General features: G+C 47.4%; 1 protein-coding gene, 1 long non-coding RNA gene and 3 other non-coding genes across 9 annotated transcripts; 3 read left to right on the plus strand and 2 right to left on the minus strand.

Annotated features, from left to right (window-relative positions):
* The first annotated feature begins 13,352 nt into the window (after nt 1-13,352).
* On the plus strand, nt 13,353-13,424 carry trnae-cuc (transfer RNA glutamic acid (anticodon CUC)). Its single transcript has one exon. It is a non-coding gene; the product is annotated as a tRNA-Glu (tRNA).
* Nucleotides 13,425-19,814: 6,390 nt separating this feature from the next.
* trnaw-cca (transfer RNA tryptophan (anticodon CCA)) lies at nt 19,815-19,886 on the minus strand. The gene has a single exon. It is a non-coding gene; the product is annotated as a tRNA-Trp (tRNA).
* A 4,007-nt stretch (nt 19,887-23,893) lies between these two features.
* LOC140460575 (uncharacterized) lies at nt 23,894-101,711 on the plus strand. 5 transcript variants are annotated; one of them, XM_072555183.1, is made up of 3 exons: nt 23,909-24,158; nt 46,143-47,656; nt 100,556-101,711. In XM_072555183.1, the coding sequence occupies exons 2-3, from the start codon at nt 46,526-46,528 to the stop codon at nt 101,240-101,242; spliced, it is 1,818 nt and encodes a 605-aa protein (XP_072411284.1). In that variant the 5' UTR covers nt 23,909-24,158; nt 46,143-46,525; the 3' UTR covers nt 101,243-101,711. The 5 variants fall into 5 exon arrangements, with proteins under 5 accessions (XP_072411281.1, XP_072411284.1, XP_072411279.1 ...); XM_072555180.1 differs by lacking the exon at nt 100,556-101,711 and having other exon boundaries at nt 23,894-24,005; nt 46,143-47,990; XM_072555178.1 differs by lacking the exon at nt 100,556-101,711 and having other exon boundaries at nt 23,909-24,135; nt 46,143-47,990.
* A 904-nt stretch (nt 101,712-102,615) lies between these two features.
* On the minus strand, nt 102,616-116,064 carry LOC140460579 (uncharacterized). Its single transcript, XR_011954202.1, has 3 exons — nt 115,772-116,064; nt 108,657-108,761; nt 102,616-103,190 (listed from the first exon to the last, which is right to left on the minus strand). It is a non-coding gene; the product is annotated as an uncharacterized lncRNA (long non-coding RNA).
* A 3,753-nt stretch (nt 116,065-119,817) lies between these two features.
* On the plus strand, nt 119,818-119,889 carry trnaw-cca (transfer RNA tryptophan (anticodon CCA)). The gene has a single exon. It is a non-coding gene; the product is annotated as a tRNA-Trp (tRNA).
* The last annotated feature ends 24,290 nt before the right edge of the window (nt 119,890-144,179 follow it).

Consider the following 144,179-nt stretch of genomic DNA (forward strand, 5'->3'; position numbering starts at 1 on the left):
TTTGCCTGTGAAAGATACTGCTTCACAAAGTTGGGCCTGTGGAAGGGAATCAGTGACGGTGATTATCTTTGGTTGTTCACCTTGTGAATGAACCCATTGCTGCGCATGTCCGTGTTAACGTCAGAGCATGGTGGCGTAAGGTCCTCTCAGGACCATGGGGGCAATGGATGACGTATCTGACTCCACCTACTTGTTTCAAATGCAGTTCACAGCTTCTTCACACATCCCAATTAATCTTTCTCATTGTCATGAAACCGGCGTATGGGTACAATTCCTAATCTGCAGGAATGAGAATCTTTTCACTGTCTCGTGTCAGTAAATGTCCCTGAGAACATCAGAGTCAAGTCACAGCGCTGTCGGAGGAGGGGAAGCTGAAAGGCCCCACACACTGCTCACGGGCACATTTCACTTTCCCAACTCACCGCCTCAACCGTTGCGGCTCTTGGGAGTGGAAAGGGAACAAACACCAAAACCCAGTCTCAGCTTTGTAAATCTTCAGGAAATAAGAAAACTGTCCATCCCTTCGGATCTTCCATCCTGGGCTGACAGCGTTGATTTTAAATGGCTGTCCAGTCAGTGTCGATTCGTTTTGGCTGAAAAAAATTTCCTTATCTCATACCAGCATTTCTTGCCACAGAGACCTGTGTGGCAGAGTTCATGTATATATTTCCTTGTATGGTATTTTGGAAATAACAAACTTTTCCGGTTGTTTGTATACGGTATTTCAGGTTCATTAGCCGCTGTTTAAGTGTGTTGGTAAATTTGTGGGCTACCATGATGCTGAGAGAGTTTAGTTGTGTGGACATCATTTCCCAGATGTCTTTAATGTAAAGTAATGTAGCTAGGGTTTCTGCAGACGTTGTGTCTGCTTGTGTCAGTTTGTTGATGTGAAATCGGCACACTGGGTTTACTGGGTAGGTAAAAGTGAGGACTGCAGATGCTGGAAACCAGAGTTTAGATCAGAGTGGTGAGGGAAATGCACAGCAGGTCAGACAACTTCCGAGGAGCAGGAAAATCGACGTTTCGGGCAAAAGCCCTTCATCAGGTATAGAGGCAGGACCCCTCCAGGGTGGAGCGATAAATTGGGGGTGGGGTGTGCTGGGCCGAAGGTAGCAAAATGTACAATAGGTGAATGGGGGTGGGGATGGAGGTGACATATCAGAGAGGAGGGTGGAGCGGATAGGTGGGGAGGGAGATTGGCAGGTAGGCGAGGTCATGAGGACAGCGCTGAGCTGGAAGGTTGGAATTGAGGTCAGGTGGGGGGAGGGGAAATGAGGAAACTGATGAAGTCCACATTGATGGCCTGGGGTTGAATTTACCCCAAGCGGGAGATGAGACGTTCATCCTCCAGGCATCGAGTGGGGAGGGAGCGGCGATGGAGGAGGCCCAGGAACGGCATGTCCTCGGCAGAGTGGGAGGGGGTGTTGAAATGTTGGGCCATAGGGTGATGGGGTTGATTGGTGCGGGTGTCCTGGAGATGTTCCCTAAAGCGCTGTTACTTGACTCTGCGAGGAGTCTCCAGTCTCCCCAATGTAGAGGAGACCGCATCGGGATCAATGGATACAAGAAATGACATTCTTGGATACACAGGTGAAAGCCTTCGACCAACCACGGCCGGGTTCGATTTCGGGGCAGGGAAGAAATTTTCAGTAGAGCTATCAGGCTGTCTCTGCATCTCCCTGGTGGTCGTGTGGTTAGGATTCGGCGCTCTCACCACCGAGGCCCGGGTTCGATTCCCGGGCTGGGGAACCGTTTTCAGGGGGTTTATAGGCTACCCGTTCTTCTTAAATGCTCTATACAGGTATTTATTGATCTTCGTAGTTCCTGGGTACTGCAGTGTGTCGTGGCTCGTTGAAATAGTGTCGTGATGCAGGTTTGTTTGTATGTGTAGGGATTATTGCTTCTGCAGTTAAGTTCTTGGTTCGCGTGCGTTGTTTTCCTGTAGACGCTGTTTTGAATTTACCATTGACTGTTCGCTCGACTGTGACATCGAAAAATGGCACTTTGTTGTTGTTCTCCTCTTTTGTGAATTTTATGCCAGTAAGGAGATTGTTGATGGTGTTGTAGGTTTCCTTTAATTCGTTTCATTTTTTGATGACAAAAGTGTCATCGCTGTACCGGACTCAAAGTTTGGGTTGGATCGTCGAAAGGGCTGTTTGTTCGAGTCTCTGCATTATTGCTTCTGCTAGGAATCCTGATGCTGCTGGTGGTATCATCGGTATTTCGTTGATTTGTTTGTCGGGCTTGTTATTGAATATGAAGTGGATGGTAAGGCACAGTTCCACGAGCTTGACAGTGTTATCTTTGCTGATGAAGTTGGTGCTGTGTTTGTGTCTTTGGTTCTTCGAGTAGTGTCTTCAGTTTTCTTTGGCCACGTTGATGTTAATGGATGTGAACAGGGCTGTTCTGTCAAAGGACAACATTATTCCATCCTCTTCTATCTCAGTGTCTTTGGTGTTCAGGAATTCTTGGACTGAGTAAATGGAGTGAAGTGAATCTTCGACTTGGTGTTTTAGTTCTCAGTGGAGGCCTTTGACGAGTCTGTATATTGGTGTTCCAAGTGGTGAGACTATGGTAGAAGTGGGGGCTCCTTTTTTGAAGGGGAGGAGAACAACAACAAAGTGCCATTCCTAGATGTCACAGTAGAGAGAACAGTCAATGGGGAACTTCTAACTGGAATCTACAGAAAAACAACAGACCCAAACCAAGTATTAACCACAGAAGCAATCATCCCAACACCCACAAACGAAGCTTCATCAGGACATTATTTCAACCAGCCACTACACACTGCAGCACAGAGAAACTACGAAGAGCACAAGAGGAATACGTATATAGTGTATTTAAGGAGAACGGCTACCCAATAAACGCAGTCCGCTGGTTTCTCATTGATGCTTTCAAGCTGACTCACAAAAATTCGGTTTATCCCTCCATTCTTTCCTGTTTGTTTTGTGTGGGTTTTGAAAGCTTGCCCAATCCTCTGACTGAGTATTGGAGCTGGGAGATTATATTGTGGCTGTACAGGACATTGGTTAGATCACTTTTGGAATATTGTGTACAATTCTGGTCTCCCTCCTATCAGAAGGATATTGTGAAATTTGAGAGGGTTCTGAAGCACCAATGGGTCCACAGAGATGAAGACGCCCTTCTGCTGCCCTGAGTGTGGGAAGGCCTTCATGATTACTCTGTCCTGCTGACGCACCAGTTGGTCCACACCGGGGAAGGCTGTTCTCCGGCCCCAAGTGCGAGATGGCCTTCAGCAGTTCTTCCCACCTGCTGAGACACGAGTGGGTCCATATTGAGGAGAAGCCGTTCTTCTGCCCCGATTGCAGGAAGGGCTTTGCTCTTTCTTCCGACCTGCTGGCCCATTGGTGGGTCCACATGGGGGAGAGGTCGTTCAGTTGCCTAAGTGAAGGAAAGCCTTCAGCAATTCCTCAGCCCTGCTGATGCACCAGAGCGTCGACACCGGGGAGAAGCAGTTCTCCTGCCCGAGTGTGGAAAGGGCTTTACCTGCTCCTCCACACTGCTGAAGCACCAGCTGGTCCACATGGGGGGATGGAAGGGGCGGAGGGGGGAGGCCTTTCGGCTGCCCTGAATGCTGGAAGTCCTTCAGCAATTCCTCCTCGCTGCTGAAGCCCCAGTGTGTCCACACCGGGGAGAGACCCTTCAGCTGGCCCGAGTGTGGGAAGAGGTTCATGTTTTCCTGCAACTTGCGGAAGCACCAGCGGGGGCACCAGCGCTCCCAGCAATCAGATCCCACCGGTGACGCTGTCTTTAGTCACCCCCCAGGACTGAACCTCCTGACAGTTCTGACAATGGGTGCAGTGTGAGAGTAGGTGGGTTGTTTTTGTTTTCTGCTGGACTGCAATTGCCTCCCCCACCCCCCACAACCACAACCTCATGGTGGCTCAGGGTTAGCACTGCTGACTCATGGCACCAGGAACCCAGGGGGTCTGTGTGCAATTTATGGAGGGTAGGAAAATGGATCTGAGTGGGTTACTCTTCGGAGAATCTGTGCAGATGTGTTGGGCTGAAGGACCTGTTTCCACTCTGGAGGAGTTCAACCATCATATGAGCTTTGTTTTCATTGGAAGCTGCTGCTCATTGAGCCAGGGACTGCACATTGCCAAATGAAATCATCCAGAGAAACCTAAGACCGCAAGACCATCTGAGCAGAAGTTAGTCCATTCGGCCCGTCGAGTCGACTCTGCCATTCGTTAGTGACAAAAGTAGTGCAGATGAGATTAGCTACAGTGTAGAAACAGGTCATTTGTCCCAACAAGTCCACACCGACCCTCCAAAGAATAACCCATCCAGACCCATTTCCCTCTGACTAATGTACCTAACTCTCTGGGCAATTAAGCATGACCAATCCACATGACCTGAACATCTTTGGACTATGGAAGAAAACAGGATCACCCAGTGAAAACTCACGCAGACATTGGGAAAATGTGCAAACTCCTCACAGACAGCCACCCAAGTCTGGAATCAAACCTGGGTCCCCGGCACTGTGAGGCTGTAGTGGTAAACACTGAGCCACGACATATTGCAACCCGAAGGAGGCAAGCAGGAGGTTGGGAGAATACAGCAAGCCAGGCAGCACCAGGATGTGGAGTAGTCAGCGTTTTGGGTATTAACCCTTCTTCAGGACTGAAATGTTGACTTCTCCATGAGAAACGATTTACGGGAATGTTGCTGGGGGTTGGAGGGTTTGAGCTACAGGGAGAGGCTGAATAGGCTGGGACTATTTTCACTGGACCATCAGAGGCAGAGGAGTGACCTAATAGAGGTTACAAAATCATGAGGGGTATGGACAGCGTAATGGACAAGGTCTTTTCCCTGGGATGGGGGAGTCCAGAACTAGACGGCATAGGTTTAGGGTGAGAGGCGAAATATATTAAAGGGACAACTTCTTCATGCAGAGGGTCGTACTTATATGAAATGAGCTGCCACAGGATTTCGGTCAGGTGTTGTCAAATGGGACGAGTTTAGTTTAGGATATCAGGTCAGCATGGACAAGTTGGACCAAAGGGTCAGTTTCCATGCTGTATGTGTCTCTGACTACTAATCCTGATGCAAGTTTTAAATCGAGTCCAAGTAACTTTGAATAGTTCAATCTTGTTGAGCTCACCTCCTGAAAAGTTTCAGATGAATCCCTCTGAGAGATACTGTTTAAACATGCTGAGTTGGGCAAAGTATCCCATCAAGTTCAACACAAACCCAGAGTTCAAGAAGTCAGAAGTCAGATCACCAAGGGGACCAAAACTGATCACAATATTCCAGGTGCAGCCTCATCAACGTCCTGTAGAACTACAACATAACTTGCCAACATCTATACTCAATTCCCGAACTGATGAAGGCCAGTGTGCTGAAACCTTTCTTCACTACCTTGTGTACCGATGTAATCAGAGATATAGGACCAACTTTAAACTGATCCACGATCCAGCTGCTGGGAGCAGAGTGACTAATAGGGAAGGCAAAAGGGAGATTGGCCTTTAAATGGAGCATAAAAGTAGGGAGGTTATAGTGGAGGTTTTGATTGAAAGTGCAGTGAAGATTCAACCAGCTGACAGTGGATCGGAATCACATGTAGATCAGACCAGGTTCGGACAGCAGGAAACCAGATAAGTTTTTACAACAAACCACAACGATTTCATCATGAGACTCTTAATTCCAGATTTATATTGAATTCAGATTCCACCATCAGCCGTGGCAGGTTTTGAACCCAGGTCCCCAGACCATTACCTGGGTGAATAGTCTGGTGACAATAAAGTCGGTCATCGCCTCCCCTGAACACATTGGCTTATTGTGTTTCGAGGTCACTAAGGAGCAAGAGGTTACAGCAGCTGCTAAGTTGTTGATATTACACGAGGGAACAACAGCACTGGCAGTAAAGGCACACACTGAAGTCAGTGTCCTGTATTAGAGTTCAGGGCTCGGGAACGATACGAAATAGGAACACGAATATGCCTTTCAGCCCCTTGAGCCTGCTTCTCCATTCAGTAGGATTCTGGGTGATCTGGCATTCCCCACATTCACTTTCCTGCCCTTTTCCTGCAACTGTTCATCCCCCGACTCTTCACGAATCTTTCGATCCGAGTTTTAAACTGACATGAAGGCTCTCAACAGAGTTACTGGGGTTGGGGGGGGGGGGGGGGGGGGTGGGTTGTTGGGGGGGGGGGAACGGTGGCTCAGGTAGAACTTGGGGACTAAAACAATGGCTTCACACTTCACAATATTTAACTAAGGGAATGTTTATGGTTATCCAATGCTGGAAATTGGGCAGGCATTCAGATGAAATTATTGGTAAATTATGAATGATAGAGGAGTCGGGAGAGAAGTGGTGTTCAGGCACAGTTGGATATCATCAGTATAGATGCCAACACCAGCAGCTACGGTGAAGCAAATCAGAACAGAAGACGCTAAAAGCAGACACTCCCAGAGGGTAGAGTGATGCTGGAGAGGGTCAGTACTGTCATTAACTCTGATCAAGGCTGTCCGCAGGTCGACGAGGGAATGTTTAGCCCTGTCACCGTTACAAAGGATGTCAAATATGACCTTGATAAGAACTGTTTCAGGGGTAGAAACCAGACTCGAGGGCTTTAAACACAGAATTCTGGAAAAGGTGGGAATGGCTAATTCAACAATGATACATCCAAACCAACACTTTTATTGGTGCGATAATAATATAAGTGTTTTGGTTTTTAGTTCGAAGATTCTCAGCAACAAAATTAACACAAGAAATACTGCAATTGCTACAATGTGCCTGCTCCCAATAGGGGGCCATCTGGTGTTCAGTTAACTGTCTACAAGAGGCAATATTGGAAATGAATTACCCAGTTCACAACGATAAGAGGGGAGACACAGACTGCTTGATACAAACATATAATGGGTGGGAGTAGGTCACTCGGCACTTCGAGCCTGCTGCAACATTCAATAAGATCATGGCTGATCTGAATTCAACATCAACTCTACATTCCAACACATCCCCGAAAAGCTTTCATCCACTTGGTTATCAAGAACCTATCTACCTCTGCTTTATAGATTTTGAATCCACTGTCTTTTGAAGAAGACACACAACCCTCAGAAAGAAAAGAAATCATCCTCATTTTTGTCTTCTACATTTAAAATATGACCCTGTACTTTCAGAGGATAGACAGTTTAGGGTTTAGGCGGAGAGGGAAAAGGGTTAAAAGGGACCGAACGGGGTAACTTTTTCACACAGAGCGTGGCATGTGTTTGGAATGAGCTGCCAGAAGCAGTGGTCGAGGCTGGTAGAATTACAACATTTAAAAGGCATCTGGATGGAGGTATGAATAGGAAGGGTTGAGAGAGATATAGGCCAAATGCTGGCAAATGGATCACTAGGTTAACTTAGGAAATGTTGTCGGCGTGGACCGAAAGGTTTGTTTCTGTTCTCTGCAACTCTATGACTGTATTTCTACATATTCTGAAATGATTTCACAAGACTAGGAATCGGCCATTCCAAGTTTACCGGCTGTCCTCAATTGTGGCCTAACTGTGCAAGTTTCAGAAAGATGTCTGCAGCTTCTTTTAAACAATTGAATGTGCTTTCAGACAGTACTGATGTTTCTGAATACATCATTTTAGCTATTCTCAATGTTAAAGGTCAGCCATTTCTCACGCTTCCCATCCCCACCCACACCCCAGGTCGCCATCACCATCCATTCTCTCTCTATCATTAGAAGGGGTTGATACAGCGATCAAAGAGGGCTCGAGGCACGAGAAAGGACGGGGGGAGGGTACTCAGAGTGAGATTAGACGGTGGGGCGCAGAGACTGGGGGAAGAGAAAGAGAGAAAATGGGTAGGAGAGCAGAGCATCGGGGGTAGAGAATGCATGGGGGTACACAGGGTGGGAGCAGACAGAGAGAATGTGGTGAAGAGGATTGGGGAGGAGAGAGAGAATGCGGAGTTGCAAAGTGCGAAGTGAAAGAAATTGGTTGCAGAGTGTGGGGAGAGAGAATGGACGGGGCAGTGGGTGGGGAGAGAATGGACTGGGGCAATGGGTGGGGAGAGAATGGACGGGGGCAGTGGGTGGGGAGAGAATGGACGGGGAGCAGTGGATCAGGACAGAATGGACACGGGGCAGTGGGTGGGGAGAGAATGGACAGGGGTCAATGGGTGGGGAGATAATGGACGGGGATAGTGGATGGGGAGAGAATGGACGGGGCAGTGGGTGGGGAGAGAATGGACGGGGATAGTGGGTGGGGAGAGAATGGACGGGGCAGTGGGTGGGGAGAGAATGGATGGGGCACTGGGTGGGGACAGAATGGACGGGGCAAATGTTGAGGTGAGAATGGACAGGGTAGAGGGTGGAGAAAGAGAGCAACAATGAATGGCAGGAGAAGGTGGGGGAGAGAAGGAATGGATGGGGGCAGCGTGTGGGAGGTGAGAGAAAATGAGTGTAAGGGAAGGGACTGGATTGGGGAAGGCAGAGGGTGGAGCGATAAAGGGAATGGATGGGGACAGAGGGTGGATGAGGGACTGGACAGAGGGCAGAGGGTGCAGAGATAGAATGGACGGGGTGGCGAGAGTGGCATGTGTGGGAGAGAGTGGGAAGGGACTGGTAGGTTAGGGAAGAGAGAGAGAATAGACAGGGGATGCTATGGGTGGCGGTGAGGGAATGGACATGGTTTGCTATGGGGATGATTGGATGGGGAGGTGAGAATGCATCCCACCCACTCCCAGCATCCCCCTCTCTGCACATGTGCAGTGCAGACTTTTCTGAATGACACGAGAGACGAGTCTGGAACACTGTGTGAGTGCAGTCACCCTCAAATCCTGGCATCAGCAAACCACTGCCTTTCTGTTTTAAAAACTAAATAAAGATGTGGGCTATATACTAAGGATGGCGAGATGTGGCTGAGAAACTGAACAGAGGGTCAGGACGTTCAGGAGAGGGGAGCTGGGCAAAGGCAGGAGGATGGAAGGATCAATTTGGGTTGGAATACATTGAAAGGTTTAGGAATTGAGAGACAGAGATTTCGGGTAGAAGAAAGAGAAGGCTGTTCTGTGCAAACCAAAATTCTCTCATCCTATTTTCTGCCCTGCACTGACAGCAGTGATCTGTTTTCTCAAGATATTAGCAGAGGAGGATTTGCTTTTCGGGCATGGACAAGAAATTTAGTCAGGGCCTGAATATCAGCAGTGTTTGAATCCAGGAGGGGAAATGTTTGTCTGCAGGAAATGATTTCAAATATCAACATGCATTGAGAATCCCCGTGAATACACGCAGCCTGCGTGGGAGTACTCAAGGGTTCAAATTGCGGAGAGAACTTTAATTTTTCAGCGAAATGTGGACTAGTGTTCTCGCTATAGACGAGCCCTTCATTGGATCGTTGAATCTGCCGAGTAACAACGACCTCTGCCCCGTGGAAACTCCATGGAAGCAAATTGAATTCCTCAAACTGATTGGAGTGTCACCAGGATTGGGGAGAAGCCAATCGATTGCCGAGAGCTGGAGAGGGGATTCCTCGCAGCGCCAGGGACCTGGGTTCAATCCCACCATCACAGTGACTGTGTGGATTTTGCACTTTCCTATCCCTCCCCCACCCCCTGTCCGCGTCGCTTTCCTCTGGGTGCTCGGGTTTTCTCACATGTTCCAAAGATGTGCAGGCTAGAGTGGATTGGGCGTTCTAAATTCAGGGATTCGCTGTGGGGTTATTGGGTGGGTCGGGGGGTGGGGGTATGTTCTTCGGAGGGTCAGTGTGGACTTGGTGGGCCAAACGGCCTGTTTCCACAGTGAATCCCCCAACGTGTCTGCAGCCTGGCTTCCAGCTCCATCTCTCTGTGTCCTCCAGTATGTGTATTCCTTCGTTTCCAGCAATCAGAACGTCCCACCTTCTGCAAATCGAGATAAGTCCCACCCTTCCCTCTCCAATGTGTGTTGTGTAACTGCTTAATCACTTTTAGAGGCCCAGCACAGGCTAATAGCCATGTTCGGAAACGAGGAGGATGGCCTCAACCGCGACCTTGGGTTCATCTCCCATGACAGGTAACCCCACTTCACGGTTACGCTCTCTCTCTCTCACTCTCTCACTCTCACACACACTCTTACACACTCACACGCTCGTGCAGAGCCTTTCCGATAGACATGCTCTCTCTCAGACACACACTAATGCGCCCCCTTCCACTCACATGCACGCATACATCTTCGCACATGATTATACTCCATCACACACACACTTTACCCAGCCTGCACACGCACATACACACACTCTCTCTCATGCATGCACTCACACATTTGGGGGGAATTTGCATTTGCAGAATTATATATTTGGAAATAGAACCAGTCTGACTCAAGATTGGGATACAGACAGACTCTCACCTCACAGCTTCCATGCATTGTTTGATATGAGGTGTTACCTCCTTTTATAAAACATTAAGTTTCCTGGAGAACGTGACTTAAAAGAAGTTCTGGAATGTACATATTAATGAACCGAAATCTGCAGCCCATTTTAAAAGATGAAAGATTTAACAGCAATCTTGGTTTCTTCAATACGTCACTTACGTTGTATTACACTATAATGTTTTTGCGATATAATCTGCGTCTTGTGATCTTATTCCACAGCTACCTGAAGAAGGAGCAGCACTTCGAAACCTAGTGCTTCCAAATAAACCTGTTAGAATATACCCTGGTGTTTGTGAGATTTTAAAACTTTGTTTCCAGTGAATACAGCCCACACCTCCCACTGTTGCCAGTAAACTTTGCAATTCCAATGAAACAATGAACCTGAAGTCCTGAAAAAATATACAATTTGTAACAATATTAGCTACTCATTCACTGGTCCTTCTGAGACATGACATTAGTGCTGGAGGCTGAAAGAAATGAGCAGCTTTAAAACAAAAACCTGTTGGACCTCACAGAGTCTAAGCCGGGCGGTAAGTTCAGGTAACCTTTACTACGACCCTATTTTGTGACAGCTTCAGATTTCCCAGGAAAAAGACATACAAAAAATAGTTTTTAAAGAAAACACCTCCAGCTCAAAATGCACCCACTCTCCCCACCCCACTTTCTTTGTTGGTCAGCTGAGTTGTCCGTTTGTAACTGGATCCCTGGTACAGCCGGGTAAAACATGCAGCTGGGATGACTGAGTGAACCCTTTCCCGCAACGGCAGTTTCCTTCACTAAAAAGGACATGAGTGAATCAGATGGTTTTTTCCCCCCTAAAAGTGGTTTCATCCTTAGATTACAAAGTCCAGATTCTGCAATCGACCACCGTGGGATTCGAACCTGGGACGCCCCAGTATTGGGTTGATCGGAGTACTGGGCCATCGCTCCTTCAATCCCCTTGCGCTAACACGTGAACTCGATGGTGCCTCCTCAGGTGGGAACTTAGAGCAGGTGAATGGCCTCTCTCCAGTGTGGACCCACTGGTGGGTCAGCAGTGCAGCTGACTGAGTGAACTCTCCCCTGCACATGGGGCACGTGAATGGCTTCCCTCTGACTGAACCCCTTCCTGCACACTGAGCAGGTGAACGGCCTCACCCCGCTGTGAATGCGTCTGTGGGTTTCCAGCACTGAAGGGGAAGGGAATCCTTTCCCACACGCCCCACATTTCCACGGTTTCCCCATTGGGTGGAGCTTTCCTTGTGTTGCTCTGGGTTTGAAATTACAAACAGAGCGGGGACATCGTCTTTCCCACCGCGAGGGGTGTGATTTTAATTCCCCAATCTGAGGAAATGGTTTGAAGCACTTTTCACAGTCAGCGCACTGAATCTCCCTCACTCGGTATCCCAGTATTCTCCCTGCCACGCCAGTGTCCAAAGTCCCTCAAGCAGACAAAAGCAAACATTTCTTCAGGACCATGGGGGCAATGGATGACGCATCTGACTCCACCTACTTGTTTTAACTGCAGCTCACAGCTTATTCACACATCCCAATTAATCTTTCTCATTGTCATGAAACTGGCGTATGGGTACAATTCCTCATCTGCAGGAATGAGAATCTTTTCACTGTCTCGCGTCAGTAAATGTCCCTGAGAACATCAGAATTAAGTCACAGCGCTGTCAGAGGAGGGGAAGCTGAAATAGCCCCACACGCTGCTCACAGGCACATTTCACTTTTCCCAACACACCGCACCAACCACTGCGGCTCTTGGGAGTGGAAAGGGAACAAACACCAAAACCCAGTCTCAGCTTTGTAAATCTTCAGGAAATAAGAAAACTGTCCATCCCTTCGGATCTTCCATCCTGGACTGACAGCGTTGATGTTAAATGGCTGTCCAGTCAGTGTCGATTCGTTTTGGCTGAAAAAATCTTCCTTATCTCATCCCAGCATTTCTTGCCACAGAGAACTGTGCGGCAGAGTTCATGTATATATTTCTTTGTATGGTATTTTGTTAATAACATTCGTTTTCTGGTTGTTTGTATCGGGTATTTCAGGTTCATTAGCCGCTGTTTAAGTGTGTTGGTAGGTTTGTGGGCTACCATGATGCTGAGGGGTTTGAGTTGTCTGGACATCATTTCCCAGATGTCTTTAATGTAAAGTAATGTGGCTAGGGTTTCTGCAGACGTTGTGTCTGCTTGTGTCAGTTTGTTGATGTGAAATTGGCACACTGGGTTTATTGGGTCGGCAAAAGTGAGGACTGCAGATGCTGGAAACCAGAGTTTAGATCAGAATGGTTCTGGAAAAGCACAGCAGGTCAGACAGCTTCCGAGGAGCAGGAAAATCGACGTTTCGGGCAAAAGCCCTTCATCAGGAATAGAGGCAGGATCCCACCAGGGTGGAGAGATAAATTGGGGGGTGGGTTGTGCTGGGCCGAAGGTAGCAAAAAGTACAATAGGTGAATGGGGGTGGGGATGAAGGTGACAGATCAGAGAGGAGGGTGTAGCGGATAGGTGGGGAGGGAGATTGGCAGGTAGGACAGGTCATGAGGACAGCGCTGAGCTGGCAGGTTGGAATTGAGGTCAGGTGGGGGAGGGGAAATGAGGAATCTGATGAAGTCCACATTGATGGCCTGGGGTTGAATTTACCCCAAGCGGGAGATTAGACGTTCATCCTCCAGGCATCGAGTGGGGAGGGAGCGGCGATGGAGGAGGCCCAGGAACGGCATGTCCTCGGCAGAGTGGGAGGGGGTGTTGAAATGTTGGGCTATAGGGCGATGGGGTTGATTGGTGCGGGTGTCCTGGAGATGTTCCCTCAAGCGCTGTGACTTGACTCTGCGAGGAGTCTCCAGTCTCCCCAATGTAGATGAGACCGCATCAGGAGCAATGGATACAAGAAATGACATTGTTGGATACACAGGTGAAAGCCTTCGACCAACCACAGCCCGGATTCGGTTTCCGGGCAGGGAAGAAATTTTCAGTAGAGCTATCAGATTGCTGTTGTGTCTCCCTGGTGGTCTAGTGGTTAGGATTCGGCGCTCTCACCGCCGCGGCCCGGGTTCGATTCCCGGTCAGGGAAACCGTTTTCAGGGGGTTTATCGGCTGCCCGTTCTTCTTAAGTTCTCTTTACAGTTATTTATTGATCTTCGTCGTTCCTGGGTGCTGCAGTGTGTCGTGGCTCGTTGAAATAGTGTCCTGATTCAGATTTGTTTGTATGTGTAGTGGCGATTGCTTCTGTAGTTAAGTTCTTGGTTCGCGTGCATTGTTTTCCGGTAGACGCTGTTTTGAATTTACCATTGACTGTTCACTCTACTGTGACATCGAGAAATGGCACTTTGTTGTTGTTCTCCTCTTTTGTGAATTTTATGCCAGGAAGAATATTGTTGATGGTGTTGTAGGTTTCCTCTAATTTGTTTCATTTTTGATGACAAAAGTGTCATCGCTGTAGCGGACTCTAAGTTTGGGTTGGATCGTCGAAAGGGCTGTTTGTTCGAGTCTCTGCATTATTGCTTCTGCTCGGAATCCTGATACTGGTGGTTTCATGCGTATTTCGTTGATTTGTTTGTAGGGCTTGTTATTGAATATGAAGTGGATGGTAAGGCACAGTTCCACGAGCTTGACAGTGCTATCTTTGCTGATGAAGTTGATGCTGTGTTTGTGTCTTTGGTTCTTCGAGTAGTGTCTTCAGTTTTCTTTGGCCACGTTGATGTTAATGGATGTGAACAGGGCTGTTATGTCAAAGGACAACATTAATCCATCCTCTTCTATCTCAGTGTCTTTGGTGTTCAGGAATTCAAAGTTTGGGAGAAGTTTTGTAGCTCGGGTGCTCGTTGTTGTGGTTCTGTCCGCCGAGCTGGGAATTTGTGTTGCAAACGTTTCGTCCCCTGTCTAGGTGACATCCTCAGTGCTTGGGAGCCTCCTGTGAAGCGCTTCTGTGATGTTTCTTCCGGCATTTATAGTGGCCTGTCTCTGCCGCTTCCGGTTGTCAGTTCGAGCTGCCCGCTGTAGTGGCCGGTATTTTGGGTCCAGGTGGATACGTTTGTTGATAGAGTCTGTGGATGAATGGCACTCAATGGCAGAGGAAACATCACAGAAGCGCTTCACAGGAGACTCCCAAGCACTGAGGATGTCACCTAGACAGGGGACGAAACGTTTGCAAGACAAATTCCCGGCTCGGCGAACAGAACCACAACAGTGTTCAGGAATTCTTGGATGGAGTAAATGGAGTGGAGTGAATCTTCGACTAGGTGTTTTCGCCTTCAGTGGAGGCCTTTGACGAGTCTGTATATTGGCGTTCCAAGTCGTGAGACTATGGTCTAAGGGGGGCTCCTGGTTTGACGGGGAGGAGAACAACAACAAAGTGCCATTTCTTGATGTCACAGTAGAACGAACAGTCAATGGGGAACTTCAAACTAGCATCTACAGAAAAACAACAGACCCAAAACAAGTACTTAACTGCAGAAGCAATCATCCCAACACCCACAAACGAAGCTGCATCAGGAGATTATTTCAACGAGCCACTACACACTGCAGCACAGAGAAACTACGAAGAGCACAAGAGAAATTCGTATATAGTGTATTTAAGGAGAACGGCTACCCAATAAACGTCAGTCCGCCGATTTCTCAGTGATGCTTCCAAGGTGATAATCAAAAATTCGGTTTGACCCTCCATTCTTTCCTGTTTGTTTTGTGTGGGTTTTCAAAGCTTGCCCAATCCTCTGACTGAGTATTGGAGTTGGGAAGTTATGTTGTGGTTGTACACAACATTTTTTAGACCACTTTTGGAATATTGTGTACAATTCTGGTCTCCCTCCTATCAGAAGGATATTGTGAAATTTGAAAGGGTTCTGAAGCACCAATGGGTCCACAGAGGGGAAGAGGCCCTTCTGCTGCCCTGAGTGTGGTAAGACCTTCAGTGATTCCTCTGCCCTGCTGATGCACCAGTTGGTCCACACCGGGGAAGGCTGTTCTCCAGCCCCAAGTGCGAGATGGCCTTCAGCAGTTCTTCCCACCTGCTGAGACACCAGTGGATCCATATTGAGGAGAACCTGTTCTTCTGCCCCGATTGCAGGAAGGGCTTTGCTCTTTCTTCCGACCTGCTGGCCCATTGGTGGGTCCACATGGGGGAGAGGTCGTTCAGTTGCCTAAGTGCAGGAAGGCCTTCATCAATTCCTCAGCTCTGCTGATGCACCAGTCCGTCCACACCGGGGAGAAGCCGTTCTCCTGCCCGAGTGTGGGAAGGGCTTTACCCGCTCCTCCACACTGCTGAAGCACGAGCTGGTCCACACGGGGGGAAGGGGGGTGGAGAGGGGAGGCCATTCTGCTGCCCTGAATGCGGGAAGTCCTTCAGCAATTCCTCCACCCTGCTGAAGCACCAGTGTGTCCACACCGGGGAGAGGCCCTTCAGCTGGCCCGAGTGTGGGAAGAGGTTCGTGTTTTCCTGCAACTTGCGGAAGAACCAGCGGGGGCACCAGCGCTCCCAGCAATCGGATCCCACCAGTGACGCTGCCTTTAGTCACCCCCCAGGACTGAACCTCCTGCCAGTTCTGACAGTGTGTGCAGTGGGAGAGTAGGTGGGCTGTTTCTGTTTTCTGCTGGACTGCAATTGCCTCCCCCACCCCCCACCCCCCCCCCCCCCCCCCCACAACCAAAACCTCATGGTGGCTCACGGTTAGCACTGCTGCCTCATGGCACCAGGAACCCAGGAATACTTCCACCCTTGGGGGTTTGTGTGCAATTTATGGAGGGTAGGAAAATGGATCTGAGTAGGTTACCCTTCGGAGAATCTGTGCAGATGTGTTGGGCTGAAGGACCTGTTTCCACACTGTAGGGGTTCAACCATCATATGAGCTTTGCTTTCACTGGAAGCTACTGCTCATTGAGCCAGGGACTGCACATTGCCAAATGAAATGATCCAGAGAAAAGTAAGACCGCAAAACCATCTGAGCAGAAGTTAGGCCATTCGGCCCATCGGGTTTACTCAGCCATTCGTTAGTGACAAAAGTAGTGTAAATGAGATTAGCTACAGTGTGGAAACAGGCCATTTGCCCCAACAAGTCCACATCGACCCTCCGAAGAGTAACCCATCCAGACCCATTTCTCTCTGACTAATGTACCTAACTCTATGGGTAATTAAGCGTGACCAATCGACATGACCTGAACATCTTTGGACTATGGAAGAAAACAGGACCACCCAGAGAAAACCCATGCAGACACTGGGAGAATATGAAAACTCCTCACAGACAGCCACCCAAGGCGTGAATCAAACCTGGGTCCCCGGCACGGTGAGGCTGCAGTGGTAAACACTGAGCAACGACATATTGCAACCCGAAGTTGGCAAGTAGGAGGTTGGGAGAATACAGCAAGCCAGGCAGCACCAGGATGTGGAGTAGTCAGCGTTTTGGGTATTAACCCTTCTTCATGACTGAAACGTTGACTTCTCCGTGAGAAACGATTTACAGGAATGTTGCTGGGGCTTGGAGGGTTTGAGCTACAGGGAGAGGCTGAATAGCGTGGGGCTGTTTTCACTGGATCATCGGAGGCAGAGAAGTGACCTAATAGCGGTTATAAAATCATGAGGGGCATGGACAGTGTAATAGACAAAGTCCTTTCCTTGGGGTGGGGGAGTCCAGAACTAGAGGGCATAAGTTTAGGGTAAGAGGCGAAATATATTAAAGGGACAACTTCTTCATTCAGAGGGTGGTCCATATATGAAATGAGCTGCCAGAGTATATGGGTCAGGTGCTGTCAAATGGGACAAGATTAATATAGGATATCAGGTCAGCATGGACAAGTTGGACCGAAGAGTCTGTTTCCATGCTGTACGTGTCTCTGACTACTGGTCCCTATGTAAGTTTAAAATAGAGTCCAAGTAACTTTGAATACTTCAATCTTGTTGAGCTCACCTCCTGAAAAGTTTCACATGAATCCCTCTGAGAGATATTGTTGAACATACTGAGTTGGACAAAGTATCCCATCAAGTTCAACACAAACCCAGAGTTGAAGAAGTCAGAAGTCAGAACACCATGGGGACCAAAACTGATCACAATATTCCAGGTGCAGCTTCATGAACGTCCTGTATAACTACAACATAACTTGCCAACATCTATACTGAATTCCCGAACTGATGAAGGCCAGTGTGCCTGTACCTTTCTTCACTGCCTTGTGTACCAATGTAATCAGAGATATAGGACCTACTTTAAACTGATCCACGATCCAGCTGCTGGGAGCACAGAAGTAGAGTAGTGCTGCATGAGTGTGCTGGGTAGATAACCCAGAGGTCGATGGGTACATACCATGTCATGCTATTGCTCAATGTCTCTGTAAGCTGCTTTCATATACAAAGGTTCTCTGTTCTGCATCTTGCCTTTGCATCTGCTTCCCAAAGCTTCTTCAGTGGAGGCGTGGCCGCTGGAGCCCAGGAGTTCAACAACCCCCCGGAGCTGGAGGAAGGTCCAAGCTCCAATAAGCGGGTGGATAAGGCTGAAAGCTGGATTTGCTCAAGGCTTGTATTTTTAACTCATTTAAATGGTACCTACTGTATGGGGCTATGGTTTACATTAAAACCGGAGGATCATATCGGAGTGTTTATATTTAGCAGTGATGTTTGGTAAAATGCACTATCTGGAGGAGCACTTTCTATGATGCTGCATTTCTTGCCCTTTGCCCTTCCCCCATTTCTTATCTCCCATCTTGATTTTATATTTTTTGGTCAAATTTAATTTCATATTAATAAGACTTGGTATTTATTCACTGTGTGCTATTAATTTGTTTGTTCGAATATTGTAAGTCAAAATTAATGCTGTAATTTAATTTCTGATATCAGAGTTTGACATTGAATGTGCAGGTGTGAATACCAGGAAGTTGTGAAAATAAATCAAGAACTTGTGGTTTTTAACAAAAAGAGCAGTTCACTGATATTCATGGCATCGTCTCATTTGGGTGTGATGATTCAAATCTGACCAACAAACCGTTTCATGCAGTCATCCAATTGAACAAAAAAATTCTTTAATTTAATTAAAGAAAATAACTCTGGCAGGCTAAGATTTATTCAATCTATTTATAAGATTGTATCCATTGCTCGCAATATGGTCTCATCCACATTGGGGAAACTGGACGCCAACTTGCGGAACATTTCAGGGAACAACTCTGGGACTCTAAATCTAAACGACACACCGCCCTGTGGCGGAACACTTTAACTCCCCTCCCATTCCACCAAGGACATGCAAGTCCTGGGCCTCCTCCACTGCCAAATTCTTGCTACCCGACACTTGGAAGAAAACACCTCAACTTCTGCTTTAGGACCCTCCAACCACATGGTATCAATGCAGATTTCATCAGTTTCCTTATTTCCTCTCCCCCACCTTGTCCCAGATCCAACCTGCCAATTCGACACCAACCTCTTGACCTGTCATACCTGTCCACCTTGCTTCTCGCTATTTACTTCACCCTCATCTCTGACCTATCACCATCAATCCCTACCTCCATCTACCTATTGCACTCCCATCTACCTTCACTCCAGCCCCACTTCCTTCCCATTTATCTCTCAGCCCCCTTGGGCCACCCTTTATTCCTGATGAAGAGATTATGCTCTAAACCAAGACTGTGATGAAGCAACATCCTCAACAAATAGGAAATAGCTCCCAAGTCAGATTTCATTCCCTCTTCTGTTTCTCAGTTCTTTCAGAAATAAGGAATGTCTTTTTCTTCCACTCGAAAGTGGTCTTCCCCTTTGCGCTGTCTGAAGTGTTATCCCTCACCACTCCTTCAGACACCTTTTAAGAATCCTTTCAACCTGTTTTTCTAACAATTGTGGAGGTGACCAAAAGCAAACATTTCACTTCTCCTCAATGTCCCATTTCTCCTCCTATGAGCCATTTTGTCATGTTGTCTATGTTACAAGCAGCCGAGTGCACTTGGTTTCTGAATTGAAATTTGGCCATTGAAGTGAACAGGATTAATATTTATCGATGGCTAGCTGTGTTTGCACGAACTGTAATTTTCCATCAATATGATGTCTTTTGTTCCACCAAAACTGGAAACAATGATCTGTGTTTATATTGCAGTCGGATGTAGAAAATCATCCCAGCGATCTTCACGTTATTATAGTTTACTGAGGCCATAACATCATTACGTGGCAGTTTGATTTGACTAAAACCTGGATGGAAATCTCTAGATTATGTTGTAAAAAAATCGGTATAATGTTATTCACACCCCGCGGTCACCAACTGAACGAAGCGACTGTGCGTTTAAATCCCGTGATGAACAGTTTGTGTTCGACTTCGCACATTGCGGGGAGCTTCCTACTTCGCACATTGGGCACACCACCTCACCTCCCCGACACAGTGTTCACAAATCAAACTGACAGCAAAGATTCACATGTGATCGAAAGTTTCCGCAAAGAACTTTTGATACAACTGATATACGACGTATTCCTTTCTTCATTTGAAATGTTAGACGCTGATTGCAGTGAGCCTGACGTGATTTGAACACGCAACCTTCTGATCTGGAGTCAGACGCGCTACCGTTGCGCCACAAGCTCACGGATGGCCCATGCGCTCTATTCATGCTTAAGGGAAGTGATCGCACTACAATGATTTTACGTTCATGTCTGTTCTGTTTCTCCCCCTTCTCCTTCTGTCTCTCGAAACAATTTCCAACTCTCTCTCAATAAAAATCTGAAAGAACTGCGGATGCTGTATATCAGAAACAAAAAACAGGAGTTGCCGGTGACCCTTCCACAGAACTGATGGTGATTGGGAACATGTCGTTTATATGCAGGAGATATTGTGGGAGGAAAGCGGAGATCAGGACAGAGCCCAAAGAGAAGGAAGAACTGTTGGACAGAAAAAGGAGTTGATAACGATCTGCGTGGAGTGGGGTGGCGGGGGGGGAAATAACTGTTAATGGACACTGTTCGTGTTTGAGGAGTGTGGAATGACAGACTATGTGATAACAAGGCTTGGCGTGTGCGGCAGGGACGAGGATACCATGGAGTTCAGGCCCTAGAATTATTGAATTCGATATTGGGACCGGAGGGATGCAATGTCCCCAAGTGTAATATTCGGTGCTCTTCGTTCTGCTGGTGCTGAGCTTCGCTGGAACACAACAGCAAACCTAAGACAGAGATGTTGGCCAGGGAACAGGGTGGGGTGTGGAATTGGCAGGCAACTGGAAGCTCAGGGTCTTTTTTGCGGGCAGAACGTAGATGTTCTGTGCAGCAGTCACCCAGTTTACGGTTCGTTTTCCCCAATGTAGATGAGCCCATATTGTGAGCAGCAAATGCAGTAGACTGGATTGTGGGTAGTGCAGGTAAAGTGCTGCTTCACCTGGAAGGTAAGTTTGGCCCCTTGGATAGCGAGGAGGGAGCAGGTAAATGGGCTGGCGTCACACATTCGGCACTTGCAGGGGAAAGTGCAATTCAACCTGCAAGTTTACTTTGAGAAAATCCTGGACTTGAACTCCCAAGTCTCTTTGCATTTCGGATTTCTGCATTTTCTCCCCATAATCTTCTGTTCCAACAATGACTATCTATGTCAGGGCAGCACCAGTGATTTCCTGACATATGGATTGTATTTGGGGATATCAAGGAACGTCAGGAACTGTGAGTATCTCAGGAGCAATCGTTATTCCTGGGGGAGGCAGAGAGGAATGTGGTGTGATCCTGTAAACTCCAGAACTTTGATAACTTCATGAGTCTGCAATAACTCTTTCTGGACCAAGAAACGAAAGGGCCAATGAGAAACTGCTACAAGGGAGTTAACAAATAACATACATTAACTATCGCTGGGCAGGAGGAGGCAAAACAATGAGCTGTTCCTTTGGACAGATGAGATAATGGTGTTTAATAACTGTGTGACAGAAGGACAATTAATTCTGCCTGTAGAAGGAAAGCCTTGGCGTAAAGGGGTTAATTGCAGGACAGGCTGTTTCAAACAGGTGGAAAACCCTCAAGGATAAGAAGGCAAGCTACAGACCTGAGGTCTCCAGAAGTGTGGGGAGGTGGTGTCAAAATCTAAAGCCTAGCACACTCACGCAGCACTACTCTGCTTCTGGGCTCTCAGCAGCTGGATTGTGTATCAGTTTAATGTAGGTCCTATATCTCTGACAACATCGGTACACAAGGCAGTGAAGAGAGGTTTCAGCACACTGACCTTCATTGGTTAGGGAATTGAGTACAGATGTTGGCAAGTTATGTTGTAGTTATACAGGACGTTGATGAGGCCGTACCTGGAATATTGTGATCAGTTTTGGTCCCCTTGGTGTTCTGACTTCTGACTTCTTCAACTCTGGGTTTGTGTTGAACTTGATGGGATACTTTGTCCAACTCAGCATCTGAAACTTTTGAGGAGGTGAGCTCAACAAGATTGAACTATTCAAAGTTACTTGGACTCTATTTTAAACTTACATCAGGACTAGTAGTCAGAGACACGTACAGCATGGAAACAGACCCTTTGGTCCAACTTGTCCATGCTGACCTGATATCCTAAATTAATCTAGTCCCATTTGACAACACCTGACCCATATCCTGTGGCAGCTCATTTCATATAAGTACCACCCTCTGCATGAAGAAGTTGTCCCTTTTTATACATTTCGCCTTTTACCCTAAACCTATGCCCTCGAGTTCTGGACTCCCCCAGCCCAGGGAAAAGACCTTGTCTATTACCCTGTACATGCCCCTCATGATTTTGTAACCTCAATTAGATCACTCTGCTGCCTCCGATGCTCCAGTGAAAACAGCCCCAGCCTATTCAGCCTCTCCCTGTAGCTCAAATCCTCCAACCCCCAACAACATTTCCGTAAATCGTTTCTCACAGAGAAGTCAATGTTTCAGTCCTGAAGAAGGGTTAAGACCCAAAACGCTGACTACTCCACATCCTGGTGCTGCCTGGCTTGCTGTGTTCTCCCAACCTCCTGCTTACCAACTTCGGGTTGCAACATGTAGTGGCTCAGCCTCACAGAGCCAGGGACCCAGGTTTGATTCCAGCCTTGGGTGGCTGTCTGTGAGGAGTTTGCACATTCTCCCAGTGTCTGCGTGGGTTTTCTCTGGATGATCCTGTTTTCTTCCATAAACCAAAGATGTGCAGGTCATGTGGATGGGCCATGCTTAATTGCCCATAGAGTTAGGTACATTAGTCAGAGGGAAATGGGTCTGGATGGGTTACTCTTCGGAGGGTTCGATGTGGACTTGTTGGGATGAATGGCCTGTTTCCACACTGTAGCTAATCCCATCTGCACTACTTTTGTCTCTAATTAATGGCAGAGTAGACTCGTCCGGCTCATTGGTCTAACATCTGCTCTGATGTTCTTGCGGTCTTAGGTTTCTCTAGATCATTTCATTGGCAATGTGCAGTCCCTGGCTCAATGAGCAGCAGTGTCCCCTGAAAGCAAAGCTCATAGGATCGTAGAACTCCTACAATGTGGAAAAACAGGTCCTTCAGCCGAACACATCTGCACTGATCTTCCGAAGACTAACCAACTCAGATCCATTTTCCTACCCTTCATAAATTGCACACAGACCCCCAAGGGTGGAATTATTCCTGAGTTCCTGGTGCCATGAGGCAGCAGTGCTAACCCTGAGCAACCATGGGGTTGGTTTTGTGGGGTGTAGGGGGGGCAATTGCATTCCAGCAGAAAACAATAACAGCCCAACTACTCTCCCACTGCACCCACTGTCAGAACTGGCAGTGGATTCAGTCCTGGGCAGTGACCGAAGGCAGCGTCACTGGTGGGATCTGATTGCTGGGAGCGATGGTGCCCCCGCTGGTGGTTCCGCAAGTTGCAGGAAAACATGAACCTCTTCCCACACTCGGGCCAGCTGAAGGGTCTCTCCCCAGTGTGGACACACTGGTGTTTCAGCAGGGTGGAGGAATTGCTGAAGGCCTTCCCGCACTCAGGGCAGCAGAATGACCACCCCCTCCCCCACCCGTGTGGACCAGCTGCTGCTTCAGCAGTGTGGAGGAGCGGGTAAAGCACTTCCCACACTCGGGCAGGAGAACGTCTTCTCCCCGGTGTGAACGGACTGGTACCTCAGCATGGCTGAGGAATTGCTGAAGGCCTTCCAGCACTTCGGGCAACTGAACGATATCTCCCCCATGTGGACCCACCAATGGTAGATTCACTTAGATATAACTGCGTCACTTTACATATTAAGATATCCCTTTGAATGTGCCCACATCCCTTTGAAATGTAATCTCGTCCATTTAAACCTCTTTATTTGCAGAAATACCCATTAAAATGTCCACGTCCGTTTAAAATGCAGATTGCCCCCTTTAGATATGACGCCGTTCCGTTATATGTCGGGATATCTGTTTAAATTGAGCCGTGAGCTTTCCCAATGTAGACAGGGCTCCTCGAAACGTGGCAGTGTCCCCCCTGCAGCTGCAGAGCGAGACAGGAGAGTTTGTTTTTGTGAATGAGCAGTTGTAGCGCGAGGTGGCTGTTACTTGGTGACGGTGAGGCTCCCCGGCCCCGCCCATCCCCCCTGAGCTGACGTCACACGGGGGTGAAGGCGGTTGGGAGGAGAAGTCGCTCGAGCGGGGAAGGGGCGGCCGTTAGGAAAATGGCGCCGCGCGGCCCGGGGCAGACACCCGTCACTGGGCACCGCCGCCTTCCTGGCGCAGCTGCTGTGTCACGGCCACACCGCCCGGCTGTACAGCAGGTAGGAGCCGGTGACCATTCTGGAGGCGGATGGGGTTAAGGGCCTGTTTGGGAACCCGTCGGCCGCCTGGGTGGTGGAGTTCTACTGGTCGTGGGGCGGCCCCTGTGTCAACTCTGGGGCCACCTGGAAGGTACTGGGCCCGGGAGGTGAAAGGTGAGGCAGGTTGGGGGGGGGACGGAGGGGAAGGAATGTGGGGCCTGTCCTGTCATAGTGACATTTTACACTCACTTTACATCTGCTTTTACTGGCGCTTGTGCTGTTTACCCCTCACTGTTTGTTTAATCCTTGTGCTGTTTACCCCTCACTGTTTGTTTAATCCTTGTGCTGTTTACTCTTTGCTGTTACTTGTGCAATTCCCTAGGGGAGTGTGTAAATACTAGTGAAGGAGATTATGCCCCAGCATGTCTATGTTCCTCAGTCATTGAAGGGGCAGGACCTGTTGAGAATGCTTAGTAAAGTATGTGGTGCACTAAACCTTGTTAACATGGATATAGTTTGTTTTTTGTCAAAATATACTTTTTATTATTTAGAGTCATAGAGATGTACAGCATGGAAACAGACCCATTCGGTCCAACCTGTCCACGCCAACCAGATACCCTGCATTAATCTAGTCCCATTTGCCAGCACTTTGCTCATATCCCACTAATCCCTTCCTATTCATCTATCCATTCAGATGTGTTTTAAATGCTGTAATTATACTGACCTCCACTACTTCCTCTGGCAGTTCATTCCATACATGCACCACCCTCTACATGGAAAAGATGCCCCTTAGGTACCTTTAATATCTTTCTGCTCTCACCCTAAACCTATGCCCTCTTGTTGTGAACCTCACCCCGACACTGAGGAAAGGACATTAAAAAAGTTGAGCAGCCAGACAAAATGCAAAAGCTATAAAATGTTGAGCCACATGGGGAAAAAGAACTGTGGCACTACCCTTTATTTTTCCTATTGGCATTTAAACACTTAAAATCTGTCAATAACACCAGCATCACGACATAATGTCTGTTCCATGGTGTGAACAACAGCACGCCTGCTCGCTGGTGTCACCAACACATGGTCCATGCTCCTCGCTGTCGGCAGAAAAGGCAACGTCGCTTATCTCTGTTCCTAAAGGTCTTCCCTTTATTCTTAAAGTTGTGCCCTCTGGTCCTAGTCTCTCCTACCAATGGAAACATCTTCTCAATGTCATTGCACTGTGGGGATGAAGCCCTACCCTATCTGGTCATTTCTGCTGCTGGGTGAGACTAGGCCTCAAGGTTAGAGGGAGTAGCTTTCAGACAGAGATGAGGAGGAACTGCTTTTCCAAGAGGGTCATGAATCTATGGAATAGTCTAGATTAGAGTGGTTCTGGAAAAGCACAGCAAGTCAGGCAGCATCCGAGGAGCAGGAAAATCGGCGTTTCAGGGAAAAGCCCTTCATCAGGAAAGTGTGTGTGTGTGCATGTGAGTTTGTGTATAAGACTACGCGTTGGTGAGTGTATTTGCATGTGTGCATGCTTGATAAATTGTGATTGTGATGGAGTATGAGCCTGTGAGAGGGTGAGTGTGTTGAGGGCGTGGTGTATGTGTATGTCTGAGAGACCACATGTATGACAGAGGTATGGATAGAAGTGAGGGGTTACATTTTGCTAAAATAAAGACGGGCAAGACTTGAACAGGTAATGGTAGGACCCTGGGTCGTGTTGTAGAACAGAGACCCGGAGGTGTTCAGGTTCATTGATCTTGAAAGTTACATCACTGGTAGACAGGGGTGAAGAAGGTGTTTCGCACACTTGCCTTCATTGTTCACATGCTGAGTACAGGAGTTGGGACATCATGTTGGAGATGCACACAGAAAGTACTTTACTCAGACGGTGATAGATATCTGGAATGCATTGTCAGGAAAAGTAGAGGCAGGGATGTTAGATTCATTTAAAGTGCATCTGGGCGGGGGAGATGGTGGCGACCCAGCAAGTCTGAGTCTGTAGTGCTCTGTCCAAGACTCAGGCAAAGTGGGCTGCCTGCCTCCACCACACCTGCCAAATCATTTAAAATAGCTTTTATTTAAATACACTAGTTATTTTGCACCAAACTTGAGCAGTTTAGTGCCCTGTTAAAATGACTAAAGGAAAGAATGCCCGCAGCTCGCACCACATAGGAACCCTTCCCCAGCTGCAGCAGAGGCGTCTGCAGCTGCCCCAGGGGCCTTAACTATGGTGGCGAGCCTTGTTGCAGTGATTTCTTAGCTTGAAGAGAAGATCGACACCTTCATAGCGTCCAGGAGCAGGTGGGAGTCACCCTCGGTCGCGCTGCAGAAGCACGACCAAGATATTGAAAGAATCGAACATCAAGTCGGAGGGGCGGAGCTAAAGGCTGCGACCTCCCAGGCTGCTGCAGAATCAGCCGTGGGTCGGGTCTGGACTCTCGAACAGTGAGTCCGGGCCTTGGAAGATCACATCAAATACCTCGAAAATCGAGGTGGTCGAGAAAATATTCGTTTGCTGGGCCTTCCCAAATGGGAAGAGGAAGGCCCGCTAACAACGTTTCTGGAGCAGTGGCTTCCGCAGTTATTGAATCTGGAGGGTGGATCAGGCCAGGTCAGGGTAGAATGGGCCCACCGGCTTGGACCAGCGCCCCCACCCGGTCCTGTTCCGGCTGCAGTGCTTTTAGGAGAAGCAGATGCTCCTGGAAGCTTCCAGAAATCTTGGGAAAGATCCCCAAGCCATGATTTACATAGGATCCAAGATTATGCTGTTTCAAGACTTTTCCCTGGCTCTGGTCCAAAAGAGGAGGGCGTTTAAGGGATTTAAACATTCAGTACTCCCTGTGCTACCCAGCGACGCTTCGTTTTAGCCATGAAGGGTCCATGTATAACTTCGGATCGCCGGAGAAGGCCAAAGAATTTTTGGAGTCTCTTAGATAAATTGTAAGATTTAACTCGTGTGGTGAATGATGTTGTTCTGCCCTCCCCCTTCTCTGGTTCTCCCTTTTTTTTCTCTTTTATTACTTTATTGCTTAATATTATCTCCGGGAAGTAGGGAGGGGGTGCTTATTTGTTCTCCACTCTGCGATTTTCTCCTTTTTTTGTAAATATATATAGGCCGGGTGGTCTAGTAGATTTAGGTGAGGAGGGGTCTCTGTTTTGTCTTATTTTTTCTCTTAAAACGGGGTTATTTCCCCTGTTATTTTGTATTACCATAATTAATTATTATCTGCTGAGACTGTAATTTTATAGTTTTATATGTTTATATGTGGTATTAACATCACCAAATATATCTAGGTGTTGATGTGTGGGTGGGGAGGGGGAGGAGGGGAGGGTACTCATTGCTAACTTTAGCTTGGTCGTACACTTGAATTTTCTTCACTTTATTATGGGGTGCCTTGGTCGAGGGTGGGGCACTGGTCGGGAGAGGATATGATTGGTTTTCGGAAAGGAAGTGATTCCCCCGGAAACGGGAAAAATCTCCATTTAAATATGTTATATTGTTTTATTTAGAAATAGTTTTTTTTTTATTGGTGTGAGTGTAATAAAGAATCTCAATTTTTGTGAATTTTCTATGGTATAATCTTTTAGATTAGATTACATTACAGTGTGGAAACAGGCCCTTCGGCCCAACAAGTCCATACCGACCCACCAAAGTGCAACCCACCCATACCCCTACATTTACCCCTTGCCTAACACGGGCAATTTAGCATGGCCAATTCACCTGACTTGCACATCTTTGGACTGTGGGAGGAAACCGGAGCACCCGCAGGAAATCCACGCAGACATGGAGAACGTGCAAACTCCACACAGTCAGTCGCCTGTGGCGGGAATTGACCTGGGTCTCTAGCGCTGTGAGGCAACAGTGCTAACCACTGTGCCACCGTACTGCCCAGGTGCGTTTTGGATGGTGTTTCTCCTCCCAGGGGGTCTTGGACTTGCCTGGATGATTATGGTGAGTCATTCGCTTAAATAATGCACCTGGAATGCCAAGGGGAGTAATTCTCCAATCAAAAGGAAGAAAATATTATCAAACCTCAAAAAAGAAAGGGTTCATATAGCTCTTCTACAGGAGACCCATTTATTGGATAAAGGAGATTTAAAATTACAACAGGGTGGATTTGATCAGGCCTTCTTTTCTTCCTTCAGCTCAAAATGTAGGGGAGTAGTCATTCTTATTTGGAAGAATCTCCCTTTCAAAATCCTAAGTCAGATAAAAGATGAATCTGGATGATATATACTAATTAAAGCCCTTATAAATGGAGAGGAATATGGGATTTTAAACCAGTATTGTCCCCCGGCGCATCCTTTCAAATTTATAACGGAAGCCTTCTCCAAACTGATGGCTCTCTGTGCTCATCATACAATTATAGGGGGAGACTTTAATTGCATTATGGAGCTGGAAATAGACAGGATACCCAAGAATACTGCAGGTGTATCCCCCAGATTTAGACAATTGGCGAATTTGAATCAAGAATTAGAATTAATAGATGTGTGGAGGTTCCTCCACCCGCAAGGCAGAGATTTCTCTTTTTACTCTAATCCACATAAATGTCACACGAGAATTGACATGTTTTTTATCCCCTCGACTTTTTAAAATTCCATATCGTCCTGTAAAATAGGTGATATGATCATTTCTGATCACGCTGCTGTGTGCATGGAAATCAAGGCTAGGAACAATGAGGCATCTTCCTGACATTGGCGTATGGATTCCTTCTTCATGAAGGATAGTAAATTTGCAAAATATTTTTCTCAAGAATTAAAGCTTTCTTGGAAATTAATTCAGGTACAGCTAGTAACCCATCAATGATGTGGGAGACTATTGAAGCTTATGCGAGAGTTGTGATCATTTCATACTCGGTGACCCGGAAAAAATTAAAGGGAAAACAACAGCGTCTACTTGAGGCTCGCTTAAAAGCAGCTGAAACAGCATACGCTGACAGACCTTCTATTGCCAAATTACAAAGTATTATGACCCTTAGGACAGCTCTGAATACCGCCTTCACTCAAACGGCAAAGAGGGAAATGTTATTTGCAAAACAAAGATTATATGAATTTAGTGATAAACCTGGTAGATACTTAGCATTTCTTGCAAGGAAAACAAAAGGGCCCCTCAAACTATCACAGCTATCAGGGAAAGTGCTGGTACTCTGATTCACATCATAAAGGGATCAACACAATCTTCAGAAAGTTTTATTCTGATCACAGGATTGTAAAGATAGAGCCAGGAGGATGCAGTCCTTTTTTAAAAGCCTGGCCTTTCCGGACTTAATCCCGGAATAGGTATCGGTCCTGAATGCTCCCCTAACAACCCAGGAAATACTTGGTGCAATCAGGTAACTTCAGAGCGGTAAGGCACCTGGCCCAGAGGGCTTTCAGGTTGAATTTTACAAAGAGTTCACAGGAGTATTAGCTGGCCCACTTATGGACATATATAACTACACAAATAGTCAGGGCTGCCTCCTGCCTTTACTGAAAGAGGTGAATATCTCCCTTATTCTCAAAAAAGGAAAGGATCCAGAAGATTGTGCACGATACAGACCAATATCCTTGCTAACTGTAGATTTTTAAATTCTCTCTAAAACATTAGCATTGAGGCTGGAGAGGGTACTGCCATATATCATAAGAGGACCAGACTGGATGTATTAAGGGCCGTGGATCATCTAAAAATATTAGAAGGGTCTTGAATGTGAATAAAGTCTGTCATCAGGAAAGAATACCGGGAATAGTAGTCTCATTGGACGCAGAGAAGGCATTCGACAGGGTTGAATGGTCATACCTGTTCTATACATTGGAAAGGTTTAGGGTTGGAAACGTATTTGCCAAATGTCTCTCAACACTGTATAATGATCCCAAAGCAGTTGTGATCACCAATGGATTAGGTTTGGATAGCTTCAGTGTGGATAGGGGCTGCCGTCAGGGATGTCCTCTCTCACCATTGCTATTCACGCTAATAATTGAGCCACTGGCGGGAAGCGATATGGGCTTACTCTAATATAACAAGGGGGCATAGCTAATATTTCAGCTATTACAAGGGGGCATAGCTTTAAATTAAGGGGGGGTAGATATAGGACTGATGTTAGGGGTAAGTTCTTCACTCAGCGAGTCGTAATTTCATGGAATGCCCTGCCAGTAGCAGTGGTGGACTCTCCCTCTTTATGGGTATTTAAGCGGGCATTGGATAGGTATATGGAGGATAATGGGTTAGTGTAGGTTAGGTGGGCTTTGATCGGCGCAACATCGAGGGCCGAAGGGCCTGTACTGCGCTGTATTCTTCTATGTTCTATGTTCTATAACGGCCCCGAGGGTTGGTGCAGGTAAACATAAAATTACCCTATACGCAGATTATGATCTCCTTTTTCTTAATAATCCTCTGATGTCCATGCCTCTCTTCATCCAAGTTATTAATACATTTAGTTCATTTTCAGGCTACAAAATTAAGTTTTCAAAATCGGAGGCCATGCCGATGGGTGGCTTCACTAATATGTCCCACTTATTGGACGGATCCCACTTCCCCTTTCGGTGGTCTCTGGGGGGTTTCTTACACTTAGGCATTTTTATCACCCCAGTGTTTGGCCAACTGTATAAAGCCAATTTGTGCGTCTATTGGAAAGGGTAAGGCAGGACCTTCAACGCTGGGGAGGCCTTCCAATTTCCTGGCTAGGTAGAATAGCCCTAATTAAAATGAATGTCTTGCTCCCTCTTATACCCTATGAGAATGCTTCCGGTGATGCTGATGAGTATGGCACTGCGTAAACTGTATCATTGGCTGGGTTTTTTCATCTGGAATCCTAGACGGCCTCTCATTAAGTTAAGGAAGCTACAGCTTCCACAGGCAAGGGGAGAGGGCTGGATTTTCCAGACTTTAGGAAGTCTCAATTAAGTTCCTTGTTCAGCTACATAGCCAATTGGGTCTCGTCTGATCTGCAATCAATCTAGATGGACGTCGAGGCTTCTCAAGTACAGTGCCCTCTTATTAACCTCTTATTTTTAGATAAAATGTAAATCATCACGAACCACTGTAGAAACCCTACAGTACGAAACACAATTAAAGCTTGGAATATAATGTGGCAAAACGAGGGTAATTCACATAAAACATCCCCCTATACTCCGATAGTGGGGGCATGGGGTTTTCAACTGGAGCTTACAGATGCCATATTCAAATCCTGGAGATCCAGGGGTATCTCCTGTTTAGGGGATCTGTTTGAGGAGGGGTCCTGATGTCTTTTGAATAGCTGCATCAGAAATTTGGATTACCTAATGGAGACCTCTTTCGATACTTCCAAATTCGAGACGTCATACAGAAGAAGGCTATGCTATTAGATAGTCTCTATAAATCAGATAGAGAACGTAGAGTGTTGTGGCCAATGGGTGTACCCTCGGTCAGCACTGTTTATCATTTATTACGTGATGAAATGTCGGAAGATATGGACCGTCTGCTTAGAACATGGGATCAGAATTTGGGGCTGGAAATTTCTACAGAACAGTGGAATGACATCTGGGAAAATGCCAAAAACAATCTCCATTTGTAACAGAACCCAGGCCATTCAGGTAAAGAAATTTCATAGGGCCCATATGGTACCAGAACGATTGGCAAACTTTAGGGCAGGAGAATCTGCAATGTGTCCCAAATGTAAAACAGAGGTGGGCATTCTTACACACCGCTTGTGGACATGCCATAAGATCCTCAAATACTGGACCAAAGTAGTAAACGCCCTGACAGACATCTTGGCAACGTAAATTACAGTAGATCCAGTATCTCTTCTTCTGGGCTTCTCGAGCTTACCTTCTTTGGATGTGCACGGGAGCAAATTATTTTCCATTTTCTCCTTCTGTGCAAGGAAAAATATCTTAATAAACTGGGTGGCTGAGGGCCTTCCAGGACTTCCAAATTGGCATAGATTAATCATGGAATATATTCCCCTTGACTTCCTTACAAATATGGTGCAACAAAAAACTGAATTATTCTATAACATATAGCAGCCCTTTTTGAATTTCATAGATACAGATATTTTGGCCATTCTATCAAGGACTTTCATCTAGTTGAGGTAACGGTTCTGGCTGGTCTGGGGCCCCTTGGGAGAGGAATCCCGCATGAATACGGGTTTTATTATGACTTGATGTTCACTCATTCCAAGCATGTACTTCACGACTTAATTACTATATTATCCTTGTTTTCTCTTGAATAATGTAATTTATTTGATCATACACTCTGGTTAGTTATGGGTTAGATTAGTAGTTAGTTGAGTTTTGTCTTTTTCTTTTTCTTTGTCAGGTTTTGGCTATTATTTAAGATTTAATTGTATATTAATGTTTGTACTTGTGTTTTTTTTATTTGTAAACTTGTAAAAATGTTAAATTTTCAATAAAAATATCTTTTTTTTAAAAAAGTGCATCTGGACAGATGCATGAGTAGGTGGAGAGCAGAGGGATATAGATTCAGGAATTGCACGATAGGTTTAGACAGGGGATTTGGATCGGCTTAGGCTTGAAGGGCTGAAGGGCCTGTTCCTGGGTTGTAAATTTTCTTTGTTCTATGTTGAGGCTGTACAGGATGTTGGTGAATCTATTTTTTTTGGAGTACTGGGTACAGTTCTGGTCGCCCTGTCATAGGAGGAATACTATTAGAGATGGTTCGGTAATGATTTACTTGGACATTGCCAGGACTGGAGGGTTTGAGTTATAGGGAGTGGCTGGGACTTTATCACTGGAGTGGAGGAGGTTGAGGGATGACCTTATTGAGATTTGAAAAATCATGAGAGGTGAGGGTAAGGAGAATAGCGAGGAGCATGTGCGGTTATGTAGAGTCGGGGTGGGGAGGTGAAACAAAATTGTGGCTCTACCTTTTTTTCCTCGTATTGGCATTTGGCCAGTTGAATCTGTCAGTTACACCAGCATATCTACAAAGTCTACTGCACGTGCCCCTTGGTGTCAGCAAGCGCTGCGCATGTTCGCCGGTGTCTGCAAATAAAAACTGCGCATGCTTCTATCTGTCTGTAAAAATGGTGCATGAATTTAATTTGCCAGCCCAATGAGGAGCACTGGAACACCGGAAGGAGGAGCCTGGTCCTCCTACCATTCAGAACAGCCCTATTGTCTGAATCTGAGACGTCGATTTTCCTGCTCCTTGGATGCTGCCTGACCTGCTGTGCTTTTCTAATCTTGACCCATGAACCTATGAAGCTGCTGCTGCTCCTCTTTCTCTGAATGAAGACTGAGATTCATCCAAGACTGTAATTTCCTTCCTCTGTCCAACAGCACACTCTTCTCTCACTCCCTTTTCTATTTCTTTTATTTTCATGCTGGGATCCAATTGTTGACTTGCAGCAACTGAAAAAGGGAGTGAATCCAGAAAGAGGACAGACTCTGGAAAAGCTGGTCCCGGTCTGTGCCTCAAACATATGGCAAATGCAGTACCACAGGGTGAAGTTATAGTCTTTACTGTGGGGGAAAAATAAGCAGAAATGAGGTGTATTTTTTAAATGGTGGTATATTGGGAGGTGAAGAAAGTGAGGACTGCAAATGCTGGAGATCAGAGTTGCAATGTGTGGCACCAAAAAACTCAGCAGGTCAGGCAGCAGCCAAGCAGCAGGTCAGTTGACGTTTTGAGCACGAGCCCTTCATTAGGAATGATGTGTGGACGTACAAAGGGGCCTCAGCGTCCTCCTATGCCAGTCAGACAGGTGCAGCAAGTAATCAGCAAGGCAAGTGTTATATTAGCAAGAGGAATTGAGTTTAGAAGTGGGGATGTCTCCCTGCAGTTAGGGGGGATCATTGAATATATTCAAGGCTGAGTTCACATGATTTATGAACAACAAAGAAGTGGATGGTTATTGGGGAAGGCAAGAAAATAGTTTTAAGTACAGAGCAGTAACAGCTGTACAACATAGAAACACACCCTTCAGTCCAACTAGTCCATGCTGACTGACTAAACTCATCCCACCTGCCTGTGTTTGGCCCATTTCCCTCTGAACCATTCTTATTCACGTACTTATCAAAATGTATTTTAAACATTGTAACTGTATCTGCATCCACCACTTCCTCTAGACATTCATTCCACACACAAACCACTCTCTTTTTATTTTAAGAAAAAAAGTGCTCCTCATGTCTTTAGAATCGTTCTACTCTCACTTTAAAAGTTTGCGCCCTCATCTTGAAATGACACCTGCCGTTCACCTCACCTATATTCCTCATGATTCTTTAAACCTCTCGAAGGACACCTCTCAACCTCCAATGCTCCAGTGAAAAAAGTCCCAGCCTCTGCACCTAGATGTAGGGAGATCCGTATCCATTTGTGATCTGTTCAATGCTGGTGCAGGCTTGAAAGACCAAATGGCCGACTCCTGCTCCCAATTCTCATGCTTTGTCCTGGACAGCAAGAGACCACAGACATAAGAGCAGAAAGTGGGCTATTCAGCCCATCGGGTCTGCTCTTACCATTCAATCGTAGTTGATCAATTTCTGAGTACCATTCTGCTGCTTTCTCCCTGTCCCCCTCGATACTCAAGAACCTAGCTATCTCAGTCTAAATATCCTCAGTGACCTGGCCTCTGCAGTCTTCTGTGCCAATGAATTCCATGGATTCGCCACTCTGACTGAAGAAGTTTCTCCTTATCTCCATTCTAAAAAGTCTTCCCTTTACTCTAAAAGTGTGCCCTCGGGTCTTAGTTTCTCATACTAATGGAAACATCTACCCAACATCCACTCTGTCCAGGCTGTTCAGTCTTCTGTATGTTTCAGTTAGATCTCCCCTGCGTATGGCCCTGTTAATCAGCATGAACCAGACCCTTCAGGATGAGGTACAGCAGGGATTAGGTTCAGCAAATTGAAAATGGAGGGAGAGTGTGTGCGATGGAGATCTTCAGCCTCTAAGGCATAAGAGAGGAAAGAAAGTTCACTATAACTTAGAATTGATTGGATGGGCTGATGGGCCGAGGAGGGGCAGAGAGAGTTGAACTTGGACAAATGTGATGTGTTGCATTTTGGTCAAGCAATGCAGGCAGGACTTACACAGGGGAGGTGTTGCAGAAGAAATAGACCTTGGAGTGCAGGTTCATAGTTCCTTGTAAGTGGAGTTGCAGGCAGACAGGATCGTGAAGATGATGTTTGGTATGCTTTTCTCTATTGGTCAGAGCATTGAGTGAAGGAGTTGGGAGGTCATATTGTGGCTGCACAGGACATTGGTTAGGCCACTTTTGGAATATTGTGTGTAATTCTGGTCTCCATCCTATGGAAGGATGTTGTGAAACTTGAAAGGATTTGGAAAAGGTTTATAAGGCTGGTGTCAGAGTTGGAGGGTTTGAGCGAGAGGGAGAGGTTGAATAAGTTGGGGCTGTTTTCCCTGTAGTGTCAGAGGCTGAGGGGTGACATTATAGAAGTTTATAAGGGGCATGGATAGGTTGAATAGCCAAGGTCTTTTCCTCCGGGTAGAGGAGTCCAAAACTAGAAGGCAGAGGTTTGAGCTGAGAGGGCAAAGATTTAAAAGGGACCTGAGGGGCCACTTTTTCTCTCAGGGTTTTTCATGTATGGAACGAGCTGACAGGAAGTGGTGGAGGCTGGTATAATTACAACATTTAAGAGGCATCTGGATGGGTACATGAATAGGAAGGGTGTTGAGGAATATGGGCCACATGCTGGCAAATTGATTTTGGATATATGGTTGGCATCGACGAGGTGGGTGGAAGGATCTGTTTGTGTGGTGTATGACTCTTACTGTATTCGGTGAATGCAGAAGTGTGGTTGTGAAGACAGGGCTTTCAGAGCAGCTTTCAAAGATGTTTTGCCCTTACTGGGACCGGAAGAAGTTACAATGAAATCTTTTATTTGTGAGACAGCAAGCAACTAAGTGAGTACATCTGGGATTTTGGGGGCAAGTGGGAATTCATTGCACTTCAAGGATGAAGCCCTACCTTATCCAGTCATTTCTGCTGGTGGCTGAGACTAGGCCTTGAGCTTTGGGGGAGTAGGTTTAGGACAGAGATGAGGAGGAGGAAGTGAGGGCTGCTGCTTTTCCCAGAGAGTAGTTTATCTGCGGAATTCTCTGCCCAAGGAAGCAGGCTCCAAAATGCCCTGGTCCTAAGTCTTCGACTTGACATACCCATGACAGTAAACTTTGAAGTGCTTTGGTTAACTGATGCAAATATTTCCCACTTGTCCAACATACAGTGTCAGCTGTTTCATCATTGGGATGGTTTTGATTCATCTACTCTTATTAGACAATATCCATGACAATGTACACGAGGTAATTCTATATAAGCAAGTTGTAGACAATTTAAAAAGGCCGACCAGGCAAGGAGGTGGTTAACAAACCCAGGGCATCCCTCTTAGAGTATGCATCTTGTTTGTTTACAAATTAAACACGCTTCAGATCTTTTCCTAGCTGCTTTCCAAAAATCTGGGTGCCACCAGGTTTGTGAGTGTTAACAATAATGTACACAATCAACTGAAATAGGCAGCAGCAGAGAATGAACACAAACCAGTCCAGCAGTGATCACCCACATTTTGGTTTGAGTATTGAGGCCTTTTTGAGGCCCCTGTGATATCAGTCCCATACCCAGGCTAATGTGCATTGAAATCAGATTATGAAGTGTTAACTTTTCTGCAAACTTCTACCTGTGTGTGTGTCTCTCTGTAACATTTTCCAACTTGCTTCATATCTGTTTTTCACTTTTGTTTATTCCTTCCTTCCTTCCAAGGCTAGCAAAGCACACACTTTCCAGAACAGTCCAAATTAGGGAGTTGAGCCTCACAAATCCTGGCTATGACACACCGCTGCTTAACCAACGGTGCAAACTCTCAATATCTGTCAGCCGTTCCATTTGCAAATCGAACACTGTTTACAAAGCAAGTTGTTTGTGTCTCTGCATGAGTCCACAACCCAGGGGAAATCCAACAGAGTCTTTAATAGTTGCCCAATGTGACTTGTTTGCTAAATTAATTCAAGTCTGGATGTCCTGAAGCGAGCAATTATACTTATTGCAGATTTCTACTACCCAATTAAAACTAACGTCGGGCACTCGAATGGATTGGGGGCATTTTATATAATTATTCCAAGCAGTGTGGGAACGGGCCCTTCAGCCCAAAAAGTCCACACCAACGCTCCGAAGAGCAACCCACCCAGACCCATTCCCCTACATTCACCCCTGACTAATGCACTTACTACGGGGCAATTTAGCATGGCCAATTCACCTAACCTGCACATCTTTGAATTGTGGGAGGAAACCGGAACACCCGGTGGAAACCCGTTCAGACGCGGGGAGAATGTGCAAACACCACACAGACAATTGCTCGAAGCGGGAATTGAACGCAAATCATTCAAAGTTACATTTTCCAAAGAAGCCTGTTGTTCTCCAGCCTGGAGTTGTGTGATTTTAAACTTTGTCCAGGTTAAAGTGGATTGGCTATGCTAAATTACCCATAGTGCCCAGGGATGTGCAGGTTAGGGTGGATTGGTCATGCTAAATTCGGCATCAGGTATATTACTCTGGGTTAAATGTATAGCAATGGGTGTGGGTGGGTGACCCGTGAGAGGGTCGGTGAGTCCGAGTGGCCTGCTTCCACACTGGAGAGAGGGGGCTTTGGAAAGTGTGTTCTCCGCCACTCCAGCCGCAGCGCGGGGGCCCGCCGTCGGTCTTGCCCTGCCCCCTTTGCCGTCACTTTTCCTCGCCCCCCCCCCCCCCGGTTCCTTTATGACGTCACAACGCGGAAGTCGACCTGTCAAAGTGAATCTCCCTCCCTCTGGACAACTCTTCATCCTGGGAGGGAGACAGAGATGGAAGGAGGCGAAATTGTTCACTTGTAGCAACTGGAGTGAATCCAGGGAGGGAGTAGACTCCGCAAACTCCGGTATGTGTCTTAATTATCCGGGTGAGGAGGAACTGAAGAATCGATGTTGGGAAGGCGGAGGGGTAGATAGTTTTCTGTTTTGATCTTTAAAATGAACCCGATTCCCACCACTAACTGCAACAGGTGTAAGTACAGCACATGCAATTTTCCTCATTGCAGCTTCAAGCCGGTTTTGCATGCTCTGTTCTTCCTACGCCTTGGCTCCAGCACATTCAGCTTCCTTCCCTCATTCCCATCCCCCCGCCCTGATGTTCCAAGCTGACCCTCAAAAGATCTATTTGTCTCTCCATTCTTTTTTGTGGGTTTTGAAAACTTTCGCAATCCTCTAATTATAAGAGTTGGGAAGTTATGTTGTAGCTGCACCAGACATTGGTTAGGCCACTTTTGGAATGTTGTGTGCAGTTCTGGTCTCTCTGCTAGAGGAAGGATGTTGTGAAACTTGAAAGGGTTAGGAAAAGATTGACAAGGATGTTGTCAGGGTTTGAGCTGAAGAGGCTAGGGCTATTTTCTCTCGAGCGCCAGAGGCTGAGGGGTGACCCTACAAACTTTTATAAAATCAGGAGGGGCATGATAGGGTAAATAGACAAGGTCTTTTCCCTGGATGGGTCATAGTTTTAGGGTGAGGGTGCGTGCAAAGAATGAGCTGCCAGAGGAAGTGGTGATGGCTGGTACAATTACAACATTTAAAAGGCTTACATTGACTGCATTGGCGCCACCTCGTGCTCCCGCGAGGAAGTTGAGCAATTCATCAACTTCACGAACACATTCCACCCTGACCTTAAATTTACCTGGATCATCTCTGACACCTTCCTCCCCTTCCTGGACCTCTCCATCTCCATTAATGACGACTGACTTGACACCGACATTTTTTCAAACCCACCGACTCCCACAGCTACCTGGATTACACCTCTTCCCACTCTACCTCCTGCAAAAATGCCATCCCGTATTCCCAATTCCTCTGCCGTATCTGCTCCCAGAAGGACTATTTCCACCACAGAACACACCAGATGGCCTCGTTCTTGGAAACCACAATTTCCCTTCCCACATGGTTAAAGATGCCCTCCAATGCATCTCGTCCACATCCCGCACCTCTGCCCTCAGACCCTACACCTCTAACCGTAACAAGGACAGAACGCCCCTGGTGCTCACCTTCCACCCTACCAACCTTCGCATAAACCAAATCATCTGCTGACTTTTCCGCCACCTCCAAAAAGATCCCATCACCAGGGATATATTTTCCTCCCCACCCCTTTCCACCTTCCGCAAAGACCGTTCCCTCCGTGACTACCTGGTCAGGTCCACGCCCCCCTACAACCCACCCTCCCATCCTGGCACCTTCCCCTGCCACTGCAGGAATTGAAAAACCTGCACCCTCACCTTCATCCAAGGCCCTTAAGGAGCCTTCCACATCCATCAAAGTTTTACCTGCATATCCACCAATATCATTTATTGTATCCGTTGCTCCCGATGCAGTCTCCTCTACATTGGGGAGACTGGATGCCTCCTAGCAGAGTGCTTTTGGGGACATCTCTGGGACACCTGCACCCATCAACTGCACCGCCCTGTGGCCCAACATTTCAACTCCCCTCTCCCACCCCCGACACCTCCCACCCCCGGACGCTTGGAGGAAAAACGGCTCATCTTCCGCCTCAGAACACTTCAACCCCAGGGCATCAATGTGGACTTCAACAGTCTCCTCATTTCCCTTTCCTCCACCTCACCCCAGTTCCAAACACTCTACCGCCATTTTCACTATTTTCACTTTGCTGTACCTCATCCTGAATGGTCTGGTTCATGCTGATTAACAGGCTCACACTCAAGTGACATCCAATTGGATACAGTGGACATTGGAAAGATGTTTCCATTGGTAGGAGGGAATAGGACCTGAGGACACAGCCTAAGGGTAAAGGGAAAGCCTTTTAGAACAGAGATAAGGAGAAAGTACTTCAGCCAGAGAGCGGTGAATCTATGGAATTTAATGCCGCAGAAGGCTGCAGAGGCCAGGTCACTGAGGATATTTAAGACTGAGACAGATAGGTCCTTGAGTATCAAGGGGATCGAGGGCTACGGGAAGAGAGTGGGAGAATGGGGTTGAGAAACTTATCAGACACGATTGAATGGTATGAACAGACCTGATGGGCTGAATGGCATAATTCCTGCTCCTCTGTCTTCAGTCGCTTGCTGTCCTGGACACAGAGTGAGAAAAATGGGAGCGGGGTAGGCTATTTGGTCTTTTGAGCCTGCACCAGTATTGAACACATCATAACAGGATATGAATCTGCCTACATCTAGGTGGAGAGACTGGGACTTTTTCACTTGACTATGGGAGGTTGAGAGGGTGACCTTATTAAGGTTGATAAAATCATGAAGGATATGGATGACGTTAATGGTGGGTGTCATTTCCCTCGGTGGCGGTTTCAAGATTAGGGTGAGAGGAGAAAGATTCCAACGAGACATGAGGGACTCTATTTTTCTTTTTACACAGAGTGGTTTGTGTGTGGAATGAATGTCTAGAGGAAGTGGTAGATGCAGGTACAGTTACAATGTTTAAAAGACATTTGGATAAGTACGTGACTAGGAAAGGTTTGGAGGGATATGGGCCAAACACTGGCAGATGGAGCTAGTTTAGTTTGAGAACATAGTCAGCATGGGCTAGTTGGACTGAAGGGTCTGTTCCTGTGCTGAATGACTCTTCCCCCCAACCCTCTGCTCCCTCCCCCATTCTCTGTATTCTCCCCTGTATTCCCTGCCCTCACCCTCTGCCACCCTTTCCATTGTCTCTCACACTTCTCACTGCCAAAGCCTCCATCCTTTCTTGTGCCTCAAGCCCTCTTTGCTCACTGTTTCAAGCCCTTTTGAAGATGAGGGAGATGGATGGTGCTAACTCTACGTGGGAGACTGGTGGGGGGATGGAGGAGGTTGCAGTGTGGGGGGAAGGGGAGAGAAATCGCTGATCTTTTAAGAATAGCAAAAATGATATATTCACAAACATTGTTAAAGTCTGAAAGCATGTTCAATTTTTTAAAAGAGCTGATGGAATCTTTCTGAAACTTGCACTGAAATATGTATAGTTAGGCCACAGCTCAGAACAGGCTATAAGGGGTGAATAGATTATTTCGGGTGTTGTGAAATTGATTCCGACTACGTAGTAATAGAGTCACGGAGTTGCAGAGCACAGAACCAAACCCTTCAGTCCAGGCTGTTCAGATATCCGAACTTAATCTAATGACCCATTCGCCAGTATTTGATCCACATCCTTCAAAATCCTCCTTAATCATGTCCCCATCCAGATGCCTTTTAAATGTTGTAATTGTACCAGCCTCCACCACTTCCTCCAGCTGCCCATTCCATATACACACCACCCTCTGTGTCAATGGGTTGTCTCTTCAGTCTGAAATATATCTTTTCCCTATCACCCAAAACCGATGCCCTCTAGGTTGGACCTAGAAGTCGGTAGATTCATATCCAGTTATGATTCGTTGAATGCTGGTGCAGGCTTGAACAAACAGATGGCCTATTCCTGCTTCCAATTCTCGCCCCCTCTGTGCAGGACGGCAGGAGAACATAAGACATCGGAGCAGAAATTGGCCATTCAAGGTCAGCTCTGCTATTCGATCGTGACTGATAGGTTTCTCAACCACATTGTCCCACTTTGTCTCCATAACCCTCCATCATCTTGATGCTCAAGAACGTCTTCATCTCAGTCTTAAATATCCTCAGTGACCTGGCCTCCACCACAGCCTTCTGTGGCAGTGAATTCCATAGATTCACCGCTTTCTGGCTGAAGAAGTTTCTCCTTACCTCAATTCTAAAAGGTCTTCCCTTTACTCTGAGGCTGTGCCCACTAGTCCTAGTCTCTCCAGTCAATGGAGACACCTTCCCAACTTCCACTCTTTCCAGGCCATTCAGTATTCATTACGTTTCAGTTAGGACACCCCTGCTTGTGGGCCTATTAACCAGCGTCAACTGCATCCTTCAGGATGAGTTACAGCAGGGATTAGGTTCAGCAAACTGAGAATGGAGGGAGAGTGTGTGGGATAGAGATTTTCAACTTCTAAGGAATAAGCAAGGAAAGAGAGTTCACTATAAATTAGAACTGATCAGGTGGGCTGATTGTCCAAAGTGTGGTAGATGGAGTTTAAATCCGAGAAGTGTGTGGTTTGCATTTTGGTTAAGCAATCCAGGCAGGACTGACACGGTAAAGGGGGATATTGCAGAACAAAGAGACCTTAGAGTGCAGGTTCATAGTTCCTTGAAAGCGGAGTCACCGGTAGACAGGATAGTGAAGAAGGCATTTGGTATGCTTTCCTTTATTGGTCAGTGCATTGAATATAGGCGTTGGGAGGTCATGTTGTGGCTGTGTAGGACATTGGTTAGTCCATGTTTGGAAGACTGTGTATTCATTTCTGGTCTCCCTTTTTATAGGAAAGACATTGTGAAACTTTGAAAGGGGTCGGAAAAGATTTACAAGTCTGCTGTTTGAGTGACAGGGAAAGGCTCAAATGGCTGGGGATATTTTCCCGAGAGCATTGGAGGCTGAGGGGTGACCTTATAGACGTTCATAAGGGGCATGGATAGGGTGAATATCCAAGGTCTTTTCCCCAATGTAGGAGAGTCCAAAACTAGAAGGCGTACGTTTGAGATTAGTCGGAATTTTTAAAGGCATCTGAATGGGTACATGAATAGGAAGGGTTTAGAGAGATGTGGGCCACATGCAGGCAAATTGGACTAGATTAATTTAGGATATCTGTTTGGCCAGACGAGTTGGACCAAAGGGTCTGTTTCCGTGCTGTATGACTCTAATCTCCTTCGGTGAAAGCAGAAGTGTGATTATGGAGGCTGGAGTTTCAGAGCAGCTTTCAAAGATGTTTTGCCCTTAATGGGAGCAGAAGAAGTAACAATGAAATCCTGCATTTGTGAGACAGCAATTGAGTGAGTGAGTACATCTGGGATTTTGGTGGAAAGTGGGAATTCATTGCACTGTGGGGATGAAGCTCTACCTATTGAGTCATTTCTGTTGGTGAATGAAACCAGGCCTCAAGATTAGGAGGAGTAGATTCAGGACAGAGATGAAGAAGAACTGTTTTTCCTGGAGAATAGTGAATCTGTGGAGTTCTCTGCCCAAGGAATCAGTAGAGGCAGCTTCATTAAGTATATTCAAGACACAGTTGGAAGTGGTTTTTGCATGGTAGGGGAATTAAGGGTAGTTGGGACAATGCAGGGAGGAGGAGCTGAGACAATAGATAGATCAGCCATGATCTTAATGAATGGTGCAGCAGGCTAGATGGGCCAAATGGCCTACTCCTGTTTGTATTACTATGAAACTACAAACCTGCATCTCCCATGGCTAACCCACCTAACCTCGACATTCTGGGCAATTTAGCATGAACAATCCAAACCAAGGCCAGTGAGCAATGTAGTGATGTGGGAAATGAACTTCAGAGAATGAGAGAAAGGGACAAGGAGAGTAAATATGCCAGCAATCAAAATTGGATTCTAAAGATCACAAAAATTGAAACCAGAAATGGTATCTGAATGTGTGCTGCATTGTGACAAAAGTAAATGAGTTGACTGCACACATTGAAGAGAATAATTATGATCTGAGACTCCTTACAGAGACATGGCTTCAGGATGACAAGGATTGGATCCTAAATATCGAGGGTTTGGTCATATGGGAAGCGAGGTAAAGGTATAAGGTTGGTGCTGCTAATCAAAGCACTGATCACAGGGTAGTCTGGTGTCAGCTCTGATTTCAGGTCCTGATTTCTCTGTCCTCTGTTGATCTCCCTGTTCCTACAGAGTAAGATGTCGGTCTGTTGTCAGCTCTGCTGGATTTCTGCTGAAGCTTTGCCCCCCCCACTTTTTTTTGTCACATTCCGGAACAATAAAGCATTCAGCCAATCAAGCCCCAACCCACATCTCCCAGCCTGTCAACCATCCAGACACACAGTGTAATCATAGCAGGGAATCACACAAGAAAAATGAATCCAAATTTGAAACAAATAGGTGCTCGTGTTTAATGTTTGTTCATTCGGAAGTAAACCAGAAATGGGGGTCTCCTACGATTCTGAGACTGTCATACTTGAGGAATTCTCTCTCTCTTACATCTATCTATGAGAACCCAGCTATGATTTACAACAATATTTACACCAACCGAAATAGACAAAGATGTACAGGATGGAAATAGACATTTTCTCTCTCATGCGCACACACACACAAGTCCACGGGAGTGAATGTATATTTGCAGAGCTGAGCTGAAATGTCACTTTTTGTTATCAAAATTTAAGTTATATGGAGAAGGTGCCTTCCAGGGATTTCTGGGATTTGCATATTAATGAAACCTGCAACCCATTTGTAAAGATGAACGGCTTAACAATCCAGGTTTGTTCAATGTATCATTTCAGTGTCAGGACACTGTCATCGTTTTCTATAAATTCTATGTGTTATGATCTTATTCTCCACAATCACCTGATGAAGGAACAGCGCTCCAAAAGCTAGTGCTTCTAAATAAACCTATTATCCATAGTGCCCAGGGGTTAGATTACTTAGTGTGGAAACAGGCCCTTCGGCCCAACAAGTCCACACCGCCCCGCCAAAGCGTAACCCACCCATACCCCTACATCTATATCTACCCCTTACCTAACACTACGGGCAATTTAGCATGGCCAATTCACCTGACCTGCACATCTTTGGACTGTGGGAGGAAACCGGAGCATCCGGAGGAAACCCACGCAGACACGGGGAGAACGTGCAAACTCCACACATTCAGTCGCCTGAGGCGGGATATGAACCCGGGTCTCCGGCGCTATGAGGCAGCAGTGCTAACCACTTTGCCACCGTGCCGCCCACATGTGCAGGTTAGGTGTGATAGTCAGTGAGTAGAGCAAGAGGTGTAGGGGAATGGGTGTGAGTGGGTTACCCTTCGAGGGTTGGTTTGGACTCGTTGGGCTGAGTGGCCTGCTTCCACGCTGTGGGGATTCTGTGAAGGAAAGGGATTCCTGCAACTGTGCACCTCACCTCGCCCCGCCCCTTTTGTTTCGCCCCTTCACCCTCCCCCCTCCCCCACCCTCGACCCATTGATGGCGTCACAACGCGGAAGTGGTCCTGTCAGTTTGAGTGAAACTCCCTCTCTTTGGGCAACTCTTTGTCCTGGGAGGGGAGGGGGGAAATCTATTCACTTGTGGCAGTTGGAGTGAATCCAGGGAGGGAGCAGGCTTGCAACCTCAGGTATATGTCTTAATTACCCGGGTGAGGAGGGACGGAAGGATAGCGTGGGGCTGTTTTCCCCATCACACCAGAGCCTGAGAGGTGACATTATAGACTTTTATAAAATCATGAGGAGCATGGATAGGGTAAATAGACAAGATCTTTCCCTTGGGATGGGGGAGTCCCGAACTGGAAGGTCATAGGTTCAGGGTGACGGCAGTGGGGAGATGTAAAAGAGACCTCAGGGGCAACTTTTTCATGAAGAGGGTGATGCGTATGTGGAATGAGCTGCCAGAGGAAGTGGTGGGGGCTGGTACAATTCCTACAGTTAAAAGGCATCTGGATGGGCGGATGAATACAAAGGGTTCAGATGGAGAGGGGCCAAGTGGTGGCAAATCATAGAGATGTACAGCACGGAAACAGACCCTTCGATCTAACTCGTCCTTGCCGACCAGATAGCCAACACAATTTAGTCCCAGCACCCAGCCCATATAGGGGCTAAGTGATAACAAATGTGACTAGATTAATTTAGGAAATCTGGTCAGCTCGGACAGGTTGGGCCCAAGGGTCTGTGTCTGTGCTGTGTGACTCTAATAGTCTTCAGTGAAAGCAGAAGTGTGGCTGTGATAACTGGACTTTCAGAGGATGTTTTGCCCTGACTGGAAGCAGAAGAGTTTGACTGAAGTGTATCGGTATTAATGCCTTGACGTCTCATTTTGCTCCCACCTTCCTCGGGTCGTTAACCATTTTGTGTCTGGTTCTTCCTCAAGAAGCTGCATTGCAGGTTCACCCTAAATTGACACTTTTTTTTGCTTCCCAAAAGCAGACCTGCTCACTCTTAGCAATATCCCAGTGTTGTGAAAGATATTAGGTTTCAGGTGGAATTATCCAAAATTCAGAGAGATGTCAGTCTTGATGTTTTTTGCTCATCTGCCCCTGTAAGATCCTGAATCAGCACCTTCAGGAGAATTAGTTAGATTGGAGTGAGAACAGATGGGGAGAGAGAGTGGGATGGTGCTTTCAATTTTGTGGAGAAACAAGAATATTCCACAGAAGGTAGAATTGCTTGTTCTGAATTCTACCCTGCACTGACAGTGATGACTTTTGCAATCTCTTTTTAAACAGTGTATTTGAAGATTTGAAGATAGAAGTTTCAAAATCAACGCATGAAGTTCTTATGCCCGAAACGTTGACTCTCCTGCTATTCGGATGCTGCCTGACCTGTTGGCCATTTCCAGGACCACACATTTCAACACTGATCCTCCAGCGTCTGCAGTCCTCACATTGATGACAATGACTCAATCCATCGGGACCGGAAAGAATTTTCAACTATGAGTCTGTGAGAAGGAGCAAAGCGTTTTGGTTCCTGTTTGAGTACGTTTTCAGCATCAGTGGGACTGGATGAGAGACCCTACCATTTTAGCGCATTGAGTGTGGGGCATGTAGCAGCAGAAATTGACAGCAGGGAGGGGCTGGAAACGTATTTGTGTGCAGCTGAAGCTTCGGCCATGGAGAAACCCGAGGAATCCCGCCCCGTGGAGAAACGGTGCAAGTGCAGTGATGGCGGGAATAGCTTCCATTTCCCGTCTGCCCTGCAGATTCATCAGCACATCCACACAGGGGACAGGCCATTCTCCTGCCCTGAGTGCGGGAAGGGCTTTGCCCAGACCTCCGCCCTGCTGAGGCACCAGCGGACCCACACCGGGGAGAGGCCATTCCCCTGCCCAGAGTGCGGGAAGGCCTTCAGTAATTGTTCCGACCTGTTGAGGCACCAGCGGTCCCACTCGGGGGAAAGGCCCTTCAGCTGCCCCAACTGCGGAAAGAGATTTACCCAGGCCTCCCACCTGCTGAGGCACCTGCGGGCCCACGCAGGGGAGAGGCCGTTCTCCTGCCCTGAGTGTGGGAAGAGATTTACCCAGGCCTCCAACCTGCTGACCCACCGGCGGTCCCACACAGGGGAGAGGCCCTTCAGCTGCCCCGAGTGTGGGAAGGCCTTCAGCAATTCCCCCAACCTGCTGAGGCACCAGCAGGTCCACACGGGGGAGAGGCCCTTCAGCTGCCCCGAGTGTGGGAAGGCCTTCAGTAATTCCCCCAACCTGCTGAGGCACCAGCAGGTCCACACGGGGGAGAGGCCCTTCAGCTGCCCAGATTGTGGGAAGGCTTTCAGCGATTCCTCTTCCCTACTGACCCACCAGCGGACCCACAGTGGGGAGAGGCCCTTCAGCTGCCCCGAGTGCGGGAAGGCCTTCAACAATTCCTCTTCTCTGCTGACCCACCAGCGGATCCACACTGGGGAGAGGCCCTTCAGCTGCCCCGAATGTGGGAAGGCCTTTAGCAATTCCCCCAACCTGCTGAGGCACCGGCGGGTCCACACGGGGGAGAGGCCTTTCAGCTGTCCCGAGTGCAGGAAGGCCTTCAGCAATTCCTCAAACCTACTGAAGCACCAGCGGATTCACACGGGGGAGAGGCCCTTCAGCTGCCCCGAGTGCAGGAAGGCCTTCAGCAATTCCTCCGCCCTGCTGACCCACTGGCGGGTCCACACGGGGGAGAGGCTGTTCAGCTGTCCCGAATGCGGGAAGGACTTCACCCGCTCCTCCCACCTCCAGAGGCACCAGCGCATTCACCTACCATCGCAGGGTGTTTGAAGGAGCAATGGCTGAGTGCCATTATTGACTGGACTATCGACCCTGTTCTTGGTGCTCCCGGGTTTGAATCCCACTGCAGCAGATGGCGCTATACAGGGTACAGGTTGAAATTGCCGAGTGAGGCAACACTTCCTCCGGGTTAAGGCTGTACCAAGGACCCAATTAGAAAGGGACATCTCAGTGCTGATCAATAGTAAAGAAAGTGGTGGGGCGAAATGTGTGCGCTTTGATTTTGAGCTGTTCAACAAGCAACTTTATCTCTGCCTTTTTGCTGAGGAGATCTGAAGTTGTAACAAAGTTGGGTCACAATAAAGGTTACCTGAACTTACTGCCGGGCTCAGACTCTCATTGAAAGCTTTGAGCGCCAAGGGGTTTTTGTTTTAAAGCTGCTCATTTCTTTCCGCCTCCTGCACTAAGCTTCCAATGTTGCGTATCAGATGGAGTCGTGAATGAGCAGCCAGTATCGTGAGAAACTGTCAATTTTTCAGGAGTGCAGAGAGTGTCATTTCATCGGCATTGTAAGATTTCTTGGCAGCATCAGGAGGTGTGGGCTGTGTTCGCAAGAAATTATGTGGAGGAGCCAATGTTGGACTGGGCTGGATAAAGTTAAAAATCACACAACACCAGTTTATAGTCCAACAGGTTTATTTGGAAAGCACTAGCTTTCGGAGCACTGCTCCTTCAGCAGGTAACTGTGGAGCAGAATCATAAGACACAGATTTTATCGCAAAAGATCACAGTGTCATGCAACTGATAGGATATATTGAACAAACCAAGATTGCTGTTAAGTCTTTCACCTTTTAGACTGAGTTGCAGGTTTCAGTTCATTAATCTGTAAATCCCAGAACTACTATTAATTCACGTTCTCGAGATGACTTAAGGTTTTTTATTTTAAAAAGTGACATCTCAGCCCAGACAATGCAATAAAGTGTGAGGTTCAAGTCTGACAGTATCCCAATCTTGAATCAGACTGGTTCTAGTTCCAAAGTAGGAATTTATAAAATATTACATGGATTGACTGCCTGCAGTTTGTGCACTTTTTGAGCAAAGTCGAATGTATCTGCAAACATAATTCTGCCAATATAAGTTTGCCCAAAAAGTGATGTGTGAATGCATGTATGTAAGTGTGTGTGTGCATGCTTGGTAAAGTGAGAGTGTGATGGAGTATAAGCCTGTGAGAGTGTTGGGGATGTGTATATGTGGGTGTCTGAGAGAAAGCGTGTGTATGAGTGAGCTATTAAAAGTGAGGGCTTGCATTTTGCTAAAACAAGGAAGGGCAGGACGTGTACGGTTAATGGTAGGGCCCTGTGTCGTGCTGTAAAAGAGAGACATGATGGGGTTCAGGTACATAGTTCTTTGAAAGTTGCATCGCTGCTAGACAGGGTGGTCAAGAAGGCATTTAGCATACTTGTCTTCATTGTTCACACCATTGAGTAGAGGGATTGGGACATCCGGCGAGTCGGTGTGGACTTGTTGGGCCGAAGGGCCTGTTTCCACACTGGAAGTAATCTAATATAATCTAATCATGTTGAGGTTGTACAGGATGTTGGTGAAGCCACTTGTAGAGTACCGAGTATGGTTCTGGTGATCCTGTAAGAGGAAGAATTCTATTAGAGAGGGTCTGGTAAAGATTTACCAGGATGTTGCCAGGACTGGAGGGTTTGAGTTATAAGAAGAGGTTGGGACTTCATTCACTGGAGCACAGGAGGTTGAGGGGTGACATTATTGAGATTGATAAAATCATGAGGCGTGGAGGTAAGGTGAACACCAAAGCGCTCTTCCTTAGCGTAGGGGAGCTCAAGACTAGGGGGCATATTTCTTTAAAGTGAGAGGAGAGAGATTTAAAAGGAACCTGAGGGGCAACTTTTTGACAGAGGGTGGTTTGCATGTGGAGTTTGGATGAGTACATGCATAGAAAAGTTTAGAGGGATATGGGCCAAACACAGGCAAGTGGGACTAGTTTAGTTTGGGAATCCTGATCGGCATGGATGAATTGGACCGAAGGGTCTGTTTCTGTGCTGTATACCTCTCTGAACCAGAAGTGATCTCATTGAAACCAGTAGAATTCTGAAAGGGGCTTGACAGGATACATGCAGATAAAATGCTCCTTTGTCGGGGGGAGTCATAGGATCCCAATAACATGGAAGCAGGCCATTCAGCCCATCTATTTTACTCTGGCCCTCCGAAGAGTATCTCATCCATATCCATCCCCTTTCTCCGTATTTCCCATGGACAATCTATTCTAAGTTGCACATCCCTGGTCGCTATGGGTAATTCAGCACAGCCAATCCACCCTAACCTCTACACCCTAATCTGTAAATTACTTCCTCAAAAATGAAGTTTAAATGCAAAATTTTTCTCTAAGTAAAATGTCAGTCTGCCTCAACATTCGGACGCAGACAGGATTCACACCTATTGTTAGAAAAGCTCTGCATTTGAATGATATTCGTGAGAAGGTAATTAAAATCAAATTCTAGGATTAACATACCTTTCGAAACCCATTCAAAAGGTGAAAGATTTAATCTAAAATTGTTTGATGTATCACATCTCCATACCACTGGACTCCATTGGCTATAAACTCCGTGATCGTGATCTCATTCTCCACAACCACCAGATGAAGGAGCGGCGCTTCGAAAGCTAGTGCTTCCAAATAAGCCTGTTGGATTATAACCTGGTGTTGTGTGAATTTTAACTTTCTCCATGGTTACTGGTTCCATCACCCTTCAAGACCATTCCAAATCGTAATAACTTGCTTATTTTCTTAAAAATTAAACCATCTCACGGCCACTACAACCCCCTTTTTAAAAATGGCTACACTATTTCCAATACGGTCATGCTTCCTTAATGTTACCATGTACTTCTACTTATGAACAAGTCTCTTCAGATTTCAATGTATCTTTTTAAATATAAAAATGCCCCTTTACATGTAACTCACCCTTTAAATGTGTTATGTTCTTCTCAGCGCAATCTCACTCCTCGATAATGTATATTTACCCCTTTAGATATCGTATGTCTCTTAAAGGGGTACTTCTGCTTAAAAATAGGGCAACGTTTCTTCACTTAGATATAACTGCGTCACTTTACATATTAAGATATCCCTTTGAATGTGCCCACATCCCTTTTGAAATATAATTTTGTCCATTTAAATCTGTTTATTTGCAAAAATAGGCCGTTAAAATGTCCACGTCACTTTAAAATGCAGATTGCCCCCCCCCTTTTAGATATGATGCTGTTCCGTTAGATGTCAGTGGCAGTGGCAGTGTACCCCCCTCCCCCACCTCCCTCCCGGCCCCGCCCATCCCCCCTGAGCTGACGTCACGCGGGGGTGAAGGCGGTTGGGAGGAGAAGTCGCTCGAGCGGGGAAGGGGCGGCCGTTAGGAAAATGGCGCCGTGCGGCCCGGGGCAGACACCCGTCACTGGGCACCGCCGCTTTCCTGGTGCAGCTGCTGTGTCACGGCCACACCGCCCGGCTGTACAGCAGGCAGGAGCCGGTGACCATTCTGGAGGCGGATGGGGTTAAGGGCCTGTTAGGGAACCCGTCGGCCGCCTGGGTGGTGGAGTTCTACTGGTCGTGGGGCGGCCCCTGTGTCAACTCTGGGGCCACCTGGAAGGTACTGGGCCCGGGAGGTGAAAGGTGAGGCAGGTTGGGGGGGGACGGAGGGGAAGGAATGTGGGGCCTGTCCTGTCATAGTGACATTTTACACTCACTTTACATCTGCTTTTACTGGGGCTTGTGCTGTTTACCCCCTCACTGTTTGTTTAATCCTTGTGATGTTTACCCCCTCACTGTTTGTTTAATCCTTGTGCTGTTTACCCCCTCACTGTTTGTTTAATCCTTGTGCTGTTTACTTTTTGCTGTTACTTGTGCAATTGCTGAGGGTAGTGTGTAAATACTAGTGAAGGAGATTATGCCCCAGCATGTATATGTTCCTCAGTCATTGAAGGGGCAGGACCTGTTGAGAATGGTTAATAAAGTATGTGGTGCACTAAGCCTTGTTAACATGGATATAGTTTGTTATTTGGAAAAGTAGACTTTTTATTATTTAGAGTCATAAAGATGTACAGCACGGAAACAGACCCATTCGGTCCAACCTGTCCAGGTCTACCATATATCCTAAATTAATCTAGTGCCCTTTGCCAGCACTTGGCTCATATCCCTTTAAACCCTTCCTATTCATATACCCAGCCAGATACCTTTTAAATACCAGCTTCCAATACTTCCTCTGGCAGCTCATTCCATACACGCACCACCCTCCTTATGGAAACATTGCCCCTCAGATATCTTTGTGGTCTCACCCTAAACCTATGCCTTCTAGTTGTGAATCTCACCCCAACACTGAGGAAAAGACTTAAACATTGAGCAGCCACACAAATGCAAAAGCAATCAAATATCGAGCCACATGGAGGAGAAAAAAATTATGTTTGTACCCTTTTTGTTAGCCGATAGGCATTTGGAAACTTAAAATCTGTCAATAACACCAGCATTGCTACAGAGCATATTGAGGAAAAGACATAAAAACATTGAGCAGCCAGACAAATGTAAAAGCAATCAAATATTGAGCCACATGGAAAAATAATATGGCTCTACCCTTTTTGTTCTCCCATAGGAATTTGGACACTTAAAATCTGTCAATAACACCAGCATTGCTACAGTGCATATTGTGTACACTCCTCAGTGTCAACAAGCAGCACATGTTTGCCGGTGTCACCAAAACATTGGGCGTGTTCCTCACTGTCGACATAAAAGGGGCGAGACCTACGTTTGCTGGACAAATAAGGAGCACTGGAGGACCGGAGGGAGAATTGTCCTCCTGCCATTCGGACCTCCCCTATTGGTGAATGTGGAAGATGGACCATGAGGTTCTGAAGCTCCTGCTCTTCCTCTCTCTGAATGAAGATTGAGCTTCACCTCAGACTGCAACTTCTTTCCTCTGTCCAACATCTGAGAGTACAGCACTCTCTTTTCTCACCCCCATTTCCATTTACACTTCATTCTGAGGTTCAGTTGTTGACTTGGAGCAATTGAAAGGAATGGGAGTGAATCCAGCGAGGGGACAGACTCTGGAAAAGTTAGTCCAGGCCTTTGTTTTCAATTGGCAAAATAGACAGGCAGGAGACTGAAAGAATGCAGCAAGCCAGGCAGTATTAGGAGGTGGAGAAGTCGATGTATCTGGTGTAACTCTTGTTCAGGACTGTGGGTGGGTATAGGGAGAGCTGTGGAACAAGGGTGTGGTGGGGGCAGGGTATTGAAGTGGGGATAGGTGGAGACAGGTAGAGGGTACAATAGACAATAGGTGCAGGAGTAGGCTATTCTGCCCTTCGAGCCAGCACCACCATTCATTGTGATAATGGCTGATCATCCTCAATCAGTATCGTGTTCCTGCCTTATCCCCATAACCTGGTACGACCTGGTTGGTGAATGGGAGGAAGGAATCTAGTTGGCAGGGAAGAGTGAAGGGGCTGGGAAGTGAGTTGGGAGATTATTTGAAATTGGAGAACTCAGTGTTGAGTCCTCCGGGCTGTTGACTGCTCAGACAGAAGATGAGGTTTTGTTCCTCCAATTTGTGGTTTGGTTTGTTGTGGTAATGGAGGAAGCCAAAGATAGTCATGTCAGAAGGGGAGTGGGAAGGGGCATTAAAATGGGTGGAGACTGGGATGTCCGCTCAGCCTCTGTGGATCCGGCTGTGATGCTCAGCAAACCGTTCCCCGAGTTTACACTCGGTTTCCCCGATGTAGAGAAGACCACAATTGGCAAAGCACAGCAGGTCAAGTAGTATCCGAGCAGTTGGACAGTCGAAGTTTTGGGCATGAGCCCTTCATCAGGAATGATGCGTGGATGTTCAGAGGGGCATCAGTGTCCTTCTGTGCCAGTTGTCAGACAGGTGCAGCAGGCAATGAGCAAGGCAAGTGGTGTATTAGCAAGAGGAATTAAGTTCAGAAGTGGGGATGTCTTCCTGCAGTTAGGGGGTCATTGAATATATTCAAGGCTGAGTTCATCTGATTTTTATGTGAATGTTTATGGGGAAGGCAAGAAAATGGTTTTAAGACTACTATAGAACCGAGTTACAGAGCCATACAGCACAGAAACAGACCCTTAAGTCCAACTAGTCCATGCTGACTATGTTCTCAAACTAAACCAGTCCCACCTGCCAGTATTTTGGCCCATATCCCTCCAAACCTTTCCTATTCATGAACTTATCCAAATATCTTTTAAATGTTGTTACTGTACCTGCATCCACCATTTCCTCTAGACATTTAGTCTGCATGTGAACCACTCTGTATAAAAAAAATTTGTGGCCTTCAAGTCTTTTTAAAATCTCTTTCTCCTGTCACCATCAAAATTTACTCCCTAATCTTGAAACCCCAACCCAAGGGGAAGGACACCCGTCATTCACCTCATCTCTCCCCTCATGATTTTGTAAACCTTGATAACGTCACCTCTCCACCTCCTATGCGCCAGTGAAAAAGTCTCAGCCCATCCACCTAGATGCAGGTAGATCCATATCCAGTCATGATCGGTTCAATGCTGGTCCCAATTCTCTCTCTCGGTGTCCATGACAGCAAGAGACCACAAGACATAGGAGCAGAAATTAGGCCACCAGGTCTGCTCATTCCATTCAATCATGGCTGATAAGTTTCTCAGTTACATTCTTCCGCTATAAGCAAAGTGAAAATGGAGGGAGTGAGTGTGGGATGGAGATTTTCAGATTCCAGGGAATAAGAGAGGAAAGAGTTCACTATAAATTAGAATTTATGGGATCGGCTGAAGAGCCGAGGAGTGTCAGTTGGAGTTTAATTTAGAGAAATCAGAGGTTTGCATTTTGGTCAAGCAATCCAGGCAGGACTGACATAGTTAAGGGAATGTTGCAGAATAAAGAGACCTTGGAGTGCTGGAGTCTCAGGTGGACAGAGTAGTGAAGGCAGTGTTTGGTTTGCTTTCCTTCATTGCTCATAGCATTGAGTATAGGAGTTGTGAGATCATGTTATATACACTTCCCACTCGAACGTGTTATCTAACTGCTTAACTGTTTTTAGTGAATATAGTCCACATCTCCCGCTGCTGCCTTCACGTGGTTTGTTTGGAAGCCCTAGCTTTCGGAGTGATTAGATTTATTTTAGATTTTATTACTTAGTGTGGAAACAGACCATTCAGCCCAAACCGACCCTTTGAAGAGCAACTCACCCAGACCCATTCCCCAACATTTACCCCTTCACCTAACTCGACAGGCAAATTAGCGTGGCCACTTCACCTAACCTGCACATCTTTGGACTGTGGGAGGAAACCCACGCAGACACGAGGAGAATGTGCAAACTCCACACTGACAGTTGCCCGAGGTGGGAATTGAACCCGGATCTCTGGCGCTCTGAAGTGCTGCTGCTGCTTCAGGTGGTTGTGGAGAATAAGATCATGGTTAGACCATTTATAGCCAACGGAGTCCAGTTCATGGAGATGTGATACATTAAACAATTTAGATTAAATCTTCCATCTTTTAGAATGGAGTTCTGTTCTTTGGTATGTTAATCCCAGAACCTGTTTTCAGTAACTTTCTCAAGAACGTAATTTAAATGCAGAGCTTTTCTATCAAAAATGTCAGGCTGACTCGACATTGGAACCCAGACAGAAGTCTCACCTATTGGTGGGTAGGCTGTGACATTTTTCATTGGAGCACAGGCGGTTGAAAGATGAAGGTATTGGGTGCCTCATTAGCAAGTTTGCAGATGACATTCAGATTGATAGAATATCAAATAGTGAAGGGGACTGTCAGAAGATACAGCAGAATATAGATTGGAGAGGTGGGAAGAGAAATGGCAGATGGAGTTCAATCCAAACAAATGCGAGTTGGTGCATTTTGGAAGATGCAATTCAAGAGCAAACTATACAGTAAATGGAAAGGTCCTGGGGGAAATTGATGTACAGAGGTCTGGGTGTTCAGGTCTACTGTTCTCTGAAGATGGCAACGCATGTCAGTAGAGTGGTCAAGGCAGCATACAACACGCGTTCCATCATCAGACAGATTGAGTAACAGAGCTGGCAGGTCATGTTAAAGTTATATAAGATTTTGGTTCGGCCGCATTTGGAATACTGAGTACAATTCCAGTCGCCAGATTTCCAAAAGGATGTGGATACTTTTGGAGACAGTGCAGAGGAGGTTCACCAGGATGTTGCCTGTTATGGAGAGCGCTAGCTATGAGTTGAGGTTGAGTAGATTAGGATTATTTTCTTTGGAAATAAGGAGGTTGAGGGGGGGGTCCTGATTGAGGCCGAAAAACCATGAGGGGTGTAAACGGGTGGATAGGAAGAATTATTTTCACAGAGGGGAAGACTTAATTACTCAGGGTTACGAGTTCAAAGTGAGGGGGTAAAGGTTTGAGGGAGATATACATGGAAAGTTCTTCACACAGAGGGTGGTAGGCGCCTCGAATGCATCGCCAGCGGAGGCAGTAGGGGTGGGATCGATAGCGTCATTTAAGATGTATCTAGACAGATACATGAATGGGCAAGGAGCAGAGGGATACAGATCCTTAGAAAATAGGCGGCAGGTTTAGATAGAGTATCTCGATCAGCATAGCCTTGGAGGGCTGAAGGGCCTGTTCCTGTGCTGTAGGGTTCTTTGTTCTCTTTTCGAGGTTTACAAAACGACAAGGGGCATAGATAAGGTGAATGGCATGTGTCGTTTGAAGATTAGGCTGCAAATTAAGGTGAGAGGAGAAAGATTTAAAAACACATGAGGAGCACCTTTTTTTTTAAAACAGTGGTTTGTGTGGAATGAATGTCCAGAGGAAATGGTGGATGCAGGTTGAGTAACAACGTTTAAAAGACATTTGGATAAGTACATGAATAGGAAAGGTTCAGAGGAATATGGGCCAAACACAGGCAGGTGGGACTAGTTTAGTTTGTGAATATAGTCAGCATGGCCTAGTTGGGTTGAAGGGTGTGTTCTGTGCTGTATGACTAACTGCTCTGTACTGGTCTTAAAATCATTTTACTTGCCTTCCCCCAGAAACATCCACTTCATGGTTGTTCTAAAATCAAATGAACTTGGCCTTGAATATATTCAATGACCCCCTAATTGCAAGAAGACATCCCTACTTCTGAACTCAATTCCTCTCACTAATACACCTCTTGCCTTGCTGATTGCTTGCTGCATCCGTCTGACAACTGGCAGTGACTGGTGTGGAAGGATGCTGATACCACTTTTTACATCCACACATCATTGCTGAGGAATGTCGATTCTCCTGCTCCTCGGATGCTGTCTGACCTCCTGTGCTTTTCCAGTACCACACTTTTCGACTCTGATCTCCAGGATCTGCAGTCCTCACTTTCTCCACATCCCAATATATCACCATTTAAACAAGGCACCTCCTTTCGGCAGTTATTTTTTCATAACAGAGGTTATAACTTCACACTGTGGGACTGCATTTGCCATGTGTTTGCCAGTTGAGACACAGACCTGGACCAACGTTTCCCGATTCTGTCCCCTCCCTTGATTCACTCGTTTTCTTTTCAGTTGCTGCAAGTCAACAAATTAACCCCAGAATGAATAAATGAAATGGTAAAGACAGTGCCGTACTCTCAGATGGCGGATAGAGGAAGGAAGTTGCAGTCTGAGGTGAAGCTTGATCTTCATTTGGAGAGGAGCAGCAGCTTCAGAACCTGATGGTCCATCTTCCACATTCAGACAATTGGGGAGCTCTGATTGGCAGGAGGACCAGGCTCCTTGTCTGGCTTCTCATTGGTCCATTTGAAGAAGGGTTTGCACTTTCTGCAGACAGAGCATGCGCGGCTTTTGCTGAACCAGCATAGAGTCAGAAGTGTACAGCATGGAAGCAGACCCTTCGGTCCAACCAGTCAATGCCGACCAGATATCCCAACCGAATCTAATCCCGCCCCTCAACACCTGCCCCACATCCCTCCAAACCTTTCCTATTCATATACCCATTCAAATGCTTCTTAAATGTTGCATTCGTACCAGCCTCCACCACTTCCTCTGGCAGCTCATTGCATACACGTACCACGCTCTGTGTGAAAACATTGCCCCGTAGGTCTCTTTTATATCTTTCCCCTCTCACCCTAAACCTATGCCCTCTAGTTCTGGACTCCCCAACCCAAGGGAAAAAACTTTGTCTATTTATCTTGTCCATGCCCCTCATAATTTTGTAAACCTTTATAAGGTCACCTCTCAGCCTCTGACACTCTAGGGAAAAGAGCCCCAGCCTGTTCAGCCTCTCCCTCTAACTATGCTCGCATCCAAATCATTTATGTAAATGACAAAAAGTAGTGGATCCAGCACCGATCCTTGTGGCACTTCACTGGTCACAGGCCTCCAGTCTGAAAAACAACCGTCCACCACTACCCTCTGTCTTCTACCTTTGAACCAGTTCTGTATCCAAATGGCTAGTTCTCTCTGTATTCCGTGAGATCTAACCTTGCTAATCAGTCTCCCATGGGGAACCTTGTCAAACGCCATACTGATGTCCATATAGATCACATTACTGCTCTGCCTTCCTGAATCCTCTTTGTTACTTCCTCAAAAAACTCAATCAAGTTTGAGAGACATGATTTACCACACACAAACCCATGTTGACTATCCGTAATCAGTCCTTGCCTTTCCAAATACATGTACATCCTCTCCCTCAGGATTCCCTCCAACAATGTGCCCACCACTGACGTTAGGCTCACTGGTCTGTAGTTCCCTGGCTTGTCCTTACCACCCTTCTTAAACAGTGGCACCACGTTAGCCAACCTCCAGTCTTCTGGCACCTCACCTGACATGCACAGTATGCTCAATGAAGATGCTGTTCCTGATGGATTTAAAGTATCCAAATGGCACAATTTCTCTCAGATGTACACACACCCTCTCACAGGCTTCTCCTCCATCACACTCCCTTTACAAAGCATGTGCACACATATTCTCTCTCTCGCGCGTGCGCGCGCACACACACACACACACACAACGATGGGGTGCATTTGCAGAATTATATTTACAGATATATTCAATTTTGCACAAAAAGCGCACAACATGCAGGTAGTCAATCCATGTAATATTTTATAAATTCCTACTTTGAAAATAGAACCAGTTCGATTTAAGATTGTGATACTGTCACACATTTCATGCATTGTCTGGGCTGAGCTGTCACCTGTTTTAAAAACCTTAAGTGATCTTGAGAATATGACTTAATAATAGTACTGTGATGTACACATTAATGAAATAAACCAACAACCCATTCTAAAGGATGAAAGACTTAACAGCAATCTACATTTGTCAATATACCATGTCAGTTGAATGACACTGATCTTTTGCTCTTAACTCTGTGTCTTATGATCCTGCTCCACAGCTACCCAATGAAGGAGCAGCGGTCCGAAAGCTAGTGCTTCCAAATAAACCTGTTGGACTATAACCCGGTGTTGTGATTTTTAAACCTTGTCCCACCTAGTCCAACAGCAGCACTTCCACTTCCTTTCTAATGAACACAGCCCATACTTCCCAGTGCTGCCAGTAAACTGCCGCTGAAACAATGCAGTGCCTGCACTCCTGAAAAATTTATAACTTCTAACGAAACCAGCTACTCATTCACTACTCCATCTGATACACAACATTGGAAACTTAGTGCAGGAGGCTGTAAGAAATGACCAGCTTTAAAACAAAAACCGCTTGGAGCTCTAAGCTTTCAATGAGAGCCTGAGTCTGGCAGAACGTTCAGGTAACCTTTATTGTGCCCCAACATTGTTACAGCTTCAGATGCCCCCAGCAAAAAGGCAGAGAAAGTGTAGCTGTTTGTTAGACAGCTCAACAACAGGGGGAGGAGCAAGGGGCGGAGCAAGGCCAACAGCAGGCCCCCGCACTATGCCTGCGTTGCCTTGCACAATTTACAAAAATTCCTTCCCCTTCAGAGACTCCCCACCGTGTGGGAGCAGGCCACTCAGCCCAAAGACTACCCACCCACACAACTCCCTTACCCCTATTGCTCAACATTTACCCCTGACTAATGCACCTAACCTGCACATCCCTGTGCACGATATCCCAACCCAATCTCGTCCCATCTGCCAGCATGGGGTCCATATCCCTCCAGTTGCCTTTTAAATGTTGTAATTGTACCAGCCTCCACCACTTCCTCTGGCAGCTCATTCCATACACGTACCACCCTCTAAATGAAAAGGTTGCCCCTTAGGTCTCTTTCATATCTTTTCCCTCTCACTGTAAACCTATGCCCTCTAGTTCTGAACTCTCCCACCCCAGGGAAAAGACTTTTTCTATCTATCCTATCCATGCCCCTCATGGTTTTATAAACCTCTATAAGGTCACCCCTCAGCCTCTGACGCTCCAGGGAAAACAGCCCCAGCCTGTTCTGACTCTCCCTATAGCTCAAATCTTCCAGTCTTGGCAACATCCTTGTAAATCTTTTCTGAACCCTTGAGTTTCGCAACATCTTTCTGATAGGAAGGAAACCAGAATTGCATGCAATATTCCAACTGTACAGCAGTAACATGACCTCCCAACTCCTGTATTCAATATTCTGACCAATAAAGGAAAGCATACAAAACACCATCTTCACTATTCTATCAACCTGCAACTCCACTTTCAAGGAGCTATGAACTTGCACTCCAAGGTCTCTTTGTTCAGCAACACCCCCTAGGACCTTACCATTAAGTGTACAAGTACTGCTAACATTTGCTTTCCCAAAATGCAGCACCTCACATTTATCTAAATTAAATTCCATTTGCCCATCTGATCAAGATCCCATTGTAATCGAAGGTAACCTCCTTCGCTGTCCACTACACCTCCAATTTTGGTGTCATCAGCAAACTTGCTTACTATACCACTTATGCTCACATCCAAAAAGTAGTGACCTATTATCTATTTTCAAAGTGGAATTTACAATATATTACATCTAATGACTCCCTGCAGATTGTGCAGTCTTTCAGCAAAGTAGAATGTTTAGGGTATAGGTTTGCTTGCTGAGAGTAGGTTTGATATCCAGACGTTTCATCACCTGGCTAGGTAACATCAATGGTGACCTCCAAGTGAAGCGAAGCTGTTGTCTCCTACTTTCTATTTATATGTTTGTCCTGGGTGGGGTTCCTAGGATTTGTGGTGATATCAAAGTTACGAAGAGAGATACATATTTTGTTTAACCAAATACAATGGCAGTGCAGAGAATTTCAGAAAAGTGCAATAAATATTTACTTTTTACCCCTTATTCAACTCATTCAAGAATTTCAAATTGAATCTGAGCTAACTTGAGAGCAAATGGCAACATTTGCTTGTTAATAGACTCACCATAAATTATGAAAGATCACTTTTATCTAAGTCATAATGTTTAATCCCAAACGGAGCAATTAAGTGCAAAGTTACTTTCAACCATTTAATAAAACACTGCAAGTTTTATTTCATATGAAAATACATTCATTTTATAATTTGGATAAGATCTTTACAAAGGAAATATACTCAAATATACTCGTGGGCCCACAGTTCAAATAGCTTTCCTGGGTATCAATATTGACAACAGTTATGCAGCTATTATTTGGCAATTGACCAACTAATTGAAATAATTTCAGAATAAATGAGCTGCTTCATTATTATACATTGAGATATTGCATATCTTGGCTTTCACCCAAGTATTCTCCGAAGGAAAAAAATGCATCTGGATGGGGACATGAATAGGAAGAATTCAGAGGGATATGGGCCAAATGCTGACAAATGGGTCACTGGATTAATTTAGGATATCTGGTTAGCCTGGACTGCAGGGTTTGTTTCTGTGTGCTCATTACAGACGCCCCTCTTCTGGGATCCCCATACCAGCTGTTATTTTCATGAAATAATCTGACAATTGTTGACTTCCATCAACCTATTCCATCTGGAGAAATATCGTCTCTCTGCAAAGTGTGGTTCACGTTGGCAAATTCAATCCTCCTCCGGTCCTCAGGAACACACTCTATAATGCGCAACGTTCTCAATACCTGTTTAACATTCAGTGGGGAAACTATTTTCGGTCCAACAGTTAAACAGAATTCCTCAGAAAAGTTTTTGGCAAATGCACTGCTCCCACAAGAACTCGTGGGCCCACAGTTCAAATGCTTTTAACAGCTTTTTTTCTAATTTACCCGCCTTCCCAGGATGCAAAATTTCTCCCACCAGAAATTGTTTGCCCTGAAAAAAATCCAGCAGGAACATGATTATGGAGCTATCAGTAAAAATGCTTCATATGGGTCAACCAAGGTTAGAAATGGAAGAACATCTCTATTCAAAGTTACTGTTTGTTTGCCCTTTCAAAATTCTTTGAATTTAAGGTGTTCCATTGAAGCATTTAATTATGATCCATTAAAAGCACTATCCAGTCTCATCTGAGTGAGGAACCGACTCAACAAGTGAAATAACTTTTCTGTCTGCTCTTTAGATGTGACATCCTCACCCTCTCTCTGTTGATGCAACAGGATTACCAGAGCTGGAAGTACCACTCTCGGAATACAATTGCTGATCAACAGTTTACTTCTGTTGCTTAACATAAGGATTTAAAAGCTGCTCGCCTGATCTCACACAAAGCACAAAAGCTAAACTGTTCACCTGTGCATACAAGAGGAGAAATTTCACTTGGAATAAATCACAAAATAAGAACTGTTACCAGTCCCACAACTCATGTGTTTCCCACGGACAAAGTTAAAAATCACACAACACCAGGTTATAATCCAACAGGTTTGTTTGGAAGCACTAGCTTTCGGAGCGCCGCTCCTTCATCAGGTGGTTGTGGAGAATGAGATCATGATCACAATTTATATCCAAAGGAGTCTAGCGTCATGGAAGTGTGACACATCAAACAATTTTAGATTAAATCCTTCATCTTTTAGAATAGGTTTCTGCTCTTTGATTTGTCAATCCCAGAACTTGTTTTTTGTTACCTTCTCAAGAATGTCATTCAAATGCAGAGCTTTTCTAACAATAGGTGTGAATCCTGTCTGCGCCCGAATGTTGAGTCAGACTAACATTTTTCTTAGAGAAAAACTCTACTTTTAAATTACATTTTTGAGAAGGTAATTTATAGATTAGTCTGTAGAGGTTAGGTTGGATAGGCTGTGCTAAATTACCCTTAGTGACCAGGGATGTGAAACTTAGGGTGGATTGGCCATGGGAAATATGGAGTAAGGAGGTTGGTATGTGTTGGATGCTCTTCAGAGGGCCAGTGTGGAATAGATGGGCTGAATGGCCTGTTTCCACATTGTTGGGATTCTATGACTCCCACCACAAAGGAGCATTTTATCTGCATTTATCCTGTCAAGCCCCTTTCAGAATTCTACTGGTTTCAATAAGATCACTTCTGGTTCAGAGAGGTATACAGCACAGAAATAGACCTTTAGGTCCAACTCATCCATGGCGACCAGGGTTCCCAAACTAAACTGGTCCCACTTGCCTGCGTTTGGCCCATATCCCTCTAAACCTTTCTATTCATGTACCCATCCAAATGTCGTTTAGACTTTGTAAACGTACCTGCATTGACCACATCCTCAGCAAGTTCATTCCGCGTGTAAACCACCCTCTATCAAAAAGTTGTCCCTCAGGTTCCTTTTAAATCTCTCTCCTCTCACTTTAAAGAAATATGCCCCCTAGTCTTGAGCTCCCCTACGCGAAGGAAGAGCCCTTTGGTGTTCACCTTACCTCCAGTCCTCATGATTTTATCAATCTCAATGATGTCAACTCCCAACCCCCTGTGCTCCAGTGAATAAAGTCCCAGCCTCTCCTTATAACTCAAACCCTCCAGTCTTGGCAACATCCTGGCAAATCTTTACCAAACCCTCTCTAATAGTATTCTTTCTATTACAGGAACACGAGAACCATACTCAGTACTCTGAAAGTGGCCTCACCAACATCCTGTACAACCTCAACATGATGTCCCAACACCTATACTCAGTGGGGGGAACAATGAAGGCAAGTATGCTAAATGCCGCCTTGACCACCCTGTCTAGCAGCGATGCAACTTTCAAAGAAGTGTGTACCTGAACTCCGCCATGTCTCTCTTTTACAGCATGACACAGGGCCCTACCATTAACTGTACAAGTCCTGACTGTCCTTGCTTTAGCAAAACGCAAGCCCTTACTTTTATTCATACCTCACTCATACACACGTGCTCTCTCAGACATGCACACATACACCCCCAACACACTCACAGGCATATAGTCCATCACACTCTTATGTGCACTCATGCATAAACTCACATGCACGCACTCACATATCACTTTTTGGGCAAATTTGTATTGGCAGAATTATGTTTGCAGATACATTCAATTTTGCTCGAAAAGTGCACAGTCTGCAGGCAGTCAATCCATGTAATATTTTAGAAATTCCTACTTTGGAAATAGAACCAGTCTCATTCAAAATTGAGACATTGACAGACTCGAACCTCACACCTTTAATGTCTCGGCTGAGTTGTCACTATTTTTAAAAAAAAACTTAAGTCATCTTGAGAACGTGAATCAAAAGATGTTCTGGGATTTACAGATTAATGAACTGAAACCTGCAACGCATTCTAAAAGGTGAAAGACTTAACAGCAATCTTGGTTTGTTCAATATATCCTATCAGTTGCATGACACTGTGATCTTTTGCTATAAAATCTGTGTCTTATGATCCTGCTCCACAGTTACCCGCTGAAGGAGCAGCACTCCAAAACTTCATACTTCCAAATAAACCTGTTGGACTATAACCTGGTGTTGTGTGATTTTTAACTTCCATCCAGGCGAGTTCACCATCAGCTCCTCCACATCGTTTCTGGTGAACACAGCCCACACCTCCCGATGCTGCCAGGAAACTTTACAATGCCGATGAAATGACACACTCTGCACTCCTGAAAAATTGACAATTTCTAATGAAACTGGCTGCTCATTCACTGCTCCATCTGATACGCGACATTGGAAACTTAGTGCAGGAGGCTGAAAGAAATGAGCAGCTTTAAAACAAAAACCTGTTGGAGCTCAAAGCTTTCAATGAGAGTCTGAGCCAGGGGGTAAATTCAGGTAACTTTTATTGAGATCCAACTTTGTTACCAGCTTCAAACCCCCTCAGCAAAAAGGCAGAGAAAAAGGAGCAGCTTTTTAAACAGCTCAAGGTCAAAGCGCAGACGCTACCCCACCACCCCCCAACTCACCTCACTTCTTTACTATTGGTCACCACCAAGTTGTCTCTTTGTAATTGGATCCTTGGTACAGCCTTAATCCGGAGGAAGTGTTGCCTCACTCAGCAATTTCAACCCATACCCTGTATCGGACCATCAGCACTGGGATTCAAACCTGGGAGCCCCCGGAACTGGGTTGATAGTCCACTTGATACTGCCACTCAGCCATCGCGCCTTCAATCCCGCTGCGATGGTACATGAACTCACTGGTGCCTCCGGAGATTGGTAGAGCTGGTGAAGCCCTTCCCGTACAGGGGGCAGTGAAGGGCCTTTCTCCTGTGGGGATCCGCTGGTGGGTCAGCAGGTTGGAGGCCTGGGTAAATCTCTTCCCGCACTCAGGACACATAAAGGGCCTCTTCCCCCATGTGGACCCGCTGGTGTCTCAGCAGGGTGGAGGAATAGCTGAAGGGCGTCTCCCCAGTGTGGATCCACTGGTGGGTTAGCAGGGTGGAGGAAGTGCTGAAGCCCTTCCCGCAGACGGGACAGGGGAACGGGCTCTCCCCAGTGTGACTGCACCTCCAGGACATATGGGACATGGAAGCTTTTCCCGAAGTTGCCACACTTCCACCGTTTCTCCACGGGGCTGGATTCCTCGGGTTTCTCCATGGCCGAAGCTTCAGTTACACACAAATGCGTGTGGAGCCCCTCCCCACCGTGAATTCCTCTTCCCAGGCCGTATACTGTTTCAGGCTCCACACTCAGTGCGCTTTAACAGTAGGGTCTCTCATCCAGTCCCACTGATGCTGAAAACGTACTCAAACAGGAACCAAAACGCTTTGCCCCTTCTCACAGAATCATAGTTGAAAACCGTTGCGGTCCCGATGGATTGAGTGACTATCAGACATTGACGTCAAAGTGAGGACTGCAGACACTGGAGAGTCAGTATCGAAAAACGTGGCGCTGAAAAAGCACAACAGGTCAGGCAGCATCTGAGGAGCAGGAGAGTCAATGTTTCGGGCATAAGCCCTTCCTCTGTTGATTTTGAAGCTTCAGTCTTCAGATCTTCAAATACACTGTTAAAAACAGATTACAAAAGTCATCACTATCAGTGCAGGGTAGAAATTCAGAACAAGCAATTCTACCATCCCACTCTCCCTTCCCCTCTGTTCTCACTCCGCTCTAACTAATTCCCCTGCAGGTGCTGATTCAGGATCTTACAGGGGCAGAAAAGCAAAAACGTCAAGACTGACTTCTCTCTGAATTTTAGATACCTCCACCTGAAAGTTAATATCTTTCACAACATTGGGATACTGCTGAGAGTGAGCAGGTCTGATTTTGTGAAGCAAAAAAAAAGTGTGTCAATTCAGGGTGAACCTGCAATTCAGCTTCTTGAGGAAGAACCAGACACAAAATGGTTAATGACCCCAGGAAGGTGGGAGCAAAATGAGACGTCAAGGCATTAATACCGATACACTTCAGTCAAACTCTTCTGCTTCCAGTCAGGGCAAAACATCCTCTGAAAGTCCAGTTATCACAGCCACACTTCTGCTTTCACTGAAGACAATTAGAGTCACACAGCACGGAAACAGACCCTTGAGCACAACCTGCCCAGATATCCTAAATTAATCTAGTCACATTTGCCATCACTTGGCCCCTATATGGGCCAGGTGCTGGCAGCTGGGACTAAATTGGGTTGGCTATCTTGTCAGCAAGGACGAGTTGGACCGAAGGGTTTGTTTCTGTGCTGTACATCTGTACGACTCCAGTTTACCATCACTTGGCCTCGACCCATCTGAACCCTTCCTATTCAGATGCCCATCCAGGAGCCTATTAATTTGTCATCGTACCAGCACCCACCACTCCCTCTGGCAGCTCATGCCATCGCTCAAGCGACACCACATTGAAAGCGTCTGGTCTGGTGCATCAGATGACATCAGGATAATCTCAGATCGTTCCAGATCGCATCGATACTCAGTCAGTGGCTTTCCCGATCAGGATGTTGTACGTGATCAAGAAGGTCAGTGGGTAGGCAATCCCCCACCTCTTAGTTCAAGTATCTCTACGAGAATTCCCTTGCTGGAGGGTCCCTTGGAGACACTTCAACTGGACTTCATTGAGTTGTAGAAATGTCAGTGCTATAAATATGTTTTGCTTATTGTTGATGTCTTTTCTAAGTGGATTGAAGCCTACCCTCCTCCTAACGCTACTGCTGAGACTGTGGTGAAGATTTTGTTTAAGGAAATAATTCCCCACTTCAGTATATCTGCGTGCATTAGCTCGGACAATGGACCACACTTTGTAGGTAATGTTAACGGAGAACTCTGTTCCCAGCTTTGTATTTGTTGGCAACTGCATGGTGCTTATCATCCTCAGGCGGCCGGCCTTGTTGAATGTTTTAACCAGACTCAAGACTAAACTTGTCAAATTAATGGCAGAGTCTGGCCTCTCCTGGTTATGCTAATCCCTGTGGCCTTATTCCAGATACGATCCGTGTCTGCGGGCAAGACACTACTGTCTCCAGCTGAGAGTCTCTCTGGTCACCCTCTCCGTACCCCTTGGAATGATTTGGCTCTCTTCTCAGTCCACTTCCACCACGTGACCAAAGCAATCATTGGTTATGTTCTGGCTCTAACTAGTGTTATGCGTGCCTTTTACTCCCAGGAGCGTGCGGCCTACAGCAATGTTCCCTCCCTTTCAGCCTCATCACAGGTAGAGCCTGGTTCGTTGGTGCTTGTCAAGAACTGGACTCCAACCTCGTTGGGATGGCCCCTTCCAGGTTTTACTTCCCACCCCTACAGCGGTCAAAGTCGCTGGGTGCTCAGCTTGGGTCCAACTGTACCATTGTAAATTGATTGACCACACCAATCAAAAGGGGGGAAGAGGTGGAGAGAATACTGGAATCCCAACAAAAGGAGTGGACCCTGTCCAGTTGGGTTTTTGAATTTTGCTGTTGTTCTAATGTTAATCTTATTACAGATACTTGAAGTAAGAGGAGGGACATGTGGGGGAATCGCTTATCTCCTCACCTTTCTGATCACGTACAACATCCTGATGGGGAAAGCCACTAAGTAATGGATGGGACCAGGAATAATCAGAGATTATCCACCACCCATGCTGAGGAGATGTCGTCCAGTGCACAGGACCAGACGCCTTTGATGTATGGAACATGATGAAGATTGATTATTGCAATGGACTCTTACATCAGAAAGACCAGATGGTCCATCTGGACAGTAGAAATCAGTGGGAGTTACCATGTCGTTACCGAACATGTCTTTTTGATTTTACCTGCAACCGCAAGCCTAGTGAGGATAAAAGCTTTCAACCCTGTTAGTATGGTAAATATTTTAAGGGCGGCCAGGAACTCCATTCCTTTTTGCAGGGCAGGCCGACTCAAGAAAAGGGAAGCCTGATAGGGGAAACTCCTCAATCCACAAACAACTTATTTATACAGGCCCACAGAACGCTCTTCACCCCAGAGGCAGTAGTATGTTACCCCTCTCGGGAGATGACTTACTTGCCCCGTCCCCAGTCCGGATTCCAATCTATTCATCAGAATTCCTACTGCCGACCCTGCGAAGAGAAATATCACTTTCCAATACCTCTGGTCTGTGTATACAAACAGCTGGTGTAACACTGGCTGGGGTACAGCAGGCCTAATGCGGCACATGGACCTGGAATGGAACCCTTCCCTTATGCATTTATAGGCCTTTTCTCTTTTCAGAATCTGATACTGTCACCAAGACCATGTACAATCGAGCTAAGGGAGCTCCCAATGGGAACAGCATTCTGAGGACCATTGTCTCCCATACAGTGCGAGTGCTCGAGTCACTTGGCCCATTTTTTACAGCGCTCAAGCAACTCCTCTTGCAAAACGTCGACCCTTTACTCCTGTAGGCCTGACCAGACCCCCTGCTGTAACATTTCAGTAACCTATTTTGACAAACTCTCCCTAATATACACCAAACCAGACTATTATTTCTTCAGCTAAGGTAAAGCTACCAATTTCCTTTTCCTTGATGGTAAAGATGTCCCTCATAAGGTCACTATCGGAGCCCTTGTTCCCACAACAGTACCTTGTCCTGGCCAGTGGACAAGTCGATGGAACCTCCATCTGAGGAGGATGCAGCGATCGGTCTCAGCCAACCTTGCTCCAACTGGAAGGATCCCAAGGGACTGGATGACAATACAGGACACCCGATAGGCTGGGGAATCCAGAGTACCCTGAGGTTGGAAGGATCAGCAGGAGTGACAAGTCAACAGAACCGCAATTCCCTCTTTTGGGGCCTGACCATTCGAGGAAATAAGACTAAAGAGGCTCTGGAACAGAGTAAACTGGGATTATCAGACCCTTGTCTTTACTCTATGCAGATTCGGTATGCCTTAGACTGTATACTCGCCCGGGAGGGTGAGGTCTGCACCATTGTCCAAGATAAATGAACGATGGGCATTCCTGATCTCACTGGCAATATTACTGAGATACAAGAAGAGATCCAGGTATTCCTTGACAGAATGACTGAAGGGACAAGTTGGAGGAACTGCAGATCGGGCTGAAGGTACAATTGGCTTATCAATTTAGCTATGTCTGTTTATCGGTATTGGTATTCTTAGGTATTTAATTGCTAGGCTTATGAGGTCCCTTAGTGATATAGATTTGCCCCAGAAGATGCTGCTTTTGCGATCTGATGGCTCACCACACGGGTCGATGGCGATGATAAATATGACCAGATGAGCTGCGAAGATGGTGGTACCGCTCTGCAGGATGTTGATGGCTGGACCACCTTGAAGGGATTCGTTTGGACTAGCCTTCTCTTTCAGTGATCGTGGTGTAATCAAAGGGAGGAATGAGGGTGTGGGCATCTGGGTGATAAAGTCTAGAGCCTTAAAACTGGTCTTTAAACATTCAGACTAAAATGTAATGCTGAATTATTGAATACATTTACTGCACTAGAAAATAAACAGACAGGAAGGCTCAGAAAGAGGAGAGAACTTAAAGTTAGGGACACCTGAGCTCACCAAGTGATAACAGGATGCTGTAAGGCAATTACAAACGTTTGCCTCAGCATCAATGAATCTGTGTGAACAGGACACCAAGTGATAACATTCACAGCCGTTCCCTTGTGAGACCATTTTAGTGCTGAGGCTGTTGAATCCCATAGAAAATTAACTCTTAGTGCTTCTCTGCTATGGATTGAATTGAATTGCATTTTGGGACTTTGAGAGATTTTTATTCCAGGCTTCTAAAGAGTGTGATCTCCAGGACAAACCAAGAGAGAGGCTTTACAGGTCTGAGTTCTCAAAGGATTCCCTGGGCCACCTCAAATCTCCACTTTAACATGGGAGGTAGGACAAAATGGCTTCTGCTTGGCTAACTCAGTCAGAGCTGAGTCAGGCATATACTCACGACTCAGAACAAACAAGAAACCACAGACTGATGTAAATCCGGTGAAAAAACAGTGTGGAAACGGGCCCTTCAGCCCAACCAGTCCACAACGACCCTCTGAAGAGTAGTCCACTCAGACCCATCTCCCTATAACTATTGCACCTAACATTATGGGCAGTTTAGCATGGCCAATTCACCAAACCTGTACATCTTTGGATTGTGGGAGGAAACCCACACAGACACGGGGAGAATGTGCAAACTCCATACAGACAGCCACCCAAGGCTGGAATCGAACCTGGGGCTGTGAGGCAGCAGTGCTAACCACTGGGCCACTGATGAGTACACCTAGAGTGCCAGAAGAATCTGCCGACTTTTACAGAGTTTGGATAGAACTTATGTACATTGTTTAGAGTCAGACATTGAGCATGATCACATAGTAACAACCAATCAGATCCCGCAAGGTCCTCGTGCATTTTTGACTTAGCCTAGGGTGGCTCAGTGGTTAGTACTGCTGCCTCACAGCACCAGGATCCCAGGTTCGATTCCAGCCTTGGGTGACCGTCTGTGTGGAGTTTGCACATTCTCCACGTGCCTGCGTGGGTTTCCTCCGGGTGCTCTGGTTTCCTCCCACAGTCCAAAGATGTGCATGTTAGGTGAATTGGCCGTGCTAAATTGCCCATAGTGTTAGGTGCATTAGTCAGAGGGAAAATGGTTCTGGGTGTGTTAGTCTTTGGAGTGTCAGTGTGGACAGGTTGGCCCGAAGGGCCTGTTTCCACACTGTTGGGAATCTAGTCTAATCTAATCCTTCTGGGCTGATCAGAATCTACTGACCCAGCCGTATCAAAGAATAAACTATTGCTTGTGTGATTGATGAAAAAGAGTCACTTCCAGGTGTGTTTATTGACCAATCCCAGAAATCCGAAGATCCGGACAGCAGTCCAGATCAGAACAACCAGATAGGAAATGGTTAATGTCCCCCAGAATGTGGGGAGCAAAATAAGACATCAAGGCATTAACAACAACACCAGGGAGAACCTGAACATACAGATGTGGCAAGCCAGAATCACAGATGTACAGCACAGAAAGAGTCCCTTCAGTCCAATTCATCCATGCTGACCAGATATCCTAAATCAATCTAGTCCCATTTGCCAGCACGTGGCCCACGTCCCTCTAAATGCTTCCCAACATATACCAATCCAGATACCTTTTAAAGGTTGTAATTGTACCAGCAGTCACCACTTCCTCTGGCAGCTCATTCTTTACACACACCACCCTCTGTGTATAGGAGTTGCCCCTTAGGTTTCTTTTAAATCTCACCCTCACCATAAACCTATGAGCAATCCCAGATCAAAGATCTTGTCTATTTACCCTCGCCATGCCCCACATTATTTTATACAAGGTTGTAGGGTCACCCCTGTAGGATATAGGTAAAGCAGTGTTACTTCTGCAACCATAATTGCTTCTGCAAGGTAAATGAACTAACGCCAGTGTATAATTGTTTCAGCCAAGAGTGGAGTTAACAAGAATGAAAGCTATGTGAAGGAAATATATAATTGCTTTTGTATTAGATAAAATGTGCGTACAAGAATGAAATGTGCCTGCAAACAATGGTAGATGTTACAGACAAAGAGATAAGATGCTGTGAGGGGAGGGGGTGTAGGTTAAGCTAGCTAATGCTCGTTCAAACAGTTATAAGCATCTGTTTCCTGCTTCTGCAAAACAAAAAAAAATCAAGGAGGTCAGAAAGCTCAGTGTCGGCGAAAAATGGGAGGAAATGTTGCTTTCGCAAACAAGGAAGCAGCTGGCAGTGAAAGAGGATAGACGCTAACACTTTGTTCACGCACAAGGCCGGGTAAGGCAAGAAATAGACAAGAGTAATGGGCGCCACCAGGAAAGAATGGAGGGACAAAGCGATCTTTTGAGGGTCAGCTTGGAACATCAGGGCGGGGGGAGGGGGAGGGGAAGGGGGGAATGTGAATGAGGGAAAGAAGCTGAATGTGCTGGAGCAAGGTGGAGGAAGAACAGAGGATGCAAAACCGGCTTGAAGCTACAATGAGGAACATTGCATGTGCTGTACTTGTACCTGTTGCATTTACTTGTGGGAATCGGGTGCATTTTAAACATCAAAACAGAAAAGATATCCAGCCCTCCCCGTTCCCAATCTCTATTCTTCAGTCCCTCCTCACCCGGATAATTAAGACACATACCTGAGTTTGCGGAGTCTGTTCCCTCCCTACATTCACTCCAGTTGCTACAAGTGACCAATTTTCCCCTCCCAGGATGAAGAGTCGTCTAGAGGGCGAGAGATTCACGTTGAAACTGACATGGCCACTTCCGCGTTGTGACGTCACAAAGGAACTAGGGGCGGGGCGAGGAAAAGTGACGGTTGGGGGGCGGGGCATGACCGACAAAGGGAAACCGCACTGCGCATGCGCTGCGCCTGCAGCAGACGAGGACGAGAACACACTTTTCAAAAACACCCCTCCCTTAAGAGAATCCCCACAGTGTGGAAGCAGGCCACTCGGCCTCACCGAACCTCCCAAGGGTCACCTACCCACACCCATTGCTCTACATTTAACCCTGAGTAATGTACCTAACCTGCACATTATGCCTAATTTAGCAGAGCCAATCCACCCTAACCTGCACATCCCTGGGCACTATAGGTCATATAGCATCGCCAATCCACCCTAACCTGCACTTTCCTGGGCACGATGGGTATTTCAGCATGGCCAATCCACTTTAGATTAGAGTGGTACTGGAAAAGCACAGCAGTTCAGGCAGCATCCGAGGAGCAGGAAAATCGACGTTTCGCACAAAAGCCCTTCATCATGAATAGAGGCAGAGTGCCTGCAGGGTGGGGGTGGGGATTGAGAGAGATAAATTTCAGGTTGTCAGGTGTATGTTGATTTTAAAGAATATTAAGGGTCTTTTAAGAAATAGTTTTAAGCTAAGAAATTACTTGTAGCTGACCACAAAAAAAGGGCAGCGGGGCACTCTAAATAAGCTCATAGTTTGTAGGTCCGCTTTTTGGACAATCAAGATAGTAAAGGATGATCTCAAAGGTCAGACGGTTAGATAAGATAAGAGGAACTGGACAAAATAACAGGAAGGCTGTACTGAACAAGGACAGCCAAATAAGGCAGATTTAAAGAAAAACAAGTGAAGTAATTAATAAGTATGAAAGGCTTGGGTGCAGGGAATTACAAAATGAAGGAATAACGGGCGCAAATAATAACCAAATAAAGGGATAGAATGAAATAGACACTTATAATAGGTTTATTGGTCAGTGTAGGGGTGTCGAGAGAGCCCTCAGAAAAGTATAAAAAGCTCTGTATTTTACTGTCGGATATGTCTCTCTTCATACAGACACCCATCTTGCAACATGTTGGAATAAATGTGCTGCTTCAGAACTCTTTGACTCAGACTGAAAATTATTGATTAAGTGGGGTTCGTTTCTCACAGCACTATGGGTAATTTAGCATGGCCAATCCACCCTAACATTCACATCCCTGGGCACTATGGGTAATTCAACATGGCCAATCCACTTTTGATTAGAGTGATGCTGGAAAAGCATGCAGTTCAGGCAGCATCCGAGAAGCAGGAAAATCGACGTTTCGGGCAAAAGCCCTTCATGAGAAATAGAGCCTGCAGGGTGGAGAGATAAATGAGAGGAGGGTGGGGGTGGGGAGAAAGTAGCATAGAGTACAATAGGTGAATGGGGGTGGGGATGGAGGGGATAGGTCAGGGAGGAGTGTGAGGGAAGGTAGCAAAGAGTATGGAGGTGGGAATGAAGGTGATAGGTCAGACAGGAGGGTGGAATGGCCTGTTCGGATCCGAACTCTGCTGGTTTAAAGGTGGTCCGGAGTCTGTGTGGGATGAGTTGGTTACGGAGGCAGGCACTGACGAAGCAAATGTGGCTGTGGTAGCGAGTCTGTTTCAGGACATGGTTGAAGAGCTTCAGGGCAGAGGAAATGACCTGGGAGTTGCAGTGGGAGAGGGACTGCCTGAGATTCTTATAGAGAGAGGAGGAAAACTTCTTCAAGGCAGGTATCCTTGCAAGAGGATTCATAGTAGGGTTAAAATCAATGAGGTAAAAACAAGGACTGCAGATGATGGAAACCAGATTCTAGAATCCCACAACTCCAGGCTGTAGTCCAACAGACTTCTTTGGAAACAGTAACTTTTGGAGTGCTACCTTTTCATCGGGTGGTTGTGGAGGATAAGATCCTAAGACACAATTTAGAGCAAAACATTCCAGCGTCCTGCCACTGAACTGGTATATTGAACAAACCTGGATTGTTAAGTCTTCCACCTTTTCAAATAGGTTGCAGGTCTCATTACAATGTAAATCCCAGAATTTCTTGTTGTCACCTTCTCAAGATAACAAGGTTTTATAGCAAAAGCTCACATCTCAACCCAGACAATGCATTAAAGGCGTGAGGTCAGAGTCTGCCTGTATCCCAATTTGAGTCAGACTGGTTCTATTTCCAAAGTCAAATTTACAAACTATTACATGTATTGACTGCCTGCAGATTTTTGCTTTAAAAAATGCACATAGAATGTATTTGCAAATATACATCCCACCCCCACCACACACACACACACACGCACACACATGCACACACACACGCACCAGTTGGGTGAATTCGTACTTGCAGAATTATGTCTTTGCTCAAAAACTGCATGAATCCATGCAAGATTCTGTAAATCAGTTTAACCATTGTGGCACAGACAGTCTCACACAGGGGAGCTCACACTTTCAATACATTATCTGGGCTGACGCGACAGTAATTGGTAAAGTTCACTTGAGGATTTAACTATTTTAAAAGGTTTTGTGATTTACATTTGAAAGAACTGAAACTATCATGGTCATTCGAACAGATGAGAGACTTAACAAACAATCCAGGTCTTCTTCAGTATATAATTTTAGTTACATCACACTATAAACTGTTGCTATAAATTCTGTGTCTTACAATTTTATATTCCACAATCCACTGATGAAGGAGCTGCACTCGGAAAGCTAGTGCTTCCACTTAAACTTGTTGGACAGAATTCCTCAAGTAGGGCACCATAAGAATCCTGGGAGACCCCTATTTCTTGTTTACTTCGTAATGAACAAACATTAAGCACGATCCCCTATTTATTTCTCATTTGGTTTCATTTTTCTTGTTTTATTCCCTGCGATGATGTGGGAGAATTGTTAGATTTGGGTCAGCCATTTTGTCACATATTAGAGCCTGGAAACCATTTTGAATTCCCAGGCTCAGCGGAGACGGTTGGCCTTGCAGCTGTACTGCTTCCTGATAAACAAATTCTTTCCTGACATGGGGCTTTATTTCCATCCCCCACAGTTGGCGAGTCAGGCAGGAGATACCCTGGTCCTCTCAGGTCACCGGTCGATATCCTTTGAGAGATGAGTGTCCAAAATAAAGAGGAAAGCTGGCCAGGGACAAAAATGCTGTTAGAAATGTTGATACAATTCTCCCTACTCAGCCATAAGATACTAGTGAGAGAATTCAACAGGGTCCTAGCGTCTGGAGGCGCAGGCAGGCAGAGAGAGAGGGGTGCAGGCAGGCAGAGAGAGAAAGAGAGAGAGAGAGAGAGATGCAGGCAGAGAGAGAGAGAGAAAGAGAGAGAGAGAGAGGGGCGCAGGCAGGCAGGGAGAGAGAGAGAAAGAGAGAGGGCGCAGTCAGGCAGAGAGAGTTGCGCAGGCAGGCAGAGAGAGATAGGGGCACAGGCAGGCAGAGAGAGAGAGAGAAAGAGAGGGGCACAGGCAGGCAGAGAGATATAGGGGCGCAGGCAGAGAGAGAGAGAGACAGAGAGCACTTGTGCTTTACAAAGTTAGTAATAATGAATTTGCTTGCCCCAGGGTTTTGAGAGGTGAAACCTTATTTGATAAGCCCTGGACCCACACTGAGGTCCGTGACATGCTTCAAGATGCCCCCGACCTGTTTGAGTGCACAACATTAGTTTTAATTGGTGAGTAGAAATCTGAAGTATAATTGCTCGCTTCAGGACGTCCAGACTTGAATGAATTTGGCATACAGGACACATTGGGCAACTATGAACTGAGACATGTAGAAAGTTGAAGAGTGTTACAGAGAGAAAGGCGCGCAGGCAGGCAGAGAGAGAGAGAGAGAGAGGCGCGCAGGCAGAGGGGGGCATAAACAGGCAGAGAGAGAGGGACGCAGGAAGGCAGAAAGAGGGGGAGTGGCGCAGGCAGGCAGAGAGAGAGAGGGGCGCAGGCAGGCAGAGAGAGAGAGAGAGGAGCGCAGGCAGGGGGGGCATAGACGGGCAGAGAGAGGGGGTGCACAGGCAGGCAGAGAGAGGCGCAGGCAGGCAGAGAGAGAGAGGTGCAGGCAGGCAGAGAGAGAGGGGCGCAGGCAGAGGGGGGCATAGACGGGCAGAGAGAGAGAGGGGGGGCGCAGGCAGGCAGAGAGAGAGAGGGGGGCGCAGGCAGGCAGAGAGAGAGAGGGGGGTGCAGGCAGGCAGAGAGAGAGAGAGGGACACAGGCAGGCAGAGAGAAAGAGAGGTGTGCAGGCAGGTAGAGAGAGAGAGGGGGCGCAGGCAGGCAGCGAGGGGGGGGCAGGCAGAGAGAGGGGGAGTGCAGGCAGGCAGAGAGAGAGAGAGAGGGCACAGGCAGGCAGAGAGAGAGGGGGGCGCAGGCAGGCAGAGAGAGAGGGGGCGCAGGCAGGTAGGCAGAGAGAGAAAAAGAAAGAAGGGCATATGCAGACTGAGAGGGGTGGCGCAGGTAGGCAGAGAGAGAGAAAGAGAGAGGGCGCAGTCAGGCAGAGAGAGATGGGGCGCAGGCAGAGAGAGAGAGAGAAAGAGAAAAAGAGAGAGAGAGGTGCAGGCAGGCAGCGAGAGGGGGGTGCAGGCAGGCAGAGAGAGAGAGAGAGGCGCAGGCAGAGTGAGATAGAGGGGCGCAGGCAGGTAGGGGGAGAGTGAGAGGGGCGCAGGCAGGCAGAGAGAGAGAGAGAGAGAGGGGGTGCAGGCAGAGTGAGAGAGAGGTGCAGGCAGAGAGAGAGAGAGAGAGAGGGGCGCAGGCAGGCAGAGAGAGAGAGAGAGAGAGGGGGGCGCAGGCAGAGAGAGAGAGAGAGGGGCGCAGGCAGAGAGAGAGTGAGAGGGGCGCAGGCAAGCAGGGGGAGAGTGAGAGGGGCGTGGGCAGGCAGGGGGAGAGTGAGAGGGGTGCAGGCAGGCAGAGAGAGAGAGAGAGAGAGGGGGACGAAGGCAGGCAGAGAGAGAGAGAGAGAAGGGGCGCAGGCAGAGAGAGAGAAGGGGCGCAGGCAAGTTGAGAGAAAGGAGCACAGACAGGCAGGCAGGGAGAGAGAGAGGCGCAGGCAGGCAGAGAGACAGGGGTGCAGGCAGGTAGAAGGGGGAGAGAGAGAGAGAGACGCAGGCAGAGAGAGAGAAAGAGAGAGAGATGCAGGCAGAGAGAGAGGGACGCAGGCAGGCAGAGAGAGAGAGGGGCGCAGGCAGGCAGGGAAGAGAGAGAGAAAGAGAGAGGGCGCAGTCAGGCAGAGAGAGTTGCGCAGGCAGGCAGAGAGAGAGAGAGAGAGAGAAGAGAAAGAGAGAGGGGCACAGGCAGGCAGAGAGATATAGGGGCTCAGGCAGAGAGAGAGAGAGAGAGAGTGAGAGAGAGAGAAAAAGAGAGAGAGAGAGAGAGAAAGAGAGGCAGGCGCAGGCAGGCAGAGAGAGAGAGAGAGAGGGCGCTGACAGGCAGAGAGAGAGAGAGGGGCGCAGGCAGGCAGAGGGAGTAGAAAGAGGAGGGGGGTGCAGGCAGGCAGACAGGAGAGAGGGGGCACAGGAAGGCAGGCTGAGAGAGAGAGGGGGGCGTAGGGCAAGCTGAGAGAGAGAGAGGAGCGGCAGGCAGGGCAGGGAGAGAGAGAGAAAGAGAGAGGGCGCAGTCAGGCAGAGAGAGTTGCGCAGGCAGGCAGAGAGAGATATGGGGCACAGGCAGGCAGAGAGAGAGAGAGAAAGAGAGGGGGCACAGGCAGGCAGAGAGATATAGGGGCGCAGGCAGAGAGAGAGAGAGAGAGTGAGAGAGAGAGAAAAAAGAGAGAGCGAGAGAGAGAGAGAGAAAGAGAGGCAGGCGCAGGGCAGGCAGAGAAAGAGAGAGAGAGAGGGCGCTGACAGGCAGAGAGAGGGAGAGGGGCGCAGACAGGCAGGAAGGCAGAGAGAGGGAGAGGGGCGCAGGCAGGCAGAGGGAGTAGAAAGAGAGGGGGGTGCAGGCAGGCAGAGAGAGAGAGAGGGGGCGCAGGAAGGCAGGCAGAGAGAGAGAGGGGGGTGTAGGCAAGCTGAGAGAGAGAGAGGAGCGCAGGCAGGCAGGGAAAGAGAGTGGTGCAGGCAGGCAGATAGAGAGAGAGAGGGGCTCAGGCAGGTTGAGAGAGAGGGGCACAAACAGGCAGGCAGGGAGAGAGAGAGGCGCAGGCAGGCAGAGAGAGAGGGGTGCAGGCAGGCAGAGAGAGAGAGAGAGGGGCTCAGGCAGGTTGAGAGAGAGGGGCACAGGAAGGCAGGCTGAGAGAGAGAGGGGGGCGTAGGCAAGCTGAGAGAGAGAGAGAGGCGCAGGCAGGCAGAGAGAGAGGGGTGCAGGCAGGCAGAGAGAGAGAGAGAGGGGCTCAGCAGGTTGAGAGAGAGGGGCACAGACAGGCAGGCAGGGAGAGAGAGAGGGGTGCAGGCAGAGAGAGAGAGAGAGAGAGGTGCAGGCAGGCAGAGAGAGAGGGGTGCGGGCAGGCAGAAAGAGAGAGAGAGAGAGAGGGGGCTCAGGCAGGCAGTGAGCGGGGGATGGCAGGCAAGCAGAGAGAGAGAGAGGGGTGCAGGCAGGCAGAGAGATAGAGAGAGAGGGGGTGCAGGGCAGAGAGAGAGAGAGAGAGAGACGCAGGCAGAGAGAGAGAGAGCAGAGAGAGAGCGAGAGAGAGAGGACGCAGGCAGAGAGAGAGAGAGAGACGCAGCAGAGAGAGAGAGACACGCAGGCAGAGAGAGAGGAGAGAGAGAAAGAAAGAGAGAGAGAGATGCAGGCAGAGAGAGAGAGGAGCAGGCAGGCAGAGAGACAGGGGTGCAGGCAGGCAGAGGGAGAGGGGCTCAGGCAGGCAGTGAGCAGTGGATGGCAGGCAAGCAGAGAGAGAGAGAGAGAGAGAGGGGTGCAGGCAGGCAGCGAGCGAGGAGGAGGTGCAGGCAAGCAGAGAGAGAGAGAGAGAGGTGCAGGCAGGCAGCGAGCGAGGAGGGGGTGCAGGCAAGCAGAGAGAGAAAGAAGGAGGGGCTCAGGCAGGCAGAAAGAGAGAGAGAGGGGCACAGGCAGAGAGAGAGAGAGGGCGCTGGCAGGCAGGCAGGCAGAGAGAGGGAGAGGGCCGCAGGGCAGGGCAGAGGGAGGGAGAGGGGCGCAGGAAGGCAGGCTGAGAGAGAGAGAGAGGCGCAGGTAGGCAGAGAGAGAGAGGGGTGCAGGCAGGGCAGGGGAGAGAGAGTGGTGCAGGCAGGCAGAGAGAGAGGGGGACTCAGGCAGGCAGGCAGGGAGAGGGAGAGGGGCGCAGGAAGGCAGCTGAGAGAGAGAGAGAGGCGCAGGTAGGCAGAGAGAGAGAGGGGCGCAGGCAGGCAGAGAGAGGGAGAGGGGTGCAGGGCAGGCAGAGGGAGTAGAAAGAGAGGGGGGTGCAGGCAGGCAGAGAGAGAGAGGGGCGCAGGAAGGCAGGCTGAGAGAGAGAGAGGCGCAGGTAGGGCGAAGAGAGAGAGGGGTGCAGGCAGGCAGGGAGAGAGAGTGGTGCAGGGCAGGCAGAGAGAGAGGGGGACTCAGGCAGGCAGAGAGAGAGAGAGAAGGGGCGCAGGCAGGTTGAGAGAGGGGGCACAGACAGGCAGGCAGGGAGAGAGAGAGAGGCGCAGGCAGGCAGAGAGAGAGGGGTGCAGGCAGGCAGAGAGTGAGAGAGAGGGGCTCAGGCAGGCAGTGAGCGGGGGATGGCAGGCAAGCAGAGAGAGAGAGAGAGAGAAGAGAGAGGGGTGCAGGCAGGCAGAGAGAGAGAGAGAGGGGGTGCAGGCAGAGAGAGAGAGACGCAGGGAGAGAGAGAGACGCAGGCAGAGAGAGAGAGACACAGGCAGAGAGAGAGAGAGAGAGAGAGAGAGAGGGTGCAGGCAGAGAGAGAGAAAGAGAGAGGAGCAGGCAGGCAGAGAGAGGGGGTGGAAGCAGACAGAGAGCGAGGGGGACACATGCAGGCAAGCAGAGAGAGAGAGGCGCAGGCAGGCAGAGAGAGAGGGAGGCAGGTAGAGAGAGAAGGGTGCAGGCAGGCAGACAGAGGGACGCAGGCAGGTAGAGAGAGGGAGGCAGGTAGAGAGAGAGGGACACAGGCAGGCAGACAGAGGGATGCAGGCCGGTAGATGGGAGAGGGAGGCAGGTAGAGAGAGAGGGGTGCAGGCAGGCAGAGAGAGGGACGCAGGCAGGCTGAGAGAGAAAGGGGTGCAGGCAGGCAGAGAGAGAGAGAAGGAGGGGCGCATGCAGGCAGAGAGAGAGAGAAGGAGGGGCGCATGCAGGCAGAGAGAGAGAGGCGCAGGCAGGCAGGGAGAGAGAGAGAGGGGCGCAGGCAGGCAGAGAGAGAGAGAGAGGGGCGCTAGGCAGAGAGAGAGGAGAGAGAGAGATGCAGGCAGAGAGAGAGAGACGCAGGCAGAGAGAGAAAGAAAGAGAGAGAGAGAGAGATGCAGGCAGAGAGAGGAGCAGGCAGGCAGAGAGAGAGGGGCTCAGGCAGGCAGTGAGCGGTTGGATGGCAGGCAAGCAGAGAGAGAGAGAGAGAGGGGTGCAGGCAGAGAGAGAGAGAGAGGGGGTGCAGGCAGAGAGAGAGAGAGAGAGAGAGAGAGAGAGAGGGGTGCAGGCAGGCAGAGAGAGAGAGAGAGAGGTGCGGGCAGAGAGAGAGTGAGAGGGGCGCAGGCAAGCAGGGGGGAGAGTGAGAGGGGAGTGGGCAGGCAGGGGGAGAGTGAGAGGGGGTGCAGGCAGGCAGAGAGAGAGAGAGAGAGAGGGGGACGAAGGCAGGCAGAGAGAGAGAGAGAGAGGGGCGCAGGCAGAGAGAGAGAAGGGGCGCAGGCAAGTTGAGAGAAAGGAGCACAGAGAGGCAGGCAGGGAGAGAGAGAGGCGCAGGCAGGCAGAGAGAGAGGGGTTGCATGGCAGGCAGAAGGGGGAGAGAGAGAGAGAGACGCAGGCAGAGGAGAGAGAAAGAGAGAGAGAGAGAGATGCAGGCAGAGAGAGAGGGACGCAGGCAGGCAGAGAGAGAGAGGGGCGCAGGCAGGCAGGGAGAGAGAGAGAAAGAGAGAGGGCGCAGTCAGGCAGAGAGAGTTGCGCAGGCAGGCAGAGAGAGATAGGGGCACAGGCAGGCAGAGAGAGAGAGAAAGAGAGAGGGGCACAGGCAGGCAGAGAGATATAGGGGCTCAGGCAGAGAGAGAGAGAGAGAGTGAGAGAGAGAGAAAAAGAGAGAGCGAGAGAGAGAGAGAGAAAGAGAGGCAGGCGCAGGCAGGCAGAGAAAGAGAGAGAGAGAGAGGGCGCTGACAGGCAGAGAGAGAGAGAGGGGCGCAGACAGGCAGGAAGGCAGAGAGAGGGAGAGGGGCGCAGGCAGGCAGAGGCAGTAGAAAGAGAGGGGGTGCAGGCAGGCAGAGAGAGAGAGGGGGCGCAGGAAGGCAGGCAGAGAGACAGAGGGGGTCGTAGGCAAGCTGAGAGAGAGAGAGGAGCGCAGGCAGGCAGGGAAAGAGAGTGGTGCAGGCAGGCAGATAGAGAGAGAGAGGGGCTCAGGCAGGTTGAGAGAGAGGGGCACAAACAGGCAGGCAGGGAGAGAGAGAGAGGCGCAGGCAGGCAGAGAGAGAGGGGTGCAGACAGGCAGAGAGAGAGAGAGAGGGGCTCAGGCAGGTTGAGAGAGAGGGGCACAGACAGGCAGGCAGGGAGAGAGAGAGGGGTGCAGGCAGAGAGAGAGAGAGAGAGAGAGGTGCAGGCAGGCAGAGAGAGAGGGGTGCAGGCAGGCAGAGAGAGAGAGAGAGAGAGAGGGGGGCTCAGGCAGGCAGTGAGCGGGGGATGGCAGGCAAGCAGAGAGAGAGAGAGAGGGGTGCAGGCAGGCAGAGAGAGAGAGAGGGGTGCAGGCAGAGAGAGAGAGAGAGAGAGACGCAGGCAGAGAGAGAGAGAGAGAGAGAGAGAGAGAGAGACGCAGGCAGAGAGAGAGAGAGAGAGAGAGAGAGAGAGACGCAGGCAGAGAGAGAGAGAGAGACGCAGGCAGAGAGAGAGAGACACGCAGGCAGAGAGAGAGAGAGAAAGAAAGAGAGAGAGAGATGCAGGCAGAGAGAGAGAGAGGAGCAGGCAGGCAGAGAGACAGGGGTGCAGGCAGGCAGAGGGAGAGGGGCTCAGGCAGGCAGTGAGCGGTGGATGGCAGGCAAGCAGAGAGAGAGAGAGAGAGAGAGGGGTGCAGGCAGGCAGCGAGCGAGGAGGGGGTGCAGGCAAGCAGAGAGAGAGAGAGAGAGGGGTGCAGGCAGGCAGCGAGCGAGGAGGGGGTGCAGGCAAGCAGAGAGAGAAAGAAGGAGGGGCTCAGGCAGGCAGAAAGAGAGAGAGAGGGGCACAGGCAGAGAGAGAGAGAGAGGGCGCTGGCAGGCAGGCAGGCAGGCAGAGAGAGGGAGAGGGGCGCAGGCAGGCAGAGGGAGGGAGAGGGGCGCAGGAAGGCAGGCTGAGAGAGAGAGAGGCGCAGGTAGGCAGAGAGAGAGGGGGTGCAGGCAGGCAGAGAGAGGGAGAGGGGTGCAGGTAGGCAGAGGGAGTAGAAAGAGAGGGGGGTGCAGGCAGGCAGAGAGAGGGAGAGGGGCGCAGGAAGGCAGGCTGAGAGAGAGAGAGAGGTGCAGGTAGGCAGAGAGAGAGAGGGGCGCAGGCAGGCAGAGAGAGAGGGGGTGCAGGCAGGCAGAGAGAGGGAGCGGGGTGCAGGCAGGCAGAGGGAGTAGAAAGAGAGGGGGGTGCAGGCAGGCAGAGAGAGAGAGGGGGCGCAGGAAGGCAGGCTGAGAGAGAGAGAGAGAGAGAGAGGCGCAGGTAGGCAGAGAGAGAGAGGGGTGCAGGCAGGCAGGGAGAGAGAGTGGTGCAGGCAGGCAGAGAGAGAGGGGGACTCAGGCAGGCAGAGAGAGAGAGAGAAGGGGCGCAGGCAGGTTGAGAGAGGGGGCACAGACAGGCAGGCAGGGAGAGAGAGAGAGGCGCAGGCAGGCAGAGAGAGAGGGGTGCAGGCAGGCAGAGAGAGAGAGAGGGGCTCAGGCAGGCAGTGAGCGGGGGATGGCAGGCAAGCAGAGAGAGAGAGAGAGGGGTGCAGGCAGGCAGAGAGAGAGAGAGAGGGGGGTGCAGGCAGAGAGAGAGAGACGCAGGGAGAGAGAGACGCAGGCAGAGAGAGAGAGACACAGGCAGAGAGAGAGAGAGAGAGAGAGAGATGCAGGCAGAGAGAGAGAAAGAGAGAGGAGCAGGCAGGCAGAGAGAGGGGTGGAAGCAGACAGAGAGCGAGGGGGGCACATGCAGGCAAGCAGAGAGAGAGAGGCGCAGGCAGGCAGAGAGAGAGGGAGGCAGGTAGAGAGAGAAGGGTGCAGGCAGGCAGACAGAGGGACGCAGGCAGGTAGAGAGAGAGGGAGGCAGGTAGAGAGAGAGGGACACAGGCAGGCAGAGAGAGGGACGCAGGCCGGTAGATGGAGAGGGAGGCAGGTAGAGAGAGAGGGGTGCAGGCAGGCAGAGAGAGGGACGCAGGCAGGCAGAGAGAGAAAGGGGTGCAGGCAGGCAGAGAGAGAGAGAAGGAGGGGCGCATGCAGGCAGAGAGAGAGAGGCGCAGGCAGGCAGGGAGAGAGAGAGAGGGGCGCAGGCAGAGAGAGAGAGAGAGAGACGCAGGCAGAGAGAGAGAGAGAGAGAGAAAGAGAGAGAGAGAGAGAGAGAGAGATGCAGGCAGAGAGAGGAGCAGGCAGGCAGAGAGAGAGGGGCTCAGGCAGGCAGTGAGCGGTGGATGGCAGGCAAGCAGAGAGAGAGAGAGAGGGGTGCAGGCAGAGAGAGAGAGAGAGAGAGGGGTGCAGGCAGGCAGAGAGAGAGAGAGAGAGAGAGGGGTGCAGGCAGAGAGAGAGAGAAAGAGAGAGGAGCAGGCAGGCAGAGAGAGGGGTGGAAGCAGACAGAGAGCGAGGGGGGCACATGTAGGCAAGCAGAGAGAGAGGGACGCAGGCAGGCAGAGAGAGAAAGGGGTGCAGGCAGGCAGGGAGAGAGAGAGAGGGGCGCAGGCAGGCAGAGAGAGAGGGGGACTCAGGCAGGCAGACAGAGAGACGGGCACAGGCAGGCAGAGAGAGAGAGGGATGCAGGCAGGCAGAGAGAGAGAGGGGGGATGCAGGCAGGCAGAGAGAGAGAGGGGGGATGCAGGCAGGCAGCGAGAGAGAGAGAGAGAGAGAGAGAGAGGGCGCAGGCAGGCAGAGAGAAAGAGAAAGAGAGAGGGCGCAGGCAGGCAGAGAGAGAGAAAGACACACATGCAGGGGGGCAGAGAGACAGACTGACAGGGAGAGACTGCCTCAGTGCCAACACCCTGCAGCTTGCAGAAAGGTTAACACTTTGTAATCTGGTTTGAATGCACATTCGCCTGGGTCTGACACTGAAATCACAGGGGAAGCCCCTGCTGAAGAACACAAACTATGGTCTCAAATAGGGTACTCCCTCCACACCCAAACCAAAATCTGGGTGACCCCTGCTGGACTGGTTTGTGTTCCTTCTTTGCTGCTGCCTATTTTAGTTGATTATGTGCATTATTGTACACACTTGGGCAGGGAGGGAATGGTTAATACTCTGTTACAAACTTGGTGGCACCTGGATTTTCAGAAAGCAGCTAGGAAAAGAGCTGAAGTGTGTTTAACTTGTAAATTTTAATTTGATCTTTCTGTCTTTCACTACACTCTTTCTTACCTTTCTTTCACTAACTCTGTTTGATTGGGCCTGATAACCTCTAGTAAACGGGAATTACACTTTAATACTTTTCTTTATGCACAGAAGGTCAACCACTCCAGCTGCTGAGTATGTGCCCATTATCCCCATCCATCCCGAACCCGTACCAAGCGAGACCTTATGGAGTTTGAGCAACTTGCAGCTTTCTTTCCCCCTGCCTTTGGAACTGCTTAACTGGAAATCAAAGTCACCCTGTAGACAATCTTGTGCTTGGCTCAGTTCACTGTTGTGGCCCTCCTCGCCAGTGATCTCCCAGATGCTGAGATTTCCCATTCCTGATGAAACCCCTGATGATGATTCCCAATTGCTGGAGTCTTCTGCCCCTGTCCTTACTGAACCCGAGGACTATATGTCTGATCTCCAACCACCACCCCTGGCTCTGGGTATAATTCCTCTTTTGCTGATGCCCATAATCTCTGATTTTTAATAAAAAAGGAGGCATTGTGGGAGAATTTGAACAAAATTCATAAAACTGCATGGAAGCCATTTTCTCACAAAGCAATGTTTGCAGAAAAATGTAGCCTGTTAACATAATGCTGTCTGAGCCCTGGCTAAGGAATTCTGTTTTGATAGCCTGACCTTGCAGCTGCGGGCTGTCTCTGCTCCTCAGGCCATTAGACTGTGCTGCTTCATAGAATGATGGATTGGTTCTCTCTGTCCCTTATCGGTAATTCGAGCCTAGCTGGACCTGCAGTATAAGATAACATTCAGATTTGTAGACATTAAGAAACGTAGGTCTGGACAATGTATGCGAAACTTACGACTGCCCCTCAGTTGTATAATTAATGGAAAGTGGGGCTTGTGATTTACCATAAGACTTGTAACATTCTGTATTACATTAGAATACATTAGACTTTGTTTTGAACTAAGAGGAACTCCCCATGGCAACAAATAAAGCTAGTTAATTGCTCAAGGTCTCCTCTCCTGACGACTTTGCTTTAAACGATTTGACACACGAGTTACTTTGCCCCAACAGTACTAATAGTTACATCGAAGGGAGAGAGAATTCCTCAAGTAGGGCACTCTCAGAATCCTGGGAGACCCCTATTTCTGGTTTACTTCCTAATGAACAAACATTAAGCGTTTATTTATTTCTGATTTTGTTTCATTTTTCTTGTTTGATTCCCTGCTGTGACTACACTCTTGTCTGGATGGGTGACAGGCTGAGATTGTGGGTTGGCTTTCGATTAACTGAATGTTTTCTTGTTCTGGAAGCTGTAAAACAGGCGTGAAAGCTTCTACAGAAGTCCAGAAAGGTTGAGGACAGACCGACATCTTACTCTGTGGGAACAGGGAGATCAGAGGACAGAGAAATCAGGCCCTGAAATCCGAGCAGACACCAGACTACCGTGTGATCTGTGCTTTGATTAGCAGTGCCAACCCTCTGTCTTTACCGAGCTTCCCATCTGACTCCCCCCTCAATATTCAGGATCCAATCCTTGCCATCCTGAAGCCATGTCTCTGTAAGGAGTCTCAGACCATAATTATTCATTTCAATGTGTGCAGTTACTTCAATCACTTTTGTTACAATGCGGCACACATTCAGACTCACCATGTATTGTTTCAGGTTTTGTGATCTTTATAATCCAGTTTTGATTGCTGGTATATTTACTCTCCTTGTCCCTTTCTTTGTTCTCTGATGTTCATTTTCCACATCACTACATTACTCACCGGCCTTGATTTGGATTGGCCATCATGTCCAGGGACGTGCAGGTTAGGTGGGTGAGCCATGGGAAATGCAGGGTTATAGTTTCACAGTAATAGAAGCAGGGGTAGACCATTTTGCCCATCCAGCCTGCTCTGCCATTCATTAAGATCATGGCTGATCTATCCATTGTCTGAGCTCCTCCTCCCTGCATTGTCCCAATTACCCTTAATTCCCAGACTCAACAGAGATACTCGGCCTTGCAACTGTACTGCTACCTGATAATTTCCGAATTATTACCTAATTATTTACTTGCATGGGAATATTCTTCTCTTTGCAAGGACCTATTGTATACTTATCAGCTACTAACCAACATTGTCCAGACACTGCGTCGCTGGGCAAAGTGACTTAGTTTGCTCAAATTCCTGCAATTAACAGTTTACTAATTGTTAAATGACTGTAACCTATATAATCACACAACTCTCTGTTTCTCGTCGGAGTGACTTGTGACTATTAGGTCGACTTGGCTCTCCCCGTGAGCTCCCGAATAAACAGTCAATAACTCAAGGTTTATGAGTCATGATTACGTATCCAATACTTATTGGACTACTACGAGCAAGTCACTCACAGCATAATCCACTTCCATCCCCAACATGGATCAAGAGGCCATCCTTTTTTGCCAGACAAGTGAATGTATCAAGCTCAGGAAACAAAGCCTGTCAAACATTAACAGGCACAGATCTAAACCAACCTTTTCCAGAGTCTGTCCCTTCACCTCGATTGACTTTCTTTTTCCCTCAGCTCCTACAAACTAACAGCTGAACCCAAGGATGAGAAAAGAGAGTGCGGTACTCCCAGATGTTAAACAGAGGAAGGAAGTTGCAGTCTGGACTGAAGCTCAATCTTCATTCAGAGAGAGAGAGGAGCAACAGCAGCTTCAGAAGCTCATGGTCGACGATATCTCATGGTCAGAAGATATTTGGTGGGGGAGGGGGTGTGTGTTCTGATTGGCAGGAGGACCAGGCCCCTTCCAGTCCTCCAGGGTTTCCATAAAATTGGTTTCCCCATCCATCAGAACGACGGGGTGCGGGGCCCCATTTCGATCTCACACATGCGCAACATGAACACTGTTCACGGTAAATAGAGCGATATCTGGTTCGCAAGGGATTGTGGGAAGTATAGCAGCCATTAAAAAGATGAAATCAAGGGTCCTTTATGCCGTTTTAACCGTCCTTTTTCATGTGTTGGTGACGAATGCGTCAATAGCTAATCTTTAATCGATTTTCGATTGATACACTGAGTGAAAGACCACAGATGTTTAACTCTCTTTTTCCAGTATAATGCTCTTTATCTGTCCTCAAATAAGGATCAAATCAAAGCCCGACATCTGTTCCTCCTGAACGTTGACTTTTTTTCAATTTGCAGGTTCCATCCCTCCGTTTCAACCATTTATTAAAAGTTACTCATGGTGAATGGGCATCGCTGGATAACCAGCATTTAGTTCCCCTTGAGAAGGTGATGGTGACCCGCCTTCTTCAACTGCTGTGATCCATAATGGTACGGTGACCCACAATGTCCTTAGGGAGTAAATTCCAGGATTTAGACCCAGGGACACTGAGGGAACAACAATATATTTCCAAGTTAAGATGGTGAGTGGCTTGGAGGGGTACTTGCAAGAGGTTGTGTTCCCAAGTATCTGTTGCTCTGGTCCTTCTAGTTAGAAGTGGTTGTTGGTTTGGAAGGCATTTTCTAAGGATCTTTGGTGAATTTCTGTGTTGGGTCTTGTAGATCATACACACTACTGCTTCTGAACAGTGGGGCAGAGGAAGTGAATGTATGTGGAGATGGTGCCAAACAAGCAGGCGACTTTGTCCTGGATGGTATCAAGCTTTTTGAATGTTGTTGAAGCTGCACCCATCCAAGCTGGTGGGAGAGGATTCCACTACACTGCTGACTTTGTCTTGTAGAAGATGGACAGGGTTTGGGGAGTCACTGTATTCCTGACCTGTTGCCTTCTCTTGTTGCCATTGTGTCTGTGATTAGGCTAGTTGAGTTTCTGGGTAAAAACAATGACTGCAGATGCTGAAAACCAGATTCTGGATTAGTGGTGCTGGAAGAGCACAGCAGTTCAGGTAGCATCTGAGGAGCAGTAAAATCGATGTTTTGGGCAAAAGCCCTTCATCAGGAATACAGGCAGAGAGCCTGAAGGGTGGACAGATAAGTGCGAGGAGGATGCGGGTGGGGAGAAAGTAGCATAGAGTACAATAGGTGAGTGGGGGAGGGGATGAAGGTGATAGGTCGGGAGTGGATAGGTGGAAAAGAAGATAGACAGGTAGGACAAGTCATGGGGACAGTGCTGAGCTGGAAGTTTGGAACTGGGGTGAGGTGGGGGAAGGGGAAATGAGGAAACTGTCGAAGTCCACATTGATGCCCTGAGGTTGAAGTGTTCCGAGGCGGAAGATGAGGCATTCTTCCTCCAGGCGTCTGGTGGTGAAGGAGCGGTGGTGAAGGAGGCCCAGGACCTCCATGTCCTCAGCAGAGTGGGAGGGGGAGTTGAAATGTTGGGCCACAGAGCGGTGTGGTTGATTGGTGCGGGTGTCCTGGAGATGTTCCCTAAAGTGCTCTGCTAGGAGGTGTCCAGTCTCCCCAATGTAGAGGAGACCGCATCGGGAGCAATGGATACAATAAATGATATTGGTGGATGTGCAGGTAAAACTTTGATGAATGTGGAAGGCTCCTTTAGGGCCTTGGATGGAGGTGGGGGAGGAGGTGTGGGCACAGGTTTTGCAATTCCTGCGGTGGCAGGGGAAGGTGCCAGGATGGGAGTGTGGGTTGAAGGAGGGCGTGGACCTGACCAGGTAGTCATGGAGGGAACGGTCTTTGCGGAAGGTGGAAAGGGGTGGGGAGGGAAATATATCCCTGATGGTGGGGTCTGTTTGGAGGTGGCGGAAATGTCAGCGGATGATTTGGTTAATGCGAAGGTTGGTAGGGTGGAAGCTGATCACCAGGGGCATTCTGTCCTTGTTACAGTTGGAGGGGTGGGGTCTGAGGGCGGAGGTGCAGGATGTGGATGAGATGCGTTGGAGGGCATCTTTAACCACGTGGGAAGGGAAATTACGGTCTCTAAAGAAGGAGGCCATCTGGTGTGTTCTGTGGTAGATCTGGTCCTCCTGGGAGCAGATACGGCAGAGGCGGAGGAGTTGGGAATACAGGATGGCATTTTTGCAGGATGTAAGATGGGAAGAGGTGTAGTCCAGGTAGCTGTGGGAGTCGGTGGGTTTGTAAATAATGTTGGTATCAAGTCGGTCGTCAATAATGGAGATGGAGAGGTTTAGGAAGGGGAGGGAGTGTCAGAGATGGTCCAGGTAAATTTAAGGTCAGGGTGGACTGTGTTGGTGAAGTTGATAAATTGCTCAACCTCCTCACGAGAGCACGAGGTGGCGCCAATGCAGTCATCAATGTAGCGGAGGAAGAGGTGGGGAGTGGTGCCGGTGTAATTATGGAAAATCGACTGTTCTCCATGGCCACAAAGAGACAGGCATAGCTGGGGCCCATATGGGTGCCCATGGCTACCCCTTTGGTCTGGAGGAAGTGGGAGGATTCGAAGGAGAAATTGTTAAGGGTGAGGACCAGTTCAGCCGAACGAATGAGAGTGTCGGTGGAAGGGTACTGTTGGGGACATTTGGAGAAGAAGAAACGGAGGGCTTGGAGCCCCTGATCATAGCGGATGAAGGTGTAGAGGGATTGGATACCCATGGTGAAGATGAGGCATTGGGGGCTGGTGAAACAGAAGTCTTGGAGGAGGTGGAGGGTGTGGGTGGTGTCTCAAACATATGTGGGGAATTCCTGGAATGGGGGATAGGACAGTGTTGAGGTAGGTAGAAATGAGTTCAGTGGGGCAGGAGCATGCTGAGACGATGGGTCGGCCAGGGTGGTCAGGCTTGTGGATCTTGGGAAGGAGGTAGAACCAGGCAGTGCAGGGTTGCCAGACTATAAGGTTGGAAGCTGTGGGTGGGAGATTTCCTGAGGTGATGAGGTTCTGTGTCGTCTGGGAGATGATGGTTTGGTGATGGGGGTGGGGTCATGGTCGAGGGGGTGGTAGGAAGAGGTGTCCTCGAGTTGGCGTTTGGCTTCAGCGGTGTAGAGGTCAGTGCGCCACAATACCACTGCGCCCCCTTTATCTGCTGGCTTGATGGTGAGGTCAGGATTGGAGCAGAGGGATTGGAGGGCTGCGTGTTGTGAGGGTGAGAGGTTGGAGGAGGGGAGGGGGGTAGACAGGTTAAGGCGGTTAATGTCCCGGCGGCAGTTGGAAATGAAGAGGTCGAAAGCGGGTAATAGGCGTTTGCGAGGTGTCCAGGTAGATGCATGTGTGTTCGAGGTGGGCGAAGGGGTCCTCAGAAGGTGGAAGGGAGTCCTGATTGTGAAAATAAGCTCGGAGGCAGAGGCGGCGGAAGAAGTATTCGACATCACAGCATGTATTAAATTCATTGATGTGTGGACGGAGGGGGATGAAGGTGAGTCCTTTGCTGAGGACTGATCGTTCGTCCTCAGTGAGTTTGTGGTCAATGGACAGTGGGGTATTTAGTGACAGTAACACTGTTGAATATCATGGGGCAGTGGCAGATGATCTCTTTTGGGGATGAGTCATTGTTTGGCATTGGCATGGCATACATGTTACTTGTCACTCATCAGCCCATTGGATATTGTTAAGATCTTGTTGCATTTCAAACTGAACTGCTTCAGTTTATGAGGAGTTGTGAATCGTGCTGAACATTGTGCAATTATTGGCAAATATTTCCACCTCTGACCTTATGATGGAGGATGGTCATTGATGAAGATGGTTGAGCCTAAGACACTACCCTATGAATTCCTGAAGAGACGTTCTGGAACTGTGATGACTGACCTCCAACAACCACAGCCATCTCTCTATGTGCCAGGTATCCCTGAACAATTCAGATACACAACAATATTTCAAAACTAATTGAAGGAATACATATGAGACACCTCTCTTCTGGGAGTCTCCAGTGCAAGTTTTTCTGTTCCAGAAACAATTTGATAAGTGTTGACTTTCATTAACCTTGTTGATCTTGGCCACACGCAGTGCCCCCATCCATTCTCCCCACCACCCACAGCTCCCACTGTCCATTCCCCCCGCCAACAACAGCACCCCTTGACCATTCTCTCTCCATCCCCAGCTTCTTGTCCATTCTCCCTCTATACTTCAAACAACCTGTCCATTCTCTCTCATGCAACCCTCTGCACCCCTGTCATTTCATTCCTCACCCTGTTGCTGTCCTGTCCGTCTGCCCCCATCTATTCTCTTCCCACACCCTCTGTCCCATTTCTATTCTTCCAGGCCTCCACCACCTCCTCTCTATCCATTCTCTCTCTCTCCCTCCCTCAACCATCTGCCACTCCCCGTATCATTCTCTCTCCCCTGTTGTGGGGAAAAACACCAGGCTCGGAGTCAGAATTGAGGTTCAATGACAGAGTTTATTGCACAAGGAAATACCGGGGCTCCGGGGAGAGAAAGACCCCAACAGCACAGTGTCAGCTGCGAGTCTTCTCTCGACCCGGAGCACACGTCAAGAAACTTTTATACATCTTGTGATACAATCGGTCAGGAATGAGATTATTGTCTTTGTAATATGATTTGTTTATGGTAATCATTGTAGAATTGTTGATAGTTTCGATACAGTCTTTGTCAGTTCCAGCACAGCCTTTGTTAATTTCCGCACAGTCGTTGTCAGTTTCAGTGCAGACATTGTCCATTTCAATGTCTGCATGGAAATCCATTGTTGTAGTAATGGGCGCTAATTGCTCTTCCTGAGAAGGGGGATTCCTGCAGCCCTGGCTATTAGCATTTGGTATTGAGTCTGTATCAAGCTGTTAGCACTTCTATAAGAGGTGTTGGCTGGACCCAGACACTTCGGCGGGCAGTGTTCATTACTCATGTGTATTGTCTCCCCCACCCGCCTTAAACTAATCAACTGGGTTGTGAGTCCATTGTGCTGGTATTCTGGTGGCCCCAGGCAGTGTCTGTATCAGCTCTGCGGTTTCTCTCCGTATTGTGATCCAGCGGCCATCTCGTGTGTCAAGTTGGCCAACTGATGGCTCAGTGGCCATCTTGTGTATCCGTGTGCATAGTGTCACCCTGCCCTGTGCCATCTCCCACTTCTTCACCACGCCCACTTTCTTTCCCCCGCCCAGTCTATCAACCCCACTTATTCTCTCTCTCTGTACCCCCTAGTCTCTCTACCCCCACCCTCTGCCCCCGTCCATTTTCTCTCTCTCTGTCCCCCATCCACTCGGTCTCTTTTCTCCCCAGCCCCCACCACACCCGTCCTTTCTTGAGCCTCGAACCAGCTTTGACCGCTGTATCAAGCCCTTCAAAGGACAGAGAGAGAAAAAATAGATGGTGATGACTCTGCTTGGGAGTCGGGAGGGGTGAGAAATGGCTGATCTTCAAAATTGAGAATACCTAAAATGATATATTCAGAAACATTGTTAAAGTCAGAAAGCATGTTCAAGTTTTTAAAAGAGCTGCTGAAATCTTTCTGAAACTTTCACTGAAATAAGCACAGTCAGGCTACAGCTCAGGACAGGCTGGAAGGGGTGGATGGCCTAGTCCTAGTCTTGTGAAGTTGGTTCCAACTATCTAGAAATAGCGTCACAGAGCACAGAAACATACCCTTCGGTCTATACCAACCAGATATCCTAAATTAATCTAATGACCAATTTTCCAGTATTTCGCCCCTTATCCCTCTGAATCTGTCCTATTCATAGCTCCATCCAGATGCATTTTAAATATTATCATTATACTAGCCTCCACCACTTCCTCTGGCAGCTCATTCCATACACGCACCACCCTCTGTGCAAACCTCAGAAATCTTTTCCCTCTCACCCGAAACCCATGTAATCCAGTTCTGGTCTCGCCCCCCAACCTGGGGAAAAGACATACAAAAGTTGAGCAGCCAGACAGAATGCAAAAGCAATACAATGTCGAATCACAGTGAAAAACAAATTGTGCCTATACCCCTTTTTTCCTATTGGCATTTGGACTCTTAAAATCTGACAGGAACACCAGCATCCCCAGTGAACATAGTACGCATGTTTTCCAGTGTCAGCACCACAGTGCGCATGCCCACCATTGTCAGCAAAATTCAGGGCATGCTCATCGCTTTCTGCAAAAAATGGCGCGCGACCTTCCTTTGATGGTCCAATAGGGAACCCTGGAGGACTAGAACGAAATTGGTCCTCCTGCCAATCAGAGCCACTGCATTGTCTGAATGCTGAAGTTAGACCATGAGTTTCTGAAGCTGCTACTCCTGCACATCTCTTTCTGAATCAACATTGAACTTCACCCAGACTGCAAATTCCTTCCTTTGTGTAAGATCTGTGAGTACGGCACTCTCTTTTCTCGCCCCCTTTGCCATTTCTATTTCTTTCCGGAGTTCAATTGTTGACTTGCATCAACTGAAAGGAAAGGGAGTGATCCCAGGGAGGGGACGGACTATGGAAACGTGTTCCAGGTCTGTGTCTCAATTGGCAAAATAGACAGACAGGAGGCTGGAAGGGCACAGCAAACAAGGCAGCATCAGGAAGTGGAAAAGTCGATGTTTCGGGTGCAAGCCTTCTTCAGGACTGGGGGTGGGTGCTGGGGCAGGGGCAGGGGCTGGGGCTAAAGTGGGGATAGGTGAAGAGAGGGAGAGGGTATGGCCTGGTTAGTCAAATGGGGGAACAAATCAGGTTGGTGGCAGGAAGGAGTGGAAATGAGGGGCATGGATCTGAGAAGGGAGTCGGGGGTGTAAAGGCAGGTTATTTGAAATTGGAGAACTCAATGTTGAGTCCTGCAGGCTGTAGGCTGCCCGGGGGGGGGGGGGGGGGTGATGGGATGTTGTTCCCCCAATTTGCAGTTTGGTTCGTTGTGGTAATAGAGGAAGCCTAAGATGTTCTTGTTAGGAAGGGACTGGGAAGGGGAATTAAAACGGGAGGTCCGGACAACCTCTGCAGACCTGGCTGTGACGCTCGGTGAACTGTTTCCACAGTTTACGCTCGGTCTCCCCGATGTAGAGAAGACCACAATTTACAAACACGTGGCAAATGCAGTATCTCAATGTGAAGTTATAGCCATTGCTGTGAAACAAAAAGCAGAAAGGAGATGTATTGTTTAAATGGTGATATATTGGGATGTGGAGAAAGTCAGAACTACAGATGCTGGAGATTAGAGTCAAAGTTTGGGGCTGGAAAAAGGACCAGGAGACTCGACATTTTGGTTCCGAGCACTTCATCAGGAATGATGTGTGGATGTGCAAAGGGGCCTCAGCATCCTTCTACACCATTCACTGCCAGTTGAGTTCAGAAGTGGGGATATCTTCCTGCAGTTAGGGGGTCATTGAAAATATTCAAGGCTGAGTTCATGTGAATTTTGAACAACAAAGAAGTGGATGTTTCTGGGGGAAGGCAAGAAAATGGTTTTAAGACCAATACAGAACTGTTGTAAAGTTATACAGCATAGAAACAGACCCTTCAGTCCAACTAATCCATGCTGAATATATTCACAAACTAAACTAGTCCCACCTGCCTGTGTTTGGCCCATATCCCTCTGAACCTTTCCTATTCATGTACTTATCCAAATGCCTTTTAAACGTTGTTACTGTACCTGCATCCACCACCGTGTCTGGACATTCATTCCACACACAAACCACTCACAGTGTTTAAAACAAAAAGGTGCCCCTCCTGCCTTTTTAAAGTCTTTCTCCTCTCACCTTCAAATTTGCTGCCTAATCTTCATACCCCCACCTTAGGGAAAGGATACCCAGCGGTCACCTCATCTCTGTCCCTTGTGATTTTATAAACCTGTCAGGTCACCTCCAAACCTCCTGTGATCCAGTGAACAAGTCCCAACCTATTCATCTCGATGGTTGTGAATCTGCTGATAATCTGTTGAATGTTGGTGCTGGCTTGAAAGACCAAATGGCCTATTCCTGCTTCCAATTCTCTCACACTGTGTCCAGGACAGCAAGAGAACATAAGACATCGGAGCAGAAATTGGACCATTCAAGGTCTGCTCTGCCGTTCAATCATTGCTGATAGGTTCCTCAGCTACATTTGCCCACTTTGCCTCTGTAACCCTCCATTGTCTTGATACTCAAGAACGTCTCTATCTCAGTCTTAAATATCCTCAGTGACCTGGCCTCCACAGCCTTCTGTGGCAGTGAATTCCATAGATTCACCACTCTCTGGCTGAAGACGTTTCTCCTTACCTCCATTCTGAAAGGTCTTTCCTTTACTCTAAGGCTGTGCCCACTGATTCTAGTCTCTCCAACCAATGGAAACACCTTCCCAACTTCCACTCTGTCCAGGCTGTTCAGTATTCTTTGTTTCAATCAGAATGCCCCCGAGTGTGGGCCTGTTAATCAGCATGGCCCAGACCCTTTAGGATGAGGTACAGCAGGGATTACGTTGAGCAAACTGAGAATGTCTGGGGTGGAGATTTTCAACTTCAAGGGAATAAGAGAGGAAAGAGAGTTCACTATGAATGAGAATTGATCAGGTGGGCTGATGGGCCAAGGTGTGGCAGTTTAGTTTAGAGAAATGTGTGGTTTGCATTTTGGTCAAGCAATCCAGGCAGGACTGACACAGTTAAGGAGGATGTTGCAGAACAAAGAGACCTTGGAGTGCAGGTTCATAGTTCCTTGAATCACTGGTAGACAGGATAGTGAAGGAGGCATTTGGTAGGCTTTCCTTTATTGGTCAGAGCAGAGAGTACAGGAATTTGGAGGTCATGTTGGAGCTGTGTAGGACATTGGTTAGTCCACGTTTGGAAGACTACATTCATTGCTGGTCTCCCTGTTATAGGAAAGATGTTGTGAAACTTTGAAAGGGGTTGGAAAAGATTTAAAAGGCTTCTGTCAGAGTTGGAGGGTTCGAGTAACAGGGAGAAGCTGAAATGGCTGGGGATATTTTCCCTAGAGCATTGGAGGCTGAGGGGTGACCTTATAGACTTTCGTAAGGGGAATGGATAGGGTGAATACCCAAGTTACTTTCGCCAAAGTAGAAAAATCAAAGACTAGAAAGTATATGTTTGAGGTGAGGGGGAATTTTAAAAGGCATTTGGATGGGTACATGAAAAGGAAGGGTTTTGAGGGGTATGAGCCACATGCAGGCAAATTGGATTAGGTTGATTTAGGATATTTGTTTGGCTGGACAACTTGGACCAAAGGGTCTGTTTCCATGCTGCATGACTCTAATCTTCTTTGGTGAAAGCAGAAGTGTGATTGTGAAGGCTAGAGTTTCAGAACAGCTTTCAAAGATTTTTTGCCCTTAATGGGAGCAGAAGACGTTACAATGAAATTTTGCATTTGTGAGACAGCAACCGAGTGAGTGGGTACATCTGAGGTTTTGGTGGAAAGTGGAATATCATTGCAACTTTACCCTATCTAGTCATTTCTGCTGGCAACTGAAACCAGGCTCAAGATTAGGAGGAGTAAATTTAAGACAGAGAGGAGGAGGAACTGCTTTTCCTGGAGAGTAGTGAATCTTTGGAATTCTCTGTCCCAAGGAATTAAGGCTAGTTGGGACAATGAAGGGAGGGGAGGACCAGAGACAATGGATAGATCAGCTGTGATCTTAATTAATGGCGGAGCGGCTGGGCGGGCCAAATGGCCTACTCCTGCTTCTATTACTCTGAAACTGTGACCCTGCATTTCCCATGGCTAACCCACCTAACGTGCACGTCCCTGGACATTATGGCCAATCCAAATCAAGACTGGTGAGTAATGTAGTGATGTGGAAAATGAACATCAGAGAACAATTGAAAGGGACAAGGAGAGTAAATATACCAGCAATCAAAACTGGATTCTAAAGATCACAAAAAATGATCCTAAAAATGGTGTGTCTGAATGTGTGCTGCATTGTGACAAAAGTGAATGAATTGACTACACACATTGAAGAGAATAATTGCGATCTGACACTCCCTACAGAGACATGGCTTCAGGATGACAATGATTGGATCCTGAATATTGAGGGTGTCCTCAAATGGGAAGCTAGGTAAAGGTGGAGGGTTGGCACTGCTAATCAAAGCACTGATCACAGGGTAGTCTGGTGTCAGCTCAGATTTCAGGTCCTGATTTCTCTGTCCTCTGTTCTCTTCTACACCTTCCGGAACAATAAAACATTCAGTCAATCAAGCCCCAACCCACAATCTCCCAGCCTGTCAACCATCCAGGCACAGTGTAGTCACAGCAGGGAATCAAACAAGAAAAATGAAACCAAATTTGAAATAAATAGGTGCTTGTGTTTAATGTTTGTTCATTAGGAAGTAAACCAGAAATGGGGATCACCCAGGATTCTTATACTGCCCTACTTGAGGAATTCTCTTTCCCCTTATATCTAACTATTAGTACCCAGCTATGATTTACAACAATGCTTACCCCAACAGAAGGCATATAGTCTCAAATAGACAGAGACATACAGGATGGAAATAGACATTTTCTCTCTCTCATGTGCGTGCACACACACACATTCACTCCCGTGGACTTGTTTGTGTATGTTTGCAGAATTATATTTGCAGAGCTGGGCTAAAGTGTCACTTTTTGTTATAAAACTTTAAGTTCTCTTGAGAAGGTGCCTTCCAGGTGGTTCTGGGATTTGCATGTTAATGATACCTGCAACCCATTCGAAAAGATGAAAGACTTCACAATCCAGGTTTGTTTAACAGGTCATTTCAGTGGCAGGACACTGTTGTGTTTTTCCATAAATTCTATGTCTTATGACCTTATTCTCCACAACCACCTAATGAAGGAGCAGCGCTCCAAATGCTAGTGCTTCCAAACAAACCTGTTGGTCTACAAACTGGTGTTGTGTGATTTTTAACTTTATCCATTTTAGGGGGTGATTTCCTATACTAAATTATCTATAGTGTGTAGGGATGTGCAGGTTAGGGTGGATTGGCAGTTCTAAATTACCCATAGTGCCCAGGGATGTGCAGGTTAGGTGTATTAGTCAGGAGAATTAATATTGAGCAATGGTTGAGGGTGAGTTACCCTTTGGAGGGTGGGTGTGGACTCATTGGGCCGAGTGGCCTGCTTCCACACTTGGGATTCTCTGAAGGGATGGAATTCCTGCAAACTGCAGGGCATCACAATGCGGAAGTGGCCCTGTCAGTTTCAGAGTGAAACTCCCTCCCTCTGGACAACTGTTCATCCTGGGAAGGAGAGGATGGGGGGGAATCTGTTCACTTGTAGCAGCTGGAGTGAATCCAGTGAGGGAGCAGACTCTGCAAACTCTTAATTACTTGGGCCAGGAGGGACGGAAGGATGGGGTGGGGCTGTTTTCCCCAGAGTCTGAAGGGTGACATTACAGACTTTTTATAGAATCCTGAGGGGTATGGATAGGGTCAATACTCAAGGTCTTTTCCTTTGGATGGGGGAAGTCCAGAATGAGAGGGTAATAGGTTTCGGGTGAGGGCGGTGGAGTGGGGGGAGGTATGGGGGGATGTAAAAGAGATTTCAGGGGCAAATTTCTTTTTATGGAGAGGGTGGCGCAGCTATGGAATGAGCTGCCAGAGGAGGTGGTGGGGTCTAGTACAATTTCAACAGTTAAAAAGCATGTGGATAGGCGTATGAATACGAAGGGTTCAGTGGATCGGGGCCAAGTGACGGTACATGCTACTGGAGTCATAGAGATGTACAGCATGAAACAGACCCTTCAGTCCAACTTGTTCTTGCCGAACAGATAGCCAACCCAATTTAATCCAGGTGCCAGTCCATATTGGGGCCAAGTCTTGGCAAATATGACTAGATTAATTTACGATACCTGGTCAGCTCAGACAAATTGGGCCAAAAGGCCTGTTTCTGTGCTGTATGACTAATTGTCTTCGGTGAAAGCAGAAGTGTGGTTGTGAAGACTGGACTTTCAGAGCAGCTTTCAAAGATGTTTTGCTCTGACTGGGAGCAGAAGAGTTTCACTGAGGTGTGTCGGTGTTAATGCCTTGATGTCTCAATTTGCTCCCACCTTCCTGGGGACCTTAACCATTTTGTTCCACAAATAGCTGCTTTGCAGGTTATCCCATGAATTGACACACTTGTATTTGCTTCCCAGAATCAGACCTGCTCACTGTCAACTGTATCCCAGTGTTGTGGAGTTATCCAAAATGCAGAGAGATGTCAGTCTTGACGTTTTTGCTTTTCTGCCCCTGTAAGAATCAGCACCTTCAGGGGAATTAGTTAGAGCGGAGTGAGAACAGGTGGGGTGGGGGGGGGGAAGAGAGTGGGATTGTGCTTTCAATTTTGTGGAATAACAAAAGAAAAGAATATTCCACAGAAAGTAGAATTCCTCGTTCAGAATTTCTACCCTGCACTGACAGTGATGGCTTTTGTAATCTCTTTTTACAGAGTATTTCAAGATCTGATGACGGAAGTTTCAAAATGAACAGATGAAGGGCTTATGCCTGAAACTCTCCTGCTCCTCAGATGCTGCTTGACCTGCTGTACTTTTCCAGCGCCACACTTTTTGAATCTCACTCACCAGCGTCTGCAGTCCTCACTTTGACGTCAATGTCTGACAGTCACTCAGTCCATCGGGACCACAACAATTTTCAAGTATGATTCTATGAGAAGGAGCAAAGTTTTTTGGTTCCTGTCTCAGTACGTTTTCAGCATCAGTGGGACTGGATGAGAGACCCTACCATTGCAGTGCACTGAGTGTGTAGCCTGAAGCAGTTATACGGTCTGGGAAGAGGAATTCACGGTGGGGAGAGCCTCCACACATGTTAGTGTGCAGCTGAAGCTTCGGCCATGGAGAAACCCGAGGAATCCCGCCCCGAGGAGAAACCATGGAAATGTGGCGACTGCGGAAAAGGCTTCCGTTTCCCATCTGCCCTGGAGATTCATCGGCTCAGCCACACTGGGGAGTGGCCGTTCCCCTGCCCTGTCTGCGGGAAGGGCTTCAGCGATTCCACTAACCTCCAGATCCACCAGCGTGTCCACACGGGGGAGAGGCCCTTCAGCTGCCCTGAGTGCGGGAAGGCCTTCAGCAATTCCTCCCACTTGGTGAGGCACCAGCGAGTCCACACGGGGGAGAGGCCGTTCACCTGCTCTCAGTGTGGGAAGGGCTTCATCTGCTCCTACCACATGCTGAGGCACCAGCGGGTCCACACGGGAGAGAGGCCGTTCACCTGCTCTCAGTGCGGGAAGGGCTTCACTTGCTCCTCCCACCTGCGGAGCCACCAGCGTGTCCACACCGGGGAGAGGCCCTTCAGCTGCACCGAGTGCGGGAAGGCCTTCAGGAATTACACTAGCCTGCTGAGGCACCGGCAGCTCCACACGGGGGAGAGGCCATTCCCATGCCACGAGTGCGGGAAGGCCTTCAGCAATTCCTCTGACCTGCTGAGGCACCGGCGGATCCACACAGGGGAGAGGCCCTTCAGCTGCACCGATTGCGGGAAGGCCTTCACCCGCTCCTCCCACCTGCGGAGCCACCAGCAGGTTCACGTGTCTTCGCAGGGGGATTGAAGGAATGACAGCCGAGTGCCATTATCAACTGGACTAACAACCCATTTCCGGGGATCCTGGGTTCGATTCCCACCATGACAGATGGTGCAATCAGAATTTGGTCATAAATCTGGAGTTCAGAATCTAACAATGAAACTATTTTTGGTGGGATGGGGGTGGAAGAAAACTTCCATCTGATTCACTCCGTTCTTTTTTTAGGGAAGGAAACTGTCATCGTGGGAGAAGATTCACTCAGTCGTCCCAGCTGCATCCTTCACCCGATCTGGCCTACACGTGACTCCAGACCCACAGCAGTGTGGTTGACTCTACACTGCCCATCCAACGAACTTGGATACAGGATACGGGTTGAAATTGCTGAGTGAGGCAATACATCCCCCGGCTTAAGGCTGTACCAAGGAAACAATTACAAAGGGACAACTTGGTGGTGACCAATAATGAAGAAAGTGAGGAGTTGCAGGGGATGTGTGCACTTTGACCTTGAGCTGTTTTTAAAAAATGTTACTTTTTCTATGCCTTTCTGCTGGGAGATTCTGAAGCTGTAACAAAGTTGGGTCATAATAAAGATTACCTGAACTTCACACCGAGCTCAGACTCTCATTGAGAGCTTTGAACTGCAACAGGTTTTTGTTTTAAAACTGTTCATTTCTTACAAGTCAAAGTGAGAACTGCTGATGCTGGAGATCAGAATCAAGATGGGAGTGGTGCTGGTAAAGCACAGCAGGTCAGGCAGCGTCCGAGGAGCAGGAAAATTGACATTTCGGGCAAGGTTGATTTTCCAGGTCCTTGGATGCTGCCTGACCTGCTGTGCTCATTTCTGACAGCTTCCTAGACGATGTTTCCAATGTTGTGTATTGGTTCCAGCAGTCACTGAGTAGCCAGTATTGTTAGATATTGTAAATGTTTCAGGAGTGCAGGTACTGCATCATCCCATTGTCATTATACAGTTTCCGGGCAGCACTGGGAGGTGTGGGCTGTGTCCACTGGAAACGATGTGGAGCTGCCGGTGTTGGACTGGGGTAGATAAAGTTAAAAATCACACAACACCAGGTTATAGTCCAACTGGTTTATTTGGAAGCACGAGCATTCGGAGCGCTGCTTGGGATGTTTGTGGAACAGGATCATCAGATAGAACCACCTGATGAAGGAGCAGCACTCCGAAAGCTAATGCTTGCAACTGAGCCTGTTGGAGTATCACCTGGTGTTGTGTGAATTTTAACTTTGCACACCCCAGTCCAACACCGGCAACGCCAAACCGGGTACATAGTTCTTTGAAAGTTGCATAATTGGGAGACAGGGTGGTGAAAGTGACATTCAGCACACTTGCCTTCATTGTTCGCACCGTTCAGTGTAGGAGTTGGGACATCATGTTGTGGTTGTACAGGTTGACAGGTTACTTTATTTCGATTTATAAAATCATGGGTGGTGCAGGAAAGGTAAATATCACAGGGGGGAAAATGGTGAATCTGCCCTTTTTTACTTAAATTCTAAAATGTCCAAATACCATCAGTGACATGAGCATCGCCAGAGAGCATAATGCGCATGCTCCTCGCTGCACGCAACACACGCTTCACGACTTCCTTTTGGTGGGCCACTCAGAAGCCCTGGAGGACCAGAAGCGGACTGTCCTCCTGCCAATCAGAGCCTTCCTGTTGTCTGAATGCAGAAGTTGGAACACTAGCTTCGGAAGCTGCTGCTGCTCTCCCTGGATGAAGATCGAGTTTGCTCCAGGCTGCAACCTCCTTACTCCGTCGGTACGCCACTCTCTTTATCAACTCCTTTTTCATTTTTTTTCATGCTGGGCTTCAATTTTTGACTTGCAGCAACCGAACGGAAAAGGAAATTAATCCACGGAGTAGACAGAATCAGGAAAAGGTTTTCATAAACAGAAAGTGGTTCATGTATGGAATGAATGTCCAGAGGAAGTCGTCGATACACGTATAGATGCAACCTTTAAAAGATAAGTACATGAATAGGGAAGGTGCGGAGGGATATGGGGCAAACACCAGCAAGTGGCACTAGTTTAGGTTGAGAACATAGCACGGAATACTTCGACTGAAGGGTCAGTTTCTGTGCTGTCTGACTATAACTGGTCTGTTGTGGTCTGAAAATCATTTTCTTGCCTTCCACTTTAAACGTTGTTACTATACTTGCATCCAACACACAAACCACTCAAACAAAGCCACCTCATGTACACAACATAAAAATCTACACTTTGATGTTCAAAAATCAGATGGACTCAGCCTTGCATATATTCAATGACCCCCTAACTGCAGGAGGACATCCCCACTTCTAATATATCACTTGCCTTGCTGATTGCTTGCTGCACCTGTCTGATAACTGGCAGTGACTGGTGTAGAAGGACCTGAGGCCCCTTTTTACATCCACACATCATTCATGAAGAAGGGCTCATGCCTGAATTCATTGCACTGTGGGGATGAAGCCATACCCTATCCAATCATTTCTGCTAGTGAATGAGACAAGGCCTCAAGGTGAGGGGGAGTAGGTTTAGGACAGTGATGAGGAAGAACTGCTTTTCCCAGAGAGTAGTCAATCTACGGAATTTTACCCACCTAACCCACACATCCCTGGACACTGTGGGCAATTTAGCATGGCCAATCCAAATCAAGGCCGGTGAGTAATGTAATGATGTGGAAAATGAACATCAGAGAACAATAGAAAGGGACAAGGAGAGTAAATATACCAGCAATCAAAACTAGATTCTAAAGATCACAAAAATTAAAACTAAAAATTGTGTGTCTGAATGTGTGCTGCATTGTAACAAAATTGACTGCACACATTGAAGAGATTATGATCCGAGACTCCTTACAGTGGCATAGCTTCAGAATGACAAGGATTAGATCCTGAACATAGAGACATTAGTTAAATGGGAAGCAAGGTAAAGTTAAAGGTAGAGGGTTGGCACTGCTAATCAAAGCACTGATCACAGGGTGGTCGAGTGTCAGCTTGGGTTTCAGGCCCTGATTTCTCTGTCCTCTGTTGATCGCCCTGTTCCCACAGACTAAGATGTTGATCTGTTCTCAGCTCTTAAAGAAGTAAACCAGAAACAGGGGTCTCCCAGGAATCTTACAGTGCCCTACTTGAGGAATTCTGTCACCCTTACATCTATTAGTACCCAGCTATGATTTACAATAACATTTACACCAACAGAAATAAAGCATCTGTTATCAAATAGGCATAGAGCACAGAAATAGACTTTTTCTCCATCTCATGCACACATGAGATAGATCATCCACGGGGGTGAGTTTGTATTTGCAGCATGACGTTTGCAAATACATTCTAATTTGCTCAAAGACTGCACAATCTGCAGGCAGTCAATACATGTAATATTTTGAAAATTCCACTTTTACAATAGATAATGGGCCCACTACTTTTTGTCATTTATATAAATGATTTGGATGTGAGCATAAGTGGTATAGTTAGTAAGTTTGCTGATGACACCAAAATTGGAGATGTAGTGGACAGCGAAGGAGGTTACCTCAGATTACAATGGGATCTTGATCAGATGGGCCAATGGGCTGAGAAGTGGCAAATGGAGTTTAATTTAGATAAATGTGAGGTGCTGCATTTTGGGAAAGCAAATCTTAGCAGGACTTGTACACTTAATGGTAAGGTCGCAGGGAGTGTTGCTGAACAAAGAGATCTTGGAGTGCAGGTTCATAGCTCCTTGAAAATGCAGTCACAGGTCAATAGGAAGCATTTGGAAAAGCTTTCCTTTATTGGTCAGAGTATTGAGTACAGGAGTTAGGAGGTCAGGTTGCGGTTTACTGGACATTGGTTCGGTCGGTGTGGAGTTTTTGGGCCGAGTGGCCTGCTTCCATACTGTGGGGATTCTCTGAAGAGGAACGGACTTTTGCAAACTGTGCAAGGCAAAGCAGGCATGTTGCGAGGGCTTGCTGCTGGCCTTGCCCCGCCTCTTGCTCCTTCCCCCTCTTGCCCACCCCTTGTTGGCGTCACAATGGCCCTGTGAATTTCGGAGTGAAGGTTGCTCCCTCTGGGCAACTCTTCATCCTGGGAGGGAGAGAGAGGGGGAAGGGTGGGGCGATGTCTGTTCACTTGATGCAACTGGAGTGAATTCAGGGAGGGAGCAGACTCTGAAAACTCAGATATGTGTCTTAATTACTCGGCTGAGGAGGGATGGAAGGATAAAGGAGGTGGAGTAGATCTCTTTTCTGTTCTTACTTTGTCTTTTCTTTTCTACCCTGGTCTGAAAGTGTTGACTTTTGTAATCTCTTTTTACAGAGTATTTGAAGATCTGAAGACAGAAGTTTCAAGATTAACAGATGAAGGGCTGAGGACTGAAATGTCGACTCTCCTGCTCCTCGGATGCTGCCTGACCTGCTGTGTTTTTTCAGCGTTGCACATTTCAACACTGACTCTCCAATGTCTGCAGTCCTCACTTTGACGTCTGACTGTCACTCAATCCATTGGGACAGCAAGGATTTTGGGCTATGATTCTGTGAAAAGTAGCAAAACTTTTTGGTTCCAGTCTGACTGTTTTCAGCATCAGTGGGACTAAATGAAGACCCTACTGTTGCAGTGCACTGTGTGTGGAGCCTGAAACAGTTATACGGCCTGGACAGAGGAATTCACGGCGTGGAGGGGCTCTATACGTGTTCGTGTGCAGCAGAAGCTTCAGCCATGGAAAAACCAGAGGAATCCCACCCCGTGGAGAAAAGATGGAAGTATGTCGACTGCGGGAAATGGTGAGAAACTTAATAAAGCCAAAGCACAAAGGGATCTGGGAGTGCTAGTCGAGGATTCTCGAAAGGTAAACATGCAGGTTGAGTCTGTGATTAAGAAAGCGAATGCAATGCTGTCTCTTATCTCAAGAGGGTTGGAATATAAAAGCAGAGATGTACTACTAAGACTTTATAAAGCTCTGGTTAGGCCCCATTTGGAGTACTGTGTCCAGTTTTGGTCCCCACACCTCAGGAAGGACATTCTGGCACTGGAACGTGTCCAGCGGAGATTCACACGGATGATCCCTGGAATGACAGGTCTAGCATATGAGGAACGGCTGAGGATACTGGGATTGTATTCGTTGGAGTTTAGAAGATTAAGGGGAGATCTAATAGAGACGTACAAAATAATACACGGCTTTGAAAAGGTGGATGCTAGAAAATTGTTTCTGTTAGGCGAGGAGACTAGGGCCCGTGGACACAGCCTTAGAATTAGAGGGGGTCATTTCAGAACGGAAATGCGGAGACATTTCTTCAGCCAGAGAGTGGTGGGCCTGTGGAATTCATTGCCACGGAGTGCAGTGGAAGCCAGGACGCTAAATGTCTTCAAGGCCGAGATTGATAGGTTCTTGTTGTCTAGAGGAATTAAGGGCTACGGGGAGAACGCTGGCAAGTGGAGCTGAAATGCGCATCAGCCATGATTGAATGGCGGAGTGGACTTGATGGGCCGAATGGCCTTACTTCCTCCTATGTCTTATGGTCTTATGGGAAAGGCTTCCGTGTCCCATCTGCCCTGGAGACTCATTGGCGCAGTCACACCAGGGAGAGGCCATTCTCCTACCTCAGGTGCAGGAAGACCTTCAGCACTTCATCCCCTCTGCTGGCCCCACCAGCAGGTCCACACGGGGGAAGAGGCCCTTCAGCTGCCCAGAGTGCGGGAAGGGCTTTACCCAGTCCTCCCACCTGCGGAAGCACCAACGAGTTCACTTGCCACTGCAGGGGGATTGAAGGAGCGACGGCTCAGTGCCATAATCAACTGGACTGTCAACCCAGTTTAGGGGACTCCCGGGTTTGAATCCCACTGTGGCAGATGGCGGAATTGGAATATGGTCAGAAATCTGGAGTTCGGAATCTATCGTTGAAACCATTTTCAGGGGATGGAGGGAGGTGTGGTGGTGGGAGAAAACCCCTATCCGATTCACTAACATCCTTTTTAGTGAAGGAAACTGCCATTGGGGGAAAAAGAATCACTCAGTCATCCCAACTGCATCCTTTACCCAGTCTGGCCTACGTGTGACTCCAGACACGCAGCAGTGTGGTTGACTCTACACTGCCCCAGAACAGGCAAATGCACGGAGAGAAGCTTACTTGGAGACATGATATGGGTTCAAATTGCTGAGTGAGGCAGTATTTCCTATGGGTTATGGTTGTACCAAGGATCCAATTCCAAAGGATTCCTGCTGCGCTTTTCCAGCAACACATTTTCAGCTCTGATCTCCAGCATCTGCAGTCCTCACTTTCTCCTCCAATTACAAAGGGACAACTCTGTACTGACCAATAGTTAAGGAAGTGAGATGGCAGGTGGGATGGGGCAGGAGTGTATGCGCTTTGATCTTGAGCTGTTTAAAAACAAAATCAACTACTCTTTCTCTGCCTTTTTGCTGGTGGGGATCTGAAGCTGTAACAAACTTGGGTCACAATAAAGGTTACTTGAACATACTGCCAGGCTCAGGCTCTCATCGAAAGCTTTGCGCTCCAAGCGGTTTTTGTTTTAAAGCTGCTCATTTCTTGCAGCCTCCTGCATTGAGTTTCCAATGTCGTGTATCAGATGAAGCAGTGAATTACTAGCTAATATTGTTAGAAATTGTAAATTTTTCAGGAGTGCAGGCACTGCATCGTTTTATCGGCAGATTATTGGAGGACGGCGAGGTGTGGGATGTGTTCACTAGAAACGAGGTGGTGGAGGTGCTGGTGTTGGACTAAGTTGGACAAAGTTTAAAAATCACAACACTGGGTTATAATTCAACAGGTTAATTTGGAATCACTACTTCATCGGGTAGATGTGGTGCAGGATCAGAAGACACAGTTTACACTAAAAGGTCACAGTGTCATGCAACTGATTTGATATATTTATCAAATGTACATTGCTGTTAAGTCTTTCATCTTTTAGAATGGGTTGCAGGTTTTAGTTCATTAATGCGTACATCCCAGAGCTACTATTAAGTCATATTCTAGAGATCATTTAAGGTTTTTTTTTAAACTGGTGACATCTCAGCCCAGACAATGCATGAAAGGTGTGTCAGTATCACAATCTTAAATCAGACTGGTTCTTTTTCCAAACTAGGAATTTATAAAATATTACATGGATTGACTACCTGCATGTTGTGCGCTTCTTCTGCAAAATTGAATATATCTGCAAATTCAAATTCACCCCATCGTTATATGTGTGTGTGTATGAGAGAGAGTGCATGTGTGATGGAGGGGAAGCCTGAGAGAGGGTAAGTGTGTTGGTGGGGGTGGGGGGGGGGGGGGGGGCGTGGAGAGGGGGTGTGTGTATGAAAGGGGTATAGATAAAAGTGAGGGGTTGCATTTTCCTAAAATAAGGAAGGGTAGGGCTTGTACAGAGGGATATGGGGTGGGGTTCAGGTACATACTTCATTGAAAGTTGCAGCACTGGTTGGAAGGGTGCTTCAGAAGGCATTCAGCACACTTACCATTTGTTCACACCCCATTGAATAAAGGAGCTAGGACATCACGTTGAAGTTGTACAGGATGTTGGTGAGGCCACTTGTAGAGTATTGAGAACGCTTCTGGTGGCCCTGTAATAGGAAGAATACTATTACAGAGGGTTCAGTAAAGATTTACCAGGATATTACCAAGACTGGAGGGTTTGAGTTATAAGGAGAGGCTGAGACTCTTTTCACTGGAGCACAGGAGGTTGAGGGGTGACCTCATTTGAGATTTATAAAATGAGGGTTATAGGGAAGATGCACATCAAAAATAACGAGGAGCGTGCGCGGTTATGCCAAGTGACGAAGGGAGAAATCGTGGCAATTGGACACTTTAAATCCGTCAGGAACAGCATCTCCATACAGCATAGTGCGCATGTCAGGTGAGGTGCCAGAAGACTGGAGGTTGGCTAACGTAGTGCCACTGTTTAAGAAGGGTGGTAAGGACAAGCCAGGGAACTATAGACCAGTGAGCCTGATGTCGATGGTGGGCACGTTGTTGGAGGGAATCCTGAGGGACAGGATGGACATGTATTTGAAACGGTAAGGACTGATTAGGGATAGTTAATGTGGCTTTGTGCGTGGGAAATCATGTCTCACAAACTTGATTGAGTTTTTTGAGGAAGGCAGAGCAGTAGATGTGATCTATACGGACTTCAGTAAGGCGTTCAACAAGGTTCCACATGGGAGACTAATTAGCAAGGTTAGATCTCACGGAATACAGGGAGAACTAGCCATTTGGATACAGAACTGGCTGAAAAGGTAGAAGACAGAGGGTGGTGGTGGAGGATTGTTTTTCAGACTGGAGGATCTCCACTGTGACCAGTGGAGTGCCAGAAGGATCGGTGCTGGGTCCTCTACTTTTTGTCATTTACATAAATGATTTGGATGCGAGTATAAGAGGTACAGTTAGTAGGTTTGCAAATGACACCAAAATTGGAGGTGTAGTGGACAGCGAAGGGGGTTACCTCAGATTACAACAGGATCTTGACCAGATGGGCCAATGAGCAGAGAAGTGGCAAATGCAGTTTAATTAAAAAAAATAGGAGGTGCTGTGTTTTGGGAAAGCAAATCTTAGCAGGATCTTATACACATAATGATAAGGTCCTAGGGAGTGTTGCTGAACAAAGACACCTTGGAGTGCAGGTTCATAGCTCCTTGGAAGTGGAGTCACAGGTAGATAAGATAGTGAAGGCGGCATTTGGTATGCTTTCTTTTATTGGTCAGAATATTGAGTACAGGAGTTGGGAGGTCATGTGGCAGCTGTACAGGTCATTGGTTAGGCCACTGTTGGAATATTGCGTGCAATTCTGGTCTCCTTTCTATTGGAAACCTGTTGTGAAACTTGAAAGCATTCAGAAAAATTTACAAGGATGTTGCCAGGGTTAGAGGATTTGCAGTAGAGGGAGAGGCTGAACAGGCTGGGCTGTTTTCCCTGGAGTGTCAGAGGCTGAGGGGTGACATTATAGAGGTTTACAAAATTATGAGGGGCATGGATAAGATAAATAGACAAAGTCTTTTCCCTTGGGTTGGGAGTCCAGAACGAGAGGGCATAGATATAGGATGAGAGGGGAAAGACATAAAATAGACCTATGGGGCAAGGTTTTCACACAGAGGTGGTACGTGTATGGAACGAGCTGCCAGATGAAGTGGTGAAGGCTGGTACAATTGCAACATTTAAGAGGCATTTGGATGGGTATATGAATAGGAAAGGTTTGGAGGGATATGGGCCCGGTGTTGAGGGGTGGGACTAGATTGGGTTGGGATATCTGGTCAGCATGGAAAAGTTGGACCGAAGGGTCGGTTTCCATGCCATACATCTCTATTACTCTATGCTGGTTCAGCAAAAGCCGAACATGCTCTTCGCTGTCTGCAGAAACAGCGTGAACCCTTCTTCAAATGGACCAATAAGAAGTCAGACAAGGAGCCTGATCCTCCTGCCAATCAGAGCCCTCACTATTTTCTGAATGCAGAAGGTGGACCATGAGCTTCTGAAGCTGCTGCTGCTCCTCCTCCTCCTCCTCCTCTCCGAATGAAGATCAAGCTTGACCTCAGACTGCAACTTCCTTCCTCTATCCACCATCTGAGAGTACAGCACTCTCTTTTCTCACCCTCTTTTCCGTTTCATTTTTTTCATTCTAGGGTTAAATTGTTGACTTGCAGCAAATGAAAAGAAAGCAAGTGAATCCAGGGAGGGGACAGAGTCGGGAAACGTTGGTCCAGGTCTGTGTCTCAATTGGCAAACGCAGTCCCACAGTGTGAAGTTATAGTCTCGGTTATGAAAAAGTAACTGCCGAAAGGAGGTGTGTTGTTTAAATGGTGATATATTGGGATGTGGAGAAAGTGAGGACTGCAGATCCTGGAGATCAGAGTTGAAAAGTGTGGCACTGGAAAAACACAGGAGGTCAGACAGCATCCAAGGAGCAGGAGAATCGACGTTTCAGGCATGAGCCCTGTATCAGGAATGATGTGTGGATGTAAAAAGTGGCCTCAGCATCCTTCCACACCAGTCACCGCCAGTTGTCAGACAGATACAGCAAGTAATCAGCAAGGCAAGAGGTGTATTAGTGAGAGGAATTGAGTTCAGAAGTCACCCTGCAGTTAGGGGATCATTGAATATATTCAAGGCTGAGTTCATCTGATTTTAGAACAACAAAGAAGTGGATGTTTCTGGGGGAAGGCAAGTAAAATGATTTTAAGACCAGTACAGAACAGTTATTGAGTCATACAGCACAGAAACAGACCCTTCAACCCAACTAGCCCATGCTGACTATATTCACAAACTAAACTAGTCCCACCTGCCTGTGTTTGGCCCATATTCCTCTGAACCTTTCCTATTCATGTACTTATCCAAATGTCTTTTAAACGTTGTTACTCAACCTGCATCCACCATTTCCTCTGGACATTCATTCCACACACAAACCACTCAAAAAAAAGGTGTTCCTCATGTGTTTTTAAATCTTTCTCCTCTCACCTTACAGCACAGGAACAGGCCCTTCAGCCCTCCAAGGCTATGCTGATCGAGATCCTCTAAGTAAACCTGCTGCCTATTTTCTAAGGATCTGTATCCCTCTGCTCCTTGCCCATTCATGTATCTGTCTAGATACATCTTAAATGCGCTATCGATCCCACCCCTACTGCCTCCGCTGGCGATGCATTCGAGGCGCCCACCACCCTCTGTGTGAAGAATTTTCCACGTATATCTCCCTCAAACCTTTCCCCTCTTACTTTGAACTCGTGACCCCTAGTAATTAAGTCTTCCCCTCTGGGGGAAAAAAATTCTTCCTATCCACCCCTATTTACAACCCTCATGGTTTTATAGGCCTCAATCAAGTACCCCCTCCCCCCCAAACCTCCTCCTCTTCCCAACTCTCCAATCTATATTCTGCTGTATCGTCTGACAGTCCCCTTCACTATCTGATCGTCCATCAATCTGAGTGTCATCTGCAAACTTGTTAATGAGGCACCCGACACCTTCACCTTTCAACCTCCTGTGCTCCAGTGAAAAAAGTCCCAGCCTACCCTTCAATAGGTGTGAATTCTGTCTGGGTCCCAATGTCAAGTCAGCCTGACATTTTTGATAGAAAAGCTCTGCATTTAAATTACGTTCTTGAGAAAGTTACTTGAAACAGGTTCTGGGATTAACATACCAAAGAACAGAACCCAATTCTAAAAGTTGGAAGATTTAATTTAAATTGTTTAATGTATCACATCTCCATAACACTGGACTCCTTTAGTCTAATCATGATCTTATTCTCCACAACCACCTGATTAAGGAGCAGCACTCGGCAGCACTGCTGTCTCACAGTGAAGAGACCCAGATTCAATTCCCGCCTCGGGCAACTGTCAATGTGTGTTTTGCACATTCTCCCCGTGTCTGTGTGGGTTTCCTCCGAGTGCTCCGGTTTCCTCCCACTGTCCAAAGATGTGCAGGTTAGGTGAACTGACCATGCTAAATTGCCCGTAGTGTTAGGTGCAAGGGTAAATGTAGGGGAATGGGTCTGGGTGGATTGCTGGGAGGGTCGGTGTGGACTTGTTGGGCTGAAGGTCCTGTTCCACACTAAGTAATAAAATCTAAAATAAATCTAATCACTCTGAAAGCTAGTGCTTCCAAACAAACCACGTTATGGCAGCAGCGGGAGGTGTGGGCTATATTCACTAAAAACAATGAAGCAGTTAGGTAACACACTATAACATGACCTCCCAACTCCTGAACTCAATGCTCTGAGCAATCAAGGAAAGCAAACTAAACGCCTTCTTCACTATTGTGTCCACCTGAGACTCCACTTTCAAGGAACTATGAACCTGCACTCCAAGGTCTCTCTATTCTGCAACACTTCCCTTAACTGTGTCAGTCCTGCATGAATTGCTTGACCAAAATGTAAACCTCTGATTTCTCTAAATTAAACTCCAATTGACTCTCTTTGGCTCATCAGTCGATCCCATAAATTCTAATTTATAGTGAACTATTTCCTCTCTTATTCCCTGGAAGCTGAAAACCTCCATCCCACACTCTCTCCCTCTGTTTTCACTTTACTGAAAGCGGAAGAACGGGATTGAGAAACTGAGCAGCCACGATTGAATGGAATGAGCAAACCTGATGGGCTGAATGGCCTAATTTCTGCTCCTACGTCTTGTGTGGTCTGTTGCTGTCCTGGACACTGAGAATTGGGACTAGCATTGAACAGATCATGACTGGATATGGATCTACCTTCATCTGGGCAGATATGCTGGGACTTTTTCACTGGACCATAGGAAGTGGAGAGGTAACCTTATCGAGGTTTATAAAATCACAAGGGGAGAGATGAGGAGAACAGTGGGTGTCCTTCCCCTAGGGTGGGGGTTTCAAGATTAGGGAACAAATTTTTGACGGTGAGAGAGGAGAAAGAGATTTTCAAAAAAAAGGTCGATGGGCACAATTTTTTTAGACAGAGTGGTTCACGTGTGGACTGAATGTCTAGAAGAAGTGGTGGATGCAGGTACAGTAACAACGTTTAAAAGACATTTGGATAAGTTCATGAATAGGAAAGGTTTGGAGGGATATGGGCCAAACACTGGCAGGTGGGACTGGTTTAGTTTGAGAACACAGTCAGTATGGACTAGTTGGACTGAAGGGTCTGTTTCTGTGCTTGTGCTGTATGGCTCTGTAACTCGGTCCTATACTAGTCTTATAACCATTTTCTTGCCTTCCCCATAAACATCCATAAAAGGCCAAGTGGACTTCCCAGTCTCAACCCATTTTAAAGCCCTTTCCCACTCCCTTTCTGACATAACCATCTTTGGCTTCCTCCATTACCACAACAAACCAAACCACAAATTGGAGAAACAAAACCTCATCTTCCGTCCGAGCAGTCCACAGCCCGGAGAACTCAACACTGAGTTGTTCAGTTTCAAATAACCCCCCTTTCCATCACAAACTCCCTTCCCAGGCCCTCCCCCTCCTTTCTAACTCCTCCCTGACACCAACTAGATTCCTTCCTCCCATTCACCAACCAGGTCGTACCCTCTACCTGTCTCCACCTATCCCCACTTCATCACCCTGCACCCAGCACACCCTTGTTCCACAGCTCTCCCTATACCCACCCCCAGTCCTGAACAAGGGGTGCACCAGATACCTCGACTTCTCCACCTCCTGATACTGCCTGGCTTGCTGCGTTCTTCCAATCTCCTGCCTATCTATTTTGCCAATTGAGACAAAGGCCTAGACTAACTTTTCCAAGTCTGTCCCATCGCTGGATTCACTCCTATTCCTTTCAGTTGCTCCAAGTCAACAATTGTTCCCTAGAATGAAACGTAAATGGAAAAGGGGGTGAGAAAAGAGTGCCGTACTCACAGATGTTGGACAGAGGAAGGAAGTTGCAGTCTGAGGTGAAGCTCAATCTTCATTGAGAGAGAGGAGGAGCAGGAGCTTCAGAACCTCATGGCCCAACGTCCGCATTCACCAATAGGGGAGCTCTGAATGGCAGGAGGACAAGTCTCCTTCTGGTCCTCCAGTGCTCCTTATTTGTCCAACAAAAGTAGGTTTTGCCCCTTTTCTGCCGACAATGAGGAACATGCCCAATGTTTTGGTGACACTGGTGCCCTGCTTGTTGACATTGAGGAGTTTACACAATATGCTCTGTGGCGATCCTGGTGTTATTGACAGATCTTAAATGTCTATCGGAGAACAAAAAGGGTAGAGCCATAATTATTTTCCCCATGTGGCTTGATATTTTATTGCTTTTGCATTTGTGTGGCTGCTCAATGTTTTTATGTCTTTTTCGCAGTGTTGGGGTGAGATTCACAACTAGAGGGCATAGGTTTAGGGTAAGAGCAGAAAGATATAAAAGGTACCTAAGGGGCAACATTTCCATGCAGAGGGTGGTGCATGTATGGAATGAGCTGCCAGAGGAAGTAGTGGAAGCCGGTATAATTACAGCATTTAAAAGGCATCTGGATGGGTATATGAATAGGAAAGGTTTAGAGGGATATGAGCCAAGTACTGACAAATGCGACAAGATTAATTTAGGATATCTGGTTGGCATGGACATGTTGGACCGAATGGGCCTGTTTCCGTGCTGTACATCTCTATGACTCTAAATAATAAAAAGTATATTTTACCAAATAACAAACTATACCCAGTTAAAAATCACACAACACCAGTTTATAGTCCAACAGGTTTAATTGGAAGCACACTAGCTTTCAGAGCGACACTCCTTCATCAGGTGATTAAACCTGTTGGACTATAAACTGGTGTTGTGTGATTTTTAACTTTGTACACCCCAGTCCAACACCGGCATCTCCAAATCATAACTATATCCATATTAACAAGGTTTAGTACACCACACACTTGACCAACCATTCTCAACAGGTCCTGCCCCTTCAATGACTGAGGAACATAGACATGCTAGTACATAATCTCCTTCACTAGTATTTACACACTACCCTAGGGAATTGCACAAGTAACAGCAAAGAGTAAACAGCACAAGGATTAAACAAACAGTGAGGGGGTAAACAGCACAAGCCCCAGTAAAATCAGATGTAAAGTGAGTGTAAAATGTGACTATGACAGGACAGGCCCCACATTCCTTCCCCTCCGTCCCCCCCACAACCTGCCTCACCTTTCACCTCCCGGGCCCAGTACCTTCCAGGTGGCCCCAGAGTTGACACAGGGGCCGCCCCACGACCAGTAGAACTCCACCACCCAGGCGGCCGACGGGTTCCCAAACAGGCCCTTAACCCCATCCGCCTCCAGAATGGTCACCGGCTCCTACCTGCTGTACAGCCGGGCGGTGTGGCCGTGACACAGCAGCTGCACCAGGAAGGCGGCGGTGCCCAGTGACGGGTGTCTGCCCCGGGCCGCACGGCGCCATTCTCCTAACGGCCGCCCCTTCCCCGCTCGAGCGACTTCTCCTCCCAACCGCCTTCACCCCCGCGTGACGTCAGCTCAGGGGGATGGGCGGGGCCGGGGAGCCTCACCGTCACCAAGTAACAGGCACCTCGCGCTACAACTGCTCATTCACAAAAACAAACTCTCCTGTCTCGCTCTGCAGCTGCAGGGGGGACACTGCCACGTTTCGAGGAGCCCTGTCTACATTGGGAAAGCTCACGGCTCAACTTAAACAGATATCCCGACATATAACGGAACGGCGTCATATCTAAAGGGGGCAATCTGCATTTTAAACGGACGTGGACATTTTAACGGGTATTTCTGCAAATAAAGAGGTTTAAATGGACGAGATTACATTTCAAAGGGATGTGGGCACGTTCAAAGGGTATCTTAATATGTAAATTGACGCAGTTATATCTAAGTGAATCTACCATTGGTTGGTCCACATGGGGGAGATGTCGTTCAGTTGCCCGAAGTGCTGGAAGGCCTTCAGCAATTCCTCAGCCTTGCTGAGGTACCAGTCCGTTCACACCGGGGAGAAGACGTTCTCCTGCCCGAGTGTGGGAAGTGCTTTACCCGCTCCTCCACATTGCTGAAGTACCAGCTGGTCCACACGGGTGGGGGAGGGGGAGGCCATTCTGCTGCCCTGAGTGCGGGAAGGCCTTCAGCAATTCCTCCACCCTGCTGAAGCACCAGTGTGTCCACACTGGGGAGAGACCCTTCAGCTGGCCCGAGTGTGGGAAGAGGTTCATGTTTTCCTGCAACTTGCGGAAGCACCAGCGGGGGCACCAGCGCTCCCAGCAATCAGATCCCACCGGTAACGCTGCCTTCAGTCACCCCAAAGGACTGAACCTCCTGCCAGTTCTGACAGTGGGTGCAGTGGGAGAGTAGGTGGGCTGTTATTGTTTTCTGCTGGACTGCAATTGCCCCCCCCCCCACACCCCACAAACCCAACCCCATGGTAGCTCAGGGTTAGCACTGCTGCCTCATGGCACCAGGAACTCAGGAATAATTCCACCCTTGGGGGTCTGTGTGCAATTTATGAAGGGTAGGAAAATGGATCTGAGTTGGTTAGTCTTCGGAAGATCAGTGCAGATGTGTTGGGCTGGAGGACCTGTTTCCACATTGTAGGAGTTCTACGATCCTATGAGCTTTGCTTTCAGTGGACACTGCTGCTCATTGAGCCAGGGACTGCACATTGCCAATGAAATGATCCAGAGAAACCTAAGACTGCAAGACCATCAGAGCAGATGTTAGGCCAATTGGCCAGACGAGTCTACTCTGCCATTAGTTAGAGACAAAAGTAGTGCAGATGAGATTAGCTACAGTGTGGAAACAGGCCATTCATCCCAACAAGTCCACATCGACCCTCCGAAGAGTAACCCATCCAGACCCATTTCCCTCTGACTAATGTACCTAACTCTATGGGCAATTAAGCATAGCCCATCCACATGACCTGCACATCTTTGGTTTATGGAAGAAAACTGGATCATCCAGAGAAAACCCACGCAGACACTGGGAGAATGTGCAAACTCCTCACAGACAACCACCCAAGGCTGGAATCAAACCTGGTTCTCTGGCACTGTGAGGCTGCAGGTGTAACCACTGAGCCACTACATGTTGCAACCCGAGGTAGGCAAGCAGGAGGTTGGGAGCCAGCAAGCCAGGCAGCACCAGTGTGTGGAGTAGTCAGCGTTTTGGGTATTAACCCTTCTTCAGGACTGAAACGTTGACTTCTCTGTGAGAAACGATTTACAGAAATGTTGCTGGGGGTTGGAGGATTTGAGCTACAGGGATAGGCTGAATAGGATGGGGCTGTTTTCACTGGAGCATCGGAGGCAGTGGAGTGATCTAATTGAGGTTACAAAATCATGAGGGGCATGGACAGGGTAATAGACAAGGTCTTTTCCCTGGGCTGGGGTAGTCCAGAACTCGAGGGCATAGGTTTAGGGTAAGAGGCGAAATATATAAAAAGGGACAACTTCTTCATGCAGAGGGTGGTACATATATGAAATGAGCTGCCAGAGTATATGGGTCAGGTGTTGTCAAATGGGACGAGATTAATTTAGGATATCAGGTCAGCATGGACAAGTTGGACCGAAGGGTGTGTTTCCATGCCAACATAACTTGCCAACATCTGTACTCAATTCCCTAACTGATGAAGGCCAGTGTTCTGAAACCTCTCTTCACTGCCTTGTGTACCGATGTTGTCAGAGATATGGGACCTACTTTAAACTGATACATAATCCAGCTGCTGAGAGCCCAGAAACAGAGTAATGCTGCGTGAGTGTGCTGGGCTTTAGATTTTGACACCACCTCCCCACACTTCTGGAGACCTCAGGTCTGTAGCTTGCCTTCTTATCCTTGAGGGTTTTCCACCTGTTTGAAACAGCCTGTCCTGCAATTAACCCCTTTACGCCAAGGCGTTCCTTCTACAGGCAGAATTAATTGTCCTTCTGTCACACAGTTATTAAACACCATAATCTCATCTGTCCAAAGGAACAGCTCATTGTTTTGCCTCCTCCTGCCCAGCGATAGTTAATGTATGTTATTTGTTAACTCCCTTGTAGCAGTTTCTCATTGGCCCTTTCGTTTCTTGGTCCAGAAAGAGTTATTGCTGACTCATGAAGTTATCAAAGTTCTGGAGTTTACAGGATCACACCACATTCCTCTCTGCCTCCCCCAGGAATAACGATTGCTCCTGAGATACTCACAGTTCCTGACGTTCCTTGATATCCCCAAATACAATCCATATGTCAGGAAATCACTGGTGCTGCCCTGACATAGATAGTCACTGTTGGAACAGAAGATTATGGGGAGAAAATGCAGAAATCCGAAATGCAAAGAGACTTGGGAGTTCAAGTCCAGGATTTTCTCAAAGTAAACTTACAGGTTGAGTTGCACTTTCCCCTGCAAGTGCCGAATGTGTGACACCAGCCCATTTACCTATTCCCTCCTCGCTATCCAAGGGCCCAAACTTACCTTCCAGTTGAAGTGGCACTTTACCTGCACTACCCACAACCCAGTCTACTGCATTTGCTGCTCACAATGTGGCCTCATCTACATTGGGGAAAACGAACCGTAAACTGGGTGACTGCTGCACAGAACATCCACGTTCTGCCTGCAAAAAAAGACCCTGAGCTTCCAGTTGCCTGCCAATTCCACACCCCACCCTGTTCCCTGTCCAACATCTCTGTCTCAGGTTTGCTGTTGTGTTCCAGCGAAGCTCAGCACCGGCAGAACGAAGAGCACCGAATATTACACTTGGGGACCATACATCCCTCCGGTCCCAATATCGAATTCAATAATTCTAAGGCCTGAACTCCATGGTATCCTCGTCCCTGCCGCACACGCCAAGCCCTGTTATCACATAGTCTGTCATTCCACACTACTTAACCACGAACAGTGTCCATTAACAGTTATTCACCCCCCCCCCCCGCCTCACGCAGATCGTTATCAACTCCTTTTTCTGTCCAACAGTTCTTCCTTCGCTTTGGGCTCTGTCCTGATCTCCGCCTTCCTCCCACAATATCTCCTAAACATAAACCGACATTTTCCCAATCACCATCTGTTCTGTGGAAGGGTCACCGGCAACTCCTGTTTTTTGTTCCTGATATACAGCATCCGCAGTTCTTTCAGCTTTTTATTGAGAGAGAGTTGGAAATTGTTTCGAGAGACAGAAGGAGAAGGGGGGGAAACAGAACAGACATGAACGTAAAATCATTGTAGTGCGATCACTTCCCTTAAGCATGAATAGAGCGCCCGTGGGCCATCCGTGAGCTTGTGGCGCAACGGTAGCGCGTCTGACTCCAGATCAGAAGGTTGCGTGTTCGAATCACGTCAGGCTCACTACGATCAACGTCTAACATTTCAGATGAAGAAAGGAGTACGTTGTATCGAAAGTTACTTGCGGAAACTTTCGATCACATGTGAATCTTTGCTGTCAGTTTGATTTGTGAACACTGTCGGGGAGATGGTGTGCCCATTGTTTGGGTCAATGCTCAGCTCCCCGCAATGTGCGAAGTCGAACACAAACTGTTCATCACGGGATTAAAACACACAGCCGCTTCGTTCAGTTGGTGACCGCGGGGTGTGAATAACATTATACCGATTTTTTTCCAAATAATCTAGAGATTTCCATCCAGGTTTTAGTCACATCAAACTGCCACGCAATGATGTTATGGCCTCAGTAAACTATAATAACGTGAAGATCGCTGGGATGATTTTCTACATCCGACTGCAATATAAACACAGATCATTGTTTCCAGTTTTGGTGGAACAAAAGACATCATATTGATGGAAAATTACAGTTAGTGCAAACACAGCTAGCCATCGATAAATATTAATCCTGTTCACTTCAATGGCCAAATTTCAATTCAGGAACCAAGTGCACTCGGCTGCTTGTAACATAGACAACATGACAAAATGGCTCATAGGAGGAGAAATGGGACATTGAGGAGAAGTGAAATGTTTGCTTTTGGTCACCTCCACAATTGTTAGAAAAACAGGTTGAAAGGATTCTTAAAAGGTGTCTGAAGGAGTGGTGTGGCATAATACTTCAGACAGCGCAAAGGGGAAGACCACTTTCTAGTGGAAGAAAAAGACATTCCTTATTTCTGAAAGAACTGGGAAACAGAAGAGGGGATGAAATCTGACTTGGGAGCTATTTCCTACTTGTTGAGGATGTTGCTTCATCACAGTCTTGGTTGAGAGCATAAGCTCTTCATCAGGAATAAAGGGTGACCCAAGGGGGCTGAGAGATAAATGGGAAGGAAGTGGGGCTGGAGGGAAGGCAGCTGGGAGTGCAATAGGTAGATGGAGGTAGGGATTGATGGTGATAGGTCAGAGATGAGGGTGAAGCAAATAGGTGAGAAGCAAGGTGGACAGGTATGACAGGTCAAGAGGTTGGTGTCAAATTGGAAGGTTGGATCTGGGACAAGGTGGGGGAGAGGAAATAAGGAAACTGATGAAATCTGCATTGATACCATGTGGTTGGAGGGTCCTAAAGCAGAAGTTGAGGTGTTTTCCTACAAGTGTCGAGTAGCAAGAATTTGGCAGTGGAGGAGGCCCAGGACTTGCATGTCCTTGGTGGAATGGGAGGGGGAGTTAAAGTGTTCCACCACAGGGCGGTGTGTCAGTTAGATTTAGAGTCCCAGAGTTGTTCACTGAAATGTTCCGCTCGTTGGCGTCCACTTTCCCCAATGTGGATGAGACCATATTGCGAGCAATGGACATCATCTTACAAATAGATTGCATAAATCTTAGCCTGCCAGAGTTATTTTCTTTAATTAAATTAAAGAAAATTTTTATTCAATTGGATGACTGCATGAAACGGTTTGTTGGTCAGATTTGAATCATCACACGCAAATGAGACAATGCCATGAATATCAGTGAACTGCTCTTTTTGTTAAAAACCACAAATTCTTGATTTATTTTCACAACTTCCTGGTATTCACACCTGCACATTCAATGTCAAACTCTGACATCAGAACTTAAATTACAGTATTAATTTTGACTTACAATATTCGAACAAACAAATTAATAGCACACAGTGAATCGCAAGTCTGATTAATCTGAAATGAAATTTGACCAAAAAAATATAAAATCAAGATGGGAGATAAGAAATGGGGTAAGGGCAGAAGGCAAGAAATGCAGCATCATAGAAAGTGCTCCTCCAGAGAGTGCATTTTACCAACTACCACTGCTAAATATTAGCACTCTGATATGATCCTCCGGTTTTAATATAAACCATTGCCCCATTCAGTAGGTGCCATTTAAATGAATTAAAAATACAAGCCTTGAGCAAATCCAGCTTCCAGCCTTACCCCCCCCCCCCCCCCCCCGCTTCTTGGAGCTTGGACCTTCCTCCAGTTCCGGGGGGTTGTTGAACTCCTAGGCTCCAGCGGCCGCTCCTCCACTGAAGAAGCTTTGGGAACCAGATGCAAAGGCAAGATACAGAACAGAGAACCTTTGTATATGAAAGCAGCTTACAGAGACATTGAGCAATAGCATGACATGGTATGTACCCATCGACCTCTGGGTTATCTGCCCAGCACACTCATGCAGCACTACTCTACTTCTGTGCTCCCAGCAGCTGGATCGTGGATCAGTTTAAAGTAGGCCCTATATCTCTGATTACATCGGTACACAAGGCAGTGAAGAAAGGTTTCAGCACACTGAACTTCATCAGTTAGGGAACTGAGTATAGATGTTGGCAAGTTATGTTGTAGTTATACAGGACGTTGATGAGGCCGCACCTGGAATATTGTGATCAGTTTTGGTCCCCTTGGTGTTCTGACTTCTGACTTCTTCAACTCTGGGTTTGTGTTGAACTTGATGGGATACTTTGTCCAACTCAGCATGTTTAAACAGTATCTCTCAGAGGGATTCATCTGAAACTTTTCAGGAGGTGAGCTCAACAAGATTGAACTATTCAAAGTTACTTGGACTCTATTTTAAACTTACATCAGGACCAGTAGTCAGAGACACGTACAGCATGGAAACAGACCCTTCGGTCCAACTTGTCCATGCTGACCTGATATCCTAAATTAATCTAGTCCCATTTGACAGCACCTGACCCATATACTCTGGCAGCTCATTTCATATATGTACCACCCTCTGCATGAAGAAGTTGTCCCTTTAATATGTTTCGCCTCTTACCCTAAACTTATGCCCTCTAGTTCTGGACTCCCCCACCCCAAGGAAAGGACATTGTCTATTACACTGTCCATGCCCCTCATGATTTTATAACCGCTATTAGGTCACTTCTCTGCCTCCGATGCTCCAGTGAAAACAGCCCCAGCCTATTCAGCCTCTCCCTGTAACTCAAACCCTCCAACCCCCAGCAACATTCCCGTAAATTGTTTCTCATGGAGAAGTCAACGTTTCAGTCCTGAAGAATGGTTAATACCCAAAACGCTGACTACTCCACATCCTGGTGCTGCCTGGCTTGCTGTATTCTCCCAACCTCCTGCTTACCAACTTCGGGTTGCAATATGTAGTGGCTCAGCCTCACAGCGCCAGGGACCCAGGTTTGATTCCAGCCTTGGGTGGCTGTCTGTGAGGAATTTGCACTTTCCCCCAATGTCTGCGTGGGTTTTCTCTGGGTGGTCCTGTTTTCTTACATAAACCAAAGATGTGCAGGTCATGTGGATTGGCCATGCTTAATTGCCCATAGAGTTAGGTACATTAGTCAGAGGGAAATGGGTCTGGATGGGTTACTCTTCGGGGGGTCGGTGTGGACTTGTTTGGACGAATGGCCTGTTTCCACACTGTAGCTAATCTCATCCAATACTTTTGTTACTAAAGGATGGCAGAGAAGGCCGAATGGTCTAAGTTCTGCTCCGATGGTCTTGCGGTCTTAGGTTTCTCTGAATCATTTCATTGGCAATGTGCAGTCCCTGCCTCAATGAGCAGCAGTGTCCACTGAAAGCAAAGCTCATAGGATCGTAGCACTCCTACAATGTGGAAAAACAGGTCCTTCAGCCGAACACATCTGCACTGGTCTTCCGAAGACTAACCCACTCAGATCCATTTTCCTACCCTCCATAACTTGCACACAGTTCCCCAAGGGTGGAAGTATTCCTGGGTTCCTGGTGCCATGAGGCAGCAGTGCTAACCCTGAGCCACCATGGAGTTGTGGTTGTGGGGGGTGGGGGAGGCAATTGTAGTCCAGCAGAAAACAAAAACAGCCCACCTACTCTCCCACTGCACCCACTGTCAGAACTGGCAGGAGGTTCAGTCCTGGGGGGTGACTGAAGGCAGCGTCACTGGTGGGATCTGATTGCTGGGAGCGCTGGTGCCCCCGCTGGTGCTTCCGCAAGTTGCAGGAAAACATGAACCTCTTTCCACACTCGGGCCAGATGGAGGGCATCTCCCCGGTGTGGGCACATTGGTGCTTCAGTAGGGCAGAGGAATTGCTGACGGCCTTCCCGCACTTAGGGCAGCTGAATGGCCTCGCCCCCATCCACCACTGACACCCCCAACACCCCCGTGTGGTCCAGCTGGTGATTCAGCAGTGTGGAGGAGCAGGTGAAGACCTTCCCACATTCGGGGCAGGAGAACGGCTTCTCCCCGGTGTGGATGGACTGGTTCCTCAACAGGGCATCGGAATTGCTGAAGGCCTTCCTGCACATCGGGCAACTGAACGACCTCTCCAACATGTGGACACACCTATAGGCCAGCAGGTTGGAGGAAAGAGCAATGCCCTTCCTGCAATCGGGGCAGATGAACGGCCTCTCAGTGTGGACCCACTGGTGTCTCAGCAGGTGGGAAGAACTGCTGAAGGCCATCTCGCACTTGGGGCCGGAGAACAGCCTTCCCCGGTGTGGACCAACTGGTGCGTCAGCAAGGCAGAGGAATCACTGAAGGCATTCCCACACTCAGGGCAGCAGAAGGGCCCTCTTCCCCGCTGTGGGCCCATTGGTGCTTCAGAACCCTTTCAAATTTCACAATATCCTTCTGATAGGAGGGAGACCAGAATTGCACACAATATTCCAAACGTGGTCTAACCAATGTCCTGAACAGCCAAAACATAACTTCCCAACTCCAATACTCAGTCAGAGGATTGGGAAAGCTTTCAAAACCCTTCAAAAAACAAGCAGGAAAGAATGGAGTGTCAAACCGAATTTTTGAGAGTCAGTTTGGAAGCATCAATGAGAAATCGGCGGAATGGGTTTATTGGGGACGCGTTCTCCTTAAATTTACTATATACGTATTTCTCTTGTGCTCTTCATAGTTTCTCTGTGCTGCAGTGTGTAGTGGCTCGTTGAAATAATGTCCTGATGCAGCTTCGTTTGTGGGTGTTGGGATGATTGCTTCTGTGGTTAAGTATTTGGTTTGTGTGTGTTGTTTTTCTGTAGATGCTAGTTTGAAGTTCCGCATTGACTGTTCGCTCTACTGTGACATCTAGGAATGGCAGTTTATTGTTGTTCTCCTCTTTTTCAAACCAGGAAACCCCCTCCCCCCACTCAGGCCATAGTCTCACGACTTGGAACACCAATATACAGACTAGTCAAAGGCCTCCACTGAAGACGAAAACACCTAGTCGAAGATTCACTCCACTCCATTTACTCCATCCAACAATTCCTGAACACCAAAGACACTAAGATAGAAGAGGGTGGAATAATGCTGTCCTTTGACATAACAGCCCTGTTCACATCCATTAACATCAACGTGACCAAAGAAAACTGAAGACACTACTCGAAGAACCAAAGACACAAACACAGCAACAACTTCATCAGCAAAGATAACACTGTCAACCTCGTGGAAGTGTGCCTTATCACCCACTTCATATTCAGTAACAAGCCCGACAAACAAATCAACGAAACACCCATGAAACACTTCTGTCATCAAAAAATGAAACAAGTTAGAGGAAACCTACAACACCATCAACAATCTCCTTACTGGCATAAAATTCACAAAAGAGAAGAACAACAACAAAGTGCCATTTCTGGATGTCACAGTAGAGCGAACAGTCAATGGTAAAATCAAAACAGCATCTACAGGAAAACACCACACGCGAACCAAATACTTAGCTGCAGAAGTAATCATCCCTACACATGCAAACAAATCTGAATGAGGACACTATTTCAACGAACCACGACACACTGCAGCACCCAGTGACGACGAAGACCAATAAGTAACTGTACACCGCAGTTAAGGAGAAGGGGTAGCCAAAACACGCACTGGAAATTGCTTCTCTGAACGGGAATTGAACCCGGGCCGCAGCGGTGAAAGCGCCGAATCCTAACCACTGGACCACCAGGAACATATGGACAAAGTTTGACAGCTGTACTGAAAATTGCTTCCCTGCCCGGAAATCGAACCCGGGTCACGGGAGTGAGAAGGCTAACACCAATGTCATTTCTTGTATCCATTGCTCCCGATATGATCTCCTCTATGTTGGGGAGACTGGAGCCCCGTCACAGAGTCAAGTCACAGCGCTTGAGGGAACATCTCCAGGACACCCGCAACAATCAACCCCATCGCCCTGTGGCCCAACATTTCAACCTCCCCTCCCACTCTCACAGGGACATGCAGGACCTGGGCATCCTCCATCGTCGCTCCCTCCCCACCCGATGCCTGGAGGAAGAACGCCCCAACTTCAGCCTCGGATACATTCAACCCCAGGACATCAATGTGGACTGCATCAGTTTCCTCATTTCCCCTCCCCCCACCTTACCTCAATTCCAACCTTCCAGCTGAGCGCTGTCCTCAGGACCTGTCTTACCTGCCAATCTCCCTTCCCACCTATCCGCTCCACCCTCCTCTCTGACCTGTCACCTCCATCCCCACCCCCATTCACCTATTGTACTCTTTGCTACCTTCGGCCCAGCACCCCCCAATTTATCTCGCCACCCCTGGAAGCGTCCTGCCTCTTTTCCTGATTAAGAGCTTTTGCCCGAAACGTCGATTTTCCTGATCTTCGGAAGCTGTCTACCTGCTGTAATTTTCCAGCACCACTCTGATCTAAACTCTGGTTTCCAGCATCTGCAGTCCTCACCTTTGCCTACCCAATAATTCCAGTGAGCCGATTTCACATCAACAAACTTACACAAGCAGACACAACGTCTGCAGAAACCCTAGCCACATTACTTTACATCAAAGACATCTGGGAAATGATGTCGGGACAACTCAACCCTCTCAGCATCATGGTAGCCCACAAACCGCCCAACACACTTAAACAGCGGCTAATGAACCTGAAATACCCTTTACAAACAACCAGAAAACGAATGTTATTTACAAAATACCATACAAAGAAATATATACATGAACTCTGCCGCACAGTTCTCTGTGGCAATAAATGCTGGGATGAGATAAGGAAGATTTTTTGAGCCAAAACGAATCGGCACTGACTGGACAGTCATTTAAAATCAACGCTGTCTGTCCAGGACGGAAGACCCGAAGGGATGAACAGTTTTCTTATTTCCTGAAGATTTACAAAGCTGAGTCTGGGTTTTGGTGTTTGTTCCGTTTCCACTCCCAGGAGCCACAGTGGTTGCCAATAGCCAGGCGGTGAGTTGGGGAAAGTGAAATGTGCCGGTGAGCAGCGTGAGGGGCTATTTCAGCTTCCCCTCCTCTGACAGCGCTGTGACTTGACTCTGATGTTCTCAGGGACACTGACTGACGTGACACAGTGAAAGGATTCTCATTCCCGCAGATCAGGAATTCAAACCGTATGCCGGCTTCAGGACAATGAGAAAGATTATTTGGGGTGTGTGAAGAAGCTGTGAGCTGCATTTCAAACAGGTAGGTGGAGTCAGATGCGTCATCCATTGCGCCCCGGCCCTGTGCGTCACTGACGCCGCCATGCTGCAGAGTTCTGACGTTAACACGGACATGCGCAGCAATGGGAACATTCACAAGGTGAACAACCAAAGATAATCACCGTCACTGATTCCCTTCCATAGTCCCAACTTTGTGAAGCAGTATCTTTCACTGGCAAATAAAACACCTTTGTCCTCAGGTGCCTGCTTAACTTCGATCACGACTTCACGCCCCTCACTGTTCTAGTCTCATTTCCAAACTCTTGGCTCATCGCCTCAATAGCAGCTCTGTGGGTATCTGCTTGTTCCACCCTGACAGGCAGTGGGTTGCAGATTCCCGACCAGTCCCAATGTGATTGAAATATTTCAACCCGTCCACTGATTGCATTTAAAAACAAACCGTGGAGCAATCTCCCTTTTCTTTTGATGTCGTTTCTCAACTGTAGTCGGCAGGGATCACACCTGCGTGGGGGAACCGCAATGGGTTTCATGTCCATCGCATTCACCACTTGGCCCATCAACACAGAACCACACTGACAGCTTCATTTCCCAGGTCTGTCTGCCTGTGGAGCTGCGAAAGAGTAAATCATTGCAGAGTTTGTTTGAATCCAATCACTTCACAGGTTTCGAAAGGGTTAAATATCTGCAAATGGCGAGTCTGGGTGTTTCATCCCGAAAGATGAAATGGAAGTTCAGTCAAAAACAGAAATTGCAGGAGCAACTCAGCAGGTCAGGCAGCATCTGTGGAAAGAGAATCAGAGACAATATTTCAGAACTCGTTTTTTTCCTCATCCAGGTACAGCCAAACCTGCTGAGTTTTTCCAGCAGTTTCGCTTTCTGTCTCGGATTCTCAGCATCCGCAGTCCTTTACGTTAGAAATTCAATAAATTCAGAAACCCCTTTGTGCTGCCTCAGTGGAGAAGATTTCCGTTTGGGAAACATTTTCCTGAAACCATTAAAAACGTGCACGTTCGCAGCGAAGAAAGCGGTAGGAGCGAGAACAAGAAACACTCTCTCCCTGGGTGGTCTCGAACCACCAACCTTTCGCTTAACAGCCGAACGCGCTGACCAATTGCACCACAGAGACAAACCCGAGCGCCAGGCCCACAGTGTCTTTGCGAAACCTACTATTCAATTCATAATTCAACCCGCCCCGCCCAAAATTACCATTGTCTTCTATCAGTTTTACTTTTCCATAATAAAGCCTTGGACATTCATTATGGAGACATGGGGACAGCCTGATCCCACCATCTGCAGGCACATCCATGTCACGAGGAACGAGCTCTCCTACACCGGGGCCATCGCCCTTCGAGCCTTTCAGTGTTTTGCCTCTTCCCGAATTTTCTCATTGGCCCCGAGCCGAGAATGGGTTTGAATTCCTGATGTGCAGAGAATTTTTTCAATGTCTCGGGTCAGTTCATCTCCCGAGAATATCAGAGTCAATCAGCCTCTTAAACAAAGGGACGGTGTCTGGACTGTCTCTGCTCAGTCCGTCAGTTCATCTTTCATTCTCCTCTAATTCCACTTCCCAAAGAGTTTCTAAAGATTCACAAAGCTGGAGACTGGGATTTGTGTTTTACTTCCTGAACATTTTTCCACCTGCTAACTGACAATATTTTGCCAAAACCTCTTCCCCATTGTAACACATGCATCATGTTCAGGGATGAGCAATTTCCATTTTGTGGAGACATTCCCAAGTTTGGGAATGCTCTCTTTGGAGCAAAGATGGTTAACTGGAGATTTCCAGGGGTTTTTGTCAATGATGGGAGAAGACGTGGTGTTTTCGCTGCTCGTTGGATGCTGCCTGAACTGCTGTGCTCTTCCAGCACCACTAATCCAGTATTTGGTTTTCAGCATCTGCAGTCATTGTTTTTACCTTGTTGATTTTACCCCAACTGCGAATCCTCTTGCAAGGATGCCTGCTTTGATGAAGTTTTCCTCCTCTCTCTACAAGAATCTCAGGGAGTCCCTCTCCCACTGCAACTCCCAGGTCATTTCCTCTGCCCTGAAGCTCTTCAACCATGTTGTGAAACAAACTCGGTACCAGAGCCACATTTGCCTAGTTTCAAACTTCCAGCTCAGTTACTGTCTCCTTGACGTGTCCGACCTGCCTATCTTCTTTTCCACCTATCCACTCCACCCTCTCCTCCTTGACCTGTCACCTTCATCTCCTCCCCCACTCACCCATTGTACTCTATGCTACTCTCTCCCCACCCCCACCCTCCTCTAGCTTATCTCTCCATGCTTCAGGCTCACTGCCTTTATTCCTGATGAAGGGCTTTTGCCCGAAACGTCGATTTCGCTGCTCGTTGGATGCTGCCTGAACTGCTGTGCTCTTCCAGCACCACTAATCCAGTATTTGGTTTTCAGCATCTGCAGTCATCGTTTTTACCTTAATGATCAGAAGAACCTATTGCCACTGACTAGCGTCAGTTACCAGAGGACAGGGATTGCAGTTCTTTAATGGAAAGCAGCATTTGTGTAGACCAAACACAGCGAATACTGCAGAAAGCCGAGGAGCATCTGTGGAAAGGTAAACAGAGCCGACGTTTTGAGTGTGCTACGGTTTTTGTTCAGAACTCAGTGTTTTGCCTCTTCCCGAAGTTGGTCCAGGTCTGTGTCTCAATTGGCAAACACATGGCAAGTGCAATGCTGCAATGTGAAGTTATAGCCTTTGCTGTTTAAAAAAAAAGCAGTGCATTGTTGAAATGGTGACATATTGGAATGTGGAGAAAGTGAGGACTGGAGGTGAAAGTCGAAAAATGTGGCACTGGAAAAGCACAACAGGTCAGGCAGCATCTGAGGAGCAGGACAGGGAACGTTTCGGGCACAAGCCCTTCATCAGGAATGATGTATGGATGTACTAAGGGGTCTCAGAGTCCCTCCACACCAGTCAATGCCAGTTGTCGGGCAGATGCAGCAGGCAATGAGCGAGGCAAGTGATATATTACGAAGAGGAATTGAGTTCAGAAGTGGGGTCATTGAACATATTCAAGGCTAAGTTCATCTGAGTTTTGAACAACAAAGAAGTGGATGCTTATCGGGGGAGGTAAGAAAATGGTTTTAAGACCAGTAAAGGTCAGTCACAGAGTCTGACAGCATTGAACAGACTCTTCATCCAACTAGTCCGTGCTGAGTATGTTCTCAAACTAAACTCGGCCCACCTACCAGTGTTTGGCCCATAAACCTTCGAAACTTTCGTATTCATGTACTTATCCAAATGTCTTTTAAACGTTGTAACTGTACATGTATAAAATCATGAGGGGCATGGATAGGATTAATAGACAAAGTCTTTTCCTGGGGTGGGTGAGTCCAGACCGAGAGAGCATGGGTTTCGTGTTAGAGGGGAAAGATACAACAGAGACCTCAGGGGCAACTTTATCACGCAGAGGATGGTACATTTATTGAATGATCTGCCAGAGGAAGTGGTGAAGGCTAGTACGATTGCAACTTTTAAAATGCATTTGGGTAGGTGTTCCCACAGAGTTAAATGTTGTCTGTTCTCAGCTCTGCTCGATTTCTGTTGAAGCTTTGACCCCCTTTTACACCTTCTGGAGCAATAAAATATTCTAAGCCTCCTGGGAATGACACCTTATCTATACCCCTTCTGATTTTAAAAATCTCTATTAGGTTAACTGTCAACTTCCTCGGCTCCATTGGAAAAATGTCCCAGATTCTTCTTAACTCAAACCCTCCATTCCCTGCAACACGCTGGTAAAGTCGGGAATAGGGAATTGCATCAAATCACATAAATGTACTGTCTGAAACAATCTAGCTGTGTTCTGGCCTGAGATATTGAGAGTCCCTGGTGTAAGTAATTACGAATGCAATAATTTTGGTCACAGAATTGAACAATCATTTTGCAACAAAGGGGTCTACTTTGATAAGGAGGTTTGGTCATTTCTAGGGTAAGTGAACAGTTTGGAGATCAGGGAGATGAAGTTCCAGACACTTGGGAAGGGCAAGAAATGAATTTGATAAATAAGACAAAGAACTGTGGATGCTGGAAATCTGAAACAAAAACTGAGAACACGGGAAAAACTCAGCAGAACTGGAAGCGTCTGTGGAGAGAAAGCAGAGTTAAAGTTTCGAGTCCAACAACTCCTCTTCGGGATTCTGAAATAGTTTGTGAGAACCCCTTAAGTCATCTGCCCAGCTTTAAGGCCATAATACACAGGAGCAGGATGAGGCCATTTGACCCATCGAGTCTGCTCCACCAGTCGATCATGGCTGATATGTTTCTCAATCCCATTCTGCTGCCCTCTCCTCATAACCCTTGACCCCTTACTAATCAAGAAACTATCTCTGTCTTAAATGCCCTCAATGACTTGGCATCCTCAACCCTTCTCCGAGTGGAAACATCATCTCCACATCCACACTATCCAGTCATAGAGTAGCACAGCGCTGCCTGACCCACTGTGATCTCCAGCATTTGTTGTTTTCAGGAAGGATTCCAGCATCCACAACAACGCGCTTCTAAATTTTGTACCCAGTTGTTTAGCTGTCCCTGGACCCCGCGAGATTTAATCTTACTCAACAATCCACTGTGTGGTACAGTTAACAAAGTTCCCAGTCCCTAACTCTTTCTGCACACATGGGCCGCACGATGGATCAGTGGTTCGCACTGCTACCTTACAGCGCCAGGGATCCGTTTTCGATTCCAGCCTTGGGGCGACTGTCTGTGTGGAGTTTGCACATTCTCCCTGCCGTGTCTGCTGGGTTTCACCCGGGTGCTCTGGTTTCCTCCCAAAATCTAATGATGTGCAATTTCGGGAGAAGTGGCCATACTAAATGGGTCCATAGTGTGCAGTAAGTGTAGTGGAATGGGATAGGGGAATGTGTCCGCATGGGTTACGCTTTGGATGGTCGGTGTGGACTTGTTGGGCTGAATGGCGTGTTTCCACATTGCAGGAATTCTGCGTGGCATTCCCCCAACTCCATGGTCTCAGCACTCTTGGCATTTCCCATGGAGAGTGTGGGGGAGGGAAACAATGTTTTACACGGGAGTAAAGTTCAGTGCGTGTGAAGCTAAAAGTAAACGCATTGCTTCAGCTGTTTTCCCCGGTATACCAGAGGTTGAGGGGTGATCTTACAGATGTTTATAGAATCATGAGAGGCATGGATAGGATAAATAGACAAGGTCATTTCCCTGGGATGGGAGAAGTCCAGAACAGGAGGTTAATACGTTTGAGGTGAGGGAGGCAAGTGTAAGGAATGATCTGCCGGAGGAAGTGGTGGATGTAGGTCCAATAATAACATTTAAAAGGCATCTGGATGGGTATATGAATAGGAAGAGTTCAGAGGGATATGGGCCAAGTGCTGATAAATGAGACGAGATTAATTTACGCTATCTGGTCGGCACAGATGAGTTGGACAGAAGGACCTGTTTCTGTGCTGTGTATCTCTGTGACTCTGGCTTGCCTGTAATGTTTGCCCTGCCTGTGTGTTCAGTTTCTGTCTGGTGTTGGTGACAATGCCTTGATATCTCATTTCCTCCATCGCCCAACTTCCACCTCCCCAGATGTTAACCATTTCGTGTCTGGTTGTTTCTCAAGAAGCTGCATTGAAGGTTCATCCTGAATTGACACTTTTTTTTGCTTCCCAAAATCAGACTTACTCACTCCTACATATCGTGAAAGATACTAACTCTCAGGTGGAGGTATCCAAAATTCAGAGGTGTCTGTCTTGATGTTTTCACTTTTCGGTCTCTGTAAGATCCTGAATCAGTACCGTCGGGAGAATTAGTTTGAGCGGAGTGAGAATAGAGGGGTGAGAAGGGGTGGGATGGTGCTTTCAATTTTGTCGAAAAAGAAAAGAATGTTCTGCAGAAAGTAGAATTGCTTGTTCGGAATTTCTAACCTGGACTGACAGTAATGACTTTTGTAATCTCTTTTTACAGATTATTTGAAGATCTGAAGACGGAAGTTTCAATATCCATCGATGAAGAGCTTTGCCTGAAACATTGACTCTGCTGCTCCTCAGATGCTGCCTGATCTGCTGTGGTTTGACTCTGACTCTCCAGCATTTGCAGTCCTCAATTTCACGTCAATGTCTGGCAGTCACTGAATCCATCGGGACGATAACAATTTTCGACTATGATTCTGTGAGAAGGAACCAAGCTTTTTGGTTCCTCTTTCAGTACGTTTTCAGCATCAGTGAGACTGGAAGAGAGACCTGACTGTTGCAGCACTCTGATTGTGGAGCCAGTAAAAGTTATACGGACTGGGAAGAGGAATTCACGGCAGGGAGGTGCTGTACACGCGTTTGTGTGCAGCTGAAGCTTCGGTCATGGAGAAACCCAAGGAATCCCGTCCCGTGGAGAAACCATGAATATGTGGGAACTGTGGGAAAGGCTTCCGTTTCCCATCTGACCTGGAGACTCATGGGCGCAGTAACACCGGGGTGAGACTGTTCTCCTGCCCTGAGTGCGGGAAGACCTTCAGCAATTCCTCTGTACTGCAGAGGCACCAGGGGGTCCACACAGGCGAGAGGCCATTCTCCTGCCCCGAATGCGGGAAGGCCTTCAGTTATTCCTCCTTCCGACTGACCCACCACCGGGTCCACATATTAGAGAAGCCCTTCAGCTGCTCTAAGTACGGGAAGGCCTACAACGATACCTCTGCCCTGCTGAACCACCAGCGGGTCCACACCGGGGAGAGCCCGTTTCCTGCCTCAAGTGTGGGAAGGGCTTTACCCAGCCATCCCACCTTCGGGTCCATACGGGGGAGAGGCCCTTCCCCTGCCCAGAGTGGGGGAAGGCCTTCAGCAATTCCTTCCACCTGCTGAGGCACAGGTGGGGCCATACCGGGGAGAGGCCGTTCACCTGCCCCGAGTGGAAGCGGAGGTTCTCATCATTCTGCACCTTGCAGAAGCACCAGCGGACACACCAGTGCTCCCCACAATCTGATTCTGCTGGTGAAACTGCAGTGGGTCACTGCGAGGACTGAAACCCTGCACATTCTGACAGTGCTTATAATGGGAGAGTCAGTCGGATTTTTTTGTTTTATGCTGTCGTGCTCCACCACCCCTGCAACTTTGCTTCCAGTGGGAGCTGCTGCTCATTGAGACCAGGCGCTGTTCTCTTCAGTTTTTTTTGTCCAGTTAAACAATTATTGACTCTGACTAGGAACGAGCTCCAGTCTGTAAGAAATAGCTGAATACTCCAGGGTGTCCATTCGCATTCATCTGTGACTTAGAAATTAAATTTATGGTTATGTGCCTGTGAAGAACTCATCATTGAAGGATTGCCCAACGGCTTGGCAAGCCATTGTTGGAAACTGTTTGCTTGAATTAATAATTTTAAAAATTCTCTTCCTTAATTTACCCTTCAAGTTTCTGCCTCTGAGATGGTGGAGGACTTGATCAAAGGGATTAAATCATTGCTATTAACTGGATTATCTTGTTTAACTTTGCCTGAGTAAATTTGTGGTATTCGTAATTGTTTGTTTTTGTTTAAATTATAATTCTGGTGTGCAAGATCTGTTCATCAAGTGTGGTTCTCTTGATGGAACTGCTGTGGGTAACTCCCAGTACTGAGCCCCTGTGATTTCTGACAGTGTGTGTGAAGTGGGAGAGTCAGTGGGCTTTTTTGTTTTATGCCCTTGCCCCACCTAGCCCTGCCGCCAACTGATTCCATTGGGCGTTGCTGCTTGTTGAGCCCAGGAGCTGTTCTCTCGAGATTCTACTGTCCAGTTAAAGAATTGTTGGCTCTTTCTGGGAATGAGTCCCAGCCTGTAAAAAAATGGCTGAATACTTTGGGGTGTCTATTCACATTCAGCAGTGACTTTTAAATTAGATTTACAGTTACGTGTCTGTGAAACAGTCATAGTCCAACGATTGCACAAAGGTTTGGCAATACATTGTTGGAAACTGTTTGCTTGAATTGGTAAGTTAAAAAAATTTTTTTCTTAATTTTCCACTTAAGTTTCAGTCTCTGAGATGGTGGGGTACTTGATCAAAGGGTTTGAATCATTGCTATTAATTAGATTATCTTCTTTAACTTTGCCCTAGAAAATTTGCCATATTTATACTTGTTGGTTTTTGTTTAAATTATAATGTTGATGTGCAACATCTGTTCTTCATCAAGTCTGGTTCAGAACAGTTGAGAAATTGAGGGATATTGCATGTTTTAATTTCACTGTGTTGTGAATCTAGTGGCAGTGACAGTCATTTGTATTGGGTTGATTACCCTTAGTTGTAGTGTCTTCCACCCCAACTATTCACTATGGTAGTGAGTTCCGCAGTCTCACCACACTCTGAGGTTTTTCATGAAATCCTTAGTAGAGAATTGTAAGGGGAAATGTTGACGAGGGCAGAATATAGGGTCTTAACTGCAAAAGCCAGGAAGACATTCGACAAAGTAAAATCATGACTATGTAGGGACAAATAAGGAACTTTGACAGCAATGAAGAGGTCACACGTCAGAGGTCAAGATAATGGTCGTGACAAAAAGAAAAAGTACTCTGCAGATATTCGATATTGTAATTAAGCAAGTTTCTAGATGCTGCAGTTGGTTGAATACGATAAGGTAAAAGATGAAATAACCAAAACCACGAATGTAATTTGATGTCGGTCACCAGAAAACAAGTGTATTCTGTTGATTGATATAGGCCAATTGCATGCAAGTAGGCCATTCAGGCCATCGAGTCAACATTGACTGACCATCCTACCCAGACCCAGTTCGTTACCCAATCCCTGTAACCCTGCATCTCCCCTGGTCAGTCTACCCTCAACTGCACGTCCTTTGGACTGTGAAGGAGGCCAGAGCACCAGAGGAAACCCACGCAGACACAAGGGGAGAATGTGCAAACACCACACAGACAGTCGGCCCGAAGGTGGGATCAAATCCAGGTCACTGATGCCGTGAGGCAGCAGTGCTAACCACCGCGCCACCACCACATGCTGGTCTTTAAAGAAGTGAATTTCAAAGACTCGAGAACACTTGTGAGAAAAACAAAACTTTCCTATCTTAAATGAGAGACTAGTCTCTGGCTAGAATTGAGTTGACATTACATTTACATTAAGTCCTCTCCAGATGTTATACAGCTCCATCGGATCATCTGTTTCTGCTAAACTCAAACTGATACAAGCCCAGCCTGACATCCCCTTGTCCCCGCTTATAAGTTGAGTAAATGAGCGACCCTCGACCTCACTGGCATGACAAAGGATGCCCTCAATCCAAGTTGATCTTAACTGTCTAACCTCTTGACCCCCACGCCACAATGTGGTCAGCTGCAACTCAGCCCTGAACGAGAGCAGAGGAACTGAATACACAGCAGTGAGGTGGACATTGCATTCCCAGAGAATATTGTTCAAGTGTGAATTTTGTTCAGCTCACATTCGGATCACTGCAGGGACTATGTCTCCTGTCATTTAAATGTCTTTGATCCCAATAACAGTCTAGTTTTGTTGTACATTTTGTGTGTTTTATCTGTGTTTCACCACATGATTTTCTGTTGCTGTCATTCCCATTAGGATGTGTGAATTCAGTACCAGATAATACTTCAGTTCTGAATTTTCCTTGAGGATTGTGTAGGACGTACTAAGTGTCAGTCAGAATGGAAGAAGGTCTACTGTTTATTTAACCCTTTGCTGTCCTTCTCCTGGGACTGTATGAATGGGGAAGTGTAGAGGAAGTTTTACTCTGTATCTAACCCAATGCAGTTTCTGTCTTGGCAGTGTTTGTTGGGGACAGTGTTGAGGTAGCTTCACTTGAAATTTAAGAGTAGAGGAAGCTTTATTCTGATTGTCATCCCATGCTGTCCTTGTCCTGGGAGGTTTAGATGGCATCTATAATTGAAGTGAATGCAGACTTGGCTGTGGGAGTGGAGGGTACTTCTACCTGAGCACACCCATCTTTGAGATTGCTGTGCTGATCAAGACAATCTCAGACACCTTCATTCACTTTTCCAACCAACCACAGGGTGGTTAAGGATGGATATAAATGCTAGCATTGCCAGGGATGCCCACACCCCATGCATGAATAAATACTTTATGTTTAAATGTTACATTCACGTTCCAAACCCTCTAATGTATGATTACTTACATGGAAAATTCCTGTCTGCTAGAATTTCATTTTAAAACATAGGATTGTGTCAACCATGTAGAAATATAACAAGAACAACAAATGGAGAAGTTAACAGGTAATGAGCAGGACCAGAATGCTGAGTCAGCCTGACCCCGAAGGCTGAGAGAGTTCTCCCAGATGTTGAAGTTACACCAGTGCCTTTTACTCTTGCAGCATCCCCAACGGTTTGTCCCTGATGTAAGATCATTCAATGACCCGAAGTATGAACTGTTTTTATCTCCATAGCTGGTGCCAGACTTGCTGAGTAATTCCAACCCTTCTGCTCTTCCCTTTTATGGGATTTGAGCTTCCCTAAGTCAATGTAATGAAGAACTGCAGATGCTGGAGATCTGAAAAACAAAAGTGCATCAAATGCTGGAGAAACTCAATAGGACTGGCAGCACATGTGGATAGAGAAGCAGAGTTAGCATTTCAAGTGCTGTGACCCTTCTTCACAACTGTTCTGGACTCAGGCCAGGATATTGTCTTTGTTTCTTTCTCTCTCTCTCCACCGGTGTTGCCAGACTGGCTGAGTTTCTCCAGCAATTTCTGTTATGACACTTTTATAAGGTTGATGTTTGTTATCCATCCCGAAGTGCAAGGTATCTTGCTTGTGCCAATTCAGAGGGCAGTTTAAGAGTCAACCACATTGCTGTGGGTCTGGAGTCACATGTAAGACTGACCATGCAAGGATGGCAGTTTCCCTCCTGAAAGGACATTGGTGAACATGGGATTTATGACAATTGTCGTCAGTGCCATCGATACCATACTGAGACTAACTTTGTGTTCCCCATTTATGATTTGAATTATTCACATCTCACCTCTTGCTGTGTTCATCCTGTGACATTATGACTACACTGTTGTTTCCCATTCTTTGCTATTTTGTGTTTGCTGTGCACGTCTTTTTCCTCTGATGTTTGGGAAATTGAACCTGTTTAAAAGATTGCCCTAAACCTGGACCTTTGACCTAATCTTTGGTCACCTGTCCTAATCTGTGCTCCGGTCTTGTGATTTTTAAAGGAATTCTCATTATGTTCATTTGAAGCACTGTGACATAGTTCACTGTACCACAGGTATTATTTGATTGCTGCTTGTGTCCCTATCTTAATATCTGAAAGTACAGGGTCATATTTTAAATGTAGAAGACAAAAATGAGGATGATTTCTTTTCTTTCTGAGGGTTGTGTGTCTTCTTCAAAAGGCAGTGGATTCAAGATCATTAAGGCAGAGGTAGATAGGTTCTTGATAACCAAGTGGATGAAAGATTGTCGGGGATGTGTTGGAATGTAGAGTTGAGGTTGAATTCAGATCAGCCATGATCTTATTGAATGTTGCAGCAAGCTCAAAGTGCCGATTGGCCTACTCCCGCCCCTTATATGTTTGTATCAAGCAGTCTGTGTCTCCCCTCTTATAGCTATGAACTGGGTCATTCCTTTCCAATATTGCCCCTTGTAGACAGTTAATTTCACACCAGATGGCCCCCTATTGGGAGCAGGCACATTGTAGCAATTGCAGTATTCCTTGTGTTAATTTTGTTGCTTCTTACTCAGTGTTGCTGAGAAACTTCTAAATAAAAACCAAAACACTTGTATTATTATCGCACCAATGGAAGTGTAGGTTTGGATGTATCATTGTTGAATTAGCCATTCCCATCTTTTCCAGAATTCTGTGTTTAAAGCCCTCGAGTCTGGTTTCCACCCCTGAAACAGTTCTTATCAAGGTCATATTTGACATCCTTTGAAACGGTGATAGCGATAAACATTCCCTCGTCGACCTGCGGACAGCCTTGATCAGAGTTAATGACAGTACTGACCCTCTCCAGCATCACTCTATCCTCTGGGAGGGTCTGGTTTTAGCGTCTTCCATTCTGATTTGTTTTAACGTAGCTGCTGGTGTTGGCATCTATACTGATAATATCCAACTGTGCCTGAACACCACTTCTCTCCCGACTCCTCTATCATTCATAATTTACAAATAATTTCATCTGAATGCCTGCCCAATTTCCAGCATTGGATAACCGTAGACATTCCCTTAGTTAAATATTGTGAAGTGTGAAGCCATTGTTTTAGTCCCCAAGTTCGACCTGAGCCCCCGTCCCCCCCCCACCCCCGTCCCCACCCCAGTAACTCTGTTGACAGCCTTCATGTCACTTTAAAACTCGGATCGATAGATTCGTGAAGAGTTGGGGGATGAACAGTTGCAGGAAAAGGGCAGGAAAGTGAATGTGGGGAATGCCAGATCACCCAGAATCCTACTGAATGGAGAAGCAGGCTCAAGGGGCTGAATGGCATATTCCTGTTCCTATTTCTTATGGTTCCCGAGCCCTTCCCTCTGATACAGGACACTGACTTCAGTGTGTGCCATTACTGAGAGTGCTGATGTTCCCTTGTGTAATATCAACAACTTAGCAGCTGCTAAAACCTCTTGCTCCTTTATTACCTCCAAACACAATATGCCAATGTGTTCAGGGGAGGCGATGGCCGACTTTATTGTCACCAGACTATTCACCCAGGTAATGTTCCGGGGACTTGGATTCACAACCTGCCACGGCAGACGGTGGAATCTGAATTCAATATAAATCTGGAATTAAGAGTCTAATGATGAAATCGTTGTGGTTTGTTGTAAAAACTTATCTGGTTTCCTGCTGTCGGAAACTGGTCTGATCTACATGTGATTCAGATCAACTGTCAGATGGTTGAATCTTCACTGCCCTTTCAATCAAAACCTCCACGATAACCTCCCTACTTTTATACTCCATTTAAAGGCCACTCTCCCTTCTGCCTTCCCTATTAGTCACTGTGCTCCCAGAAGCAGGATTGTGGATCAGTTTAAAGTAGGTCCTATATCTCTGATTACATCGGTACAAAAGGCAGTGAAGAAAGGTTTCAGCACACTAACCTTCATCAGTTAGGGAATTGAGTATAGATGTTGGCAAGTTATGTTGTAGTTATACAGGACGTTGATGAGGCTGCACCTGGAATATTGTGATCAGTTTTGGTCCCCTTGGTGTTCTGACTTCTGACTTCTTCAACTCTGGGTTTGTGTTGAACTTGATGGGATACTTTGTCCAACTCAGCATGTTTAAACAGTATCGCTCAGAGGGATTCATCTGAAACATTTCAGGAGATGAGCTCAACAAGATTGAACTATTCAAAGTGACTTGGACTCTATTTAAAACTTACATCAGGACCAGTAGTCAGAGACACATACAGCATGGAAACAGACCCTTCGGTCCAACTTGTCCATGCTGACCTGATATCCTATATTAATCTAGTCCCATTTGACAGCACCTGACCCATATACTCTGGCACCTTATTTCATATATGTACCACCCTCTGAATGAAGAAGTTGTCCCTTTAATATATTTCGCCTCTCACCCTAAACCTATGCCCTCTAGTTCTGGACTCCCCCAGCCCAGGGAAAAGACCTTGTCTATAACCCTGTCCATGCCCCTCATGATTTTGTAACCTCTATTAGGTCACTCCTCTGCCTCCGATGCTCCAGTGAAAACAGTCCCAGCCTATTCAGCCTCTCCCTGTAGCTCAAACCCTCCAACCCCCAGTAACATTCCTGTAAATCGTTTCTCATGGAGAAGTCAACGTTTCAGTTCTGAAGAAGGGTTAATACCCAAAACGCTGACTTCTCCACATCCTGGTGCTGCCTGGCTTGCTGTATTCTCCCAGCCTCCTGCTTGCCTACTTCGGGTTGCAATATGTAGTGGCTCAGTGTTTACCACTGCAGCGTCACAGCGCCAGGGACCCAGGATTGATTCCAGCCTTGGCTGACTGTCTGTTAGGAGTTTGCACATTGTCGCAGTGTCTGCGTGGGTTTTCACTGGGCGATCCTGTTTTCTTCCATAGTCCAAAGATGTTCAGGTCATGTGGATTGGTCATGCTTAATTGCCCATAGGGTTAGGTATATTAGTCAGAGGGAAATGGGTCTGGATGGGTTACTCTTCGGAGGGTCGATGTGGACTTGTTGGGACAAATGGCCTGGTTCCACACTGTAGCTAGTCTCATCTGCACTACTTTGTCACTAATGAATGGCAGAGTCGACTCGACGGGCCGAATGGCCGAACTTCTGCTCCGATGGTCTTGCGGTCTTAGGTTTCTCTGGATCATTTCATTTGGCAATGTGCAGTCCCTGGCTCAATGAGCAGCAGCTTCCAATGAAAACAAAGCTCATATGATGGTTGAACTCCTCCAGAGTGGAAACAGGTCCTTCAGCCCAACACATCTGCACTGATTCTCCGAATGGCAACCTACTCAGATCCATTTTCCTTACCTACATAAATTGCACACAGACCTCCAAGGGTAGAAGTATTCCTGGGTTCCTGGTGCCATGAGGCAGCAGTGCTAACCCTGAGCCACCATGAGGTTGTGGTTTCGGGGGGTGGGGGAGGCAATTGCAGTCCAGCAGAAAACAAAAACAGCCCACCTACTCTCCCACTGCACCCACTGTCAGAACTGGCAGGAGGTTCAGTCCTTGGGGGTGACTAAAGGCAGCGTCACCGGTGGGATCTGATTGCTGGGAGCGCTGGTGCCCCCGCTGGTGCTTCTGCAAGTTGCAAGAAAACATGAACCTCTTCCCACACTCGGGCCAGCTGAAGCGCCTCTTCCGGTGTGGACACACTGGTGCTTCAGCAGGGCGGAGGAATTGCTGAAGGACTTCCCGCACTCAGGGCAGCCGAAAGGCCTCCCCCCTCCGCCCCTTCCATCCCCCCATGTGGACCAGCTGGTGATTCAGCAGTGTGGAGGAGCAGGAGAACGGCTTCTCCCCGGTGTGGACGGACTGGTGCATCAGCAGGGCTGAGGAATTGATGAAGGCCTTCCTGCACTTAGGCAACTGAACGATCTCTCCCCCATGTGGACCCACCAATGGGCCAGTAGGTCGGAGGAAAGAGCAATGCCCTTCCTGCACTCGGGGCAGATGAACGGCCTCTCAGTGTGGACCCACTGGTGTCTCAGCAGGTGGGAAGAACTGCTGAGGGCCATCTCGCACTTGGGGCCGGAGAACAGCCTTCCCTGGTGTGGACCAACTGGTGCGTCCGCAGGGCAGAGGAATCACTGAAGGCCTTCCCACACTCAGGGCAGCAGAAGGGCCTCTTCATCTCTATGGACCCATTCGTAGTTCAGAACCCTCTCAAATTTCACAATATCCTTCTGCAAGCAGGGAGACCAGAATTGCACACAATATTCCAAAAGTGGTCTAAAAACTGTCCTGTACAGCCACAACACAACTTCCCAACTCCAATACTCAGTCAGAGGATTGCGAAAGCTTTCAAAACCCAAACAAAACAAACAGGAAAGAATGGAGGTATAAACCGAATTTTTGCGAGTCAGCTTGAAAGCATCAATGAGAAATCGGCGGAGGGGGTTTATTGGGGACCCGTTCTCCTTAAATACACTACATCCGTATTTCTCTTGTGCTCTTCGTAGTTTCTCTGTGCTGCAGTGTGTAGTGGCTCGTTGAAATAATGTCCTGATGCAGCTTCGTTTGTGGGTGTTGGGATGATTGCCTCTGTGGTTTAGTATTTGGTTTGTGTGTGTTGTTCTCCTATAGATGCTAGTTTGAAGTTCCCCATTGACTGTTCGCTCTACTGTGACATCTAGGAATGGCACCTTGTTGTTCTCCTCACCTCAAACCAGGAGCACCACCACCACCACCCCCACCCCCTCTGACCATAGTCTCACGACTTGGAACACCAATATGCAGACTTGTCAAAGGCCTCCACTGAGGACTAAAACAGCAAGTCGAAGATTCACTCCACTCCATTTACTCCTACCAAGAATTCCTGAACACCAAAGACACGAAGATAGAAGAGGATGGAATAATGTTGCCCTTTGACAGAACAGCCCTGTTCACATCCATTAACATCAACGTGGCCAAAGAAAACTGAAGACACTACTCGAAGAACCAAAGACACAAACACAGCACCAACTTCATCAGCAAAGATAACACTGTCAAGCTCGTGGAGCTGTGCTTTACCACCAACTTCATATTCAATAACAAGCCCTACAAACAAATCAACGAAATACCCATGATACCACCAGCAGCATCAGGATTCCGAGCAGAAGCAATAATGCAGAGACTCGAACAAATAGCCCTTCCAACGATCCACCCCAAACTTTGAGTCCGCTACAGCGATGACACATTTGTCATCAAAAAATGAAACGAATTAGAAGAAACCTACAACACCATCAACAATATCCTTACTGGCATAAAATTCACAAAAGAGGAGAACAACAACAAAGTGCCGTTTCGAGATGTCACAGGAGAGCGAACAGTCAATGGTAAATTCAAAACAGCGTCCACCGGAAAACAATGCACACGAACCAAGAACTTAACTGCAGAAGCAATCATCCCTACACATACAAACAAATCTGAATCAGGACACTATTTCAACGAGCCACTACACACTGCAGCACCCAGAAACTACGAAGAACAAAAAAAAACTGTAGTGAGCATTTAAGAAAAACGGGTAGCCTATAGACCCCCTGAAAATAGCTTCCCAGACTGGGAATCAAACCCAGACCGCAGCGGTGAGAGCACCGAATCCTAACCACTAGATGCAGCCCTGCCTTGATAGATCTACTGAAAATTTCTTCCCTGCCCGGAAATCGAATCCGGGCCATGGTCGGTCGAAGGCTTTCACCTGTGTATCCAACAATGTCATTTCTTGTATCCATTGCACCTGATGCAGTCTCCTCTACATTGGGGAGACTGGAGACTCCTCGCAGAGTCAAGTCACAGCGCTTGAGGGAACATCTCCAGGACACCCGCACCAATCAACCCCATTGCCCTATG

This window comes from Chiloscyllium punctatum, chromosome 36 (assembly GCF_047496795.1).
Source record: "Chiloscyllium punctatum isolate Juve2018m chromosome 36, sChiPun1.3, whole genome shotgun sequence".
Lineage (NCBI taxonomy): Eukaryota > Metazoa > Chordata > Chondrichthyes > Orectolobiformes > Hemiscylliidae > Chiloscyllium > Chiloscyllium punctatum.

Coding starts and splice junctions, on each gene's coding strand:
- LOC140460575 (XM_072555183.1), top strand. CDS start 46,526: ATGGAGAAACCCGAGGAATCCCGCCCCGTGGAGAAACGGTGCAAGTGC. Junction 47,657..100,555: donor TTCACCTACCATCGCAGGGT/GTTTGAAGGAGC, acceptor TCCCGCCCCGAG/GAGAAACCATGGAAATGTGG.